The sequence below is a fragment of the Arachis stenosperma genome, chromosome 8 (assembly GCF_014773155.1).
Source record: "Arachis stenosperma cultivar V10309 chromosome 8, arast.V10309.gnm1.PFL2, whole genome shotgun sequence".
NCBI lineage: Eukaryota > Viridiplantae > Streptophyta > Magnoliopsida > Fabales > Fabaceae > Arachis > Arachis stenosperma.
Genome location: NC_080384.1, coordinates 7,863,290 through 8,007,468, shown reverse-complemented (window position 1 = coordinate 8,007,468; position 144,179 = coordinate 7,863,290). Strand labels below are relative to the sequence as shown.

Genomic DNA, 144,179 nt, shown 5'->3' with positions numbered 1-144,179 from the left:
AGTGTTTCAGGGTTCATAGGACAGGAATGGCGTAAGAAATGAAGAGGAAGCATGCAAAAATGGAAGGAACACAAGGAATTGAGGAGATGACCAGCGAGAAGTCACGCGGTCGCATGGCTCACGCGACCGCGCGAAATGGAAGAAATCAGAGTGACGCGTTTGCGTGCCTGACGCGACCGCGCGGATTGGAAGCTGCACGAATGACGCGAATGCGTGGACGACGCGGATGCGTGATACGAAAAACGCTGAGTGACGCGATCGCTTGGACGACGCGGACGCGTGACGTACGCGATTTGCAAAATTACAAAGTTGCTGGCAGAGATTCTGGGCCGCATTTCAACCCAGTTTTTGGCCCAGAAACACAGATTAAAGTTAGGGAACATGCAGAGACTCAACATGCTTTTCATAATTTACTTTTCATAGTTTAGATGTAGTTTTTAGTGAGAGAGGTTCTCTCATCTCTCTTAGGTTTTAGGATTAGGATTTCTTTAGTCATTAGGATTACTTCATCGTATCTGGTTCAATAATTTATGTTTCTCTTCTACTTTTATTTACTTCAATACTTTTATTTGTGTTTGATTTATGTTGCCCAATTGGCTTATGAATATTGTCCATGTTAGAATTGACATCTTTATTTAATATAAATTGAGGTATTTCAGACTTATATGTTATTGATGCCTGGGCTCTATCCAAATTATTTTCATTCAAGTAGATTTTATTCCCTCTTGGCTTTGGTTGATTAATTGGTAACTCTTGAGTTGTCAAACTCAGCAGTGGTTGAAATTGGCAGATTCTAATTGATCTAGATCGCTCTAAAGCTAGTCTTCCCACAGAAATTGACTAGGACTTGAGGATCAAACTAATTAGTCCACTTGACTTTCCTTTGCTTTAGTAAAGGTTAACTAAGTGGGAGAAAAATCTAATTCTCATCACAATTGATAAGGACAACTGGGATAGGACTTCCAGTTTTCATACCTTGCCAAGAGTTTTACTAGTTATTAATTTATTAATTCTTGCAATCTATTTCTCTTGCTAAAAATCTTTTTCAAACCCAAACACTGTTTTTCCATAACCAATAATAAATCATACTTCCCTGCAATTCCTTGAGAAGACGACCCGAGGTTTAAATACTCGGTTATCAATTTTAAAGCGTTTTGTAAGAAAGGTTGATTGCTTGGTTTAGAAACTATACTTGCAACGAGAATTTATTATAACTTCTAAACCATCAATCTTCAGTTCTTCACTTTGCTTGAGTTAAATAAAGAGTAGAGTGTCGAGTACCTCTAGCAACAACCATAGAATCCTTGGTGAGCTTCCAACTATCACGAGAGAAGGAGCTATCTAAGTCTTCATCACACAACTTACCAACAGAAAGTAAGTTCAACCGAATATCTGGAACATGCTTCACACGCTTCAAAGTCAACTTGGTACCGTTGTAGGTTTCTAAGCAAACCTGTCCAACACCAGCACATTTTGCAATACCTTGATGAGCCATTTTCACATCACTAAAATCACCAGGAGTATAAGATGTAAACAAATCCCTCCTAGATGTAACATGAATAGAAGCACCATTATCAATCACCCAACTAGTGCTATTATCAACAAGGTTAATAGATTCAAACTCCTCAACAACAAGAAAATCATCATGAGTTACATTAACCTTGTCTTTCTTATTACCATCATCTTTATTTGTGCTCTTGTCTCTACTTGCCTTGGCTTTCTTCTTCTTTAGCTGCCAACAAAATTTCTTCACATGTCCCTTTTGACCACAATGATGACACTCAATATTCTTATACTTTCCTCGAGACTTGCTTCTATTTTGATCTCTACCTTTAGGACCTCAACTTTTGTTTCTCCCCTTAGACTCAGAAACAAGAACATCTGAATGTGTAGTCGATGTACCTTGTGACTTTCTTCTCATCTCTTCATTCAAAATACTGCTCTTGGCAAGATCCATAGAGATTACACCATCAGGAGCATAATTAGACAATGACATTCTGAGAATTTTTCACGAGTCTGGTAAGGAGCCAAGAAGTAACAATCCTTGAGCCTCTTCATCAAACTTGATACCCATGGAAGATAACTGATTCATAATTCCTAGAAAATTATTCAAGTGATCTGTCATTGACGTCTCATCTGTATATTTCAAAGCCAACAACTGCTTGATAAAAATATCTTGTTATTCCCAGTTTTTCGAGCATACAACTATTTAAGCTTAATCCAAAGGGTCCAAGCATGTGTCTCTCCAATAATATGGTTCAACACATTATCGTCAACCCACTATCTAATATATCCACAGACTTGTCTATGCAACAAAGTCCAATCATCATCAGATTTATCATTAGCCTTCTCTGTACCAAAAACTGGTTGATGAAAATTTTTGACATAAAGCAAATCTTTCATCTTTGACTTCCACAAATCATAATTAGGACCATTAAGAGTGATCATCCTATTAGTATTATTATTAACTTCCATTGTTCACAGAATTACTAGTCCAGAAAAATACCAACAAGCTCTGATGCCAGTATGAAAGAGTCTAGCAGCAGAAACGATACAAATGTCCAACACAAGAATAATATGAAAGCACTCACAACATAATATGGCGGCAGCTATCAACAAGCAAATATAGCAAGTAAAGCAATAATAAGAACACACCAAAATTTTAACGTGAAAAATTCCCTCAATGTGAGAGGTAAAAACCACGGGTAAGCACAAAAATATGCATATAACCAGCCAAAACATCAAAGCACCAAAGCTCATAAATGAGAAGCAAGAAGATGAAATATACCCAAAAAACAGAGTTGCTGTCGATGCTAATTTCTCCCTTTTTAGATCTCCAATTAAAATCTTCACCGTTCAGACTGAAGAACAAGATGTGACAAATCTATAGTCTAAAGTTCACGTCGATCCAACGGTAAAACAATGAGAAATTGCCGTTCAAAAATTGCTGCTCTGTGTAAAAATAGAAAACCTAATTTGTCTCTTGCAAAGCCAATTTCTCCCACTGCAAACTTCCAATCAACATCTCCACCGACCTGAATGAAGAACAAGATAAGAGTAACTCACAGTTCAAATTTCAAGCCGATCTAACGGTGAACAAATGTAAAACCGCCATTTGAAATTTACTGCTTTGAATAAAAACAAAAATTATATTTTTCCTCTTCTCTCTCTCTTTAGTGGCTATACTCCCTCTCTTAAAAAACTTCCAAAATCTGAAATAGAGTTGTGCACTAAAATGCAAGAATACTTCCAAAAAGTTAGACTTGGATTTCAAAAAAAAAAAAACTCAACAAAAATTTGTTTTAATAAATAATACTAAAATTATTCATAATTTAATCATAAAAAATATTTAATTTTATTATTCTTTTGTATCGAAATATTTTAAGGGGGTTACTAGTGTACAGATGCAATTCTGTACAGATTTACAGATTTTTGTCTTTTAGTGACTTTAAAGCGTGTCATAAAAAAGTGTTGTTTAAATGGAAAATGTTGCTTTTGAATCGTTACTTTGGCTCTGATACCAATTTTTGATACTGCAAATTTTTAAAATATTTTTCTTGGGTTGGATTTGCACTATTAAAATCTTCTATTTCTTTTAATAAATTTTCTATTTCTCTTGTTATACTTTCTATACAATTTTTACAAAATTGTTCTACTTCTTCTCTATTTCTGGTGTACATGTTACTATTCTGTAATCTTACTTCATAATATCTTTTTTGACTTTTCTGAAAATCTAGATCATTTTTTAATTCTTGTAGCGTTTGATTTGCTAAACCAGGCATTTTATACTTGTAATTCTTGTTCAGATTCAATTTGTACTTGTTCTAGGGGTTCAACCTGTAGAGGTTGTATTACTTGAATATTTTGAACATGTATTCTTGATTCAAAAGCTTGTAATGCAATCATATTTTGTATGTGAAGATAATGCAATCTTCGAGCACGATAAATTTGTTTATTCTTAATATTTTCTTTTAAATTTTTGACTGATTTTTTAGTTTTAAAACGTTGTATTAATTTTCTTGTTCTAAATATCTTTTTGTTTACCTTCTTGATTTCTGTTTCTAAATCTGAAGATTCTTTTGTCAAATTTCTTATTTTTATAGATATAGCCATTATTCTTGTTTTCATATTCCTTTTAATTGTTTTTAAAGTAATAAGACTTTTTTGAAAATCTTTCATATTAGAATTTCTGCATCTTCTGCCATAGCTTCATTGTTATTTTCTAAAGATTCTATTATTTTTTCTAATTCTTCGACTTCTTTTTTCAGATTGTTATAAGATAATACTAAAGTTTTGAAAGCTCTTTGGTTTATTTCAGAAAACTTTAAATATTTCAAATGATTTTCTCTTTCAAAGAGTTCTTGTTTCTTATCTTGATAAGACACGTATATTTCTTCTTTATTTATCGTCATAATTTATTATTTAAAGTTTCATTCAACTTTTCAATTCTTTTTGTTAATTCCTTTATTTCAGAATCTTTTTCTTCAATTATTTCTATATCTTCTAAATAATTCATAACTTAAAAAGATTGGGATAAAGATGTACCTTTCTGGAGAATAAACTTCTTTATTTATTGCTATTTTACAATATGTGTTTTGTTCTCCAGAGGGGAGATTTTACAAATTAATTCCAGAGGGGAATATCTTAGAATTATTTTTCTAATGGATCAGACTCCAGAATCGCCTCAGCTACTTCCTCTTCGCCCTCCTGGCCTGTGAGTACTCTAAGCTTCCTGCTTTCTGATTTCTGATGCCCTATCAAATAACTTAGCACTCTATTTATAATGGTTGGGTTTGATGGACAAATCCCATCCTTACCCTTCTTATGACGTCATTGCTTACGTCATTGAGCAATAATTCGCACCAACTACATTATTGGTGCCTTGTGACGAAAGCTCTTACATCATTCAACAATAATGTTGATGGATGACTCAGATGTCTCATCCTCTTCTTTTCCCATGTGGGTGGGGTCTTCAGCATTGTTGCTTTCTTCAGACATTTCTGAGGCGCACAGCTGGCACCTATGGTCTTCTTTGTCTTTTAGTAAATGGCATAGATTCCTCCTGATCCCTTCAGGAAGCTTTTCTAGTAATCCAGAAAAATTGTAAAATGCTGATTCAAAATCCACTAGAAGTCTCATCTCTCTTGATTCAATTTGGTTTTTCTTACTAGAAACAATTAGAGTGTTTCTGCTTTTGTAGTTTATTCTTGTTCTGGATTCTTTGTTTATTTTTTGGGCTCTCTCGAAGACTCTTGCCAATGTACTGGCCAATCTTCCTTCGTTGCTATAAATTGATAGATCTTGAACTTGTTCTATTGGTTGAAAATCTCCTGGGAAGACTGACATGAAAATTACTTGAAATGCTGGGATCAAACATTCTCCTTCTTCATTGAAGATTGGCTGACTACTTGTAAATTTTAGGGATATATCTCTTGGTTCTCTTGCATCAATCATATTTTTGAATTTTTTCACTGCATCTATAAAACCTGCAGGAAATTCTTTAATGATATTTAAATTGTCAAAAATTAGGATTGTATCAATTAATCCGTATTGGAAAAACTGATATGTATCAGAGGGTGAAGCCTCTGGGAAGATTACCAGTTTTGTTAGCTGTTCTTTGTTAATGGGATAATATCCCAATATTGCTCTTTTGTCTAGAGTCCAATTTAGAACCAGATTTAAGGTTTCTCTACAGTTTGATCTACAGACCCTTTTCTTGTCATTTATTTCGGCTCTTGTGGGAATATTTTTCATTAGTCCAGTCCTTTGGGTTTGGGCTGTTCTTTGGATTTGTACTGGAGCTTTTTCTGCTCTTTTTAGAATTTGCTCTGGATGGAGCACTTCATATTCTCTGAGGGATTCTTTTGCCTCTTCTATTGTCAAGAATCCTCCTTTGTGAATAGTTTTGGGTTGATGGGTGAATGGGGCTGCTTTAGCCCAATCATCGTAAACTCCTTTCATTGGGCCATTATATATGACATAATATTTTTTATCCTGAGTTGATTTTTTAACTATTTCTGCCAGAGTTTTATTTTCAGGGATTTTTTCAGAAAAAATTGGTTTTGGGTTTTGTGGCTGGTCCACCACGCTTAGCTGGCTGAACTCTGATGGTGTTGCGAGCATTGGTATTGGAGCAGGTAATGTTGCTTGCTGGGGAACTTTCATGGCTTCCATGGCCTTCTTGATAGATTGAATTTTAGCTCTTAGCTGGTGGCAATGATTGCACCTTTCAAGCTCTTGTTCAAGCTTCTGGATTTCTTGATTCATTGTGTTGACAATGAACTCCATTCTCTTGTCAATGTATCTGCAATAATATTTTTATTTCCTTTAATGTACTCGATTTTTATCGGATATTGTAATAAAAACATTTGCCATCTTACCAGACGACCCTGATTATAATCAGATTGTAAATTATATCTAATAAAACCTGTTAAATAACTTGAGTCTGTTCGTAATGTAAATTCCTTTGGAAGTAGATCAATCCTCCATTTCTTAATAGTTTTTATTGCTGCTAGAGTTTCTTTTTCATGGGTAGTATACCTCTGTTCTGTTGGTGTAAATGTTCCAGAAATATATCTGCATAGTAATTCCTTTGAGGAATGTTTAGAATCTAGTGATTCTTTTTCTTTGTTCAAGCTTTTTTCAGCTTTTTTAGCTTTTAGACAGCCTGACCAGGTCTTGTCTGAAGCATCTGTTTCTACTATTAAATAGTCATCTTCTTCCGGAATATAAAGCTCTGGAAGATTTTTACAAAGTTCTTTAATTTTTTGAATCTGCAGGCTATCCTTTTCTTCCCATTTCCAATTCTTTTTTATACTTATTTTTGAAAATAAGTTTTTAGTATAATCTGTTATATTCTTTAAAAATCCTTGATCAGAAATATAATTTATGCATCCTAAAAATCTTTGTAATTGTTTTCTATCTTCCATTTTATCAGGAAATAAATCTACTTTTTCTAATACATTTGGCTGAAGTTTTAACTTCCCTTCAGTAGATAGAATTAATCCAAGAAATTCTATTTCTTGTTTTGCTATCTTAGCTTTCTTTTTACTAAGGACTAAACCTTTTTCCTTACATCTTTCTAAGACAATTAGTAATTTTTGAAGATGATCTTCTTTATCTTGTTTTGTAAAGATTAGTATATCATCAATGTAAACTAGAACAAAATCATTTAAATCTTTTAAATTTTCTTCCATAAATCTCTGATAAATACCTGGAGCTTGTTTTAGTCCAAATGGTAGGACATTCCATTCGTAGAGTAATACTCCTGTTGATTCTTTTGTTGGACAAGTAAAGGCAGTTAATTTCTTTGTTTCTTCGTCTAAACGAAGTTGCCAATATCCTGATTTTGCATCGAGCGATGAAAACCAAGTTGCTCCTTTGATTTTTTCTAGAATGGAATCCTTTCTTGGGAGCTTATGAGCATCTCCTATGGTTGCTTCATTCATTTTTTTATAATTAATAACCATTCTTCGTTTTCCTCTTTTAATTTCGTTATTGTTTTCAACATAGAAGGCTGGAGCCGCATGAGGGCTTTTACTTAGTCTTATAATCCCTTTATCTAAAAGATCCTTACATTCAGATGAAATTCTTCCTTATCTCGAGCTGAGTAGGGAATTCTATTTGGAACATTTATTTCCCTTGTAGGAACTTTTAGCTTAATACTTATTAATTCTTTGTTTGTATTTTTAATATCTAAAGGATTTTCAGCACAAACTTCATTTAAAAGTTCTTCTATTTTAATTTCAAGGTCATTTTTTGGAGTTTTTATCTGGAAATAAAGGTTCAAATAACATTCTTCTAGAATTGAAAATATTTTGAATTTTAAAATTTCGCTTATAGTAGTGGTTGGGATTTTTATTAATTTTGCCCTTTGATTTAGAGAGGAATCATATGGGGCTTTTAGAACTATATATGTTAATTCTTGGATAAAAGGGTGATACAGCTTTAGGAAATTATTTCCTATAATTAAATCTATTCCAGATTCTAATTTATATAGATGGAACGATGAATCTATAATTTTGAATGAAGACTTCAATCATTTCTGCTTTAAAATTAATTTTGTGTATAGATTTATCGGCTATTCTAATTCTTAGTGGATTTTCTAACTTTTTCCAATTAAGTCCTATATTTGAACTTGCAAAACATTTTGTTGCCCCTGTGTCTATGAAGGCATTAATAAATTTTTCTGTAATTTTTACAGTAATAAACGTAGCACTATTACTCAGTTCCTGAGTTTGTCTCTGAGTCTGTTTCTGAGACATATTCAAAAATATATTTTAGTTCATCATCAGATTCTTCTAGAGGTTCCATAAAACAAGTTTTTGCGATTTCCATTTGTTTAGTTAAGTCTTTTTTATTCTTCTTTTTTGGACATTCATTTGCATAATGTCATTCTTCTTGACAATACCAACATTTACAGTTTTCTTTTTTATTTGGGCAATAATTCTTTGGTTTTTTATTGATACTTCTTTCCCTAAAATATCTCTTTTTTCTCCAATTTGGATAATATTTTCTTTTTCTAAAGTGATATTTTCTTTTTCTTTGGATATTTTTATAAGGATGGTATTTCCGAATATTTTTATTAGAACCATATTTTTGAGGAATTTCTTCGTTATCTTGACAACAAATTCTAATTATATTATTAAATCTTTTTTGAGTAGCTTCTTGCATACAGCGTTCTTTTATTTCCTCTCTTATAGCAAAAGTTGCTCCACCGAAATTATTTTCGATTGTTTTATTATTTATTTCTCTTATAAATCTCCCCATAATAATTTCATTAACAGGATATGGAAGTTTTGTAATATACATGCTAAGATAATGTTTTTTATCTTCTTCTTTTAGTTTATAATAATATATTCTGTATTCACAAATATAGGATTCTATATAACAAAGATCGAATATCTGAATATTGGCCAAATGATTTTTTGCTTCTAAATACTCTTTTTCAGAAATTTCATTTCTATGATCTATGACATTTTTTCCAAAGAACTCTTTATATAAAATTCTCATTATATGAGCTATTTTATCATAAGCTGTTGTCTTTTCATCTAATTCTTCTATTATTTTATTATCTACTGATAACATATAATTTCTTATAGTTCCTTTTGTGTGGAAACCTATAAAATTCCAGATATCTAGTCCAGATAATTCATTTAATTTTGGGTTTGTATAAGCTTCTAATAGAAAGGAGTTCATCCAATCTTCGAAAATTTTTTTTTCGTTCCTTTTGCAATCTAGATCAAGCATTCTTTCCCCTTCTAGTTCTTGAATTTTTGGAATATATTTAGATGGTATTTTAGTATATTTTGAATTTTTGTTTATAAATCCTTTTTTGAAAGCATAATTTTCAAAACCTGTTTCCCATTTAAATTGGGTTTGATTACTATTCCCAGATGTTCCAGCTTCATCCTTTACTTGTACTGGATGCACTGGTTCTTCATCACTTGAATAGTCTAAAACATATTCTTCTCTTTCAGAAATTTCTGGTTCTTCTTTAATCTGAAAACCTTGTTCCATAAGATTGTCTTCTTGAGCCATTTTTAATTGTTTAAAAAGCATTGTAACTTCTTCTAATTTTTCATCAATATTCATAATTTCAGAGGTGGCCTAATCTTTAGATTTGTTGTATCGATTTTATTTTGGACTTCTTCTTTTTTATGAATTTCTTTATGTAAATGTTTATCAAGCATCTGTTCAATTTTATTTATTATATTAGGCTCTTCTTTTTCTTTATTTTTCTGAAATTTTATAGAAACTAATATCTCTTCAAGCATATCTATTATAGAATTTAATTGTGGATTAAAAGTATGATGAAGATGGGGATAATTATCTCCATGATAACATTTTTTAGAAACTCCGTGTGAAATATAAGTTTTTTCAGGTTTTTGAATTCCTTCAATAAAACTTAAAGTAAAATTAAGATTTTGAGAAAAATCATTTTGTATTGATTTTAAAAATTCAGTATCATTACAATTAACATTAGTTAAAATCATTAGCTTTTGATCTATTAATTGTGATAAATTAGATATTTCTTTTCTTAAATCTTCTAATCTACTAAGATTTTTCATTAGATGACGCTTTTCTTTGTTACGCTTTTGAAAATGTGGCTTTATAATAAAAAGTGTGGTTTAAGCAAAAATCTTTAAAATCTGTATGGTTTTTGTCTTCTAGTGATCTGTACCTTAAAATTCTCCATATTTTAATATGTGCGTAATTTACATTAATATTACGGCACTGCAAGATTATATATATTGTGGATAAACACAATATTTTTTTACGGTCCTATCAATTATTGTTGCACATATATAAGGTTGTATTTGTTTTTGAAAATATGATAAAATAAAATACTGAAAATAAAATAGGATAAAATACTAATAGATAAAGAAATAAAATTTTGTATTCTTATATTCTGTTTAATAATAAATTAGAACAGATTATAAAAATTTAATTTATTCACATTTTTTTCATTCAAAAAATTTGAAATAAAAAATATAATAATAAAAAATATAATTATAAAAAATTAATAAAAATAATAAAAGAAAAAATAAAAAATAAAATATATTTTTTGTTAGTATTTTTGTATTTTTTTATTAAAATGAATATAAAATATACTAATTTAATATCTTTGAACACATTATCTTTATTTATATCTTTTTTATCAAATACAATTTTATATTTTTATGTCTCGATCTCAATATTCTATCTATATAAACAAACACCCCCTAATGTAACTTCTCCTTTTGATGTCGTGGATGTCCTTTAGGTTGTAATTCTTCTATAGTGTACTGTCACGGCTATATATATATATATATATATATATATATATAAATTAATCGTTTGGATTTATATACTGTTGCGTGCTTATAATGTAAGTTAAGCATGTTTTAGTTTTTTTTTTTCTTATATATACAATGATGCTCATAAATTAATTATTAGTATTATTCGGTATGGTGTTATATACGTCTCCCTCTTTTGTTAAATAAAAGGGGTATTATTAAACTACAATTATTTTAGATTTAATTGTGTGAGTTATTAATTTAGTATAAAATTAATTAATTATTTCTTTTAGAATATAAAAATTATTGTGTATGTTATTTATGTGAATATAATTTATTTAAAAAAATTTATATTTAACCAAGTTATATATACACATTAATAATATTTAAATAATAAAAAATAATGTTCATTATTTATGTAAATAATAATCGATCAAAGAAAATTTATTATTTGACTAAATAATGAATATTACACACTTTTATTTATTTTTTATTAATTATGCGGTTAATAATTGACCTAAAGAAAGGTTATTGTTTTGACTAATTAATAAAAAATATATACAATAATAAATAAGTTGAAAAGTTTAAGTTTTCATGTGCGCATTTAATCGATCCAAAGAAAAGATTAATGTGTGATAGAAATTTTTGGCAATATTTAATTATTGTAATGAGAGTATCACTTACAGACTTACAGTTAATTTTTCTATCCAAAGATTGAAAATTAATGTTGTTCTAAATATCTTAATATGGACTTTTTCCATTATTTAAGTAATATTTACTGCATGTTTTTTATTCTAATCCAGTAAGTATGGGTTCAACTATTAATATTTCTGCACAAGTTAGCAGTATTCCTATGATGAATGGTTCAAACTTTAAGGTTTGGAAGGATATTGTGGAGATTGTCCTTAGTTGTATAGATCTGGATATAACTCTTCGAGAAGAAAAACCTACCTTCACTTTAGAAAATCCCAATGAGGTTAAAATAGAGAAGTGGGAGAGATCCAATCGAATAAGCATTATGATTATGAAACGTTTAATTCCTGAGGCGTTTTGCGACTCAATTATTTATGATAAAAAATTTCTACAAGATGTTGAAAAAATTCTTTGTTAAGAATGAAAAGGCGGAGGCAAGTAATCTTTTGAGTAAACTTGTCTCCATGTGGTATAAAAGTAAAGGGAATATAAGGGAGTACATTATGAAAATGCCTCATCTTGCTTCTAAATTGAAAGTACTAAAGTTAGAGTTGTCTGAGGATTACTCGTGCATTTTATTTTGATCTCTCTTCCTGCACACTTTAGCCAATTCAAAGTGAGTTATAACACTCTGAAAGACACTTGGTCCCTAAATAAACTTATATCTCACTGTGTACAAGAAGAAGAGAGGCTACAGTGAGATAAGACTGAAAGCGCTCATATGATTTCATCTTCTGAGCATAAAAGAAAGCGTGATACTATTGCGGATACACCTTCTCAGCAAAAAAAGGCTAAGAAACAGGATGAAGGTTCAACCTGTTTCTTCTGTAAGAATGTGGGACACATAAAAAAGGATTGTACCAAATATGTAACTTGGCGTGTAAAGAAAGGTATGATTCTTATTTTTGCTTGTTCTGAAGCTAGTTTAAGTTATGCACCTATTGATAGTTGGTGGATAGATGCTGTTGCTACTACTCATGTAAGTGTTACTATGTAGGGTTGCTTGTGGAGCTGGCCTCCAAGTGATGCTGAAAGATACATCTATGTGGCAGATGGTAATATAGTTGCAGTCGAAGTTATAGGAACATTTAGATTATGTTCCACGAGTGAATTTTACTTGGATTTATTTGAGACATTTTATGTACCGTCGTTTAGACAGAATTTAATTTCTGTTTCTCGTTTGAACAAATCAGGTTATTTTTTGTTCGTTCAGAAACAATAAAGTCAGTCTCTTTTATAATTTGAATAATATTTGCTCTGGTCATTTGATGGATAATCTATATAAGCTTGATTTAAATTCCTATAATAATAAAATACTGCAAATAGGTACAAAACAAAAACTAAATGAGAATTCGGCATCATTATGACACAAACACCTAGGTGATATCTCTAAACAGAGAATTCAGAGGTCCTTGTCGCATAGGATTCTTGGACCCCTAAATTTGGTGGGCTTTGAAATCTGCATTGAGTGCATAAAGAAAAAAATGACGAACGAAAGAAAATTAGGTGCCGAGAGAACTAAAGATGTCTTAGAACTGATACATACTGATATGTGTGGCCCATTCTCTATTGTCCCTTGGAATGGACAATGGCATTTATTATGTTCATAGATGATTACTCTCGTTATGGGTATCTATATTTAATTCGTAAAAAGTTTCAAGCCTTGGATGTTTTCAATTCTTTCAAAGCTATAGTTGAACTTCATCTTGAGAAGAAAATTAAAGCTATCAAATCTGATCCTGGTGATGAATACTATGAAAGATATGACGGTTCAGATGAGCAACATCTTGAGCCTTTTATACTTTTTCTAGAGGAGTGCAGTATTATTCCACAATACACCATGCCAGCTAAACCTAGCATGAATGGTATTATCGAGCAAAAGAACCGAATTCTTAAGGACATGGTGAGAAGTATGATTAGTCATTCTTCCTTGCCTGAATCACTCTGGAGAGAAGTCTTAAAGACTGCAATGTACATCCTTAATAGAGTGCCAAGCAAAGTATTTAACAAAATTTCTTATGAAATTTGGACTGAAAAACGACTCAGTATAAAGCATTTACACATTTGGGGATGTCCAGCTGAGCCGTGACATTATTGGCCACATAAAAGAAAATTGGACTCAAGAACAATTAGTTGCTACTTTGTTGGTTATGCTGAGCGTTCACTGGGGTACAAGTTTTACAATCCTACATCAAAGTCTATTTTTAAAACAAAAAATGCAAAATTTTTTTAGGATATTGAGTTTGGGAGAAGAAAATATTAGAAATATTGCTTTTGATGAGGATTCTTTAACTGACAATGATCATATCTTTATACCTATTATTATTCAAGATACATTTATAGTACAATAGAACAATAAAAATTCTACTGTGGATCTAGTTACAGTATAAAAAAATAATAAAAATATTGTTGTTGCTCAAGATACTGCTATAGTATGGGAGAATAATGAGAATCCTCCTCAACCCCAACTCATACAGCAAGCTCAACAACTTCAAGAAGTGTCATTAAGGAGATTTAACAAAGAAAGGAGAAATGCAATTTCAAATGAATATGTAGTCTATCTCCAAGAACATGAGGATAGCATTGATTTAACAGAAAATGATCCAACTAATTTTCTTGAAGTCATGCAAAGTTCTAACTCTTAAAAATGGATCGATTCCATGAAAAAATAGATAAAGTCTATGAAAGACAATGACGTTTGAGATCTCATAGAATTAGCTAAAGGTGTGAAATCAATTGGTTGTAAATGGATATTTAAAACCAAAAGGGATTCTAAGGGTAATGTCGAGATATATAAAGCTCGTCTAGTCGCTAAAGGCTTTACTCAAAAGGAAGGCATAGACTATAAAGAGACTTTCTCTCTGATATCATTGAATGACTCTTTTAGAACCATAATGGCACTAGTAACTCATTTTGACTTGGAGCTACATCAGATGGATGTAAAGACAATATTTTTTATTGGTGAAATTGATAAAACGATATATATGATACAATCAGAAAATTTTGTATCAGGCGATTCAAAATCTATGGTTTGTACATTAAAGAAATCCATCTATGATCTCAAACAAGTTTTCCATCAATGGTATCACAAGTTTCATCAAGTCATTACCTCGTATGGTTTTAAGGTAAATATTATAGATGAATGTATATACTGCAAGTTTAGTGGGAGTAAATATGAAAAGTTACAAACCAATGGATACATTCGTAACTAAGGGTGACAAGTTCAGTCTCAAACAATGCCCAAAAAATGATCTTGATATGACAATAATGCATGATAAACCTTATGCATTAGTACTAGGGAGCTTAATGTATGCTCAAATCTACACATATCCCGATATATCATTCATAGTGGGAGTGTTGGGTAGATACTTGAGCAATCTTAGCATAGATCATTGGATAGCTATTAAACGCGTAATGCGTTATCTAAAGAGAACAAAGGATTACATGCTTACTTATCGGAGATCATAAAATTTGGAGATCATTAAGTATTCTGATTTCGATTTTGCAGGATGCCAAGACATTAGACGTTCTACTTCAAGCTGTGTCTTCATGTTGGCTGGAGGAGCTATTGCATGAAATTCTAACAAATAGACTCTTGTAGCTTCCTCAACAATGGAGGCAGAGTACGTTGCTTGCTTTGAGGAATCCAAATATGGCATATGGTTGCGAAACTTTGTCATTGAGCTTCGTATAGTAAATGACATTGAAAGGCCATTGAAGATATTTTGTGACAATAAGTCAGCATTACTATACTTCAACAACAATAAGAACTTGACAAAATCGAAGTACATAGACATCAAGTTCTTAGTTGTCAAGGAGAAAGTTCAAGAAAAATAAATTTTCATAGAACATATAGGAACAGAGTATGTGCTAGCAGACCTATTAACCAAGGAATTGATCCCTTAAGTCTTTCATGAGCACTACTCAGATGAGTGTCAATATTTGTGATGCCTTTGTTTAGTGGGAGTTTATTTTCTGCTATATGTTCTATGACAAATATTGAATTATCTTTCTGCAAAATTAAGTTGATAGTTGATTTTACGTTATGTGCAACGTATCTTACAATATTTATTTTGTATGATCTCAATAAGTTTTAAAGTTAGACCAGCTGGAAATAAACATGCACTAGATCACTTGGCATGTAATTTCCATATTACTCATTCAAATTTAATCTATGTCGTTAAATATATTAGTATGGTGAGCATCGTGGTTCAGTCATGACACTAATGTGATAAAAGTTGCAGTAATTTCATAATTAATATTTGAGACGAACCATATTATTAAAGTAATAAGAGAAATAACATTCAGATGCGCGCATAAAGTTTATAAAATGTGATTGTCTCAGAAAATAATATATGTATAGTTCAAGTGGGAGATTGTTGGGAAATTATTTAATTATTTAATTTGTTTATGAGCAATAATACATATATTAATTATAATAATAAATTATGCTATTTTAAATTAAATGACTTATATAATGATGATCTCATTTATTATCATAACTACTAAATTGAATAAGTAATAATTAATTTTGATTTGAAATTAAATGAGAATAAAACTAGATACTATCTTTTGACTTTATATACTATTTTTATTTGGGTTTTAGAGTTTAATGAATGCTATGCTCAAATATAAATAGTGACTTCAAGATTTTGATCTTCAACACAGCAAAATTATCTCTACAACTCTTTTTCTATCAGAAGAGTTACAATTTAACCCTATAAAAATACAAAAAAATTTAATTAAAAAAGACTGAGATAACTATTCAATCATTTTTATAAATACAAATACATTTTTATATTTTTTTAATAATTTAATATAAATAATCTGAATTATAAAATAATTTATTTTAACATATATATTATGAAAACGATTTTGATGTATTATAATATTTTACGCAATTATTTAAATGCTACTATTTATTCTGTTAAAAAAATTGTTATATGAAAATACTAGAGCAAATATTATGTATAAATTAATAATCAACTGTGTTACATATATATAAATAATTAGCTACTAGATTAGTCATTTAAAAAAAATATAATATAAAATATATACATATATATATATATATATATATATATATATATATATATATATAATTAACTACTAGATTAGTCATTTAAAAAAAATATAATATAAAATATATATTAAAAATAAATTAAACAAAATATAGATATTTATATATAAATACATAATAATTAATTTTTTAAATAATATTTTTTGTTAGCAATAATAGTCATTTGCTTCATTCCTTTGTATGTAGTCAATAATCTTATTTTTATTTTTTCTACAAAAATGAAAGAAAAATCATATATAATTAATTAATTTTTTATTTTTGTTTACATTGACTACAAAACTGCCGGTTGTAGTCGTTTAGCATGCATGAGCTGCTGAGTTAGTAATTATTTTGAAATAACCATCGCATCAAAGTTAAATGGTAAAATAACATAACATTCTGTATTTACTATTTAATTCATATGTAGATTACGCTTCTCAAATTGAATTGATGCAGCCGTCTCCTCTAATTCTGTCGTCGCACGTAAAATTCTACGCATTTGGGGTGGTTGCATTTTAAATCCATGTCCCCTAAACACGAACGTGGCGCTTCATTGTAATAAGTTGCATTTTACAGATTTTTGTCACTTTTCACTATCTAAATTTTCAAAGGATATATAAAATATCTTTTTAAGCAGACAATAAATTATTTATTGTTTAAATATTTATCTAAATATATGAATTTGATTAACTAAGAGTTAAGATTTTTTTAAACTGGTCAAAATGTATCAAAATAAAATTCATTTTTAAATAATAAATAATAATAACGTTGATTTTTTATTTAAGATTTTTAATATTTTCCACATTAACAAAGGAAGAAAACATTCAATTCCCGTTCAACGTGTTCGTCTTCTAGAGAGTATATTATTCAAATAGAAGATTTTCAGTATCTAAAAATTCCAAAATTAATTTTATTGGCACACCTTACCTAATTTACCTTACCGCCTAGAAGGCTAAGAATAAGAAGTGAGAATCCTTCGCAAGCAACAATGAAAAATAAAAGAACGGTATTAAATGGCGGCCATGAGCATGACCCCCCTGCTGCCATTCGTCAACGAGCAATCCATACCCCCTTTCCCATCATCAATGCCCATCGTGCTATGTATCCATGGACTATATTTAACTATTTATTCGTTTTTTATAATTTAATTCCTATTCCTATTTATAGCAAGTGATAAAAATAATTATTATATATTATTTAAATAGTAATTTGAATAAATAAATCTCCATTTGTAATCTCTAATAGCAGGCTAATATTTCTCTTTTTTTTTTACTTTTTTTTTTAGTTTATGATAATGATTCACACTCTTAATTTTTATTCATTTATTATTTTATTGACTAATTTAATTGTTAATTGAAAAATTAATTGGTTTTGAATTTTTTTTAAAAGTTTTAAAATATTTCAATTTGTTTTATTTAATCATGTCATATATACACTTAAAATTACTCACTAATAATTTAACTATTACTTACAAAAATACGTATTGATTATTCAATTTTATTGTTCTTGTAACTGATTTTTATTAAAAGTATGTATAAATTAATATATATAATAATTAATTTAGTATCTGATTTTTAATTTACATAAATTATTTTTGTTTTTTATTATATAGTAATGTTTAGTATTACAAAGAATTTATAATTGATATAAAAAGAGAATATTAATGGAAAAATCCAATTTTAATAAGGAGTGATGAGGCTTCCACCCACTTTCACAAGGCTTATCTGAAACGAGTATAAATTTCTTCCGTCTATATATATATAAAGTTTACACAACAACCTCACAAAGCTAGAGTTCTTGCTTCTTGGTAGTTGGTATTGGTAGTAACAACCCCCAACCTCAAGACAAACGAAACGAAAGCGATAAAGAATTGAATCTCATCAATGGAAGTGGCAGTAGCAAGTCCCAGCCCTCCAGGGAGTCCATCAATGATGGATCACTTCGATTTCAATGGCGCAAGGATCTCACCATATCTCAGTGCTCCTTCTTCGCCCCGCCGTTTCGGTGAATACTATAACTTGAGTGCTCCAACCAGCCCTTCCAGGCTTCGCGAGTTTTACTCCGATTTCGATTACTTCACCTCCGCCGCGCCTTCTCCGAGTCTCAACGGCGGCGCTGCTGAGCACGACGACGGTTTTGCGTTTTTTGTTAGCGGTGAGTCGGTGAAGTCCCCTCGCTCGGCGGAAGAGCTCTTCCACGGCGGGAAAATCAAGCCTATGAGGGTGGATGAGTTATTGGAATCTTCTAGAAGCCCGCTCCTACAGCACCAACCGAAGCTGTCTCCGATTGCGCAAGGGAAGAAGGCGATCCGGGAGGCTCTGTCTCCTCGAAAGAAGAGAGATTCCGGCAACGAGGCGTTTGAGGAGAGAAGGGGAAGAGATCGGACACCCGCGGCGGTTTCTTCTTCGAGTCGGAGAGCGTCGCGGTCGCACTCTCCTTACAGAGTATCCCACTACACGTGGGAAGAAGAGCTCCACCATCATCAGCAATTACAACAAGTGCAGGGTAATAGCAACAAGGAGGATCTGAAATCGGCGGCTTCTCTTTCTTCTTCTTCTTCTTCCTCTTCTTCGAAGAGCTCGAAGAGGTGGAGGTTGAGGGATTTGTTGCTTTTCCGAAGCGCCTCGGAAGGGAGAGGTACCACCAAGGATCCTTTCAGGAAGTACCCTCTTTTCTTCAAGAAGCCCGAAGAAACAGCGAAAGCGTCTTCTTCTTCTTCTTCTTCGAGCTTCAGAAATTCTGAGATGCCACCAAAGTCGAGAAGGAAAGAAGCAGTTTCGGCACATGAGTTGCACTACGCTAGAAAGAAGGCTGAGTCTCAGGATTTGAAGAAGAGAACCTTCTTGCCTTACAAACAGGGCATTTTGGGCAGGTTGGCTGGTTTCGGATCTCCAGCCAGATAGAGATAGATACATACATACATACATAGATGCATACATCATGTTCTGAAAGAATTGAATTCTTTCTTTCTTTTTCTTCTTTAGTATTCTTTTGTTTAAATTTTAATATATTGTTTTTTTTTTTTTGTATCTATGGTCGTGGCTTTCAAGCTTTGTAAACAGAATCGATCTTCTTTTCTTCTTTCAATTGTAATGAAAGACGAGCACAGCATCTTCAATGCTAATCATAACTTCTTCAAATGTATCAAACATTATTTCAACATTCGAATTACTACTGGTGAGTATTTTGTAGAGACAAGCTCATGTGCCACTAATAATGGCGAAGACAGGACAATATGTATGTAATTGCATATATGGGGGCCAGGGCCTAACGACATTATCTGTATTTTGAAAAACGATGCACCACATTCAATTTAAACATAATGACAATGCTTTGTTAGTTTAGACTTCGAGTTTCAAGAAAAGGACAATTCCAAATTACCAACACACCCTTCAAATTGTATGAAAATGGAATGAGATCAGATTAAGGGAATTTTTTGGATGTTGTTCAAGCTGGTTAGTTAAGGTTGTAGTTCTTACTACTAATGTTATAAAAAAAGTCTTTGCTCACCTGCCGCTTCCTACATAATGTCTATACTTTTAACACATGGGCGTGGCCTTCTCTCTTGGCATTTTCTTCTTTTTGGTCACAACTTGCAAGGCTTTGCCCGTTCTTATGTGCCAAATTCAATAATGCATCATCAAATATCTCTCTCTCCTCTCTCTTGAATCACATGACAAAAGAGAATAATGTTTGCAAAATAATTTGAACTTTCCTCGGAGCACTATATGTAGTATTGTAGTCTATCAATAAATCTTGCAAACGATTAAAAAGAAAATAGCTGATAAATGAGACAATAATTCTTTACTCTCTTTTCATCTTTTCAGCTCTCTCTACTTTTTTTTTTCCCTGTAATTTTCTTAGCAGGACTGGTATTTCTTACATGTGAAGGTAACTATATATTTAGTGCACGTGAAGTATTTTTTATATTTGATCTTATCCTCACTAGTACATGTGAATATGTTTATCCCCTTGTTCATGTATCGAATGATTTGAATCGAATACATATGGAAAAGGCGGAAATCCAACATTCAATTTGCAACTTTATTATAGAAGGTTAACATAAATCAATTCATACATTACTTATAATATTTGTGTTACGTTGGGTAACCGGAGATTAGTGGGCTGGACTTGCTGGGTTGGCCCAATCATCTGAAGGAGGAAGTTTAAGACTTGCTTGGCGTCAGAGAGCCTCCATTCGACTACTGTGTATGAAAGAAAGAGGGATGGTACCTGCAAAGACATTCCGATGCTTAAGTCAGTAGAGGCCTAGGCAGGTTTTTGAGAGTATTAGAACTTAGAGATACCTGAGGGATGTCAGTGTATTTATAGTGGTGAACCAATAACCACCGTTGAACTAGTTCCACCTTTTAAGGAGGATAACCGTCCTTTTATCTTAGGAAAGTTGAGATATGGCTCCTGGAAGTGGGTTAAGAGATTTTAGGGGCTATTACTCATTTGAATAAGTATTATCTGCCAGCTAACCTTCGATCCTAACTTTCTCGGAGTGAAGTTTGTGTTGGATCTGACCTCCTTGGAGAAGGTCGGTTACGAGTGGAGACCAATCTATGGGTTGGGCCCTTTTTAATCTATTTGGACCTGGTCCTTAGTGTTGGACCAGGATATGAACAGTGCCCCTACTCGAGTCCGATCTCTTTTGTTAATGAGTTGGATTCGAGTATTTGAACTCGGGCTTGTAGTCGATATGGTGAGGAACCGACGTGATTTTTCGAAACCGACGTGATTCAAGTTTCTCGACAGTCGCGTCTAATCAAACGTCGCGTCCATTAGAGGTTTCGTATTTACACGTGGGGAGCAGTTACATTGGTAACGGCACATCTCTTTAATGACCACGATGATTTACCATTATGCCCCCGACGTGTTTATAAATACTTTTCCCTCTCTTTTATTGTTTCGTTTCTGAAAACTTTTTCGCTTACACTTTCTGTTCGAAAGAAAGCTTCTTCCTTCTTCGAGTGTTTTAGTTGCGCCTGATCCTCTCCGAAAGTAAAGGTCTGTTCTTCTTCTCTTTTATTATCGAATGCTTTATTTCGCCATTTTTGGAGGAGTGTTCGTGGCGAGTCTAACTGTAAGTCTAGTGACTCTGTTTCGAGGGGCTTTCTTTGATCCTTTTTTTAGGGACCCTGTGTTTGATCTTCTTTTATTTTTTCTTTGTAGGTCTCGCTGTCTTTTTACCTACTTCTTTTTCTACAAAAGATGTCTTCTCTCGAGTCCCTTTCACGGTGGGTGGATGTTACTGTCCTAGGAGAAGAACCTTCTGTAGACACTGACTACATTAATGATCTCCGTACCCATCATAAGATTTGTGTTTTTGTTGAAGATGAGCCAAAATACGAGTTGATTGTCTCAGGTCCTGAAGACCGGGTTTGTTTTAGGAGGGCTACCAACGATGACCCCTATTTCTTTTTTATGTATGAGAGCCTTTTTACTCGTCTGGGGGTGTGTTTGCCTTTTTCTGATTTTGAGGTAGCGGTTTTGAACCACTGCCGGGTTGCTCCTACTCAACTTTACCCCAACTCTTGGGGTTTTATGAAAATTTATCAGTTTGTCAATCGAGAATTGGACTTCCTGACTTCTCTGAAGATCTTTTTCTATCTTTTTCATATGACTAAGCCATTCGGTGGGCAAAATAAACAACAGTGAATTTTCTTCCGGGCCATTCAAGATCAGAAAATTTTCAACCTTTTTGATGAGTCTTTTCATGATTTTAAAAGTTTTTTCCTTAAAGTTAAGGCCGTAGCGGGTCACCATCCCTTTTTTTTCTGGACCGAAATTCTTTTTCTCGTTTTCTCCTTTATTGGTTAGAGGCCTCCCCTATGGATAAATATGGCTTGGATGACATGGACGAGGTCGAGGAGGCTATTGTGGTATTCCTCCGAGAAGTTTGCGGGAGGACCCCTTATCTGGACACGAAGAAGTTCCTCCAAGGGTCTCCGAGATTTGTTCGGGCCCAAATAGCTAGATTTGTTGTTGGCCTTTGATAATTCCCGACTTGGTTTTGGTTGCTTCCAATTTTGAGATCTCTTCGAGTTACTATTTCCGGCTTCTTTTGATTTGTGGATTAATTCTTTATTTTTTTCTTTTTCAAAAATGGTGAAGAAAGCTTCTAACTCCTCTAACCAGAAGGTCCAAGATGCCAGGAAGAGGTCTCGGGCTCGAGTTGACGGTGCCAGGGCTGCTGGTACTCTTCCTCCTCCTCCTCCTCCTCCTCGCAACTTGGGGACCACCTCTCATCCCCTTACGGTATCTTTTTCCTCTACCTCTTCTCTTCCTTCTCCTCCGCCCCGATCTTCTCCTGAACCCGAGAAAAAGAAGCGCAAGACTTCAAAGTCTGGTTCTTTTTCTGGGGAAGCCAATTTTGATGGCCCCAAGTTTGTTCAGAATCATGTCTATCCTTACACTCAGATTAATATGGATGATGCTTCCGTTTGAAACCATCTTAATTGCTTAGTTCAGGGGAGTATTCGTGCGGCGGGGGTATGTACGAAACTCCTTGATATTTTGGAGAAGACTCCCCTTAGCTCTTTGGGTTCTGCCCAAAAGGTGGAAGAGCTTGAGGGGAGAATTTTCCTTTATCAAGAGAAGGAGAAGAGGTTGAAGGGGGAGGTCGCCGAGTTGAAGGAGGAGAAGGATCGGCTTCAGGAGAGGGAGAAGAAATTGATGGGCCAGTGCGCCATGGTGGAAGGCCTTAAGGAGAAGGCAGAGCAGAACTATATCAGGCTCTTTGGGGAGAACCTTGACTTAAAGAAAAAGCTGGCAGGGTGTCGGGAGGCTTTCCAGGATTTGGAGGACTCAGTAACTGAAGGGTGCAGAGGAGGCCTGGAGGGTCTTTAAGGAACAAGTCGGAGTTATTGCTCCCGACTTGGACCTTTCTCCTTTAGACCCTGACAAGATTGTAGTGGATGGGGCCATTGTCTTTCCTCTCCGACCTGAGACTGATTCCAATTTGAAGACTAGGGGGCAGAGAATAATGGAGTCTCCTCCGCGACAAAGGGGTCTTTGGTGCACGAAATTGTGATCACTACTTTTACACAAAACAATCCCCGGTAATGAATCCAAAAACTTGGTGCTCAATACCATGGCATTACACAACTTCGCACAACTAACCAGCAAGTGCACTGGGTCGTCCAAGTAATACCTTACGTGAGTAAGGGTCGATCCCACGGAGATTGTTGGTATGAAGCAAGCTATGGTCACCTTGTAAATCTCAGTCAGGCAGACTCAAATGGGTATAGTGATGAACAAAAAATAACATAAAGATAAAGATAGAGATACTTATGTATATCATTGGTGAGAGCTTCAGATAAGCGTATGAAGATGCTTTTCCTTCCGTCTCTCTGCTTTCCTACAGTCTTCATCCAATCCTTCTTACTCCTTTCCATGGCAAGCTTATGCAAGGGTTTCACCGTTGTCAGTGGCTACCTCCCATCCTCTCATTGGAAATGTTCAACGCACCCTGTCACGGCACGGCTATCCATCTGTCGGTTCTCAATCAGGCCGGAATAGAATCCAGTGATTCTTTTGCGTCTGTCACTAATGCCCCGCCATCAGGAGTTTGAAGCACGTCACAGTCATTCAATCATTGAATCCTACTCAGAATACCACAGACAAGGTTAGACCTTCCGGATTCTCTTGAATGCCGCCATCAGTTCTCGCCTATACCACGAAGACTCTGATCTCACGGAATGGCTGGCTCGTTTGTCAGGCGAGCACTCGGTTGTCAGGCGATCAACCATGCGTCGTGTTATCAGGAATCCACGAGATATTCACTAAGCCTCATATGCTTGTAGAACAAGAGTGGTTGTCAGTCACTTTGTTCATGAGTGAGAATGATGATGAGTGTCACGGATCATCACATTCATCAAGTTGAAGAACAAGTGATATCTTGGACAAAGAACAAGCGGAATTGAATAGAAGAACAATAGTAATTGCATTAATACTCGAGGTACAGCAGAGCTCCACACCTTAATCTATGGTGTGTAGAAACTCCACCGTTGAAAATACATAAGAACAAGGTCTAGGCATGGCCGTGAGGCCAGCCTCCCAATGATCTAAGATAGCATAAAACTCAAAGATAGCTACCCCGATTGTCTAATACAATAGTAAAAGGTCCTACTTATAGAAAACTAGTAGCCTAAGGTGTACAAAAGATGAGTAAATGACATAAAAATCCACTTCCGGGCCCACTTGGTGTGTGCTTGGGCTGAGCAATGAAGCATTTTCGTGTAGAGACTCTCCTTGGTGTTAAACGCCAGCTTTTATGCCAGTTTGGGCGTTTAACTCCCATTTAGGTGCCAGTTCCGGCGTTTAACGCTGGAATTTCTTGAGGTGACTTTGAACGCCGGTTTGGGCCATCAAATCTTGGGCAAAGTATGGACTATCATATATTGCTGGAAAGCCCAGGATGTCTACTTTCCAACGCCGTTGAGAGCGCGCCAATTGGGCTTCTGTAGCTCCAGAAAATCCACTTCGAGTGCAGGGAGGTCAGAATCCAACAGCATCTGCAGTCCTTTTGAGTCTCTGGATCAGATTTTTGCTCAGATCCCTCAATTTCAGCCAGAAAATACCTGAAATCACAGAAAAACACACAAACTCATAGTAAACTCCAGAAAAGTGAATTTTAACTAAAAACTAATAAAAATATACTAAAAACTAACTAGATCATACCAAAAACATACTAAAAACAATACCAAAAAGTGTATAAATTATCCGCTCATCACAACACCAAACTTAAATTGTTGCTTGTCCCCAAGCAACTGAAAATCAAATAAGATAAAAAGAAGAGAATATGCAATGAATTCCAAAAACATCTATGAAGATCAGTATTAATTAGATGAGCGGGGCTTTTAGCTTTCTGCCTCTGAACAGTTTTGGCATCTCACTCTATCATTTGCAACTCAGAATGATTGGCTTCTTTAGGAACTCAGAATCCAGATAGTGTTATTGATTCTCCTAGTTAAGTATGATGATTCTTGAACACAGCTACTTATTGAGTCTTGGCCGTGGCCCAAAGCACTCTGTCTTCCAATATTACCACCGGATACATACATGCCACAGACACATAATTGGGTGAACCTTTTCAGATTGTGACTCAGCTTTGCTAAAGTCCCCAATTAGAGGTGTCCAGGGTTCTTAAGCACACTCTTTTTGCCTTGGATCACAACTTTATTCTTTCTTTTTTCTTTCTTTTTCTTTCTTTTTTTTTCTTTTTTTTTCGGTTTTTTTTTCGCTTCTTTTTCTCTTTTTTTTTTTGTATTCGCTGCTTTTTCTTGCTTCAAGAATCATTTTTTTATGATTTTTCAGATCCTCAGTAACATGTCTCCTTTTTCATCATTCTTTCAAGAGCCAACATTCATGAACCACAAATTCAAAAGACATATGCACTGTTTAAGCATACATTCAGAGAACAAAAGTATTGCCACCACATCAAAATAATTAAACTGTTATAAAATTTAAAATTCATGCAATTCTTCTCCTTTTCAATTAAGCACGTTTTTATTTAAGAGAGGTGATGGATTCATAGGACATTCATAACTTTAAGGCATAGACACTAAGACACTAATGATCACAAGATACAAACATAGATAAACATAAAGCACAATTTTCGAAAAACAAGAAAACAAAGAACAAGGAGATCAAAAAACGGGTCCACCTTAGTGATGGCGGCTCTTTCTTCCTCTTGAAGATCCTATGGAGTGCTTGAGCTCCTCAATATCTCTTCCTTGTCTTTGTTGCTCCTCCCTCATGATTCTTTGATCTTCTCTAATTTCATGGAGGATGATGGAGTGTTCTTGGTGCTCCACCCTTAGTTGTCCCATGTTGGAACTCAATTCTCCTAGGGAGGTGTTTACTTGCTCCCAATAATTTTGTGGAGGAAAGTGCATCCCTTGAGGTATCTCAGGGATCTCATGATGAGAGGGGTCTCTTGTTTGCTCCATCCTTTTCTTGGTGATGGGCTTGTCCTCATCAATGGGGGTGTCTCCTTCTATGTCAACTCCAACTGAATAACAGAGGTGACAAATGAGATGAGGAAAGGCTAGCGTTGCCAAGGTGGAAGACTTGTCCGCCACTTTATAGAGTTCTTGGGCTATAACCTCATGAACTTCTACTTCTTCTCCAATCATGATGCTATGAATCATGATGGCCCGGTCTAGAGTAACTTCGGACCGGTTGCTAGTGGGAATGATTGAGCGTTGGATGAACTCCAACCATCCTCTAGCCACGGGTTTGAGGTCATGCCTTCTCAATTGAACCGGCTTGCCTCTTGAATCTCTCTTCCATTGTGCGCCCTCTTCACATATGACTGTGAGGACTTGGTCCAACCTTTGATCAAAGTTGACCCTTCTAGTGTAAGGATGTTCATCTCCTTGCATCATGGGCAAATTGAATGCCAACCTTACACTTTCCGGACTAAAATCCAAGTATTTCCCCCGAACCATAGTAAGATAGTTCTTTGGATCCGGGTTCACACTTTGATCATGGTTCTTGGTGATCCATGCATTGGCATAGAACTCTTGAACCATCAAGATTCCGACTTGTTGAATGGGGTTGGTAAGTACTTCCCAACCTCTTCTTCGGATCTCATGGCGGATCTCCGGATATTCACCCTTTTTGAGTGAAAAGGGGACCTCGGGGATCACCTTCTTCAAGGCCACAACTTCATAGAAGTGGTCTTGATGCACCCTTGAGATGAATCTATTCATCTCCCATGACTCGGAGGTGGAAGCTTTTGCCTTCCCTTTCCTCTTTCTAGAGGTTTCTCCGGCCTTGGATGCCATAATGGTTATGAAAAAAGCAACGCTTTTACCACACCAAACTTAAAATGTTTGCTCGTCCTCGAGCAAAAGAAGAAAGAAGAGAGTAGAAGAAGAAGAAATGAGGAAGAAGGGAATGGTGGTGTATTCGGCCAAAGAGGGGAAGAAGTGGTGTTTAGGTTGTGTGAAAAGGAAGGGATGAAGAGGGGATTATATAGGAGAGAGGGGGGTGATGGTTTGGCCATTATGGGTGGGTTTGGGAGGGAAAGTGGTTTGAATTTGAAGGGTGAGGTTGGTGGGGTTTTATGAAGGATGGATGTGAGTGGTGAAGAGAAAGATGGGATATGATAGGTGAGGGGTTTTTGGGGAAGAGGTATTGAGGTGATTGGTGAATGGGGGAAGAAGAGAGAGGGTGGTGGTGGGGTTGGTGGGGATCCTGTGGGGTCCACAGATCCTGAGGTGTCAAGGAAAAGTAATCCCTGCACCAAATGGCATCAAAATCCACGTTTTGAGCCATTTTTGGCGTTAAACGCCGGGCTGATGCCCATTCCTGGCGTTTAACGCCAGGTTCTTGCCCTTTTCTGGCGTTTAACGCCAGTCTGGTGCTCCTTTCTGGCGTTAAACGCCCAGAATGGTGCCAGACTGGGCGTTAAACGCCCAACTGCTAGCCTCACTGGCGTTTAAACGCCAGTGAATTCTTCCTCCAGAGTGTGCTATTTTTCTTCCTGTTTTTCATTCTGTTTTTGCTTTTTCAATGAATTTTGTGACTTCTTATGATCATCAACCTACAAAAAACATAAAATAACAAAGAGAAATATATAAAATATAATCATTGGGTTGCCTCCCAACAAGCGCTTCTTTAATGTCAGTAGCTTGACAGAGGGCTCTCATGGAGCCTCACAGATACTCAGAGCAATGTGGGAACCTCCCAACACCAAACTTAGAGTTTGAATGTGGGGGTTCAACACCAAACTTAGAGTTTGGTTGTGGCCTCCCAACACCAAACTTAGAGTTTGACTGTGGGGACTCTGCTTGTCTCTGATTTGAGAGAAGCTCTTCATGCTTCTTCTCCATGGTGACAGATGGATATCCTTGAGCCTTAAACACAAAGGATTCTTCATTCATTTGAATGATTAGTTCACCTCTATCAACATCAATCACAGCCTTTGCTGTGGCTAGGAAGGGTCTGCCAAGGATGATGGATTCATCCATGCACTTCCCAGTCTCTAGGACTATGAAATCAGTAGGGATGTAATGGTCTTCAACTTTTACCAAAACATTCTCTACAAGTCCATGAGCTTGTTTTCTTGAGTTGTCTGCCATCTCCAATGAGATTCTTGCAGCTTGTACCTCAAAGATCCCTAGCTTCTCCATTACAGAGAGAGGCATGAGGTTTACACTTGACCCTAAGTCACACAGAGCCTTCTTGAAGGTCATGGTGCCTATGGTACAAGGTATTGAAAACTTCCCAGGATCTTGTCTCTTTTGAGGTAATTTCTGCCTAGACAAGTCATCCAGTTCTTTGGTGAGCAAAGGAGGTTCATCTTCCCAAGTCTCATTTCCAAATAACTTGTCATTTAGCTTCATGATTGCTCCAAGGTATTTAGCAACTTGCTCTTCAGTGACATACTCATCCTCTTCAGAGGAAGAATACTCATCAGAGCTCATGAAAGGCAGAAGTAAGTCTAATGGAATCTCTATGGTCTCATTTTGAGCCTCAGATTCCCATGGTTCCTCATTGGGGAACTCAGAGGAGGTTGGTGCACGCCCATTGAGGTCTTCCTCAGTGGCGTCCACCTCCTCTCTTTCCTTTCCATATTCGGCCATGGTTATGGCTTTGCACTCTCCTTTTGGATTTTCTTCTGTATTACTTGGGAGAGTACTAGGAGGGAGTTCAGTGACTTTCTTGCTCAGCTGTCCCACTTGTGCTTCCAAATTCCTAATGGAAGACCTTGTTTCAGTCATGAAACTTTGAGTGGTTTTGATTAGATCAGAGACCATGGTTGCTAAGTCAGAGTGGTTCTGCTTAGAATTCTCTGTCTGTTGCTGAGAAGATGATGAAAAAGGCTTGCCATTGCTAAACTTGTTTCTTCCACCATTATTATTGTTGAAACCTTGTTGAGGTCTCTGTTGATCCTTCCATGAGAGATTTGGATGATTTCTCCATGAAGAATTATAGGTGTTTCCATAGGGTTCTCTCATGTAATTCACCTCTTCCATTGAAGGGTTCTCAGGATCATAAGCTTCTTCTTCAGATGAAGCATCCTTAGTACTGCCTGGTGCATTTTGCATTCCAGACAGACTTTGAGAAATCAAATTGACTTGCTGAGTCAATATTTTGTTCTGAGCCAATATGGCATTCAAAGTATCAATCTCAAGAACTTCTTTCTTCTGATTTGTCCCATTGTTTACAGGATTCCTTTCAGAAGTGTACATGAATTGGTTATTTGTAACCATTTCAATTAGTTCTTGAGCTTCTGTAGGCGTCTTCTTCAGATGAAGAGATCCTCCAGCAGAGCTATCCAAAGACATCTTGGATAGTTCAGAGAGACCATCATAGAAAATACCTATGATGCTCCATTCAGAAAGCATGTCAGAAGGACATTTTCTGATCAATTGTTTGTATCTTTCCCAAGCTTCATAGAGGGATTCTCCTTCCTTCTGTCTGAAGGTTTAGACTTCCACTCTAAGCTTACTCAATTTTTGAGGTGGAAAGAACTTTGCCAAGAAGGCATTGACTAGCTTTTCCCAAGAGTTCAGGCTTTCTTTAGGTTGTGAGTCCAACCATATCCTAGCTCTGTCTCTTACAGCAAAAGGGAATAGCATAAGTCTGTAGACCTTAGGGTCAACCCCATTAGTCTTGACAGTGTCACAGATTTGCAAGAATTCAGCCAAAAACTGATGAGGATCTTCCAATGGAAGTCCATGGAACTTGCAATTCTATTGCATTAGAGAAACCAATTGAGGCTTAAGCTCAAAGTTGTTTGCTCCAATGGCAGGGATAAAGATGCTTCTCCCATAGAAGTCGGGAGTAGGTGCAGTAAAGTCACCCAGCACCTTCCTTGCATTGTTGGCATTGTTGTTGTTTTCGGCTGCCATGGGTTCTTCTTCTTTGAAGATTTCTATTAGATCCTCTACAGAGAGTTGTGCCTTAGCTTCTCTTAGCTTTCGCTTCAAGGTCCTTTCAGGTTCAGGGTCAGCCTCAACAAGAATGCTTTTGTCTTTGTTCCTGCTCATATGAAAGAGAAGAGAACAAGAAAATGTGGAATCCTCTATGTCACAGTATAGAGATTCCTTGAGGTGTCAGAGGAAAAGAAAAATAGAAGAAAGAAGTAGAGAATTCGAACTTATCAACTTGCTCTTCAGTGACATACTCATCCTCTTCAGAGGAAGAATACTCATCAGAGCTCATGAAAGGCAGAAGTAAGTCTAATGGAATCTCTATGGTCTCATTTTGAGCCTCAGATTCCCATGGTTCCTCATTGGGGAACTCAGAGGAGGTTGGTGCACGCCCATTGAGGTCTTCCTCAGTGGCGTCCACCTCCTCTCTTTCCTTTCCATATTCGGCCATGGTTATGGCTTTGCACTCTCCTTTTGGATTTTCTTCTGTATTACTTGGGAGAGTACTAGGAGGGAGTTCAGTGACTTTCTTGCTCAGCTGTCCCACTTGTGCTTCCAAATTCCTAATGGAAGACCTTGTTTCAGTCATGAAACTTTGAGTGGTTTTGATTAGATCAGAGACCATGGTTGCTAAGTCAGAGTGGTTCTGCTTAGAATTCTCTGTCTGTTGCTGAGAAGATGATGGAAAAGGCTTGCCATTGCTAAACCTATTTCTTCCACCATTATTGTTGTTGAAACCTTGTTGAGGTCTCTCTTGATTCTTCCATGAGAAATTTGGGTGATTTCTCCATGAAGAATTATAGGTGTTCCCATAGGGTTCTCCTAGGTAATTCACCTCTTCCATTGAAGGGTTCTCAGGATCATAAGCTTCTTCCTCAGATGAAGCATCCTTAGTACTGCCAGGAGCATTTTGCATTTCAGACAGACTTTGAGAAATCAAATTGACTTGTTGAGTCAATATCTTATTCTGAGCCAGTATGGCATTCAGAGTATCAATCTCAAGAACTCCTTTCTTCTGACTTGTCCCATTGTTCACAGGATTCCTTTCAGAAGTGTACATGAATTGGTTATTTGCAACCATTTCAATGAGCTCTTGAGCCTCTGTAGGCGTCTTCTTCAGATGAAGAGATCCTCCAGAAGAGCTATCCAAAGACATTTTGGATAGTTCAGAGAGACCATCATAGAAAATACCTATGATGCTCCATTCAGAAAGCATGTCTGAAGGACATTTTCTGATTAATTGTTTGTATCTTTCCCAAGCTTCATAGAGGGATTCTCCATCCTTCTGTCTGAAGGTTTGGACTTCCACTCTAAGCTTACTCCATTTTTGAGGTGGAAAGAACTTTGCCAAGAAGGCATTGACTAGCTTTTCCCAAGAGTCCAGGCTATCTTTAGGTTGTGAGTCCAACCATATTCTAGCTCTGTCTCTTACAACAAAAGGGAATAGCATCAGTCTGTAGACCTCAGGGTCAACCCCATTAGTCTTGACTGTGTCACAGATTTGCAAGAACTCAGCTAAAAACTGATGAGGATCTTCCATTGGAAGTCCATGAAACTTGCAATTCTGTTGCATTAGAGAAACTAATTGAGGCTTAAGCTCAAAGTTGTTTGCTCCAATGGCAGGGATAGAGATGCTTCTCCCATAGAAGTCGGGAGTAGGTGCAGTAAAGTCACCCAGCACCTTCCTTGCATTGTTGGCATTGTTGTTGTTTTCGGCTGCCATGTCTTCTTCTTTGAAGAATTCGGTCAGGTCCTCTAAAGAGAGTTGTGCTTTGGCTTCTCTTAGCTTTCTCTTCAAGGTCCTTTCAGGTTCAGGGTCAGCTTCAACAAGAATGCCTTTGTCTCTGCTTCTGCTCATATGAAAGAGAAGAGAACAAGAAGATGTGGAATCCTCTATGTCACAGTATAGAGATTCCTTGAGGTGTCAGAGGAAAAGAAAAATAGAAGAAAGAGGTAGAAGAATTCGAACTTGATTAGATAGAGTTCGAATTGTGTATTAGGAAGGAGTAGTACTCCATAAATAGAAGGATGTGAGAAGGAGGGAAGAGAATTTTCGAAAATTAATTAAAAATATGTCAAAAACATTTTAAAAATTGATTGATAATTTTCGAAAATTCAAAGTAGAAAAGAAATCAAGTGATTTTTGAAAAAGATTTTGAAATTAGAAGTTAAAAAGATTTGATTGAAAACTTATTTTGAAAAAGATGTGATTAAAAAGATATGATTGAAAAGATTTGATTTGAAAACAATTTTAAAGGATATGTTTTGAAAACAATTTTTTTTTTAAAAGATTTGATTTTGAAAATTAGTGACTTGCCTAACAAGAAAATATATGATTCAAACATTAAACCTTTCTCAACAGAAAAGGCAACAAATTTGAGATGTTCAATCAGATCATTAATTGTTAGTAAGTATCTTTGAAAAAGGAAAGAAATTGATTTTGAAAAACATTTGATTGAAAAGATATGATTTGAAAAAGATTTGGTTTTGAAAAACTTTGAAAACTTGAAAAAAATTGATTTGAAAAACAAAATCTTCCCCCTTTGCCATCCTGGCGTTAAACGCCCAGAATGGTATCCATTCTGGCGTTTAACGCCCAAAATGCACCCTTTTTGGGCGTTAAACGCCCAACCAGGTACCCTGGCTGGCGTTTAAACGCCAGTCTGTCCTTCTTCACTGGGCGTTTTGAACGCCCAGCTTTTTCTGTATAATTCCTCTGCAGCATGTTCTGAATCTTCAATTCTTTGTATTATTGACTTGAAAAGACACAAATTAAAAATATTTTTGGATTTTTAATAATCAAAATGCAACAAGAATCAAATAACAATGCATGCAAGACACCAAACTTAGAAGTTTGTATACTACTGACACTATATGAGACACATAAACACTCAAGTCAAAAGAATTCAAAGATCAGAGTAGAAAATCATCAAGAATTATTTGAAGAGCCTTAAGACACATGAATGACTGTAGGCAATTGACACCAAACTTAAGATGAGACACTAGACTTAAGCAAGAAACATAAAATCTTTTTGGTTTTTTTATGGTTTTGTAAATTTTTTTTTTTTTTTGTGATTTTCGAAAATTAAGTGGAAAAAGATATCAAAATTCTTAATGAGAATTTCAGGAATCAGTGCAATGCTAGTCTAAGACTTCGGTCCAGGAATTAGACATGGCTTCACAGCCAGCCAAGCTTTCAAAGAAAGCTTCGGTCCAAAACACTAGACATGGTCAATGGCCAGCCAAGCCTTAGCAGATCACTGCTCCAAAAGCAAGATTGATAAAAATCAACAAGCTCTTGTGATGATAAGTTGAAACCTCGGTCCAATGAGATTAGACATGGCTTCTCAGCCAGCCAGATTTCAACAAATCATCATGAAACTCTAGAATTCATTCTTAAGAACTCTGAAAAAAAATTACCTAATCTAAGCAACAAGATGAACCGTCAGTTGTCCATACACAAACAATCCCCGGCAACGGCGCCAAAAACTTGGTGCACGAAATTGTGATCACTACTTTTACACAAAACAATCCCCGGTAATGAATCCAAAAACTTGGTGCTCAATACCATGGCATTACACAACTTCGCACAACTAACCAGCAAGTGCACTGGGTCGTCCAAGTAATACCTTACGTGAGTAAGGGTCGATCCCACGGAGATTGTTGGTATGAAGCAAGCTATGGTCACCTTGTAAATCTCAGTCAGGCAGACTCAAATGGGTATAGTGATGAACGAAAATAACATAAAGATAAAGATAGAGATACTTATGTATATCATTGGTGAGAGCTTCAGATAAGCGTATGAAGATGCTTTCCCTTCCGTCTCTCTGCTTTCCTACAGTCTTCATCCAATCCTTCTTACTCCTTTCCATGGCAAGCTTATGCAAGGGTTTCACCGTTGTCAGTGGCTACCTCTCATCCTCTCATTGGAAATGTTCAACGCACCCTGTCACGACACGGCTATCCATCTGTCGGTTCTCAATCAGGCCGGAATAGAATCCAGTGATTCTTTTGCGTCTGTCACTAATGCCCCGCCATCAGGAGTTTGAAGCACGTCACAGTCATTCAATCATTGAATCCTACTCAGAATACCACAGACAAGGTTAGACCTTCCGGATTCTCTTGAATGCCGCCATCAGTTCTCGCCTATACCACGAAGACTCTGATCTCACGGAATGGCTGGCTCGTTTGTCAAGCGAGCACTCGGTTGTCAGGCGATCAACCATGCGTCGTGTTATCAGGAATCCAAGAGATATTCACTAAGCCTCATATGCTTGTAGAACAAGAGTGGTTGTCAGTCACTTTGTTCATGAGTGAGAATGATGATGAGTGTCACGGATCATCACATTCATCAAGTTGAAGAACAAGTGATATCTTGGACAAAGAACAAGCGGAATTGAATAGAAGAACAATAGTAATTGCATTAATACTCGAGGTACAGCAGAGCTCCACACCTTAATTTATGGTGTGTAGAAACTCCACCGTTGAAAATACATAAGAACAAGGTCTAGGCATGGCCGTGAGGCCAGCCTCCCAATGATCTAAGATAGCATAAAACTCAAAGATAGCTACCCCGATTGTCTAATACAATAGTAAAAGGTCCTACTTATAGAAAACTAGTAGCCTAAGGTGTACAAAAGATGAGTAAATGACATAAAAATCCACTTCCGGGCCCACTTGGTGTGTGCTTGGGCTGAGCAATGAAGCATTTTCGTGTAGAGACTCTCCTTGGAGTTAAACGCCAGCTTTTATGCCAGTTTGGGCGTTTAACTCCCATTTAGGTGCCAGTTCTGGCGTTTAACGCTGGAATTTCTTGAGGTGACTTTGAACGCCGGTTTGGGCCATCAAATCTTGGACAAAGTATGGACTATCATATATTGCTGGAAAGCCCAGGATGTCTACTTTCCAACGCCGTTGAGAGCGCGCCAATTGGGCTTCTGTAGCTCCAGAAAATCCACTTCGAGTGCAGGGAGGTCAGAATCCAACAGCATCTGCAGTCCTTTTGAGTCTCTAGATCAGATTTTTGCTCAGATCCCTCAATTTCAGCCAGAAAATACCTGAAATCACAGAAAAACACACAAACTCATAGTAAACTCCAGAAAAGTGAATTTTAACTAAAAACTAATAAAAATATACTAAAAACTAACTAGATCATACCAAAAACATACTAAAAACAATACCAAAAAGTGTATAAATTATCCGCTTATCAGTCTTCCGAGTTCTTCGGGGGTTCCCCCTCAAGGTCTTGAACAACCTGCTCCGTCCTCCCTTGTTGTTGCTCCAACTTCTCTCCCTGCTGACCCTCTTTCTGGTGACGATGGTCCTTCTTCTGGTGGTGTTGATCCTCCTTTCAATTGATATTTGGTTACTGGGGCCCGGCCTGTGGGCCCCTTGTTTTTTAAACAATTTTATATTTTGTTTATTGTTGTGGTGGTCGGTTCCTGACATTTTATGGCCTTTTATGGCCGTTAACAAAAAATGCCTTTAATTTTTGTTCCCCCCTTTTTTGGATAAGGGGTTTAAATTATCTCTGGTGTGTGTATACTTTTTTGTTCTTGCTTTTAGGTTTTTTTCGAAAAATTAAAACCTTTTTGATCTTTTTGCTAAAAGCCTCTTATTTATGGACAGGCTGTGTCTAAGTTATCTTTGACTTTGTGAAGACTTGAGATAGCTTCTACCTTTTTTGATGGCTTTGTTTTATCTCTTTTTGTATTCCTTGTGAACTCAAATTTTCTTATTTGAATTGTGAGTAACTTAGGTTATTTTTGCGATGCATTTCGTTTTTCCCGGTTTTACGACTTATTAGTTGTTATCCTTCCGAGTTACATGACCAGCTTTTATAACCTATTTACACCGACTTGTACCTTGTCGTTTTATCCTGACGACCAGTTAGGTCGGTCATGAGATTTTCACGTTTTGTTGAGGTTAAGTTGGGGCGTTTCATAGGAAAAATAACAATGAAATTTATAAAGAGATATGAAAAAGGAAAGATCTTTTATTTATTTGTATAGGTACCTTTTGCTACTAAGGGGTTTAAGAATTGTTGCCCTTAGTTTCCACTTTGATGCCTCATTAAAACTCCCTTCAAGAAAACTTTTTTTTCTTTTTTGGGAAAAAATCATAAAGTCTGGAAAAAAGAGTACACCAGGGAGTGGAGTTCGCTTTTAATTGTAGTACCTTTTCATATTACAAGCATGCCACGACCTAGGTAATTCGATGCCGTTCAAGTCGGTCACCTTGTAGTAGCCTTTTTCTAGGACCTCACTAATTTTATATGGTCTTTTCCAGTTGGCAGCAAGCTTTCCATCTCCAGATTTGTTAACTCCGATGTCGTTTCTGATTAGGATCAAATCATTTGGAGCGAAGCTTCTTCGAATGACTTTCTTGTTGTATCTGTTCGTCATTCTTTGCTTCAACGCTGCTTCTTTCATCTGGGCCTGTTCTCGGATTTTAGGGAGTAGCTCAAGTTCTTGTTTGTGTCCTTGTACGTTGCCAACTTCGTCGTAGAAGCTCACCCTTGGACTTTGCTCGTTGATTTCAACTGGTATCATGACTTCTATGCCATAAGCAAGTCGGAAGGGTGTTTCTCCTGTGGCAGACTGAGGTGTAGTCCGATAAGCCCATAGTACTTGAGGGAATTCTTCAGCCCATGCTCCCTTAGCTTCTTGTAATCTTTTCTTCAGTCCAGCCAGTATGACCTTGTTAGCTGCCTCGGCTTGCCCATTTGTTTGTGGGTGTTCTACCGAGGTAAACTGGTGCTTGATCTTCAGGCTGGCTACCAGGTTTTTGAAGGTGGAGTCGGTGAACTGAGTCCCATTATCCATGGTGATGGAGTGGGGAACCCCATACCTAGTAATAATGTTCTTGTAGAGGAATTTCTAACTTCTCTAGGCTATGATGGTGGCTAATGGTTCTGCTTCTATCCACTTCGCGAAGTAGTCTACTCCCACTATTAGATATTTCACTTGTCCAAGTGCCTGGAGAAAGGGTCCTAGTAGCTCCATTCCCCATTTTGCAAAGGGGCATGGAGAAGTTATGCTAATGAGATCCTCGGGGGGAGCAACGTGGAAGTTCGCATGCATCTGGCAAGGCTGACACCTTTTTACGAACTCGGTGGCATCTTTTTGCAAGGTCGGCCAGTAGAATCCTACTCAGATAACTTTCCTAGTTAATGACCTTGCTCCTAGATGATTTTCGCAGATACCATTATGGACCTCTTCTAAGACTTATGTTGTCCTTGAGGTCGGGACACATTTTAACAATGGTGTGGATATCTCCCTTTTATAGAGGATATTTTTCACCAGAGTGTAGTGTTGTGCTTCCCTCTGAATTTTCTTGGCCTCTTTTTTCTCTTTGGGTAGGATATCGAATTTCATGTATTTGATTAGTGGGTTCATCCATCCGAGGTCTAATCCAGATACTTCAAGGACGTCCTGTTTGGCCTCTATTTTTGAGATAGAGGGCTCCTGGAGAGTTTTTTGTATCAGGCTTCTATTGTTCCCTCCTGGCTTAGTACTAGCTAGGTTGGAGAGGACGTCTGCTCTGCTATTGAGATCCCGAGTAATGTGTTTAACTTCGGTCTCTGCAAAACGCCTAAGATGCTCCAAGATTTTGTCTAGGTACTGATGAGCGGATAGTTTATATGCTTTTAGGGGGTAATTTCATGTAGATTTTAGTATGTTTTTAGTAGATTTTTATTAGTTTTTAGGCAAAAGTCATATTTCTGGACTTTACTATGAGTTTGTGTGTTTTTCTATGATTTTAGGTATTTTCTGGCTGAAATTGAGGGAGCTGAGCAAAAATCTGATTCAGGCTGAATAAGGACTACTGATGCTGTTGGATTCTGACCTCCCTGCACTCGGAATGGATTTTTTGGAGTTACAGGAGTCCAATTGGCAAGCTCTCAATTGGGTTGGAAAGTCGACATCCAGGGCTTTCCAGCAATATATAATAGTCCATACTTTGCGCAAAGATAGACGACCTAAATTGGCATTCAACGCCAGTTCCATGTTGTAGTCTGGCATTCAGCGCCAGAAACAGGTTGCAAGTTGGAGTTCAACGCCAGAAACAGGTTACAACCTGGCGTTCGACTCCAGAAACAGCCCAGGCACGTGAGAAGATTAAGTCTCAGCCCCAGCACACACCAAGTGGGCCCCAAAAATGGATTTCTGCACTATTCATCTTAGTTTACTTTCAATTGAGCTTCCGAGATACTTTCAATTGAGATTGAGGAGTCGAAATTCTCACTGCGGTTACCAAACAGCTTCCGAGATCCTTTCAATTGAGCTTGACACCAATCCTTGCACCTCAAATTGAAGTGCGAAACCTTATTGAATCTTGCATACCAGCTCTGAGTGCGAGCCATTTCCCATTTGCTTTTAAAGCCGTAAAGAGCTCTAAGCTGGCCATCTGTCTCAAGTAAACCATATTCAAGTGGAAAAGTAAAGATGAAAGTCAAGGATTTTACCCACTTGAAGTTCGTATTGGGTGGTAATGGCCGTGGGATAGGTGTTTCCGGTGGTTCTGCAAGACTTACTCCCTTGTGGTCTTCAGTGAATTCCTCCACTTCTTGGCAATTTTATTCCACTTCAACCATGTCTTGATCAAGGTCACCGATATCTTCTTCATCACTCGAGTCATAATTGGGAGGTTGAGAGAAGTCGACCTCTGTATCATCTTCGTATTCACTTGGGGAAGATTCTTCTATCGCAAAGAATTCACTTGCGGATGCAAGAGCATTACTAGAAGAACTTGAGTGGTGACTATCATCATCAAGAAAACATGAGTCTTGGGTCATTCCGTCCAGTTCCTCATAAGATACATGTCTTGGGGATTGTACACTATCCTTCTTAGCATTAATTGTAACGTCCTTGACGGAATTCTCCACAACTCTGGCTTCCTGCGGAGGTTCAGCATCTCCTAAATCTTCAACCAACTCTTCTTCTTCTACAATGACAGCGTCCTCTACTCGTTTCAGTATGAAGTTATGCTCTACGCTATCCACTGGAGCTTCTTGTGTCTTCTTCACAATACATTCTTCATTAGATTCCCCACATGATGCCATGGGAGTCTGTTGAGTGTCCGAACGTCTGGAAGATAATTGATTTATCGCTTGCTCTAATTGATGAAGGGTTGCATTGAACCGGTTTACTGATTCCTCGAAGCGAACCTGTGATTCTTGGCTTGATGGATATGGACATGGTGCATAAGGGAGTGGTGGTTCTTGGGAGTAATTGGATTGGCGTTGGGGTGAATAAGGATCATGTGGTAGTGAATGGTGAAAAGAAGCTTGTGAGTGTGGTTGTTCGAAGTTATGTCGAGAGGATGGTCTCTGAGCACAGGGTGGGGCTTGTTGGTAGTTACAAGGCGGTCCATCAAATCTATCAGTTGGGCATGCATTGTAAAATGGTCTTTGTCCATGATATCTAGGAGGACGTTGTTGCCTAAAGGGGTGATCAGATCCTCTTGGCTCCATCCATCTTTGATTGCTTAGACCTTGATGCATAGTCCTGTTATAGCTTCCATTCCTTGCAACAAAATTAGAACCAAACTCAAAGCGAGATGAGTGAGAATTCATAGTAGCTATCAGAAATAAGAGGAAAGAGAGAAAACAAATAAACAAGTAAAAGAAAAATATTTACAATAACCAATAATAAGGCACACGTTTGCAATTCCCCGGCAACGGCGCCATTTTGACGTCGGGATTTTTGCTAGTAAAGAATTTTATAAAGTCGCGTTGTAAGTATAGATTCTGAACCAACAGAAATCCCTTTGTACAAACGTTTTGGTTGTCACAAGTAACAAACCCCTAAATAAATTGATAACCGAAGTATTTAAACCTCGGGTCGTCTTCTCAAGGAATTGCAGGGAAGTGTGTTCTTATTATTGGTTATGAGTTTTGTAAATTGGGGGTTTTGAGAATGAGAAACAAGTATGATAAATGGCAAATAAAATAAATAAATGACTGTAAAATAAACTCTTGGCAATGTATGAGAAATTGGAAGTCCTATCCTATTTATCCTTATTAATGATGATGAAAATTGAATCTTAATTCCACTTAGTTAACCTCTGTTGGTGCAAAGGAAGGTCAAGTGGCTAATTAGTTTGATCTTCAAATCCTAGTTAATTCCTAGAAAAAGATTGGGATTATAGAAGTTCAAGCTAATTAGCAAAGATAGCGATTATAGATCACGTTGAGTTTGATAACTCAAGAGTTACTGATTTCTTAACCAAAGCCAGGAATGTAGAAAGCTAAATTAAAATCATAAATATCTAGAATACCTCAAATAACATTCATTCAAAGCAGTCAAATCTAACATGGAAAATATTCATAAGCTAATTGGGTAACATAAATCAAACATAAATAAAAGCATTAAAGTATCTCAAAGTAGAAGAGAGGTCAAAATAAAGGAATATTGAACCTGATATGAAGAGTTGAATTAAATCCTTAATTTCTAAAAAAAATCCTAATTTCTAAATCCTAAAAGAGAGGAGAGAACCTCTCTCACTAAAACTACATCTAAACTATGAAAAGTAACTAATTGGCCAGCTCTCCCCTCCTTTCGGATGCATTCTCCCACTTCATAACCTCTGGTCTGTACTTTCTGGACTTGGATTTGGGCCAAAAAGGCTTCAGAAATCGCTGGGATCGCTTTCTGTAATTTCTGGTGCATGGCCTCTGTCACGCATCCGCGTGGGTCACGCGGTCGCGTCATGTGAAATTTTCCTTGTCACGCGGTCGCTTCAGTCATGGGTCCGCGTCATATGCGTTTCACTTGTGGCGTGCGATCGCGTCAATCATGCGATCACGTCATTGCCATTTCGCGCTGGCATGCGGCCGCGTCGCACATGCAATCGCGTCGCTGCCAGTTTCTTTAAAAACTCCGTTTTATGCTTTCCTTCTATTTTTGCATGTTTTCTTTTCATCCTTTAAGTTATTCCTGCCTTAGAAGATCTAAAAATTACTCAACACACGAATCACGACATCGAATGGCAGTAAAAGATAATTAAAATTAATACTTTTAAAGCCTAGAAAACATGTTTTTCACATACATCTCATAATAAGGAAGGGAAGGTAAAACCATGCAATTTCACATGCATAAGTGGGTGAAAGATTGAATAAAACACTTAAATTCAACACAAATTATATCATAAAATATGGGTTTATCAATGCCGTAAATAGTTTTTGGGTGAATTTTTTGCTTGCTACTACTTTGCTCAATAAAATTCCAACCTTTTTCACTCTGGTGTTATGATACAAGTACTGCCAAAATGGTTGTTATGATCGTGTTTTGGAGCTATATGAGGTGATGAAGAGCTTTGGTGTGGAACCAGATAGTGTGATTTTCTGTACTGTGCTTTCTGCTTGTGGTCATGCTGGGAATTTAAGCTATGGAAAAGCAATCCATGAGCTAATTCGGAAAAGAGATATGGTTCTTGACTCTCACTTACAGAGGGCCTTAATTAACATGTATGCAAACTGTGGTGCAATGAATTTGGCTCGAAAGTTGTATGATGAATTCTCCACAAAACACTTGGTTGTTTCTACTGCAATGCTTTCAGGGTATGCAAAGCTTGGAATGGATAAAGAGGCTCGTATGATATTTGACGAGATGATTGAAAAGGACTTCGTGTGTTGGAGTGCAATGATATCTGGTTATGCTGAGAGTGATCAGCCTCACGAAGCTCTTAAATTGTTTGATGAAATACAGCTGCGCAGAATAGTTCCTGATCAGATAACAATGTTGAGTGTCATTTCTGCTTGTGCTCATGTGTCAGAGACGCGCCACGGCAGCAGTGAGCCAGTGACTTTGGACTCTAGAGACACGAGGGCGGAGACGTCAGCGAGGAGAGAACCGTGACACCATCTGAAACGCGGAGTGGTGGGCTGGTGGCTGGTGGCTGGTGGCATGCGACACGGCAACGGGTGGCTGGAGCTTGGAGGGAGGGCTGGAGCAGATGAAGAAGATTGGGGAAAAAGAAGGGTTAGGGATTTAGTTTGAAGTGGGGTCTGGGTCCTGGGGTCAAAATTAATTATATACTGGGGGCAATTTAGACATTTCACTAAGAACTATTAAGATATTTTTGGAATTTCACTGAGGCAGTTGCCCCCACTCCCCAATGAATACATCCGTCCCTGCTCATGTTGGTGCGCTTGAAAAAGCAAAATGGGTTCATACATATGTAGATAAAAATGGGTTTGGAAGAGCTCTGTCTGTCAACAATGCTCTAATTGATATGTATGCCAAGTGTGGGAGCTTGGACAGAGCAAGAGAGGTATTTAAGAACATGCCAAGAAAAAATGTGATATCTTGGTCCAGTATGATCAATGCTTTTGCCATGCATGGGGATGCGCATAGTGCCATAAACCTCTTCCATAGGATGAAAGAAGAACATGCTACGCCCAACGGTGTTACAGTTATTGGTGTACTTTACGCATGCAGTCATGCGGGTTTGGTTGAAGAGGGCCAGAACTTCTTTTCATCCATGATTGATGAGCATGGCATCTCTCCCAAGCTTGAGCACTATGGTTGCATGATTAACCTGTATTGTAGAGCCAACCTCTTGAGGAAAGCTATTGAGGTTATTGAGACAATGTCTTTCGCTCCAAATGTTATCATTTGGAAATCCCTTATGTCTGCTTGTCAAGTGCACGGTGAGGTTGAATTAGGTGAATTTGCAGCCAAACGACTTCTTGAGATAGAACCTGATCATGATGGAGCCCTTGTAGTTTTGTCAAACATTTATGCTAAAGAAAGAAGATGGGATGATGTTGGATTGATAAGGAAATTGATGAGTCACAGAGGCATCTCCAAGGAGAGGGCATGCAGTAGGATTGAAATGAATAATGAGGTGCACGAGTTCATGATGGCCGATAAATATCATGAAAAATCAGATCAAATATATGAGAAATTAGGTGAAGTAGTGAGTGAATTGAAGCTAATTGGCTACACACCAAGTACCTCAGGAATTTTGGTTGATATAGAAGAGGAAAAGAAGAAAGAACTGGTTCTTTGGCATAGTGAGAAATTAGCATTATGTTATAGGCTAATAAGTGGGAGGAAAGAGTCATCATGTATTCGCATAGTTAAAAATCTCAGAATATGTGAGAATTGTCATATCTTCATGAAGTTGGTTTCGAAAGGGTATCAAATAAAGATTGTTGTGAGAGATAGAACTAGGTTTCACCATTGCAAAGGTGGTGTCTGTTCTTGTAGTTGTAGAGACTATTGGTGACTTTTATATAATTTTTTTTCTTTGTAAATTAAACTATAGTATCATATATTTTCATCTTCATTGGTAGACCTACCTTGCAAATACAACAGCATACATGTAGATTGACTTGTCAAAAGTCTATGGTTGTTTGAGTCAAAACCATCACACACTGATTGATTTTGATATATTCCGATGCGTGTTATATTATTTTTTCAAGAAAGTATTGTTGAAATAATATTTTATTCTTTATAAATACGAGGGCCATTTAAATATTGGTTATTTGGAGGCAACTGGTGACGGAAGTAGAAAATTACAATAGTGGGACAAAAATAATATATTAGAAATATATTAGTTAGTCAAGTTTTTAATAAATATAATTAATACATTAAAAAATATATTAATTTATGTTAAAAGTATTTTTTTTTATTTCTTTGACATTGTTGTGTGATACGTTTATTAGTAATATCAGTGTTTTGTTAAGTATTTCATATTCATCAAATTATATTTTTATTGATTATTTTTTATACAATACAACAAAAAAGTATAGTTTAATAACTAAAGAATTTATAAGGAATATAACTCAAATTAACTAATTTTAAATTTATATGAAAATTGTGTAAGAGACAAAAAAATTTGTGAAAAAAATAAAAATTTAAATCAAACAACCACAATTCTCTTTATATATATATATATATATATATATAGGTATAGATAAAATAATTTCTCTTTTTATATTATGCAAATATTTAAATAATTTGTTAGCATTTAATTGTAAAATTGACATTTTTTTAATATTTATGGTAAAAACTTTTCGACAAAAATAATTATTATATGTTCGACTAAAACTAAATTAAATAAAACAATAAAACATAAATAAGTAATTAATATATATATTATATTTAAAAGAGGAGTGTTAGGGGGTTAGCAACTTTTGTATTTTCTAACCATGAATTGGCTATTAATAGTATTTTTAATGGTGTGAGATTACATCCAATGGTGGAAGATCACTCACTTTTTTTTTAATGGTTAAATACTGACTACAAAATATAAAAGTTATTGACCACGTAGACTTTCTCTATTTAAAAAGCTATTAAATACTAATAATCTTATTTATATTTGAATAGCTATATTTGACTTTAGATAATTAGCTAATTGAATTATTATTTTTTTTGCTATTATTTGTTTTAAATATATATGATATAATAATTTTAATCATTGTATTAATATTTAGAGTATATACCCATTTTGGTCCTCAAAGAATTTCAAACTGGACACTTTAGTCCCTAACTAAAATTAATTACTCGATTGGTCCCTAACAATTAATTCCGTCAGTCACTTAGGTCCTTTACTCCGTTAACTCTAATGGAGGACAAAATAGTCCCTGACAACTCTAACAGGGGACAAAATGGTCCCTGATCTCCTCTGTTCAAAAATGACACTGTTCTCTCCCAATTTTTATCATATCTCGCATAACACTAGCAGTCTAACACTGTAACTTCAAACTACACCATGAACACTCTATAAATTTAATGTTCACAAGAAAAAAATTCTCAACTTGTTCTCAACCAATTCATACTCGGAAAACTAATGCCTATGTCTCTCAACTAGTTATCATCTTCGACGGATCCCATGAATCTAGACAGCAAGTCTGATTTGTTAAGACCTGTCATCGTCATTGTCATCTCCCTCCTCCTCTGCCCTATCATCTCCATGACCACATTGTCCACCACTCCGATCGCTTCCTTCAGCTTCTTCTCCAAACCAATGTTCAGTAATCGCTTCAGTTTCCATATGAGTGGCAATGGCGACATTGCTCGTTGTACTGATAGCTTGGATGCGAGGTCGAAGCTGTCTGCCAACTTGAACTCTGGAAAATAAGGAATGAAGCACTCGATATCTATTTTAAATGAGAATTTGCATATGATGTCGAAGGAGAATCTTCTCATGATGTCATAATGTCCAACAATTTATATTGCTTGTCGGAGAGTGGAGAAAGGCGTTCCCTTGGAGTAGTTGTGGAACTTGGTCTTGAGGATGTCGTGAACGTGTCGGGGTTGGAGGTGATGTTATCGAAGACGTGGAAGTGGATGCTTTTGGTGGGTGAAGTGCAGAGGAGGTGGATGTACCAGTCACAAGGATTTAGGATGTGTGTGGTCCATGACATGTTGAGGTAGGTGTGACAATTATACCATGGCTTAATCTTGGAGCTAAAGAGGATGAAGGAAAAGATGGAAAAGAAGACTGTGAAGGTGAAGAAGGAGAGTATGAATGTTAGGGTTATGCGAGATATGATAAAAATTGGGGAAGAACAGTATCGTTTTCGAATAAAGGGGTCAGAAATTATTCTGTCCATTGTTAGAATTGTCAGGGACCATTTTGTCCCCTGTTAGAGTTGTCAGGGACTATTTTGTCTTCCATTAGAGTTAACGGACTAAAGGACCTAAGTGACTGACGGAATTAATTGTTAGGGACCAATTGAGTAATTAATTTTAGTTAGGAACTAAAATGTCCAATGTAAAATTCTTTAAAGACCAAAATGGATATATACTCTAATATTTAATAACAACTTAGGCCTTAGCTAACCTTCCATTCGAAGTCAAATAAAACCGAAAAGAAAAAGAAAGCCGAGACTTTGAATGTTGGGGAGGGGGCTTGGAAGGCTTAGGAATTTTTTTATAAATACAAAAAGATGATGAAACTTGTTTGTCTATCTGTGTCATCTGACACGTCACGGATTATGTGGGTGTCTAACTCTATCATTTCATTATAGAAAAAACATGTCACGAACGGATTTGTCTGTCGAAAAAAAAAAATTAAAAATGTTTTTTTATTAATTTTTTTTTGAAAATTAAAGTGTTCGCTTTTAAATTTTTTAGAAACTAATTTAGATAATTACTCTAAAAAATTTTATGTATTACATAGTAATTATACTAAAAAAATTTTAAAAATATAAAAATAAAATACCATCTTTATAATTCTTCGTATACAATAAGTTTAAGTCAATTAATATTATTTTTAACATATGTCTTGTACTTATATATACTTATTATAAATTTATCGTAAAATTTTCTTAAATTTTTCTTGGCAATATTTTTTTTGTTTGCGTATTTTTTATTTTATTATAAGTATGTGTTAGATAAAAAAAAATATTATTATTTAGGAAGAAAAAAATTTTATTTAAAAAAATTATTATAAAATAATTTATGCTATCTTATTTATTTTTAATTAATTTTAGTTTAAATTATTTTACAGTTCAATTGTTTCTGAAATTTTCAATTGACAGTAAATAAAAGAAAAGGCGTGACAATAATTGCTAAAACTATTAACTCATTTTTAATTCTCCAAAATAAATTATATTTAAAAAAGTGTTGAAAAAGTCTTTTTATCTTTCTAAAAAATAAAAGTAAATAAATAAAAGAGGATAATTATTATAAAAAAAATAAAAATTAATATTTAATTTTTAAAATATAAAAATAAATCATTATTAAATATTTAAAATTTATCTTAAAAATTAAATTAAACAAAAATTATAAACACGATAAAAATCGCCATAAAAGATTGCGTCCCTTTTCGTTAGGGGTGTCCGTGAATCGGATCGGATCGGATATGGCAAAAAATTCGATCCGATCCGCATTAAAATCATCGGATCGGATCGAATCCAATATCCGCAACTTTTAAGGTTGGATCCGATCTGATTCGATCCGCACATTTGCGGATCGGATCGGATATCGGATATATCCGCAAAACATAAAAATATTTTTAAAAGATTATTTTTATTAAAAAAATATTAATAAAATTCATTTTTTCTATTTTTTTAAATATGTTTATTCTTAAAATAATATTAAACATACTTTTCTTAAATAATAAATTAAAATAATATATAATTATTAATTGAAATAAAATATAAAAAGAATATTTACTTATTTATTTCTTTAATTTTGCGGATACGCGAATATGCAGATCAGATATGCGGATACCAACACAAAATTTGCAATCCGATTTGATTAGTGTATCGATCCGATCCGAAAGCCTTATAGATCATATCCATATTCGCAATTTTCAAATCGAATTCAGATAAATACCACGGATATACGGATCAGATCCGATCGATATACCCCCTACTTCTCGCTCTGCACTAGTCGCTTGGTCTAGTGCCCTATCCAAGCCAAATACCCCCAAAGTCTCAATTCCATTAACCAAAATCTCCAGTTCGTAAACCCTAATTTGTCACCAAATCAAGAAGATCAATGTGGGCAGCTTCCTGCCTTGCGTCATGCTGTGCCGCGTGCGCATGCGACGCGTGCCGGACTGTCGTTTCGGGAATCAGCCGCCGTTCAGCGAGGATCGCCTACTGCGGCCTGTTCGCCTTCTCCCTCGTCGTCGCATGGATCCTCCGCGAAGTCGCTGCTCCTTTGATGGAGTCTCTTCCTTGTAACTCTTCTCTTCTTCAATTTCACTTTTTCCCCCTCTTTTCTTTATTTCTTTCCAGTCGTGTTCGTGTTTTACAATTTATTTGTTTTATGTTTTTTTTTTTTCGCTTCTCGAATGTACCAAAGATTTGGCAAAATTTGAATTAATCCTGATTTTGGCAATTTCTGTTGGACATTATGTTTTGTTTGATCACATTACTGATATGTGTATTACTTTTTGGGATTTGAATGAAATTTTATTGTCTTTCATTTTTAGTTTTATTGTTTGTTGTGGCAATTGCATGTGCAATTTTTGGGCAGTACGTATAGTTGGAAACAAGATATACTCACTTGATTGGTAACTGATGAAGTGAGAAATTGAGGGTTTAAATCACCTTGAATTTATAACTTCCATCATATCTGACCCCAATATCTTTCAAGGTGATTAGAGTAACTTTTTCACCTTGCCAACCTCCTCACTTGGAGCTTGATCTTTTGATCATTATAAGTGTTAAAACTTAAAAGGTTTATTTATGAATTCTGAGATTGATTACTGTCAAAGTCAAATAGTTTGGAAAGTATTTAGTTGGATCATTTTGAAAAAAATTATAAATTTATCTCTCAGATGGATTTTGAATCTATGTATTTCTTTTGTTAGTAATTCTTTAGAAATTAGCTTTTGTCAATGATCTGTTATTTTATAGAACCCAAATGCTTACTTTTTCGGGCTTCCTTTTTCATCTCCTTGCGTGTTATTGCTAGCAAATAAGTGGTTACTGGGTTGATGATTTTGCTTAGGTTAACTGGATGGTCAGATATGATGATGACGATGTCCTAACTCCTTATTATGTGATGAGGAAACTAATGTACTTGGTACTTGTTGTAGGGATCAATCACTTTAAACATACCCCTAGCAGAGAATGGTTTGAAACAGATGCAGTTTTGCGAGTTAGCTTGGGGAACTTTCTCTTTTTCACTATTCTAGCAGTTCTAATGATTGGCGTCAAGAACCAGAAGGATCCTCGTGATGGTTTGCATCATGGAGGTTGGATGATGAAAATAATTTGTTGGTTCCTTCTGGTAATCTTTATGTTTTTCCTTCCAAATGAGCTCATCAGCTTTTATGGTAAGTGTTTCTTCTAAAATTTTTTTATCTATGTAGTTGAGATGATTCCTTATACTTAAGTAACTTGACTACCAGGTGACACTAAATTTCTTGATTGATATCATATATGAGGGCTTATCACACACTTAAAAGTGTTGGTTTGAAGAGCCTGAGGTTATTGGAAAATGGACATTGCATCTTGAATGAAAAGTGGAAAATGTAGATAAAGATTTTCTAAGTTGTTTAGCAAACTGGAATACTATCAATTTATTGCTTTGAGTCCTGAATATTTTTTTCCCGTAACTAATATATGAATGTTTAAATCATCCTATGACTTTCTTTAATTTCCCAGTTTAGTGATTCCTTCTTTGATCCATGTAAAGATAACCCAATTTTTAAATTTGCTGTTGACAATGTCACACTGTCTCCCCTTTTTAACCCCGCCTTGAGACTGCTTATGTAAGCTTTTGAATAAATCTTAACTTGATTGGTAAAAGCAAACAAGAGAATATGATAAATGTTGCAAATGAGGTTGTTGAAATGGATTAGTGGGAAGACAACTAGATAGGATTATGAATGAGTACACCATACAAAGTGGGACAACGCCAATTTTGGGGATGGAAAAGTCTCTTCTCAAGTAGTTTTCATCTATTTGGAGAAGACCTTTAGAGGTCATACTCCTAGTAAGGTGATTGGACTAGACAAAGGAGTTCTATAGCTAGAGAGACCCAAAAAAGTATAGGGAGGATTATTAAATATTTATATGCTAATTATTTAAGCATGGATATGATTCTTAATAGAGCCTTATGGCCTCATTTGATCTAACCTTCTGGGGCAAGGCGTAGCTGTTGCCTAGTTTGACAAGCTTTTTTCCTATAGGTTTTGCATGTAATTTATTTCATTGTTTATGATTATCTTGAAGTATGTTCTCTTTGCAGAAACCATATCGAAGTTTGGCTCGGGTATGTTTCTTCTAGTTCAAGTTGTGCTCTTGTTAGATTTTGTTCATCGATGGAATGACACCTGGGTTGGATATGATGAACAATTCTGGTTAGTTTTAGACGTTGTTTGACATCTGTGATAGCTGTGGCTTTTCTTGACATTATATATTTACATGAGGATTTTCAGTATTTAAATGTTCTTTTTCATACAGGTATGTTGCTCTGTTTGTGGTTTCACTTGTTTGTTATGTGTCTTCATTTGTGTTCTCGGGAGTTCTTTTTCACTTCTTCACACCATCTGGACAAGACTGTGGAATCAATACCTTCTTTATTACAATGACCCTCCTTCTTGCATTTGTTTTTGCTATTGTTGCTTTGCACCCTGCGGTAAGTTATTGACTTTACACTGCAGTTAACCACTTATAATTTGGTTTCCTTTTAATATATATTGAATGCTTGTTTGTCAGTTGTCTTTTCCTATGATATTTGATATCACATCTTGAAACTTGGGAGGTTCTAAAGGTTACTGTTTCCGTTTTCACTTTTAACATCAAACAGGGAAAAATATTATCCTGTGCAAGTTCATATGTAATCTGTTATTCTGTTATGGTGTTATGTTCTAAACTTGGTCTTATCTGCTGTTTTTATCATATCGATTCAATTCAATGTTTTTTATGGATTGAGAATTTCATGAAGATGACATACGTTCCTTCCTGTTGGCTTAGGATGCTATTGAAGTTTTAGATTTGGTTGAAGGATTAATTAGTGGATCATAATCTTGTATGCAAAAATAGTTATATGCTATATAACAAATATGCATAAGTATTCATGATTGTAGATGTAAATGTGTCTGCAATTGAGGTCTTTGAATTATTTTTGTATACAGGTAAATGGGAGCATTCTGCCTGCTTCAGTAATTTCATTATACTGTACTTATCTCTGCTATAGTGCATTGTCTAGTGAACCCCGAGATTACGAGTGCAATGGCCTTCACAAACACTCGAAAGCCGTTTCAACTGGCACCCTTACTTTGGGCTTGCTTACGACAGTTCTATCTGTTGTGTATTCTGCTGTGCGTGCTGGATCTTCTGCCACAGTGCTTTCCCCACCAAGCTCTCCTCGTGCTGGTAAATTCTCAAAATCTAATATTTTTCATGATATGCCATACTCATATTCATAAGTATATATCTGAACATGGAATCCAATCATATGGATATATGATAGCCGTGGAGCTGAATTTTATTTTTTTGATGTTGATGCCATGAAGAACGTAACTATTTATAATATTGTACTTTAATGAGCATCAATTCCCCACGATATTAAATATCTGCTGCCATTATGGTGATTATGCAGGGAAGCCTTTGCTTCCGCTGGATGGAAAGGAGGAAGTTGAGAATGAGAAAGCAAAGCCGGTTACATATTCATATGCCTTTTTCCACTTGATTTTCTCTCTTGCGAGCATGTATTCTGCAATGCTTCTGACAGGTTGGTCAACTTCTGTTGGAGAGACTAGGAAGTTGGTTGATGTCGGGTGGCCTTCTGTGTGGGTTCGGATTGTCACTTGCTGGGCTACTGCTCTTCTCTACTTATGGTCACTTATGGCACCAATTATGTTCCCAGAAAGGGAGTTTTAACTCAATGCCATTCTCCCCAGTTTCAAGGTTTATGGGGAAAGGTTATGTAACTTAACATACTTGTTGCAGATGTGTTGCCTCCATTATCTGTAATTAAATAATATGTATGGTATGCATCTACGTCAACATAACGGGAGAAACGTGTGTAATGAATGACAACTTTGAATGGGGTGTGTATGGTGAAAATGGATTTGGATCCTTAAAGTTTGAATTTCACTTTAGAGAGTAAAGTGTAATCTTATTCAATAACTGAATTATCAGATCACTTTCCAGTTTCCACACTACTATTTACAATCAAAAACTTTACGTGAGATGCCTTTGATTCATTGCTCATCACTTCACTTTTGAGTGGATATTGCTTTTCCTTTTCTCGTTTTACATTGAATGCAAAACTATTATTGAGTTTTTAGCAAGTTCATCGTATACTTACCTATTTAGTCTACAAAGTTGGAGAAGGAATATATCATTTATTTATCACCTTGATCTCAGATAATTTAAAAAACAAACAAATAAATAAATAAATAAATAAAATACACTTTGGGTTATATCTGGATAAAATGATGATTGGAAGAAACATTCTCCTGTGAAGGAGAGAACACATGGTGATTTAAAATTTCAATGTTGGCATGCTGATATTATGAATGTGACATGGAGCTTGTCCTCTTATTAAGCCTCTGGCTTTCTCGGTTTCTCCAGATACCCTCCAAAAATGCCCACCACCAATCTGTCACATACTACGAACTCAAAAAAAAGTATATATAAAGCAGTGTACAATCAGCAATCTCATCACACACCTCCAATAATTCTAGCATGACAAGGAGTCTCTGATTTGATCATCATACTAATACTAATAGTAATGTCAAAACAAATCACAAGAAAGATTATTAGCCTAATAAACATTGATTATGGGAAATCAGAGTTGGAGATGAAGTACTAATTAATAAACATTGCACACTTGTGGTGTGGGTGGTAAGCAGTCACTAGTCTTCAACATTAAAACAGAGTTTTTTAGTAGTTTTAATGTTAACAAATCCAAACACGCCGTAATATTAGCTAGCTGGCTCCAAACTACAATAGCAACAGACAATTACACTTGTCTTGATGCCTACTTTTGATATCTACTTCCACTCAAACTCAAACCCTATACATCATTACCAGAACAAGAACAATTTCTTTCCACAGTTACCCTACCCCTACCACTTGTTCCAATTTCTTGATTTTGATATGACATGATATGTGTGAACTTAATTAGTTAATTATATTGGAAATTCCTATTCTTTAGCTCATATATGATTCAATCCAACAGAAGCACATGAGGGGGAAGAAAAAGAAAAAGAAAAATTAGGAGTGCCTAAAATCATAATGCTATCAAGTATGAACCATACGTAAAAAGGAACTTTAATACTTTATTTTTGCAATGCAAAGTTGTCAACATTTCATTGTACCAGTCTGATACCGACTTTGCTTCTTCTTCCTTTTTTCCATTAGTCGCGTGTAAGGTCCCCACCTTATACAGAAAACTAACCCGATTTGTTAATCTTGGACCATATTATTAAACATGTACTGGTTTATTAAGGGATGGCGTGTTCTTTGAAGCTACCTAGCTATATAGTATATACTATCAATTAATTAAGCTAATTATTTGTTTGTTCATTGATTATATGGATAAAAGATTCACTTTTGAATTATCATGACTTTCACATATGTAATCCGTTTTTTAGCACAAATTAATGACATGATATTGGCTTGTAGTCTAATGTGTATCACATATGTTTGACAATATTAATATCACCATTTTAGATATCATGTAAAAAATAATTAGTGGTAGTATTTAGTATGGGGTACACATTGAGAAAATTGAGATAGATATAATAATATGAGAAAAAGTTGGAAAGGGAAAGAAAGAGGCCTATAATTCGTACTAGGGGGCCTCCCCTCTTGATAATTTCCATTGCCTTACACACCTTTGGTGAATATGACCTATGGTCTGACACGTTAAAAAAAGAAAGCAAGAAAGAGAGAGTCACTTAGAAGCAAAAGCAAAAAATTCATGTACACTTACAGCAGAAATAATGTCATTAGGGAGGGATGGAAATTGGAAAGAATCAAAGCATGAAGCTTCATCATCTCAATAATATAAGTGAAGGTTTGAGAGATGGGGTTTGGAAAAAAAAAATAAAAGAAAGAGAGAAAATAATTAATAGAAAAAAGGCATAAAGCATGTGATGTTGATACTCTAATGTAATGATCAGAGAGGCACATGCCATATCTATCCAACATTACCACAATCCTTTCCTCCATTCTTTTTAACCTTTTTCATTCGATATTTTTGCTTTAATTTTTTCTTCCTGAATAACCCCACAGGCTGTGGTCCAGCATGCCCTTATCTTATCACATTTCATTCATTCAATCCCCTATCTATTTCACAAACTTGGTCACATCAAGCTTTAATCTCAGTTCTTTTTTAATTGTTTTCAAATCACTGAAGCAATTTGAAAGGATCTGTATCTCTATCTCACATACACTTCCCAAATCGCACTACAAAGATTCCAATGACCAACTAACTTGCTAAGTCTCCTTTTTCCCATCTTAATAAGCATAATAGGTAGCTAGGTAGACCCAACAGCCCAATACCAATAGTTAAGTTTTAGCTTTCTTTCTTTATATGTATCCCCCATACTCTTAGCTGTAATACCCCATCACCATTCTCCATTCTTCATTTTCCAACACCAAACATACCCCTTCTCTTAATAAGTTCTCAATTGCTTATTAACAATAATAATATGCGATAATGCCATCGGTGCATTCAAGCCCATGTTACCCAATGGAAAACCCAGCACTAGCATCCCTTCTCCGCCACACGACGGGCGCGGCGGAGAAGCGGAACAAATTCTCCACCGGGGGGCTCTTAAAGATGTTCAAGCTCTTCCCGATGCTGACGTCAGGTTGCAAAATGGTGGCACTGTTGGGAAGACCCCGTAAGCCTATGCTAAAGGACAGCGCAACGACGGGGACAATTTTCGGTTACCGGAAAGGGAGGGTGAGCCTTGCAATACAAGAGGACACGCGGCAAATGCCCATGTTCTTGATCGAGCTTCCCATGCTCACGAGCGCTCTCAACAAGGAGATGGCTTCCGACATAGTTCGCATCGCGCTGGAGAGCGAGACCAAGACCAACAAGAAGAAGCTTCTGGAAGAGTTTGTGTGGGCGGTGTACTGCAATGGAAGGAAAGTAGGGTACTCTATCAGGAGGAAGCAGCTCAGCGATGATGAGTTGCATGTTATGCAGCATCTTCGAGGAGTTTCCATGGGTGCAGGGGTGCTTCCTTCCTCTAATAACAATGACAAGGATAATAGTTTGGATGGTGAAATGACTTATATGAGAGCCCGCTTTGAGAGAGTCGTTGGTTCTAAGGATTCTGAAGCTTTGTATATGATTAATCCAGATGGTGCTCAAGGACCTGAGTTTAGTATCTTCTTTGTTAGAGCTCACTAATCATACTTATTATTATTATTTAATTTCCTTAATTATAATATAATAATAACTTGTATGTATGTATGTATCAATTTCCCTACTCTATATATGTTATTACTTCTTATTGCTTTCACTATGCACTCCCTGTCTTCCTCTGCGAATTATTTCGTCTCCTTTCACTATATGTATTTTTGTGTTTGTTTTGTTATGACTCCATGAAGAGTCTAGATAGAGGTTATCTTTGAGATTACCCTAAAAGACTTTAACGGCTGTGTTACACTTATAGTATAAAAGAATTATCGATCTGGCCCAATCATGTAATATTTACAAACAGTGAGTAACAGATAAGTTATTCAAAATAGCCGTCTCTGGCTCTCCTTCCCCAAAGTTCTGAAGAAAGAAGAAGAAGCTAGGGTACATATAGCAAACAGTAAACATACGTCATTGTCGTACAACTCAACAGCGCACATTAATCATGGGGACAAAGGTAGGTATTTGATGTATTCTTTTGTGTATCCTGCAATCTGAGGGTACAAGAAACTGACGCACCGTTTCCACAATTAGTATTGCTGTTGCTGACTTGCTGGTGCTACGGATAAGCGGGTGAAAATCACATCAAACCAATACTCTCTCTCTCCAACTAAGCAATTCTATACAGCTAGAAAATTCTAATGAAAATCATGGGGTGCTTTAATGATGCCAAGTGATCATTGTAATCGAAATCATTTCTTTTTTAGGTAAAACAAATTAATTTTCTAAAAAGTAACATAAATTTTTGTAACGAATTAAATCACTTGAAAAAAAAATTGTTTCTATGGTATTTTTTACTCAAACACAATAGGTCAAAAATTAATGTCACAATTGAAATTTTATTTAAAAATTTGCTGTTAGTCAATAAATTGTTACGTATACGAAATTTAGACTCTAACACTTATTTAAGTGAATTAGTGAATTAATTATATAAAATAATATATGACATATTTTATTAGATATATATCACGATAATTAGGCCTATTCCTATAGAAGAAATGTTTAATAAAATAATTAATAGAAATGAGACACTTTTTTTTTGGGTTATGACTAGGGCCAGGCGGTCCCAGCTCAAACACAAATAAGAGAAGAAAGAGCATTACAGACAATCTCTAACAAAGTAGAACCCGTCTTGCTCTCATAATCTCTCAGTCAAACCTACACCTATCTTACAGCTGAGACTTGGGTCAGATAGAAACTTTATTTACCTCATTTGAAGCTGCATTGGGTTCAAATCCTCATGGAGGAATATAGAATCATGCTAATAGAGTAATAATAGAGGTGGGTGTGTGAGCTGGTATGTGTTGTGTAAGACAAAAAAAAATTACCTACACCTATCTTGCTTTATTGGAGGCGATGGGGCGATTGAATAGGAACTGGAGCATCAGCCCTCCTCCAGAGGTTATCGTGGAGATGAGAAATGACCAATGCAAGATCAAGATCAAGAATCGACATGCAGGAGCGGCAGGCAGTATACACCAACAACAGAGTCGCGGGGAGAGACAACATGAAGACCGTTAAAGGCAGTGACCGGGGCTCGCCCATCTGTTGGGGATTCGGTGGCAGAAGATTGTCTCCAACAAAAGATTGTCTCTAGTATCATTAATCAATTAATTATGGAAGATCAACAAGGCAAATGAGCAAATTTGCATAGCCATATGGAGAAGTTTGAGGTGGAATTCTCGTGTTGGTTAGTTCGAGTCAGACTGAAAATACAAAGTGGTGCGTCGTCGAGATTCGTCTGTCTCCGGCCAGCATTCTACTTGTCACTGATCCGTCTGCTTCAGAGCCTCAGTGCCCATCTGATTTAGGGTCTCTCCACTTAAGTTTGGAAGGGGCTACAACAATCCACCGACGTCTTCATGGAATGCGAGCGACGCCGCTAACCCCTGATACAACTCCACAATGGAAGATGTAGGATGTTGGCAAATTCATGTTTTTTCATTATAACCTTTCAATCGGAGTTCATCGTTAGTCGGGGGGAGTACAACATAGCGGGCGTAGCGTGCGAGAGCCATCCCTTCCTGAAGAGGGCATCTCTTGTTTTCAGTCTTTGCCATCTTCGATAGGTAGTAGAGACTTGAGAGATTAGGTGAGGGAGAGTTATTTTGAATTTCATTACAGGAAAGTTGGAGCATGGAAAATCATAGAGAGAACAGGGGAGGATTAGATGTGTTCTGGGGTTCGGGTCGGGCTTGTCTGACCCATACCTAGTCCAAAAAAAACCACATATATCGCAGCTAACAGCTACCTCTAATTCAGACTATGATTTCGTGAAACCTTTCAACGACTTTGGGTATGTTTGGTAAATACGTCGTCTTAGAAGGAAAAAAGCACGTTTCAGTTTCTTGAAAGTTTCAATTTTTGATTTGCCTAATTTTTCTCTTTATAAACGTAGAAGTGATTTCACACTTGAAACCACATTTACAAGAAGTAACAATTTTTAGCTTCTGTGTTTCATTAACGGGTTTTAGCCATTGACACTTAACATTTATTTTTTTTACCAACTTTATCTTTTTTATACATATTATTGTATTATTTATGGAATTTTTATTATTTCTCTATTTTTATTTTTTATTAACTTTTTGTTTGATATTATACATTTTTATAATTGTAATTTTTATGTATTATATTTATTATTATCTTTTTTATAATATGATCTATTGATCCTATTTGGTAAAATAAATTAAAGAAAAAAATAAACTATAAATAATAATAATAGTAAAAAATTATAACCTATTAAAAAGAGTACTAAGAGTACTAAAAATACACTATATAAAAATATCAAAAAATATAAAAAAATTAAACATGCATAAAAAATAACATTTCGATTTAATGTCATGTCTTTTTTAGTAATTATTTATCTAAAAGTGATTTTAACTAATATTATCCAAATAATATTTATTTTATCAAAATCAATTTTGGTATAGAGATGTCAAACATAAATCATATTGACACAAACTTACTTCTATCCAAAATCAATTCTATAAAATTACTTTCATTCAAACTCTAGTTTGATAAACGACAATCCAAACACACACTTTCAAGTTCAACAGTCTACAACTTCTCCCTCCAATAGACGCGTACACTTTCGCCCCCAATCCACACAATTCTATTTTGCTATGAGGGTTACCTAAAACGCTGGTTTGGACCTGAACGTAAGATCCAGATCCTTTTGTATGGCAGCGTCCGACTTGTTGATGTTGAGGTACCACCTGTCTGAGTTTCTCGTGAGGAGGTGGAGGTGGTACCTGCAAGAGACTCTAATGCTTAAGTTAGCAAGGGATTTAGGTAGGTTTTCAGTAGACTAGAACGTAAATTATACTTCAGGGTGTCAGTGTATTTATAGTAGAGTCGATAACCACCTTTGTTGTGGTAGTTCCATCTTCATTGATGGCTAACCGTTCTCTTTTATCTTGAAAGTTTGTTGGGACCTATCTGTTAGGTGAGATAGAGATAGCAGGAGAAATCTACAGAGGTAGTTACCTATTTAGGCAAAAAGAACTAGGCTCCTTCATGGTGTTCAACCTCTTTAAAGAGGTCGGGTATGTTGTAGAGGCTGCCTCTTTTGGCGGACCTTTCCTCGTTATTAGGCCTGGCTTTATTTGTTGAGCCATGGTATGAACAGTGCCCTCACTTGAGTCCTGAGCTTTTAAGAAGTTGGACTCAAGCAATTTGTAGCCCTTTGTTTTTGTCATCAGATATTCTGCTTCCTGAAGGTCGGATTCCCGACATAATTTCAAAAGTTTAAACATTGCCTCTTTTAATGCTGGGCGAATGTTGTGTGGCAATTTTTCTTGGGACCCGCACATGTTTTAAAGAGGAGTTAAGGAGTCATTATGCCCCTTGTCTCTTTAAAAAGGCTTCTTCTCTTCTTCTCCTCCTTTTTTATATTTTCTAAAAGCTTTCCATTGTTTGCAGAGAACCTTTCCCTTTCTCTTTGTTATTGAGAAAAAGTTCTTTCTTTTTCTTCTGCTATTTACTTTGTGACTCCCTTTTCTCAAAATTTTCCTTGTCTTGTTCTGCTTGAGAGAGCTTCTTTGATGAAGAGGATCGTTCGAGGTATTGCTGTTTGACATGCTCTTTTTCCTTTTTCATCAAGGTTGGTGCCTTTCTTTCTGATGTCCTTGCATTTGGTCTTCACGAAACTGTTATAGCAGTGTTGATAGTGGATGTTTTGTTATTGATGCTTGGTTTTTAGTGTTTCTTTGTTGCTTCTTCGAAACTTTTCTTCTACTTATCTTTGTATGAAAGCCTCTTTCTGAAATGCTTTTGCTGTTGATTGGTTTCTTGGCTTACGTTTCTGAAAACTGTTTTGTTCATTGTGTTGGTATTGCTCCTAATGGTGTCGTCACTATACAATGGTGCCGCCCCTAATAGTATAGTAGGGACACCATTTTGATGCACACTGTGTGTAGAAGATTTTTTAAAGTTACCCTATTTGGTTTTGCCGGCATTTGTCCGGCTTCTTTTGACGATGTTCGAGCTCTTTTAGTAACAATCTCTTCATTTCTATTTGTAGGTTTAGCCTTTATATCGTGTTCTATTATCCTCAACATGTCGACCAAACTTCTCCCTAGCCTTTTAACTTGGATAGATATCTCCGTCCTTTCTTGTGTTGTAGACTTGCAGTATTTGATAGGGAATACTGTGATGCATTCCGCAGGCATCATAAAATATGTGAGAATAGGGAGGATGAGAAGAATTACGAGTTAGTGGTGTCCGATCTTAAAGAGAGAATTTTCTTTCCCCCTTTGAACGAGTCAGAGTGCCCCCTTTTTTTATGCCTATGATGATTTTTCACCAAGTTAGGCATTTCTCTCCCTTTTATCGACTTTGAGACAAACATCTTTTGGTCTTGCAACGTTTTTCCTTCCTAACTTTACCCGAACTCCTGGGATTTCTTAAAAATTTTCTGACTTTTATGTCAAAAACTCGATGTCCAACCTTTCAGTAAGCTTTTCTTTTACTTGTTTGTTTTGATAAAACCCGGGACATTGAAAGGGAAGGCTTCTCGGTTTTCTTTCCGCGCCGTCCAGGGTAGGAAAGTCTTTTCCATTTTTGACGAATCCTTTCATGACTTCAAAAATTATTTCCTTAAAATTTAAGCCGTGGAGGGTGCCTGCCCTTTCTTTTTAGATGAGAATGATGAGCCTGCCTTTCCCCTATATTGGCAAGAAGAACTTGAAGTAGCCAAATATAGTGTAGATAATCTAGATGAGGTGGAAAAGTGTTTCGTGAATGTGTTGCAAGAGTGATGGGGCCGAGTTTCTCACTTGGACACAAAAAGGTACTTAGGGGACCCCGGTCAACTCCGGTCCAAGCTAGGTAATTTCCCGACCTCTTGGCTTTTAGGACTTCTCAGTTTGTATTTCTGTTGTTTTGATGTCTTTTGTGTTTTTTTTTTCAGAGACTATGGCTTCAAAGACCTTCCGGGGGTGCATCCTCCCATCCTTCTCCAATGAAAACGGACTCTGGTCCTACTACTCAGAAGAACCTCATTCCCACCCCATCTGTTCGCCTAATTCCTTCCAACTCGACTTTGGAGAGTTTGGGTACCCCGTCTTCAACATCGCCTTCAAGACCTCCTCCCAAAAAACCAAAAAACTACTGGGGGCCAAGCATCAATGATAAAGACTTTGACAGGTTCGCCTGGAGTGAGAAGAATATTTTGCCCCATACCGAAATAGCCATGGATGAGGTGGGTATTCAGAATCATCTCAGCTACATGGCCCGTAATGGCATTCAGATGGTGGGATATGCACCGCTTTACCTAAGGAACTAAGGAAAACTTCTATCCATGCCACTCAGGCTTTCCTTGACTCCTCCCGAGCTGAAGTGGAAAGGTTGAAGGGTTTGAAGGAGGAGCTAGAAGAGGAGAACGCCAAACTGAAATTCGACTTGGAGAAAATCACATCAAACCAATACTCTCGCTCTCCAACTAAGCAATTCTATACCACTAGAAAATTCTAATGAAAATCATGGTGTGCTTCAATGATGCCAAGTCATCATTGTAATTGAAATCATATATTTTTAGGTAAAACAAATTAATTTCCTAAAAAGTAACATAAATTTTTGTAACAAATTAAATCACTTGAAAAAATATATTTTTTCTACGCCATTTTTAACTCGAACCCGATAGGTTAAAAACTAATTTATCACAGATCAAAAATCTATTTAAAAGTTTGTCGTTAGTCAATAAATTACTACATATACGAAATTTAAACTCTGATACTTATTTAAGTGGATTACTGAGCTAATTACATAAAATAATAGAGAAGTGATACACATACAAGTCATTTTGGTTTACAAGTCATATAAGTTAGGTCAAACCCAACAAAAAGGACGCTCACCCATACGAGTGTGTCAACACGCGCGCTACTTAATGGTTTTCATAGCGCGCTCCGTGTTCCTGCTCCTCCTCCTCCTCTTCCTTCTTCTTCTCCTTCTTCTTTGCGTTTCTCCTCTTTTTTCTTCACGTGTTTCATCTTCATCGTCATGGTTTTACTACTGTTGTTGTTTCTGCATTTTTTTTCTCCTTCTCTTTCTATTGATTTTGCAACATTATGTATTTTTTTCCTCCTAAGAAGAATTATGAGAATATGAAATAAGAAGATGAAGAAGAAGCAGCAGTAGAAGAAGAGAAGGAGGAAGAGAAAGAATTTTGAATTATACAGAACTTATCAGAATAAAACTATACCCAAATATCTTCGTGTTACATCCAAATATCTTCGTGTTACATCAAAATCTGCTGCAAATACAGAAAAATATTTCCTCTAATGCTGTATTTTTTTCTTCTTTTTTTCTTATTTATTTCTTTCTTTTAGTTAAATGAATGTAAGTTCATCCTCTTCCAAGTAATTTTGTAGTAGTATGTGTTTGTTCTTCTTCTTTGTTTGATTTTTTTTATTCTTATTAAGAGAGTGAAACAAGAAGAAACTTGAAAAAGTAAGACAAAAAGTAAAAGATAAATAAGAAAAAAAAAGAAGAAGATGGTGATGATGATGAAAAAGAAAAGAAGAAGCAGCAAAAAATGAGGATGAAGAAGAGGAAGAGTTTTGAATTATGCATAACTTATCAAAATAAAAATACACCCAAAATTCTTAAAATACACCCAAATATCTTTGTGTTACACCCAAATTTGCTTCAAATATAGAAAAATGTTTACTCTAATACTGCATTTTTTTCCTCTTTTTTTCCTTATTTCTTTCTTTCTTTTAGTTAAATGAATGTAAGTCCATCATCTTCTAAGTAATTTTGTATCATATGTGTTTCTTCTTCTTTTTGTTTGATTTTTTTATTTTTATTCATGTTAAGAGAGTAAAACAAGAAGAAACTTGAGAAGGTGAAACAAAATAGAAAAGATGAATAAGAAAAAAAAACAGCAGAAGATGAGAAGGAAGAAGAGGAAGAGTTTTGAATTATGCAGAACTTATCAGAATAAAAATATACCCAAATATCTTCGTGTTACACCCAAATTTACTATAAATACAGAAAAATGTTTTCTCTAATGCTACATTTTTTCTTTTGAATTAAACCACACCTCGGCCACTTGATTGGATTCAAAATAATAAACAATTTCATTATGGTTCAATTGACAATTTAAACCTGAATTATTCATTATCTTCAAAAATAATATAACTAATGATAAAGGAGAAAGAGAAAAAGAAAGAAGGAGAAGAAATTCCAATAAAAGAAGAACGTGCAGTAATGATATGAAGTACGTGAATATAAACGACTTGTAAATACTTGCATGGGAAAAATGCTTGTATGTGGAGAATAATTCAAAATTATATATGATATACCTTATTAGATATATATCACGGTAATTAAGCCCATTTCCGTAGAACAAATGTTTAGTAGATTAATTAATAGAAATTGGACAAAGTTTTTTTTTGTTATGGTTAGGGCCAGGTGGACCAGCCCAAATACAAACATGAGAAAAGATCAATAGAGGAGCATTACAGCTGGCAACAATAATGAAGAAGTCCCTCAGCTCTTTATCGGAGACTTTAATGACATTTAAGTCAGGAAGAGAAAGTTGGACTACACCCGAAACCGCAAAACCAAATACGAGAATTCAAAAAGTTTGTGGATTCTAACTCTTTGATGGACTTTGATCTATAGGGAGGAAAATTTACCTGGTTCAGCAATCCAGGGATTGGATTTGTGACCGGAGAAAAAATAGATAGAGCATTGGCGAACTGGGAATAGATGTCTATGTATCATTATCGTTAATGCCAATTGTTAGTTTAGATCATTGTCCTCTTATTTTGGATGTGATTCCGGTTCATAGAGTAGGAAAACACTTCAAGTTTGAAGCCTATTGGGCTGATCACAAAGATTGTTTTAATGTGGTCAAGAGGAGTTGGTGTAAGAAAGAGCAAAACGGCGACGAATGGGACAAAATTAGCAGAAAGATCAACAATTGCAATGAGAAATTGAAGAAGTGGAGTAAAATTATCTTTAAAAGAGATGATAGAGAGATCCAGAGAATGAAAGAGGAATTAAAAAGACTACAGGGTTTGGACTTCACAGAGGAGAACCAAAGAAGGATGCAACTTCTGAAGGAGAACATAGCAACATTATGGAAACAAGAGGAAAAGTTTTGGGGACAGCAGTCTAGATTAAAATGGCTGAGATAGGGGGACAAAAATACGGCTTTCTCCACCACTATTCACAGAAGACAAAGAAACAGAATAAAAAGGATAAAGAATACCTCTGGTCAATGGTTAAATAACACAAACGAGATTATGGAGCATATTGAAGAACATTTTCAAAAACTATTTACTTCTTCTACTAGACATAGATTTGAAAGCACAATTAATAAGATTCCACGGCGAGTTACAGAAGAGATTAACAAAGATCTGCTCATGGACATTACGGATGAAGAGGTAAGAAAGGCAGTGTTCAATATGGGTAGCCTTAAAGCTCCAGGACCTGATGAATTGAATGTGCTATTCTACCATAAGCATTGGGAGGTAATTATTAAGAAAGTTTGTGCAGTAGTAAGAGCTTTTTAGTAGCAGACATATACCAGAAGAGATAAATGAGACCACAGTGGTTCTTATCCCGAAAACAAAGAATCCAGAAAGTTTAAATGAGCTTAGGCTAATTAGCTGCTGCAATTTCATCTATAAAATAATCTCAAGAATAATTGTGCTAAGACTGAAGAAGTGGTTATTGTCCCACCAACGCAGAGCGCGTTTATGGGAGGAAGACTCATTCAAGATAACGTTGTTATTGTTCAAGAAGTTTACCATAGCCTGAATAGGAAAGGAAAGGGAGGATCGAATAGCTTGGCAATCAAACTTGACATGAATAAAGCATATGATAGGCTAGAGTGGAATTTTCTGGAAAAGGTTCTTTTGGCTTTTGGATTCCAAACAAGATGGGTAAAGTTAGTAATAAAATGTGTTAGAGGAACAAACTATAGGTTTAAAATTAACGGAAAGCTGTTAAGGAAGATAAAGCCTCAACGAGGTCTTCGGCAGGGTGACCCGCTCTCGCCTTACCTATTTATCTTAGCAGCAGAAGTGTTTACTATCCTTATGGATGAAGCAAGAAGAGAGGGAAGAATCTCTGGGTTCAGAATTGTCCCTACAGCCCCAAATGTCACTCATCTACTGTTTGCAGATGATTGCATCATCTTTTCAGAGGCAAGTGAGGAAGAAGTTTTTCAAATCGTCACAATTCTTAATGAATACACAGAGACTTTGGATCAACGAATAAATCTTAATAAATCAGGCATCATTTTTGGTAATCAAGTATCCATTCAAAAGAGAGTTAATATTGAAGAAATACTAGGGATTTCAGTGTGGGAATCACTTGAAAAATACTTTGGCCTACCTGCTATATGGGGAAGATCTCTATACAAAGCTCTAGCATGGATTGAAGATAAGATTATGAATAAGTTGGAGGGTTGAAAAGAGAAACTCCTTAACCAGACAGGCAAGGAAACACTCATTAAAGCAGTAGTTCAAGTGGTGCCTACTTATGCTATGAATGTCATCAAGTTCCCAAAAGTCTTTTGGAGGAAAATTAATTCTAAGGTAGCTAGATTTTGGTGGGCTTTAGCAGAAAAAGAACGAGGTATACATTGGAAGAATTGGAAATTAGTCACAATAAGTAAATGAGATGGTGGTTTGGGGTTTAAAGATTTAGAATTTCAAAACACTGCGTATCTGGCAAAACAAGCTTGGAGAGCCTTGAAGAACCCGAACTCTATTTGGGTTCAAATTCTAAAGGCAATCTATTTTCCAGATGGTAATTTTTAGGAGGCTAGAATCAAGAAGGGGTCATCATAGGTTTGGAAGATTTTAGTACATGGACGAGAACTTCTTAGGAAAAAAGGTAAATGGAGTGTAGAAGATGGATCGCAAATAAGTTTTTGGAGGGACACTTGGATCAAGGGAGCTAGCCGACCATTGAAGGGAGAAAGTCAAGGTGCATCCAAAGTTAAAGAGCTTATTGAAGAGGGTGTGGGATGGAATAAGAGCAAAATTTTCAATATGTTTCCACAACAAACAAGTGAAGCCATCATCAAAACTCCAATCAGTGTAGTGAATAAGAAAGACTGTCTATTGGCCACAAAAAGAAGATGGAATTTATTCGATTAGAACAGGCTATTATGTTGCGAAAGAGGATTATCTAGCTAGAAATAAATGGAATCCATCTACCAGTATAGATAAGAGGGATATATGGAGAGAAATTTGGAAAATGGAGGTTCTGCCAAAAATTAAGATGCATTTATGGAAGGCCAGCCAAAACATTTTGTCAGTGTATACTATTCTATGCAAAAAAAAAAAAGATTCTAGACAGTCCTTTATGCAAAATTTGCTTAATGAAAACGAATCAGTAGAGCATGCCCTCTTACTTTGTGAGTGGATAAGGACTGTTTGGTTTAGTGCAGAATGTCAATGCATTCCAACAACAGAAACAGTCTAATCATTAGAAAATTGGCTAATGAACAATGTTAAGAAAATTAAAGTTGAAGGCGTAGAAAATCAGGGAAGAAGAATTAGTAGAATAGGATTCTTACTGTGGAAAATGTGGAAATCTAGGAATGACAAATTATTTCAACAGAAAGAGATTAATCCTAGCTAGACAATTAAGAAAGCTAAACTATTGGAATATACTTATCGGAGTGCTGTAGAAAAAAGAGCAGAGACTAGGATTGGAGAAATAAGAAGAAATGCTAACTTGGCCCGTTGGAGACCGCCTTCGAATAATTGGCTAAAAACAAATATGGACGCTACCTTCAAGAAGGAATCGGGCAACGGAGCTATTTCTGTTATAGTTAAAGACAAAGAATGGAAAGTCTTATTAGGATTCACTGATAAAATTCAAGCTAACTCAAGTATTATAGCTGAAGCCATGGCAATAAGACAAGCCCTAATCATCGTAAATAATTTATAATTGGGAAGGACATTAATTGAATTAGATAATAAAAAATTAGTGCAAAATATCAAATCCAAAAGTTCTATTGGCAGAGCATGGGCGATAATTCAAGATATCTAGATACTTTTAGAAGCTTTACCTGAAAAGGGTCTAACGTGGACTCTCAGGGATGGCAACCTCCTAGCACATGCAGTGGCTAAAGCAACAAAAACGGGAACTCTATATCCAAATTGGAGCCTTCAACCACCTGCAGAAATTCGTAATATAATACGAAAAGAAAGTTTGAAAACACAATCTTGAAGAAAAATAGAATATTCAATGCAACGAATTTTGAGGTGAAAAAAGACAATGTTAAAAGAAAACGCAGTTAACTGAATTTCAAGCGGAAGAGACGCGTCAACAATGCAACCCTTCTCAGTAGGAATTCCTGTCCTCTCTCCTATACAGAGGCACGGCGAAGTTCTGTTCATGGAGGAGACCAAATTTGACGTCTTGGAGCGACCTTGAAAGACCCACCTTGTCGTCTCCGTTGTTGGCTCCCGTCAATGATCGCTGCGCTGAGGAACTGCTCGTTGTCTTCGTTGCTTACTTTGCTGGAACTTGCTGCACAGAGGAGCTGCCCGTCGTCTTCTTCACTAGCCTCGTCGGAGCATATTGTGCATTGGAGCTCATCTTGGTCATCGTCATTGGCTTTGTCGGAGTTCGCTAAAAAGAGGAGCTCACTGAACCGCGTAGAAGACGTCATCCGCAACAACAAAATAGTTTAATTCATGGCTATGGAGTTTATTTACAGTAACAGCCGCAAGAAACAACACTACCGCAACATTTAGTTTAGGGAGTGGGTTATTAGGTGGTTCTTGGAGTCAGGTTTGAGTTGTTGGGCATAGCCCAAATCCAAAAAAAAATCCCACACCTATCGCAGCTAGCAGCTACCTTCTGTGATCTCGTGAAAGCTTTCAACGACTTTCAAGTTCAATAGTCTACAGCTTCTCCCTCCAACAGAGGCGTACACCTTCGCCCCAATCCACACAATTCTATTTTGCTATCATTATTGGTGTTTTTTTTTTGGGACATGGCTATCATTATTGGTTTAATGACAAACTTTTTTGTATTTTTGGTGAAGAAATGACAATCTTTTCCAAGTAAAACAATAAATTTCAATAGTCCAGTCCCTAACTCTATAGTTGGGCCAATAAATAACGGGCTACTTGTTGGGTCAATTACGTTTCATGTAAAATGGAATGAAATACGATGGGCTACAACCTAAGCAGTTTATGGTCTTTATAAATGAATTTAGCTGATTTTACTTGTAAACCGGAAACAAAAAATTACAATTCACTCATGCTTACATTTAACTACACTAACAGTATCTGGGGTCATAACTACACTAACAGTATATGTTTACATCATAATTTTATGACTATGTAAAACAAAAAATAACTTGCATTTATAATAAATTTAGAATTGGAATATAGAATAAGCTTCTTACAACAATGTCATTCAAGAATCATATCATATCATATATGGAGTAAACAAAACAAAGCACATAAGTTAAAATATTGCTTTTATTCCACCCTGTAAACTTTGAATCTGAGTGGACTTCTGTTATCCAATTAAAGAAAGAGACAATTGTTTCAAAGTGCAGCAGAGACGGAAATACAAACAAGTTGTGCATATCATGTTAATTATAAACCGACACAGTATTTAGTATAGAATTTAATTTTAAATGTTTATAGCTCAGACCTTAGAGAAGTTATATTAGTAGACAAAAGAATTTGCAAGAGCAAAAATAAGACAATGGAAGAGTCAAGAATACGATAGTAAAAAAATTGAGACTTGAAATTAAAAAAAATAAATTAAGCATATAAAAATAATTATAATAAAATTTAAATTGCAAAATATTGAAAATTTAGTATAATTTTTTGTAAAATTAAATAATTTATTTAAAATTATAATATTAAAAAATTTTAAAAGTTAAATTAAAATTTTAATTTTTTATTATTTATGATATTTTTTAATCTAACAAATTAAAAATTAATTTTTTATAAATTTAAATTTTATTTAATAATTTATTGTTGATTAATAGATTACTAGGTAAACAAGATAGATTTTAATAAGGGTGTTTAAGTCCAAACTGATCCAAATTAAACCGCTCATCCAATTTAATTCAAATCGAAAATCGATTAAAACCGCACTAATTCAGATTTGGTTGGATTCTATTTTTTGCAAACCGCTGGATCGGATTGGATTTCGAATTTACTTTTCATAACCGATCTAATCAAATCCAAACCGCACAATGTGATATAATATTATTATTTTATTATTATATTTACAATTATACTTATAGCATATTCAATTTATTATACATTTTTATATTATTCAAGTATTATTATTATTTAATAAATATTTTATGTTCAAAATATTATTTATTTAATTATTTTAACTAACTTATAATTTTATTTTTATTGTTATGTTATTGTTGGTTTTTTAAAATATTGTTGAGACTTGTTATATTATTGTTGATTATTTAAAATTTGATGTTGAGACTTGTTATATATATTTAATTTTTTTAATTTATAAAACCGTAAATCTAATCCAATCAAAACCGCTTGAAATTTGATCGGATTGGATTGAATTTTTTTTAAAAGATCATTCAATCTAAACTGCATTATAAATAAAATTAGTGTTAAAATTGAATGAGTTTTTAACTCAAAACCGAACCAAATCGCATTGTAAACACCCTAAATTTTAAATTTTAAGGATCAACATTTATTTAAACAAACTCGGCTAACCAAGTTAGTGATAAATAGAGCAGCAAGGTTGACCGTCTCAGGAGGACACGCGGAATGGAGTAGGACCCAAATGGACCGGCAAATAGGTTGGAGGGGGGCACAGTGGGACCACCATTTGCTACCTATCACTCTCACACGCCTCACAGGAGTTTTAAATCTGCATGAATGAAATCCATTCACTCTACGATTCCAGGTCCCACCATGCAACTGCCTCTCTCTACCCCGAATTATTGTAGTCCGAACCGTCTTCTGTCTTCATTTATTTATATAGATAGTAGTACTAATAAGTAATAAGTAATCACCTATGCAATCACACATAGACACACTATATATGGTGTGGTCTGGTTTGTTAGCATTGGTTGAGTCACTTGAGGGTTATGTTGCAACCATATAGTGCAGGAACGGATTAATATTCCATTTGCAACTGAAAATTGAGAACAAGAACAAGAGAAAGTCGGTGCATTGGAGTTTGGTGCCAGCTGGCTACTATCAACTGCCCAACTGCTTCCCTTCTTTACACCTCTCCCCCACAACACTCCAAAATACGATTTATTTTTGCCACGTGGGCGGCTACCCCTGCCATCATGTCTCCCTCCCTCATCATCATACTCATATTTTAGGCGCGTGTTTTACCTGCTTCAAATTTGTTTTTCAAATCAAACTATTCCCAACAATAATATTACTCCTGCTTGTAAAGATTGTATTAACTCAACGGAATATAATTTGACGAATGTAACAAGACAGGATACCCGTAACAAATGCTATTTTGTTTGGTTGTTTTTCATTTTGTAGAATTAATGGAATGACGTGGTAATGGATGAGGTGCAGTGGGGTTGGAGTGTGAGGTCACGCTCCAGGAGAAAGTGTGGGACCGGATAAACGCTACATTAGAGCAAAAAGTCAAAGGGATTCAACTTGAATCACGTGAGATTCTTACAGCCTGGTAGTGGGCCCTTCCTACGTGGAGGACGTTGAAGTAGTATTTCCAAGCTGCTTAATTCTTTTATGCCTTTTCTTCCACTCTTTCACTTTCAAATGTTTTCGGCCGATCAGTATTTTAAAATGCTTAATCTTTCTATTACTTCAACGTAAACCTCTTAATTAATAGATATTTCAAATACTATAACAGCAGAGGCTATGCTTTTTATTGTAACATATTGCCGCAGAACACTCCACCTTTTTTTTTCCTTTTGATAATTGGTTGCTTATAGATAGAGTTGGGAGATATGTTTTTACATTACAGCTGTATAGGATCTCAAGCAAACAAAAGCAGTCAAAAAGGTTTTAGACCGTGCTTTCTACCTTTTCTCTCAATCTTTTAATTCTATAGTACTAAATTAAAAATCTAAAAAACGTTTGTTTTGTGTTCAACAGCTCGACTTCTCCTGTCATGTTTTAAATGTTTCCCTAAAAAAAAATATCTTATTAAGTGGATCAAATTTTTTTAAAATAAAAATAAAAATATTTAATTATTTTTAAATTAAAATAATAACACTTATATGTGTTAAAAATTATAAATTTAATAGTAATTATATATTTTTTATTTTATCAATTTCTTTATTTAACCCCTCTCTGCCCACGTGTAATAAATAATAATAGTATAGTAATAAAAGATTTACTTATCAATATTATCTTGTCTTAAGAACATTGATTAAAATAATTATTATTTTTTAGTTTCTTAATAAAATAAATACATAAAGATATTATTTATTCTCTTTGTACAAAATTTTATTTCAAAATGATTTTAGAAAGTATTTTAAGAAAACTAAAAAAATTGAGTTACCATCCGAATTTTGATAGCCTAGTCATTAGTACGAGAATGATTTTATTTTATGCTGCTCATTTAATGTTATCCTCTTGTCCCTACATAGCTTCATCCCTAAATAAATACTACTCTATACAGCTGTTGATTTTCCATACTAGGGTCTTTTCTTGGTTTATTAATTTAGACTAAATATATGCGAACTTGATTAGTCCAAATCCAGAAACCCAATCCTTACCGGAGTGGGAGTGTGCCCAAAATAATGCTATGCTAACTGTGATCATCAATGATTCAAGGTGCAAAAGAAGGCAACAAACAGAAAATGACGAATTAATAACTGTAATGACAATATTAAATATGAATAGATTTTCTCTATATAATATGCAATGCATTGCAAGCAACATACAAAAGCAAAATAAATTAAAAGAAAAGAATGAAGATGTTGAGGAAATTTCAAAGAGGACAAAATGGTCAAAGAGCATGCCAGCCAGAAAGAAAAAAAAGAAGGATATATATGAAGAGAGTAGTGGAGAGTCATTGTAGTTAGACCCTCCAGTATTGAAGCCTCCACAGTCTACACCCACCAACTGTACAAAAACCAAAGCCACTTTCCTGGAAGTACCCTTAATCCCTTTTTCCCCTTCTTCCAAGTCGCACACGCACATTTCTTAATTACTATTATAATATTATTCCAACCTGCATGCACCTTCACATCACACATACACACGCCAATCTCTATCTCTCTCTCTCTCTCCATATATAATCTTTGCCCATTGCACTTCCTAATCCCAAAACCATTCTCGCTCTACACAATCACTCATAAGTCATAACTGAATAGTAGTTTCAGTGGAGTCGATATAATGGAAGCATTGAATAATAGAAGCTCATCGTGCACGGCGTCTTCTTCGGACTCTTCGTCGTCGGAGTCAACGCAAAGGAATCCCAACAGGCCCGAGAGGATCAAAGGTCCATGGAGCGCAGAAGAAGACCGGATCCTGACCCGCTTGGTGGAGAGATACGGGGCACGAAACTGGTCTCTCATTAGTCGCTACATAAAGGGGAGGTCGGGCAAGTCCTGCAGACTAAGGTGGTGCAACCAGCTAAGCCCAACGGTGGAGCACCGTCCCTTCTCCTCCCACGAGGACGACACCATCATCGCCGCCCATGCCCAGTACGGTAACAGATGGGCCACCATTGCCAGGTTATTGCCGGGCCGAACCGATAACGCCGTAAAGAACCACTGGAACTCCACTCTCAAGCGGAGGGCCAGAGACCAACGTCGCGGTGGTAGTGCTACCGGAGTTCACGCTACTTGCGCTTCTCTTGCTGCGGCGCCAACAAACGAGAGAGCCTCGTGTTCTTCAGGGGCCCTGCCACCTTGCACGTTGCCCTTGGAGGATGACCCGTTGACTGCGTTGACTCTTGCCCCGCCTGGGATTGATCGTGGTAGCGGTGCGATGGAGGCGGAGCAACAGCGAGCCTCGCCGGAGACTAGTGTGGGTTCAGGGTTTTGGGATGTGATGAGGGATGTGATTGCCAGGGAAGTGAGGGAATATGTATCTTCAAATTTCTCTGACCACTCTAATTTTCATTGAGACTTGTCTATGAACTATATGATGAATCACAATAGTTTTCGCTTTCTTTTTTGGTTCTTACTAATGAATGTCGTGTTGTTGTTTTTAAAGTATATTCTGCACTTCAATTAATTTTTTACTTATGGTGTATGTAAATAATAATCTTCTTCTTTCTTGGATGGCTTATTATTTTACTTCTGCCTATGCATAATTAGTCTTTATTTGCTTTTTCTATTTTAATTTGATCATTAAATCAGCTTGTAATACAGGGAGATACTTCCTTTAAGGTGTGAAGACGTTGTAGATAATTCAAAAATATTATTTATATACTAAAATTAATTACTAAAATCAGTTATTAATATATATTTGTATAAATTTATATATAATTTAATTTATTTTTAATATATATTTATATTTAATATATATTTTTATATTGATAATTAATTTTAATGACTAATTTTAATACACAACGTAACATAATATATTTAATTAAATATATTAAATCATCTACCAATTTATAATGCTATTTTATACAAAGATATCAACATGAGAGTATTCAATGTATAATACTATTTGGGTTCAAATTTAAATATGCTAGGCATATCTGTTCACAGCTGGATGGAAACTGACTAAGAACCCTATCTTAGGTGATTGAATCTTTATAAAAACGATAGGACAAAGAGTACGTGAAGTAGTAGTGTTGAAATAATGGAAAGCTTGAATGAGATTTTCTGTAGCTGAATGTGATATTAAAATGGAAAAGAGGAGCTGAGAGTTCGTAATTCTTGTTACCAATGCAAAACGCGTTAGTTTAGTTGTACTACTACTTGGCCTTTAATTTATTCCGATTCCAATTAATAGAAATTAAAGGCTCGACCGCGTCGCCTTTAAATCAGTCGGAAACTTTACGTTCCCTAATACATTAGAAAAGAGAGATCTATTTTAATCTCCATTATGACCATATAGTCCAACCAATGCAATGATGCATATTCAACTACCAATCGGAGTGTTTATTTTGATGCGCTTATGATCAAGTACGATGTTTAAACTACAGCAATGCAAGTTTCCAATATTCTATACATAAAAGTCAAACCAGCATTTAAGAGAGAGGCCAGGGAAAAATTAGTGGTGAAACAAACCAAGCACCAGTATAGGTATAAGGTATAAATGGATTCCAAAACATTGTTCCATGTATATATAGCAAGTTTAAAACTCTCATTTGGTAGCGTTTAATTGATCACCGTGATACGTGACGTAGCATTAGCATAGAATCTGGTACATACATATTGGATGAACTGGACTGTTTAAATAATATAACTATGTCAAGCCATCAATACTTAGCAAATTTAATCTTATTATTTCCCATTTAAGAAATCTTATTTGAAACGCTTCTGTTTCTGTGTTAGGTACTTTAATTTTTCTAGGCAAGAATTCAAACTACGGTTCACTGTATCTAGTATATATGAAGGATCAACATCATCTCTTAAACCTAATCTTTGTTGGTTGTTGCTGATTTCTGTTATATAGCAGATATATATAATTCCTTGTTAATCCTGCATAAAACTATTAAGATAATGCATGCGTCTGTTGTTACACAATATTGCGCTCAAACTATATAGGTATAAACGTACGATATATATATGACAAGCTTCCTACCATATGCAGCCAAAAACTTAGGTATAAGGTCATATATGTTATTTGAATATGGAAGATGGACCGAACCCTATAGTTCTGTCCAAGAGCCAAAATAGACACAAAATCAAAATGCATTAAACAAGCTACCGTAGCTAGGGGCCACGCTGGTTCGCACATATATTATATTGAAGAGAGAGCAAATAGGAATAATTATTGTTAGTTCTATTCTATTCATATTATGATATAGTTTTAAATAATTTAGAGCCAGCACTATTATTGAAATTTATTGAAATCTGACCAATATTTAATTATAAAAAAAATGATTAATCATATATTAAATATTATCTCATATCATTAAAAATATTAATAATACTTAATTAATAGCTAAACATCACAAATTCTATTACCCCTAACACTTCTCATAATAAAAAGGATTAATGTATCAAAACAGAAATGACATAGTCACATAGAGTAACAATACTCATTTTGCTCTTACAATGCCTAAGAATTTTTTTATAATGAATAATGAAAAAAAAAACACAATAATATAAAACTTCAATAAGCGAGATTTCAATCAAATATTTAACTATGGTGTGTTCTTACTTCTTATGTGATATGTTTTCATCATAAAACCATTTTAGCTAAATATAAATAGAAAACACTTATCTTACTCGCTGATACTAATGCAGTTTGAAAAAAAAAATGCAATAATACTCCTTAAATAATAATTATAATATATATAATAATTATTTAAATTTTAAACTATAACTATTTTTTTTAAAAAAAGTATACTTCAAATTTATATTTAAGCTCTAAATTATTTTATGGCGACCACTCTGATAAAGACATCAGAAATGTCTTTTTTTAAAGACTTTATGTGTCATATTGTTATTGGACGAATTATTAAACTGGTCAATAAAATATTTTGAATAAATCAGAATAAAATCGATTTATTATAATTATCAAATCTGATTCGATCCTATCGGTTTACACAATCTAAACCAAATCATATTTAAATTTTTTTATTAAAATGACAAATATATCCCTAACTTTTTATTTCACAGACATTTAAATTCATAAAAATTTAAAATGACAATTAAGTCCTTGAAAAATAATCTAACCTTAAACCTTTACTAACCCAAGCCCAAGCCAAGCCCAATCTAAATATCTCATCAATCCCTCAATGACCCCAAAAAAGTCCTAGCCCCTCCCCCCGGGGCGCGGTTACCCCTACCGCTTTCCACCTAAAACAGAAAAACCATAATGAAGAAAAGGAACAAAAGAGGGAGAAGAAAGAAAAGGAAAGGAAGAAGAGGGAGGTGACAGAGGGTGGCCGCCACCGTCGCGTTGTGGCTGTAGGACTTGTCAAGATGGGCTTGTCGTTCTTCATCTCTCTCTCTCTCTCTCTCTCTCTCTCTCTCTCTCTCTCTCTCTCTCTCTCTCTCTCTCTCTCTCTCTCTCTCTCTCTCTGTTGGGGGTTCGTCGCGCCGCCGTCGCTGATGTTCCCCATCGCCGCCGCCGTCGCGGGGTTCAGCCGTTCCGTCGCTGTTAGACCAATCCTCTACTGCTCCCCTCATCTTCTTTATGCATCTGCGGACTTTCTCTTCGCCGTCGCGGGGCCTGGGCTCCGGTTCCTCTCCTGTCACACTATGTTTTGCTGCGCCGCCATCGCTAGAGTTTCAACCGTTCCGTCATCGCTGGGCAAGGGTTTCATTGCTCCCCATCATTGCTGTACATCTGCTTTGTCTCTACTATCGTTGGCAAGGGTTTCATTCTTCCTTTTTTTTATGTTTTTTTAATTTTTGAAGAACATAAATATCATTTTTTTCTTTCTATTTTTTTTTATTTATGTTGCTGATTTGAATCTGAAATTACGGTTGATGATTTCTGAATTGTTGTTTAATTTAAAATTTCTATTAAATTTATTTTATGGTTGTTGCTGATGCTGAATTGTTGGTTGGAAAGAAAAGGGTTGGGGATAGTGGATGGGTAGTAGTGATTTAGGATGATGAGCATATTTTTCTTTTGGTTTTATGTCCAATAATTGCAGATGTCCATATTATTGGATTGTCTGTTTAAAATTCTTGTGACGTAAGACCATCTTTCTTTACTCTAACATATATTGTGAAATTTGGAGTTCATATACTTACATATTTATTCATGAATATTTTTAGATTGGATATGTATTTATGTGTTGTTAAATTAGGTGAATGCTAGCCGGCAGTTTGTTGGAGTAGCTGAGATGCTTGGACCAGTGGATTTCAACAAAGACACGAAATTTTGAAAACTTTACAAATTCAATGGATTCTTCCCAATTTGGTGGCATATAATAAAGGATGTTCCCAATGCTCACACTACTAGAAAATTAGTTATTACAGACGGATATTTCTGATGGAATTTATCCTACAGAAATACAGATTGAATTTCAGAAGAATTTTTTATCGAAAAATAAAAAAAATAAATTAGCATAAATTACAAACAGAAAACAGAATCCGTCGATAATTTTGTCAGTGAAATTAATTTTTTTGTGGGAAATAGTTACAGACGGAAAATCCGTCTATAATTAAATAGACAAAACGCTGGCGTTTTATTAAATTATTACAGACGGAAAAATTCGTCTATAATTTAAAATTTTCCATCGGAAATATTAAGTTAACCCTGATTTTATCACCACCCTTATCGAGCTCCATTCTCCTCCTGACCTATGAACTCATTTTCACCCTCATCCCTTCCTCTTCAAAGTTGTCATCAGACGCTTCTCCTCCGATAGAAGGTGCTATCGCCGTCGCACCAAGTTCTGAGTTGAGCTCGTGGCGTCACCGTCACGAAGGGTTCCTCCCCTCCTTGCCGTGCATCGTTTCTGATTCTCTGCTCCTCGCCGTTTTTGCCTTTGATTTTGTGATTTCATTTCTGATTTTGTGATTTCATCTCTGCTTCCTTTAATTTTTTCTTATTTCCTTATTAACCTTTTGGTTTATCTCTTTGATTTCTTCTGTTAGAATTTGTTCCTACAGAATTTGATTTAGTTAGTTGCTTTCTGGTGCTTAAGTTTTTTTTAATGGGAATAATCAAGTAATCTATCTTTAGTTTTATTTCTGCAGAATTTTGTTTGTTTATTTATTTTGTTAGTTTTATCTATTAGTGACGGTGGTAGTGGAATTGCACTAGAACTACTTGACGCTCTAATCTTCTTATAATGTCTTCTAATAATTAACTACTGTGCAATGAGAGAGAGAGAGAAAGGTGGGTAACTGGGTTACATTATATATATAAAGAAAACCGAAAAAGAATCGATAACCCTAAAAAAATTCGACCAATTTCGACTATTCATCTATTAATCATTGGTTCAACCGATTCTTAAATTAATTTTTTGTAAGACGATTTTATACTTCAATCAAATCGAATAGATAATTGAGTTTTAATTATTACAATCAAACCGGTTAGTCCAGTTTGATTTTAGAACACTAGTTTATATTATCTCACAAATTGTGATTTCTGAATTGACTAAGACAATATAAGAGTGACAAACCTATTTGCTTCATACGTAGCCATACGAAGGATTGATTTCCAGTAATAGCTAGATAATAGTAGAGAAAAACTTTTAATGTATGTGAGTGGATGAGTATGTGAGTGAATATATAAAAAAAAAAAAACAGAAAAAAAAATCACAAATTTATAGGATAAACTGATCTCAAAAACTATTTTCGGGACAACTATCATTAGTTTTTAATGAAATTCTGATAATCAACAAAAAAAATGACGACCTTAAGAAAAAAAAGTGAAACTCTTAAAACATATAGTTTTACCGTAAAAATAAGCCTTACTATTGTAGTCACTTGTTTATGTAGGTGAGAGGCATGTTGATTATGAATGTTTATGAAAAATAAAACTATTAGAAATATGTTGATGCAACTATTTTTACAAAATAAAATAAAAAAATAATAAAATTATAGAAGAATAATAAAAAGAAAATATAAAAAAAATTTATTGTATGTTGTTGTTGTATTTTATGTAAAAATAATGTTATTTATTTATATTAATTACTAAACTGATTTTAAATTTTAAAATAAACTAAAACAATTTTATTAGAAAAAATTAAGTATAACTAACTAAAAAAAGGATAAGTATAACAATTTTTTTTTTTAGAGAAAAGGGATAAGATAATAAATAAATATAACACAAAAATTTAATAAAAGACAAGAATACAATCAAAGGAGCACTGGGATTAACCAAAGAAAACAAAGCACTATGGTATGCTTAACTTGGTGGGAGCAGAGTATCCCATCCATTTATTTAAATAGTAGAAATCAAGATTGTATAGTAATAATAATAATGATATGGTTGTAGGTAGCTTAGGGAGAGAAAGGAGTGCGGTGGTGGGATGAATATGGAGTTGGTATGGCAATGAACTTGGTGAGTCCAGCAATGCAGTCACCGGCGCCGTTTTCGGGAGAGGCAAAGTAGTAAGGCCTCCACTGATCGAGTTTCACCTTGAATCCCTCTCCGCCACCTTCATGGGTGTTCCCCAACAGCTTTGCACCCCGGAACTCGCACGTTGTGTAGCTCCACATGGTGGGCAGCTCGTACACACTCTGCGCCGCTGTGGCTTTGTTTGGTACTGGATACTTGAACACTGCATTGTAATATATTAAACAATTTAGTCGACCATATCAAATTATCTAACAATTTTCAGTTATGAGTTTCACAAGAACGTACCTAGTGTATCATTGATGTGGAAGGGGCTGTTTTGTATGGTCCATTCGGTGTAGTTGGTGCCAGCACGCCACCCTTGAGAGCCTCCAACCAATATGCTTCGGCCCTCGCTGCCACCAGCAATCGAACAAGTTATCACAACCAACAGTACTGCTCCTCTAATTACTATAACACTATCCATTTGCTTCAAATTGTAGCTTGGTGTGTTTTATCGCACTTGGGTGTTCCAACATATATATAGAATCATAGACTCAGCTTGGATCCGTTTTCAATTATTTTCTGTTATGTTTCCATCAAGTAGTAGTGGTGGTAGCCACACGGAACACAATCTCCAGCGATTGACACCAACTACTATAGTCTATAAGGCTTTCTTACAAAAGAAAAAGGTCAATTAATAAGGTGAAAGGAATCTAAAAGAATGATGAGTTCGGCAAAGGTGCATAAACGAAAAACGGGAAAACAGAGTCATGAGTCTTCACTGATCACTTTTTTTAATCTAACTCTCAGAAATATGGATTGGTGAATTTGACAACTTTCAACGCTCCGGTTAATGGTCAAACGATCCAGAGGTTTTGTTCAAAACTGGGCTGAAAGGCCCACGCCAAATCATTAGGCCCACCATACAAATTTCCAACAGACGATAGGAAAAGGAGAAAATGAACCATGAGAATCGAATAAAACTATAAAATTATTATAGGAATTCATTTTTAATTAGTTAATATTAATTAACTTTTTTAATTTAAGAAATTCTTATTTTTTAGAGAATTTAGTGTTTATGGTTTATAATTTAGAATCCTAAAAAAAAAAATTGATTCCTTAGTCCTTACTCCCTAGTATTACTGAATGGAAATTATATGATCTCAGCAACGCGAGCAGTTTTCAATTGTGATGGTGACAAGTGAAGAGCAGAAGAATAGAATGACTTCATGAGCAAGCAGCATAGCACTCCCTTCCGTTGAAGCAGTGATTTCCGGACATTCTGAATAACTGTGGCTATGTTGCTGACTGCTCATGAGTTGTTAAACGTAACACACATACATGCAGAGTGAATGAGACAAGCTAAGGAGAGGTAAGAGTAATCTGCATCCATTCATTCATCCTGTGCTTGTGATTTGTGAATGTTCAAACTTCAAACTCAAAGTCTCAAACCCTTCTTCCAGGTCACACACTCACCTATAGGACAGGACAACCATCATGACGTCATATTATTAGACAAATCACAAGTGAAGGACAAGGACTACTGCTGTCTACCAAACACAACACAACACAGTTGCTGTTCTTCTTTCTTAGCTTAGGTGGTCCTCTCCTGCCCTACCTTCATTTGTAACTTTCACAAGTTTCACACATAAGACTTGTGGCCCCCTAACACTAACACTACCATTTCACAACATACAACATTTTTGGCTCTTCTTACTTAAAGCGGGAAAAACAAAAACAAACTTGAATTTCATTCAATCATTATTCCATTCAAAATGTAGTGAAAGTGTAGTACAAGAGAACTTATTGCTGAATAATTAACAAACATACTTGATGCAATAATCATGATTGTTGCAGATGATAAGTAAATCATTGGTTAAATTAAATCAATCAAATAGCATGTTACAAGTAACTAATCATCACAAATAAAATAAGAAAAAGCTCTTTAAGAGTAACCAATGATATATGATATTCTAGTGACATTGCAATTATGGAACTACATAGAGGGATCAATCATCATAAGAACATGTGCCAAACTTCAATAGTCCAACCTAATCTGAAAACTGAAAACGAATACAATGATAGATAGCCCAGATACTGTATGCACGAGTAATCTAGCCTTATATATTACAGAGATTGATAATTAAGATTTGATAACTTAAACCTGACCAGAATAATTGGTACAATATAAGAAGGAAAAGAAGAGAAAAGAGAAAGACAACGAACTAAAACTAAATAACACAACAAACAAGACACTAAACTGAACCATAGCATGAATTTGGACATTTTAATAATCTAAAAGAGATTATAGAAATCAATCAATGAGTATTAGGAGGTGATGATGATGATGAGTTGTGAGAAGATTGCTCTGGTTGCTTGGTTTCTTGAGGAGCATGAATTGGTGTTTCAGGAACCGATGAAGTGGTGGATTCGCTGGTCCTTGTTGGCAGTGATAGATTGATTCTGCCATCAATGCAAGTTGAGCACTTTCTCTCTGCCCAGCTTTCAATATCATATTGGCCATACCCCATGATTCTTCTTCCAGAACACAGCCTTCCAATCATAACTGCTATCACTCCCAACACAATCACCACAACTAGAACACCAACCACAGGACCTACCGAATCATCATAGGATTGCTGTGGAGGAGGTTGTTGTTGATACATTGGCATTGACGACATTTTTGACCTTCTTGTGGAGATTCAGTAACTCTTTTTTCTCTTGCTGTCTCAAAATGTGAAAGTTTAAGAAAATATAATGTTTGGAAAGTGGAAACAAAGATGAATAATAAGAGAGAGATTACTTTTTTTTAAGATTCTAAGATGATGAAATTCTGTTTGCAAAGGATGAGCAGAGAAGAGTTATAATGCAGATGAAGAGAGGCCTCATGCTCATTCTTGCTTCTGTTCTTTTGGAAAGAGAAACACATGTTCTGCTATTCTTCATTATTTTAATTATTTTCTGTTCTCCCTGTCCCTGGTGCCTGGCTATGGTGTGAGGGAATTCAAATGGCAGGATATGAAAATTCTCATTGAACAAAAATGCTTTCCACAGATATTAAGTGTGAGAGAGATCATATAATAGAGTATAGTATTATTTAATAAGCTGAGACAATATTTGAAAGAGAACCAAGAGTGTAGTGTATATGTTAGTATTATTCGAGTTGGGGAACCCCGAGGGACAGTTAAAGGACGAAAGGAAAGGCGAAAGAAAACAGAAAAGGTGGGAATCTTTTGGAGAGTAAAGTGCATAGCCTTTTTCTCGAAAAGCCCTTTTCAAAAACAACATCAACGAGCTTTTTCAGGAGTCTAGGTACTGCATGAAGCCACGAGTGAACAACCTTAACAATAAGGTAGAAACTAGAAAACTCCTTTTCTTTTTTATTAGCTTTTAATTCCAACAAGTGTCAAGTGTGAATCCTGAATTTGAACACCTTATTCCAGAATATTTTGATATGGCTAATGATGTAGTCCACATCCAAAACCATTCCCTTGTGAGTACTGCTAATTATTAGTCTCATTTATTTTCTGCTCATTATTCAGTCATTACTCATTAGTGAACATTCATAAAAATCCACAACCAAGCATCTATATACAGCTTTTCAGGCCTTGTCTAGTTTATTACTTCTACTATTATAATTAACAAGAAAAACGATTTTTAACTTGAAAGTATTGCAGCAATGTATGTGCAACAATGATTAGTGAAGAATGCAGAGATATCTATAGAATAGTAACAATATAGGGGTCATTAGAAATTTGCTATGGACAAAATAAGTTGTTTTAGTGACACCAATTCTTCTTTAAACAAGTTGAAGGCAAAGCTTGCAAGTGAGGCTGATTTTTTTTATATGATTTAGCAATGTGAGTTATGCCCGGATATGATGATTAGGGGTGTATTATACTGTTATGACAGCGTTAGTTTTAGGAATCTTTGGAGAAAGAAATCGGACCGTCCAATTTCATGATGAGAGAGAAAGGAGCACAAATCGGACGGTCTGATTTGTGTGAGGCAGAATTTTGCTATGCATGAAATCAGACCCACCGATTTTAGGATGACCAAATTTTTAAAACCAAAAGTGTTGTAATCGGACTCACCGATTTCTGGTGGCAAATTTTATTTGAATCCGGGAGGGCAGCAATCGGACCCACCGATTTGTGATGCCAAAAAAATAATTGAAATAATAGGATGCGGTTGGTCCGTCCGATTTGATTGTAACTGCATATATAAACCCAGAAATAAATCATAGAAACCCCATTCTTCCCTGCTCATGTTCTTCGTATGCTCTCATTCTTCTCCTTCATTCTTGCAGGATAGATTTTTGTGAGATTGAAAGTAGTTAAGTACGTATAGTGTTATGGATGTTAGAGTTGTGTTGAAAATTTATTGTTACGGGCAGATTTTATTACAATCATATGAGGGAGTTCAATTTGTGTGTGAAAATCCATTAGATATTGTTATTCCGTTCACATTGTCATTTGAAGAATTGAAAGATGTGATTTGTGAGAAGATAGATTCTCAAATATCTAGGAGAGTATCATGTATTTTGTACAGGTATCCTTTATCTATGTTTGGTGGGTTCGTTCAATTTCAAACCAAATACGTGACGGATGAAGCGAGTATGCATGAGATGTTCTCAATGTATATGGAAAATCGCCACCGAATGTCGTGCATCGAGTTGTATATTGAGTTCGAGCAATCTGAAGCGGACCATAATATTGAATTGGAAGATTATAATAGTGAAAGCGAGGAGGAGTTTGAAAGTAACTATGATATCGTTGGTCCAGGTGAAGACGAAGATGAAGCTGACGGTGCCATGAACGCAGATGTGGCGGCAGTTGCAAATGCACTAGCAAACCCACATCCGTTTCAGGAGCCTTCTTTCATGAGGTCGTTGGATTTGGAGGCTATGCATCCACCGGAATTTCCCCAATATATAAATGCAGGTACGTAAAGAAAGATAGCTTTGTGATATTCTGAATTAGGAAAAGAGTAAGGTTAGATTAGTAGTATATGTGATATGTGGATATTAATTTGTGACCATTGAATTTGATTACTTTATTAGTTAATAGTTTTTTATTATAAATTATATTTAGTTGTTCCTTACGTAGATAGAATAGCGGAAAAAATGACTATTATGATCATATATGGTAATGAATGATTTATTACTGATTACATAATAAAGGATTTATTACTTATGATGTATGCAGCGCTTCCTGTTGTGGTGGATGGTGAGTTCACGGTGGGGATAGAATTCAGTTCAAGGGAGGCAATAATCAAGGCAATGAAAGATTATACCAACCGTAGAGGTGTAGACTATTGGGTATATGAGTCGGAACCGACGACATTCTATGCCAAGTGTACACAATACGGCAATGGTTGTGATTGGGTGATCAGGGTTACCAAAATGCAGAAGAAGTACTGTTGGGAGATAAGGAGGTACAATGGAAGTCACACTTGTACCAAGTCTACTATTTTTCAAGACCATTCGAAGCTGGATTTCAAGATAGTTGCAGAAGCAATTAAGCCGTTGGTAGAGGTTGACCCGTCTATAAAGGTGAAATCAGTCATTGCTGAAGTCCAGTCAAAGTTTAACTACACCATCAGTTATCGCAAGGCTTGGTTAGCAAAGCAGCAGGCGGTGGAATCAATTTTCGGAGGTTGGGAAGCATCATATAAAGCTTTGCGCACATGGTTTGAGGCCATGTGTCACAAGGAGCCATCAGCAGTGGTTCACTTTGAAACAATGCCTACTTACCAGGGGGATAATTTGGTTCCTGATATACGTGACAACATAGAGTCTTCTGGAGTTATTACCCCTGTTAAAAGCGGATGGTGTATACCGATTCGCACTCCGACGTGGAGGATCAGCTCTAAGGTTGTAACCTTTACCTTTTCCACTTGTGGTCGTACCTATCAAAACACAACAAATATTGGATGCTATTAATCAAATGGCACTTCAATAAGTAATACAAATAGAAGTTCATCATGAAGTTACTAAAAGAAATTCATAATCAAACCCTAAATCATTACCAACAGTTTATTTTACCTGCACTAGGTGTCGGATCCTCATCAACAGCATCGTCATCATCCTCATCCTCACCCTCATCCTCATCCTCACCCTCATCCGCATCCTCTGGATGGTCTACTAGGTAGTTATCAGTCACATTATCAGATGTCCTATTACTCTCATGAATCAGACGCATCGGAATACGTCTAGGGTTTTCACTCTGTATAATTCCTCCCGCCCCTTCAGCACTTCTGCTTGAGTCAACAGACATTCTGGCACCAGAATTATCAGAGAAAGTGCGAACCTGAGGTCTCGAATCCAATGACCTCCTAACTGGAGTAATACCACCCGGATGTGCTTGATGGTCTGTGAGAATGTCAACATAATTACCTGAATGTGAGTGGTGCGGCCTCAGTGCCATGAAACCAAGCAGCTGACTGAATGAAGCTCGCTCTCCTGGCTCAAACTGTGGACCACACCAATACTATTGATGTACTGGGACTGACGCTGAAAAATAATCAGACGGATGCGTATCAGGAACATATAGTGCAAAATACTCAATCCCCTATTCTGGCGGTCCCGGTGGCAGTGGTGGTGGAGGTGCCAGTGGTGGTGGAGGTGCCTGACGATTGAATTTTCTATCGGTAAAGAAATTCACAAGAATATAATCGCATTGTAAGTATAGTTTCTAAACCAACAGAAAATCCTTTCGTACAAAAGTTTTGGTTGTCACTTAAGCAAACCCAATAAAATTTATAACCGAAGTATTTAAACCTCGGGTCGTCTTCTCAAGGAATTGCAGGGAGGTGTTCTTATTATTGGTTATGGGTTTTTCCAAGAATTTTTAGAGTGAGGAATGATAAAATAATTAACTATAAATTAAAGCGATAAAAATTAACAAGAGGCTTTATGTAATTAAAATAGAAAGCCTTGACCCAGAGAATATTAATCTGAAGTTCTATCCTTGTTGGATTCCCAAGATTAATTAGTAATAGGTTGTTGTTCCAATTGGTTATCCTTCATTGAATAAAGGAAAGTCAAGTTGAGAGCCAACTTCTATTCACAAGAAAATAATCCTTTCCCTTGAGAAGGGTTAGTGTTAGTAACTAGAAAACTGGCCAACAACTTCCAATTACCAATTAACTCTTGAGTATTCCAACTCAAGGGTCTCAAATATTAATCAACTCCGAAGTCAAATTGGGATCTACTTGGTTAACATAAATGCCATTTTCATAAATCATAAAAGAAGTAAAGAGAGAACATGGTAATTGAAATTAATGGAAGTAATTAAACAAATAATAAAATTAAATGGAAAAATACTCTTTGCATCAATAAATTTAAAGGAACATTGAACCTGTAATGAAGAAGAAATAATCCTAAATCCTAAAACTAAGAGAAATCCTAATTCCTAAAACCTAAGAGAGAGGAGAGAACCTCTCTCTAAAAACTACATGTACATTATGAAAAGTGAATTATGAGTCATCTTCCCTTCATTTCTCCACTTTGAATCCTTTAATCTGTATTTTCTGGGCTTGAAACTGGGTCGGAAATAGTCCAGAAATCGCTGGGGGCGAAATTTGCCACGCTGATTTTCGTCACTGCGACGCGTCCGTGTGGAGCACGCGTTCGCGTCGCCTAGCTGTACGGCAACTATGGCAAATTATATATCAAATCGAGGTCCCGGACGTTAGCTTTCCAACGCAACTGGAACTGCATCATTTGGATATCTATGGCTCAAGTTATGACCGTTTGAGTGCGAAGAGGTCAGGCTAGACAGCTTAGCAATTTCTTCAACTTCTTGTATTCCTTCCAATTTTGCATGCTTCCTTTCCATCCTCCAAGCCATTCCTGCCCTGTAATCTCTGTAATCACTTAACGCACATATCTTGGCATCTAATGGTAATAAGAGAGGATTAATATTAGCAAATATAAGGCCAAAGAAGCATATTTTCAATCATAGCACAAAATCAGGAAGGAGAATGTAAAGCCATGCATTTTGTATGCACAAGTGTATGAAAGATTGATAAAATCCACTCAATTGAGTACAAAATTATTGGGAATAATACACCATTCCCCCTTGAGAAAATATCTTTCACAGAGAAATAAAATAGACACAATCACAACACAAGAATTTAACGTGGAAACTCCAATTACTGGAGAAAAAAACCACGGCCGTTGTCAAATGACAACCAGAGAATATCACTATGTGAAAATTGTTACAACACATAGACTTCATTCTCTCTAACACCGGCACCCCAATACACCCACACTCTCTCAAAGCAAATATCTAACTACACCTCACAACACTCTCTAATCAAAGAGTATAGAGGAAAAGAAAAATTAGATACAAGCTTAAAGTGTTTCCGACTGGTGCAAAAACAAATGGAGAACTTAGCCTCATATTTATAGCCTAGGCCACCCACTCCATTTGCTATCCTAAGCAATGTGGGACTAATTCAACCAAATCCTAACAATCTCCACCTTGATTGAAATAGTCACACATCTTTAGCTTCCATTGTCAACACCGACAATTCTTTGCTGCCATTGTCTATACCGACAATCATAGTTCAGAGAACTATCATACTCCACCATGAAAGTATACTCACTTGGAATTAGACCACTCCAAGCATTTCGCCTTGGTACAGATCGAAACCTTGCTGAAAATTCATGGTGCAACTTCCAAATTGGCTTTTCCTAGAAGTTCTTCAGTCATCGACCTAACTCCGCCACACACCTTGCATCTCAACGCCAACCAATGCCCGTGTGCAATTGTGGACCCGATTGCCACAACTTATCCTTATCCATGGCAGTGCGGTAATACCATGAGGATACTTCTTGTCTTCTAGAGAACATTATCTTCTCTCATAGAGAGAGCAATATTGCAAGTATCAGATTGAGAGTCTTTTTCTGAAACCGCATTACCTGGACAATTTCTCCTTACATGCCCAGGCTTTCCACATTTCCAGCATGTTACACTCCTTCCACGATTTCCTTTTCCATAATTGTCACTTCTAGCTACAAGCGCCAAATCTGATGAAGTGCTACCCTCATTTTTCATTCTTCTTTCTTCAGCAATGAGCTTACTGGCAACTTCTTCAAAATTCAGAGTTTCCTTCCCATACATTAAAATAGGTTTGATATACTCATAGGAAGAAGGAAGAGACAATATGAGCCTCAGTGCCTTATCTTCATCATCAATTTTTACTCCAATTGCCTCTAATTCAGAGACAATACCATTGATAGCACTAAGATGATCGGAGATTTTCACATTGTGATCCATGCGTAGATTATGGAACTGCTCCTTCAATAACAACCGATTTGAGATGCCCTTTGCCTGATACAACCCTTCGAGTTTATCCCAAAGTTCCTTGGCTGTTTTCATTCCTTGCACATTTGCAAGAACATTCTTAGCCAAACACAAGCGAATAGCACTTGCAGCTCTCAAATCTTGTTCCTCCCATTCTTCATCCTTCATACCAGAGATCCTCTCCTTCAACGCCTTGTGCAAACCTGATTGTATTAATACATCCTTGACTTGTATTTACCACAAGCCAAAATTGATTCTTCCATCAAATTTATCTATTTCAAGCTTCACAACACTTGAATATCCTGACATTGTTGCAACCGTATACTGGAATAATATAACTCAACTGTAGACTGTGCACTAGGAAGAGTCCCCAGGAAAGAGAGGTGGGTCACAATGGACACACTTAAATACCAAGTCTTTCCTTAGCCACAACCTTTCCAAACTGCACTCTCACAGTGTCACACTGCCTTCCAGCAACAACAACAGCAACCAAAGATCAACCTCAAGCTACAGGACAAAATTCTTTTATGATGTGGAAGGTCAGACTAGGCTGCAACCACAGAGCATACTAAGAATAAATCCCACCGAACCGAAGCTCTGATACCACTTGTTGGGAATAATACAATATTTTCCCTTGAGAAAATATCTTTCACAGAGAAATAAAATAGACACAATCACAACACAAGAATTTAACGTGGAAACTCCAATTACTGGAGAAAAAAACCACGGCTGTTGTCAAATGACAACCAGAGAATATCACTATGTGAAAATTGTTACAACACATAGACTTCTTTTTCTCTAACACCGGCACCCCAGTACACACACACACTCTCTCAAAGCAAATATCTAACTACACCTCACAACACTCTCTAATCAAAGAGTATAGAGGAAAAGAAAAATCAGATACAAGCTTAAAGTGTTTCCGACTGGTGCAAAAACAAATGGAGAACTTAGCCTCATATTTATAGCCTAGGCCACCCACTCCATTTGCTATCCTAAGCAATGTGGGACTAATTCAACCAAATCCTAACAAAGATAAATCGTAAAATAGCGATTTATCAGTACTGGTGCCGGTTCCAGTCCTGGACCCGGTCCCAGTGGTGGTGGAGGACCTTCTAGATTCTCTTGGAATACAAGGTTCGACAATTGCAAGTGGTCACCAAATGCTTCTCGGTACCAATGCATGTAAATTTCCAATGGATAATGTAAAGGCTCCAAGTCATCAGAGAGAACGTGACTATACCGATTGGTCCACTGCATCACCCAAAAAAAGTGGGTATTAGCCCCATCTTGATTCTTAGGCCCAGTTAGAACTTCGTCGTGTGATGCACCTAGATCCCGCTCTTGATTAGGAACACCCTGTCTCAATCCAAATTTCCTTCTGACTCTATCAGATGCATGCCACTCGATGCATTCAAAAGATATAAGTGGTACTGTGACACTCCAGATAACCGAATTATGACGGATGTCTAAAGGAATCACGTCTGGGTCAATGTTTTCAATGCCATAAGCCTGCCAAACAAACTGGACACATCGAACCAGTCAGATGATTACACAACAATTAATCCACTGGAGAAGCTACGTTCGGTACTTGTATTTGACAACATATCTGTCCTTCTTGTAGATCATCCAACAACCTTCTGTAGTACGCAAGCGAATTATATCGGTAGGCATAGTTAACACGGTCCCAGTTACGCCACCTGCCGTCAGACAATCCATTATTAACTTATTCCGTGGAAAACAAAATACAATTTTTAGAAGTTCTTTCAATGCATACTTTAATCAAAATTACCTGTTTGCAATTGAAAACACTCGGGAATTGCCGAGAATCGGCGCTAGAAATGGTAGCCGGATCCAAGCCCAAGTAAGCAACAGTGTCAGCGGACCGTCCATCTCCTTGCAGTTGACGCGAGTTGTCCTACACAAATGATCTATATAAGTGTGTCAGGCATGTCGAACCCCGACTAAACTGTATGATGCCACCGAAGTTACGGAGCAAAGGCAAAAATTTCCAATGCACCGCTGCACCCGACTTATCCCCAAACAGAATTGTCCCGAATAATAACATTATGTGACACTTTACATACATCTGAATGTGAACATCATCATTCAAAACTATACGATCTTTCAAACCCCTAAACCACGTTAATTTTATAAAGCTCCCCCTACAGTCCGTCTTCCTCGGTGCAACTCCAAATTGGTGCAAGCACTCGGCCTCCAATGCCTCAAAACTACTCATGGTCGGTCCTGTAACCGGAAGACCATTTGTCGGCAGACCGAGAATTATCGCCACATCCTCCAAGGTCATGGCACACTCACCAACCAGAAAATGAAATGTGTGAGTCTCAGGCCGCCGTCTCTCAATCAGAACATTAATCATTACTGACTGACATTGGATAACTCCAATCTAGGAAACATAATAAAATCCAGTCTCACGTAAGTGTGACTCAATAATTTGGTTGTATGGATCCGACGGCTTTAAATGATCACATATCAACATCCGTGAACCCTATAATATCACATTTCCGTTATAAGTACCAGTATAATATAACTATATTATCAGAAACACAATTATCCTTACATGTCCATTATAACTAATTCTAAGCATAATTGCATTTCAAACAAACACAGTTAATCTGTTATACAAAAATCCTTCAATCATACTCATTACTTTATAACAAAAATTAATTAACCTTAACTAACTAACCGGACTAATTTTACGACTGATAAATTATTTATTCGTAGAACAAATATTTTTTTCTTTCGACCTCTATTATTATTATTATTATTATTATTATTATTATTATTATTATTATTATTATTATTATTATTATTATTATTATTATTATTCATAAAACAACATACTAATTTTCTAATTTAGGTTTAGTTATTACTAATTTATTGTCTAAATTTTATTAAATTATGTTAAATTCAACTATTAATGATCATAAATAATTTATTACATTTATATTATTAATCATAATAATTTATTAAACTCAATTACTAACTAGTACTAAAACTAAAACTAATACCAATCACAATATGTATAGATCTCATTATTAACTATCATAAATAATTTATTAAATCTATATTATTAATCATAATAATTTATTAAACTCAATTACTACTAACTAATACTAAAACTAATACGAATCACATTTACATATCTCATTTCTTTCATCTTTCATTCACATCCATCCATGGATTCTTTCTTTCTTTCTTTCTTTCTTTCTTTCTTTCTTTCGTTAACCAATAATCATAAAAAAAATCCAAATCAACGGTACCCTATCATACATACATACATACATACATATATGGCTAATTCATTCTTTAATCTTTATTTCTAACCACCTAACAGTAAAATCATATACACATATATCATTAATCTCTACTTAGTGCCATTATAATATATATTACTATTATTATTATTAAATAAAATTATTAAAAAATAAAAACTTTTATAAATTAAAAACTTACATAAACAGGATGTCCAAGATAATTAACAATATGAAATTCTGATTAATTTACTTCTTTAATTTTTGGTCTTTTTGATATTATTTTTTAATTTTTACCAAGGCTAGTTGTGGTCCAACAATGGTGGGTGCTGAGCAAAGTTGTGGGGGATGAAGAGAGAATATGAGATTGAAAGAGATGTATGTTGGAAAAGAGGGAACACTTGTTTTTGCTGATACCAACGTCTCCACCTGCATACGCGCCACGTGGGAGAAGTGTACTAATCGAACCCACCGATTTGTGAAATCGGACCGTCCGATTTTTGCGCTACCAATCGATTCGTTCGATTTCTTCTGCGCAGTCATCACAGATCCGTGATACACCCTAAATCCTCATATCCAGGTTATACACCATCAAAGCCTCCATATCAAAATTAAAAACTTTTCAAGTGGCAAGAAAATTATGTAATGTGATTTTTTGAAGTGTGTCCTCTAAACAAAATAAAATAAAATTACAATATTTTATGGTTGTGGAACAAAGGAAAGAAAGAAAAATGGTTATATATATTAAAAAAATAAATCAATTTTACATGGAAGAAGTACTGGTAATTATTAGTCTCATTTAATTTTATAATTTTCTTTTATTAATTCAAAATTATATGCTCTTCCAATTTTTTTGATAATTAAAATATTATAAAAAAATAAAGTATTATTTTTGTCTCTAATATTTAAGTAAATCTTATTTATGTCTCTAATATTGAAATCGTCATATTTATATGTAAATATTCTAAAAAAAATAACTACATAATGAAAATAATAAAACGTTAAAAAGGATGAAAAATCCTTAATTGCTAAACCAGTAAACCTTCCCCGGCTTCTATCTCTTCTCTGCATCTTCTCCTCTTTTCTTTTGGTTATCGATTCCATGGCCTCGTAGGGTTCCCAAGGCACGTGTAGCAGTAACGCAGCAGGTGGAAGCAGCAGCCAAGTCCGCCCATCGAAGAAGAACAACATGTTATTATGGTGAGAGGCCCGAACTACTTCGTCCACGCAGAGAATCCTGGATGCAGGTTTTGAAGTTGTGTTAACTATAAGATAAGTACAAAATATTGTGTTTCTATTGATAGTTATAGTTTGAAGTTATTTGAAGATATTTGTTTATGTGACTGCTTTGTGTTAATTTTTTTTTTTTGGATTAGTCTGGGGGAAGAGTGGTATTTTGTGCGGGCAGAGTCCGAAGATGACTCAGGAGTTGCAAATTTGAGAAGATGAGTCACAACATTGAAGGGTAAATTAGCAATTGTTCGATCAAGGTTTATAATTGCAGCATCAGCTACTCTGGTTGGATGGACAACTACATTAATGTCACTGTGTGAAATGATGACTTTCACAACTAGGGGTGGCAACCGGGGGGGGGGGGTTGCTCTACCCGACCCCGCCCCGCTCAACAAAAATTTGCATCGAATCTGCCCCACTTCTACCCGCAGGTAGTCAAATGTTAAACCCGACCCGCCCCTGCGGGTACCCGCCCTGCCCCTACCCGCCCCAATAATTATTAAATCTAAAAAATAAAATAAAATTTTAAAAATTATATAACCATTATTTACATTCATAACATAAATTAAAGTAAAAAATTTAAATATGATACAATATTATTAATCATTTTACTAATTATTTTATGTATATTACATATATTATATATTAAAAATATATATATTTATACATCTATTATATATACCGGGGCGAATAGGGGCGGGTTTAATCTAAACCCGACCCCGTCACGCCCCACCCAAGAACCCGTCCCGCTAAAATCCGTCCCAGTACGGGTGCGGGTAATTACCCGCCCCGAATGGGTAAGGGCAGGGTGGGTATCCACGGGTTTGGATAGTGTTGCCACTCCTATTCACAACTAATGGGAGGTTTTTATTACAATGAGACTGGGAGAGTTTATGGTAGAAGAATGTGGTTGTATGAATCTTTTGTTAATCATTGTTTGGATTCAGCTTGGTTTATTTTAGTTCCTTATATGATCTGATTGTGACAGAAATACAATGTTAAATGCAATTTGTGTCTTCAATTTACATCTTTGCAATACTATAATTTCACAATTATTTTGACCTGTAGATAAATGACAATATTTCTGTAACAGAAAATAAATAATACTTTTTTCATTAAGCATAATGTTGCAACAATTCAAAAACAATCACAATAGAAAATAAACTAATAATATGCATAATATTGTATCCGATTAGGATTGTGGTATTAAAGGTCTTAACCAAATATACTAATATGCAGAATATTGTATCTGAAATAGTAGCTTCAAAAAAAGTACTTAAATCAAGAAACATAATTTGTGACTCAAAACAAAAGACAAAAGGCATCCCAATCTAGAGCATACTATAGGTGAACTAGTAGTTTGACACCATTTTTTTCAGTGTCTTCATAGGATTTTTGTAGCACCCTAAGCATAGTTGCAACTAGTGCAGTAGTAGTGTTGGATGGGGTCAGCCTGATCTTTTTTGAAGCAGTTTGTATAAGTTTTTTCATACAACCAAAGAAAAGGGAAGAACCAGAATAACAATAAAAAAGAAACAAAAAATAAAAAAGTAAAAAACAGATATAGTGCAGGAGTAGAAATTAGAACTGTTATTAGAAGAAAAATAAAGGTCACCTAACATTTACATAAACTATTTAAGTATTTATAGCCTAAGAAAAACAGCTAATAGTCAGCCAGAGACTTTTAGAAATTAATTATAGAAAACAAACTATTTAATACTTAAGCCTTGAATTTTTTGGTCTGTGTTGCTATTTAACTCAACTAACAATGTTTGTGACTTAAATTATAGATACTTTTTTTCACAGTTTGTGACTGCTGTGTATCCACAGGAGACTTTTTCTTTGGATATGCAGTTAGCCTTTTATTTATTCTCCATCTTCTTGCTGTTGCCTTATTGAAACTCTTTACTTTATTTATTCTTATATTTTTTAAAATCAATGTTTGTATTATTTTTTTATATTTTTTTATAAAATATAAAGATATTTTTTATCTTTACTTATCTCTTATTAATCATTTTTAATAGAAAAAATGTGTGTAAAAAAAAATTTATATATATATATATATATATATGCGCCAACCATTCTTCACGAAGTAAACTTAAGTTTTATAGTTTGGAAAAAAAATTGAATTCAAGTGTTTAAAATGAAAAAGATATTGAAGTATTGATTATAATTATATAATTGGATAATTAAAAAATATATTAATGACAGATTATAAAATTATTAATTTTAGAATTGAAAAGATAAGATTAAATTTAAACTCAAAATAAAATTAGATAGGATATTGAAGATAGATACTCATAAAACATCAAATTGTTAATAATTAAATTATAAAGATAAGATAAATAATAAAATAATAATTTAAAAAGTAAAAAGTAAATTTTAAAATTAAATAATATATAAAATACTAATAAAATTAAAGAAGAGGTATTAAAAAATAAAAAATATATTTTATTGTTAAAAATCAATTAATACTCCAAACATTTTAGATCATCAAAATTAGATCCATAAAATTACGTACTTATTATTCTCCAATAGATAATATTTTAAATATTGATATCAAGAATGTTGACGTGGTGTATTATAGTGCCATGCTTATCTCTCTCTTCTCAATTTATTTTAAGAAAGTATATTTTTTATAATTATCTATGAAAATCAACATTTAATGTATAATTACCATTAATTATTAATATTTTTAATCATTCTAATTATATTAATTATCAATTATTTATTATTTTAATTATCAATGATTATAATATACTTTTTAATCAAATATAATCAATGGCAAATTGATATTGTTATCAATAATAAAAATTAAACGTAAATAGCTTTGTTAAAATACTCTATAATGCACGCGTGTATTAATTAGTGAAAAATTAATATCGATATCAATAATTAATTTCTATAATTAATTTTGTTCTACTAAAGGTTATATATAGTGTTTCTTTTGTGGTTTATAAGTCTAAGTTTGAGAGCCAAATTATTGTTTAATTTTTTATTTGTTATTTTTCTTTGACTATTTCATAGAATAAGAATGTATTTTACTATTTTTCATTTTTTTATCGAAGTTGATCTTTTTAAGATACAAATTATAATTTTTTATGATATTTTTTATGTAGTCATTCTATTATTATTCTTTTGATAATTTAATAATTGTTTTTACTCAAGTTTATTATTTTCGTCTATCGAACAATTGCTTCCAAGGAGCTTTATAGGCTAAGTTTAAATTTCATTCACTCCATGCTTTCTATGTATGTCCAAAAGTCTTTGAAGTAAAGCATACAATGAGATTGAAATTTTCTCAATTTATATTCAATTTTACTAGAATTGTATCAAGTTTGGAGATGCAACTTCAAAAAGTAATACCGTGTTTAAATTTTCTTCTTTTAAACTTTTTTGTAATAAAAATAATTTTATAACATATTGTGATTTTTTTCAAAAATTACTGGCCTTTTGGTGCATCAATGCAATGCCATTGATGAGAATAAATGCCAAATTAGTTTTTTGATGTGGCTATTCTATACCTTGTCGCATTACATGGATAGCAGATGATAAAGCTTATTTAACAAGAGGATGGTCTACATTTGCATGGATTCTAAATGTTCGAGTTGATGACATTGTTTCAATTGGGTGTCGTTACAAAAATGACTCTAATCTATATGTGTGTCTAGGGACTAGAATAGCTTATGTAACACCCTGATATCCTAAACCTTACCTCTAGCCATAAAGCGAGGGATAACAAGACGTCACGACAATTCTAAAGCTCATACATTAATAAATATAGAAGGAAATAGTAATACTAGGAGGCTGATGAAGGAATAAAGTTCAAAATCGCATAAGCGAAATTACAAAGCGTGAAGCATTCACACACGATAACTAAAAGCGTAGAGGCACAAGATACAACATGAGACGTAGAGTACTAGCCGCAGCCCGCGGAGTTCAGGCCGACTAGTCATATACAGACATAACAGAATTTTGAGTCAAAATAGCTTATACAACTTATCTCTCAAAGTAAGCCTTTAAAGTAACAGAGTATAATAACAGAAGTAAGAGAACTGCAGCATAATAACCAAAATACAAGATAATAAAAGATCCTCCGCTCTGTCACCATCCGCAAGCTCACCGTGGTGGGTTGCGACCTGCATCTGAAAAATAACAATAACAAATGGTATGAGAACCGAAAGTTCTCAATATGGTAACAGTGCCCAATAATATATAAGATATAAGGTTTCAGGACGCCAAAGACAATCCTAGAATTCACATCACAAATATTCAAGCTTAACAAAAATAAACAACTTAAACCATAAGCCATAAATAGGGTCATCTAAACTTAGGGGATTTCTAACTAATACTAATCACACAACTGTATCCCACAACCTTTGCCAACTTAACATCCGTGTGATCCCATCGCCACTGCCTCTCGATCCTCCTTAATGCCAGTAAAATACATTTAATGTAAACAAGTAAGGCACAATTTATATTCATGTATAAAAGGTAGGCCAACTAGCACTTAGTCATAGTATTCAAATAGGCATAACTCAAGTAATCAAAGCAAACAAGCAGATAAAAGATGCATATGATGAATTTCTATTCTATTTGGCTCGTGATATCACTTGTCGGTTCAAAATGCTAACCTGACACATCTTCGGAGATGTTGTCTTTCTGCCACGACCAGGGATATAGTGTCCTGCTCATTCTTACTTTATCTTGCGCCCTGCGAGTTATAGTGCCTGGCACACTCTTTTGAGTTATAGTGCCCGAGTTCTCTCTGGCAGTAGAAAGGTTATATGAGCGGGAGACTGTCACAACCCTCACATCTCAACGTAGGCAGGAGACTGCCTCGACCCCTACGCTGGCACCGCTACCTCAAACAAGCGAGAGACTGCCATAGCTCTTGCTCGAGGCGCATAGTAACTTGCCAAACATACAATTTAATAATACATCACAGCTCATAGCACAATTCCATTTATACTCATTCCATTAACCATAATCCTTCATCAATATATCAAGTTCATCATCAACCCAGCTTCCCATTAGTTAACAAGATGAAAACATCCAACAGACATACCAAGCCTAAGTCACCGTCTTCTAAAACCCATATATAAATCTATTAATCTCAAACATAAACCCATCTATACTAGTTTTAGGGTCTAATTACAATCCATAAGTCTTAAGGAGAAGTTAAAGAAGTTTAGAAAGCTAGAGAATCCTTAAAAGTGAAGAAAAACATATTTTCAGAAAAACAAGGGTTGTGCGTATGCACACTTCAATTTTTGACCATCATGCATACGCATCCATGGGTCGCGTACGCCGGGGTGCTGGACAGAAACTATCACTCGTGTATGGTGCTTGAAGCCGCGTATCCTTGCATTTTGGCCCATCTCGGGTATGCATGCATAGGCCGCGTACGCAAGAGTGCCTGGCAGAGACACAAGCCCGCATATGGGGTGCCCGCGTATGCATGCCATCCCAAATTTGTAAAATTTTGTAAAGTTGTAGAAATCAATTTTAAACACCAAACTTTAAACGTGCATAACTTCCTCTACAAAAATCCATTTTCGTCAAACTTTATATCAATTTAAAGCTCTTTAAACCATCTTTAATTTAAAATAATTTTTAACCAATTTAAAAAACTGAGGCTCAACTTATGATCCATCAAAGTTCACCAAAAAAAAAAGATTTTTACCAAAGAAGACAATTTTCAAATTTTTCAAAACTTCCAAACACAACCAACTCAAACATACTAAAAACAACCCCAAAATCATAGTAGACACTCCCAAACATTTATCAATCACCTAACTATCAAACCCGCTTAATACTCACCTCCTTCAACTTCAATTCCTCCTAAATTCACACAAAAAATTCCTGAATCATTTATTCTCAACATGAACTAAAACAACCAATAATCCATATCATCATCAACAATCATCTTCAACATCAATACCCAACATTATAACTCATCAAGGTATCATACCCATCAATAATCATCATCTACTAACATACATATACATATCATCATATTCAAACTCATACAAACTCCATCTAAACCACAATCAAACATAGCATTTATATACAATTAATCACACAACCACATTACTCAAACCTATCTTAAAGGTCACTAGCCTAAGTTTCACGAAATATTATATACTACATAAAGAAAACCATAACCATACCTTGACCGACTATCCTTCACGCACAAAACCACTTCACCATAAGCTTTTAACCCTTCACTCAACACCAAACAACACCAAGAACACTCTATACCATGAAAAACAACAAGAATCAAAGTTAGGGTTTATGATATTCAACTAAACACAAGGGTTTAGTGATATCTTACCTTATTCAACGAGTTTTGTGGTAAAACTCACTATTCACTCAAGCTAGATTACACCTAAATAATAAGAACACAGAAACTAAACAACCCACAAGCCATTTTCGAAAATGATATAGGGCAGAAAAACTGGAAAAAAAAGAGTGAGTTTCTTACCATTTTGCTCAGATAGAAACGAAGAGCTCGACAAAAGCTTCACGTGGCTGCAAACGGCTTGTCAATTGGAGCTCCGTAGCTCAAGATATGGCCAAAAGAAGGAGGAGATGAATAGTGCTCTTCTTCTTCCTCGCTTCTCTTCAAAACCAGCGCCCCTCTCTTTATGTGTATGCTATAAAATGAGTTGAAAGCTCATTAAAATGTGCTTTTATATATTGGACTTTGGTTCAATTTGGATCCGGTCCAACCGCGTAACGTTTTTTATTCGTGTAGTCCGACTTTGGGTCAAAACCTTTAGAACAAGTGCCCGATTTGCTATTTCAAATACTTTTCTAAGATTTTCTACCATTTTATTCTCTCTCACGTAGTACTAGACAGACTTAAGCCAATACTGCTAGCTAATCTATCGGTACGCGTTTTTACGTAAAAATTTTCAAAAGAGAATATTTTCCCACTCAGAAAAATATTCACTGAATCCGAATCTCATATTTATATTTGAAAAAAAAATATTTTTATATTTTCGAACCTATTCTGGGTAATTAAATTATTCTATTCTACTTAAGCAATTTTTTGTGAAAATTTCAGTTCTTACCGCTTAAATATTATTTAAATAATTTAGTTCAATTTTAAAAAAAAATTTAAATTATTGTCTCAATGTATATATTACTATTATTATTTTTGTATATGTTATTTTTAAATTTATTTTTATTCTTATTTGCTCTCAGTATAACTAAAGAAAAAACAAAATAGTTAAGTTACAAAAATTCAGTCAATAATAAATAATATCTTTGATACGATAATTATTTTAATTAATTATGTAAAATTATTATAAATAAATAATAAATTAATTAATGGTTGGGTTAAAATTTTTTTAACAATAGTATTTATTGAAACTTTTAGATGTCCAATAATATATTTAATTGGGTTAAAGTTTTATTAATGTATAATTAATAGGATCACGATTAATATGTATATAGAAAAGTCTTTGATAAATTGAGATGATCAAATACTGTTTAATTAATTAGTATCTTTTTATTGTTAATTATATTTTTTTATATTTTTTTTAGTTGGATACAAATTTGTATATAAATAATATTTAAAATTTATTTGATACAGGAACAGAAATACAACCTATAGATATGTAACTATTAATGTTAAAGATAAAAAAATATGTATGTATATATATTTTCTCATAGAAATTAAAACATTGATTATTGCATGTTATGTCTTTTTCTTTAATTAATCCAATTATTTTATGAGTTTCTTTGTTATGCACTATTGTTTAGCATTCGCATTAATAAAAAAAGTTGAATTTAATTTAAAATTAAATATATTAAAAATATTGTAAATATAAATAAAATATTAAATATTTTTTATGTATTATACAGATAAATACACTAATTTAGTAATTTATACTAATATTAAATATAAAAAAGAAAATAATACTCATTTTTTAAATGTTATCCTTCATTCTAAATTTAATATTATATTATTTTAATTAATTATATCTCTTATTTTTAAGAAAATATTGTTATTTTTAGTCAATTTAAATTTATATTTATTATAATATCGTAAAACTTGTATCCACTTTCAATATACTGATTTTTTTAAAAAATTCTAAAAATTACTTTTTAATAGAAAGTTACTTTTCATTTTCTCTCTCATATACCATCATCACATTTACATTGTGTTTGTTTAGATGAAAAATAAGGAGATTCAACATAAACAAAAAAAATAGGAGGATAATATGAAGTTTCACCTGTTTCGTTTTAGAAGAAAATGTCAAAGAAAATATACAACAATATCAAAAAGTAAAAGGGAACCACCAAAAAATTTTCTTCCCAACTTAAACGAAAAAATAGAAGGAAAAATCATTCCACTCCATAATTCCAAACTCTACCCTTCTCTTTTCTTCCAAGAGTCTTCTTCAACCTATGATTCAACCGTTTATACCATCCACTTTCAATGTAGCGACCCTCATTTTTAAAAATATAAATATAAATAAGTTATAATTTATTTCATAAATTGGAGTTTCTATTTTTAGAAATTATTTTATTATCAATAATTGAACTAATTTTATAACTATTTGAATTCAATCAAATACATATTCTTATATATATATATATATATTTTATGATGAAATATTTTACATAATTAAAACTATAATTCTATTAACTTATAAGTAATGAAACTTATATGTATATTTTAATTTGAGTAATTGATATTTTAATTTAAAAATAGAGGTTAGTTAATAATATTATTATCGAATTCGATATTCGCCGATATGAGTAAATATCAATACTTTTTGTTGAGCTTAAATTTACTAATATTTCACCAAATATCTTTCATTTTTAAATTACTAATGTCATTTAAATTATTAACTCATATATTATTAACTTTATATATAAATTATTATTATTATCGTTATTATTATAATAATTATTATTATTATAACTATTTGACTTCTCTATTTCTGATTATCTAGTCTACGTTTTTGTTTATATATCCACTAAAGTTTATCATTATCGTTATGTATATATATACATATAATATTAGGTTTTGTAATATAATATTATGTTATTATAATTTATTTTTTCTTCTAGTATAAATATAATCTATTATTATAATTTCCTTTCATAAAGTACATTTATACAATAGCAACTTGATTTCTTAAGTCATAAGTATATATATATATATATATATATATATATATATATATATATATATATATATATATATATATATATATATATATATATATATATATATATATATATATACACACCGTAAGGAAAAAAAGAGAGAGAATAGCGTAAGGAAGAGAAAAAGAAAGAACATAAATTCCTTCGAACTTTCGGTTTCGATTTCTTGCAATTCATAACTTCAATAAAAAATCTAATCCAGTAAAAGTATTTGTATCCTCCTCCTCTACACGTTGGCACCACTTTTGATCGGTGAAAGTTGACGGTGGCGTAACTCCTTTATTTCTTGGGTTTGGCCAACGGGAGTTTTAGGAGGCACAGACGATTCTGGACGTTTTCTTTTTCGATAGCTCGGTCAGAAATCTTCTCTAGAGCTTTGAATATTTTGATTCTGTACGAAGGTATGGTTTTGGTTTCTCGTAGTTAATGTTTAATGTCACGTGAAAACTTAGGCTAGAAGACCTTAAGATAGGAATGAACTGAATGTATAATTGATGGATTGTGTATATAGAATAAAATGTGTGGTTTAGCTGTTGTTAATAATTTGTTGTTGAAGTTGGTTAGTTTTGGAAAAAGATTTAGTATTGGTATTTGTTTGATTTTGAAATAGTTTGTTACTGTAAATGATTTAAATGATTGAGAGATGTTTGATTTGGTAGTTGGGACCCTTGAAGGGTGACAGAAATTCGAGTTTTAGAGGAGATACTGCAAAAATTTCTATAAGAATTGGAGTTTTGATTTGAAGTATTATTTTAAAAAAGAAAGGGATTATTATGTGGCTTGTGTATTTGAGACTATTTGTTGACCCTCTGTCGCAAGATATGACCGGGCACTTTAAGTCTCCGGATTCCCCCATAGGCATGCATATATATATGAATATTGAATATTATATTTGAGTATGGAGTTTAACTCCATAGAATACTATATTATTGAGCTTGGAGTTTAACTCCATGGAATACTATATTATTGAGCTTGGAGTGTGACTCTATGGAATATTATATTTGAGCTTGGAGTTTGACTCCATAGAATATTATTGAGCTTGGGGATGCGTGCACAGAGGAACTGTTCAATGGTTAACTACCAGGACTTGTCGGGTTGGCTGTATAACCGACAGATGAGACTCATCAGCCATAGGATAGGCATGCATCGTATGCATTTGTTTGCTTTGCTTGAGTGTGTGTTGTTTTAGTTTGCTTAACTGCTAAATTATACTTACCTGTTACTTGTTCTACTTGCTGTAAATGCTTCTCTATCTATGTTTCCTTGCTTGAATTGTATGTGTATATTTTCTGAGAAACCCTTCTTGGTGGAGGTGTGAAGAGGGTTATCCTATGGGTGATTCAGAGGATTAGAAGTGACAGAAAGTAGAATGTTAGGTTAAATTTAGATTTAGAACTTGAATACTTTGGATAACTTACCTAATTCTGGTTTAGTTGAATCCTTAAGATGAAGTCTGAGTGTCGAAGTTCTAGGAATGCCTCTGGCTTTCCCGGGACCTTTTATATTAACTATGCGGACGCCTTTACCATACTGAGAACTTCCGGTTCTCATCCCATACTATGTTGTTGTTTTTCATATGCAGATCGAGAGACACCTCGTTGAGCGTCTGGGTATCCTCCTTACAAACGAAGAACTATTTTTTTTGACTGTCATATTTTGATTTTAGGCTATGTATACATGTTTATAGAATCTCCACATGTACATTTTGTGTTTTGTCCCTCCTAGAGGTCGACTTGGAGATACAGGGGTTTATTTTGTAGTTTGAGTTTTATTTTGGGTTGTATATATATATAGAATCATATACTCTGGTCGACCTTAGCTTCGCAGGTTGAGATTGGAGCTTGCTATCTAAGTTTTGGAACTCTGATATGTATATATGTTTTCAGTTTTCTTTTGTTTTTTTTCCTGTCCGTTTTACAAATAACCATGCTAGTGTGACACGATTTTCTGTTTATCGTTTTTGTTTAGCTTATCCTTCAAAACTCCTAGATATGATTTCATCCAATTATATCGATGTACATATCCTTTTCTTTTAGAGGTCGTAATACCTTGCCACCTTTGCTTTACGACTTAAGCGTAAGGCTCTGTGTGGTAGGGTGTTACATTCAATACTATCAACTACTGCAACTGTTACCAACGGTCCATTCCTCTACCACTACTCAACCAGTCTGGTCACAGCGTCTTGCATCTACTAGTGAAATTAGGTAAATTTTCTATGTTGCTCTTATTTCACATTTCACTCTATAGATTTATGGATCTGTATGTTTGTGAGTTAGTTTTGAAGTATATGGGTAGAGATTATATTTTAGTTTGATGTATTAGTTTGTCAATTTTTATGTCTGTAAACTGTTTGATAAAATGCTCCAATAAAAAATGCAAAGTTACTGATTCATAAATTAATCAGAGTTGGAAGAATTGATATGTGTATAGACTATAGATAAGTTTTTGATGTTGCTCTTATCTCATATTTCACACTATATATTGATGGATCCGTGTTTGTGATTTAATTTTAAAGTATATGGACAGATATTTCATTTTGGTTTGATTTATTAGTTTGTTAACTTTCATGTATGTGAACTATTTGATAAAATGCTCCAATGAAAAAATATACAAATTTACTGATTCATAAGTTAATCAGAGTTGGAAAAATTGACATGTGTATACATTATATATAAATTTTTTTATGTTGCTCTTATTTTACATTTCACTCTATATATTCATGGATCTGTGTGTTTATGATTCAATTTTGAATTTTTTGGACAGAGATTACATTTTAGTTTAATTTATTAGTTTGTTAACTTTAATATCTGTAAACCGTTTGAGGTTGTGCTCCAATCGAAAATATAACATATATAGTAAACTTGGTTTAGGTAAACTAATTGACTTTACAGGACAGACACAAATTATTATTATTAGGGATCTAAGTTATTAAACAATAAAAATTAACAACTAACCTTTCACGATAAAGTAAACTTGGTCCACGATGCTTGTTCACAAACTTGCTCCATAATCTACACTTTTATAACTATTCAACTATTTTATTTATTTGTACAGAAAATTCATAAGTAATTCTCGTATAGATTATGGGATAGGTGATGAAGATGATTAAAATATTTTTTTATATAAAAGGACGGATAGCTAAAAATCGTTAAGCAATTTTAAATATTTGATTAAATTAATTTATGATAAAACATATAAAAAAATTAATTACTATTTTTAGGGTTCAAATTTACTCTGAAAATAACGTGTGGACTGAGTTAGAGAATTTATGTGTGATGTTAGAATTGTGTATGAGGTGTTACCACTTTTTATGCAAAAAAGATATAGCTACGAGAGAATTTTGTAGTGTTCCAGTTGACGTATGTCTTGCCACGTTATATGAATTGACGAAAGAAGCAGGTGCACTCTAAGAATAATAGTCCTAATAAATTGGCTAATATTTTGAGACTGACACAAATATAACTTTAGGATCAAGAAAGGTACTAGTATCTTTATATTTTGTGGGTAACATATCTATGACTTAATTAAGGCTTATAATGATAATACTTCAAGCCTTTGTATTTTGTGGCTTTCATAATTATAACTATTGTTAACTATGCTATTAGTAATGAGTTAGTCAAAAAAGTCTATACTATTAGTAATGACTTGATCAAAGAAGTTCAGTATTAACTTTGTTAGTTTCATATATAAATTTTGTTTTTAACTGATCTTAGCGTGTTATCATGTAAGACTTCTTTAATGCATATTTATAAATATAATATAAGACATAATATATTAATCAAATGATATAATGTTATCAGTTAGCCTCTTTAAAATTATGTACATGTAACTATTAATTTAGATATTTCTTCTTCTTGAAATTATCTCTAATTTATATGTTAGAATGAGTAATAGACAAAAATAAAATTTATATCTAAATAGATCACTGTATTATATTCCTAACTTATATATTATAAATATAATTAAATTTTATTATTATTATTTAATGAGATTATGAAATATTTACATAATTATATACATAATAACATTCCTATATAATATAAAAGATAAAATTATCATTATATAACATAACTCATTTTTCTCTTCAACTTTTTTTTTCAAACAAACAATATAAATTATCTTTCAATATCTTTTCATCTTATTTTTTTTCATCTAAACACACCAATAAAAATTAAATTTTACTTTAATTTCTTTTTTTTTTTTCATTCAATTTTCCTCCTTGCTATTTCTTTCCACCCTAAACAAAGCGTTACTAATCCCTTTCAACTTTTGATGCGTCACTATTCTTACTATTCTTTCTAATCTCTTTGGTCTTTTTCTCTGTCAACCTTTCTCTGCCTATTCTTTCCAATTTTTATCTTTTTATGATAAAGTATCCGAACTTATTCTTTTTATTTACGGTGGGCTCTTTTAAATCTGTTGTTCTCTTTATTTCAACTTTCTTTTTTCTTCGAACATTAATTTTATTCTTGAACAAAAGAAAAATATCATTATAATAATTAATAATCAAATTAATTATTTATTATTTTATATATATTTCTAATACATTTAAAATAATAAAATAACACAAAATATTTTAATACACATCTAAAATTTATTTGAATTTATATTTATTTGGACGTTGTTAAATTAATAAAAAAACATTTTAATAAAATTTTTTTATTTTTTAACGTGTTTGGTAAATTTTTAATAGTAAAAATAAAATACTAAAAAATAAAAAATATTTTTTTGAGAAACTACAATTTACATCCTTTTTTAAAATATATTTAAAAAAAGATATTTTTCACGTAATAAAAAAATATTTTTTATATAATTATATCCAAATATAATTGATAAATAAAAATATCTTTTTATATGAGATATTTAAATATAAAATTATTTTTATTTTTTTATAAGATCTTTTAAAAAAGATAACTTAAAAAAAATATTTTCTTAGAAGCTCGCCTATACAAGTCCTTTGTGTTTATATTTTTCTTAACACAAATATTTTTTAACACATCTAAAATAATAAGATAACATACAAAATATTTTTGATACATATTCAAAATTCGAACTTATATTTTTTTAATATAAATTATTTTTTAACACATCCAAAATTATAAAATTATTCACTAAATAAATTTCTAACACATCCAAAAATAATTGTATTTATTATTTTTTAAAATAATTATTAACCACACTTAGAATTGAAAAAATTGATTTTAATAGTTATTTAATTTTAATTTTGTTAGAATTTAATTTTAGTTTGTTATTTTTGTTTTATTAGATTTAAATTCAAATTTAAATATTCTAAGCTTAAAAAAATATAATTTTAAAATTTAGAAATATGAAAACAATTTGAAATATAATATTTAAATATAATTATTATAATTAATTTTTAAATATTTATTAATAATAATTAATTAAAAGATAAATTTTGATGGATATCTTATCTCACCAGAAAAAAAATCCCAATATCATCAGTCATCCCCCATGACCATATATATATTGAATTTTGCTTTAAACGCAGACACATAGCTTACAATTTACAACCTCCGCACACACATTACCATTGGTACATTATTCCCTTCTCTTCTCTGTCTACACAAACTCGCTCACTCTAATAAGTAGAAAGAAGAAGAAGAAGGAAAGAAGATGCAGATCTTTGTGAAGACTCTTACTGGAAAGACCATCACTCTTGAGGTTGAGAGCAGCGACACCATCGACAACGTCAAGGCCAAGATCCAGGTTTTTTTTTTTTTTTTAACGTACTTAATTCCAGTAGGGTTTTACTTTGATTCTTTTCTCTTTGGTTGATATATATTGCATGACTCTTGTTGGTAAATTTTCAAGGGTTTATGATCTTTTGTGTTCTTGTAGCGTTAAAAGTTGAAACTACTTGAATTGTAAAGGTTCATACTTTGAATATGTATTGTGTGGAATGAAAAAATGGAAGGGATTGGAGTTACCCTTTGGGAAAAGGATCGTTTGCTCCTGAAAAAGATTCATCCTTTATGTGATAGGATAGTGGTGTCAACATCGTTTCTTGCATTGGTTTACCTATGATGTTTTGGGTATAGAGTCTTTCCTTTTAAGGGAGTTACTTTCTAGGCTTTTTGGAGACATTAGGTCATTGGTTGGATAAGTTGAAAAGCTGTGAAAGCCAAAGTGGTGTAACTCATCTTAGTGAAGGATTGTTATGGAAAACTGCTATGCCCAAGTTATTTTCTTGCTTTGGTAACTAACCTTATGAAATGAAGTGCAAACACATCTTATATGCGTTTATAGGATCAACCCTTATGAGCAGCAAATAAGATCTTCAAAGCAGTTTTATCTGCTGGTATTGAGAGTTTGACATGATTCTCTTGTTGAATCTTTCTGTGTAGTTTTGTATAACATGATGCTTATTGTGATGTTTGAATTTTGCCCTGGCTTGGAGGGTTGGTTATTGTTGTTTTGTGATGCCTGTGAAGTTTGGGCTTTGTGTGAAAATGATAGTTTCACTTATAAGATGCATGGAATATGTGTTTGTAGGATAAGGAGGGTATCCCACCTGACCAGCAGAGGCTGATCTTTGCGGGCAAGCAACTGGAAGATGGGCGCACTCTTGCGGATTACAACATACAAAAGGAGTCGACACTTCACTTGGTTTTGAGGCTCAGGGGAGGAACCATGATCAAAGTGAAGACTCTAACCGGAAAAGAAATTGAAATTGACATTGAACCAACTGATACGATTGATCGAATCAAGGAACGTGTTGAAGAGAAAGAGGGCATTCCTCCTGTGCAGCAAAGGTTTTCTCTTTTTCCTTTTCTGTGTGCCATTTAGTTCATAATGGTAAAGATGAAGGAACATGATGTTTTTCGAGGAATATCAAACCACCCCGGCCCCGGCGGGAGCTTCTCTCTTATATACATATGCAGAGAGATTGAGAGCTCTGCTATTCTGATTCCCTCTACCCCGCCTTTGAAAATCTCTTGTGCCCCATGCTCTTATTTTTCTTGTGAATCAAAATAAGCCATACACAATTAATTGAATGGACAAACTACTTACCTCTTGAATCTTCGTAATTTAATTGCTTTTTATATTTTATTTGTGTCACTAATGCTTGATATTCAAGTGCATCACTGATGTATAATTCTCATGCCTTTAAATTAAAGTACATATCCTGTTTTGGATGATACTTCTTTTCTATTTAGTAATTACTTTGTGATTATATATTTATGTTTTGAGTTGTGTTTGGAAACTTGAATCTTACCATTGTTGGAACTGTATGCAGGCTGATATATGCTGGTAAGCAGCTCGCAGATGACAAAACGGCAAAAGAGTACAACATCGAAGGCGGATCGGTGCTTCACTTGGTGCTTGCATTGAGAGGTGGTGGTAACTAGTACTTTTTAAAAGTCACATACACTATGATGCATGGGATTACACGATGGAAGGAGCAATACTGGGAGTTTGCAACTGGGCTCAAAAGAGTTATTTAATAAAAAGTGTCATGTGTCTTTAGTGTTTCATTCATGTATGTTTCATTTGTAATTAGATGTTGAAACTACACATTTCAAGTTTTTTTTGGTTAACTAAGTCCAATTAATTTTTTTATAAATTTTTTCTTATTTCTTATTAGTCATTTTTAATCGAAAAAATGTGTAAAAAATAGTGCATATATATGCCAACAATTCATTATGAAGTAAACTTAGGTCTTATAGTTTGGAAAAAAGATTGAATTTAAATTTTTAAAATGAAAAGGATAAAATTACCAATAAATTCTTATTTCTCTTATGGAACTTCAATCTAACAATTTAGTTGGGGGCTTTTAGTTAATATAGCTAGAGTTAATTTTGTTTTTTTGACGTCTGTTTCAAAATTAATCGTATTATCCTTGTTATTAATATACTCATTTATTTTTTTCACTCTTAAATTTAGGTAGACACTAGGTATCAAAGATATTTTTCGGGAAATAATATAACACATAAGTCATATTAGGGAGATAAATAACTTTAAAAGATACAAACAATAAATAATTTTTTTTTACATAACAAAAATAAAATTAAATACATAAGTCATCTCTAAATACAACATTTCGTTTGTTATTTATAAAGAAATCTTTTATTACTCCCATTTATTTTCTGCTCATTATTCAGTCATTACTCATTAGCGAACATTCATAAAAATCCACAACTAAGCATCTATATACAGCTTTTCAGGCCTTGTCTAGTTTATTACTTCTACTATTATAATTAACAAGAAAAACGATTTTTAACTTGAAAGTATTGCAGCAGTGTATGTGCAACAATGATAGTGAAGAATGCAGAGATATCTATAGAACAGTAACAATATAGGGGTCATTAGAAATTTGCTATGGACAAAATAAGTCGTTTTAGTGACACCAATTTTTCTTTAAACAAGTTGAAGGCAAAGCTTGCAAGTGACAAGGAAATTATGTAATGTGATTTTATGACATAACAAAGTGTGCCCTTTAAACAAAATAAAACGACAATATAAGTGTATCCTTTAAACAAAATAAAATGACAATATTTTATGGTTGTGGAAACAAAGGAAAGAAAGAAAAATGGTTATACATTAAAAAAAAATCAATCAATTTTACATGAAAAGTTCTGGTAATTATTACTCTAATTTAATTTTATAATTTTCTTTTATTAATCCAAAATTTTATATATATATATATATATATATATATATATATATTATCAGTAAAGACTCACAAAGATCCCACGGGAGGGACGTGAGAACAAGTTTAAAGGCAAATCAATAAATCAACATCATAGAAAGAATATAAGCTAAAACAGCAACAATGGCATAATGAAATTTAAAGTCCTCTATCATTACATGTTCCCCTCTCTTTGTGCATGCTTCCTCCTCTCAATCCTTTTCTGAAGCCAATGACTTTTGTAAGTTATAACGTGGCGAATCAATTCTAAAATTATATGCTCTTCTAATTTTTTTGATAATTAAAATATTATAAAAAATAAAATATGGTTTTGTTCTTTAATATTTAAGATAAATCTTATTTATATTCCTAACGTTTAAATCGTCGTTAGGAAATTAACTAAAAAAGTAGTCAACTAAAACAAATTAGTTGAAAAACAGGAAGGTGCTATAAAAAAAAAAAAAGAAAAAATAACTCATTGTTGTCCTAATTTTTTGAATTTTAAAATTAAACCAAAAAAAGATTAACTTGAGTTAGTTTATATTATAATTAGTTCCTTGAATTTTTTTAAAAATATTTTTAATATTATTTTACCATCAATTATACTAATAAATTAGGGCAGACTTACACGTGGACGTTAGTGTCCAATGTGGCAAACCACCCCCTTCTTACTGTTAGTGTTCTAAAAAAAAAATAACTACATAAAAAAATAATATTAAGTATGTAAATTTTTTTATTAACTAAATTTAATTAAATTAGTCTAACTCTAACATAACAAAAATCTGTTATAACTATTTTATTGTTTTTTTTTTGTGACTAACTATTTTATTGTTTAATTTTGTTAACCTTAGTGCATAAAATTTTTTTAATGATTACTCTACATAAAATAATAAATAGTTAAAAAGGATAGAAAATCCTAAATCCTAAACCTTCCCCGGCTTCTATCTCTTCTCTGCATCTTCTCCTCCTTTCTTTTGGTTATCGATTCCATGGACTCGCAAGGCTCCCAAGGCACGCGTAGCAGGTCGAAACAGCAGCCAGGCCCGTGACGCCCGTCGAAGGAGAACAACATGTTATTGTGGTGAGAGGCCCGTGCTTTGCTACTTCGTTCACTGCAGAGAATCCTGTATACAGGTTCTGGGGCTGTGTTAATTATGTGGTAAGTACAAAATATTGTGTTTCTGTTGATGGTTATAGTTTGAAGTTATTTGAAGATATTTGTTTATGTGACTGCTTTGTGTTATTTTTATGGATTAGATTGGGAAAGAGTGTGAGTACTTTGTGTGGTGGGCAGAATCCGAGGATGACCCAAGAGTTGCAAAATTGAGAAGAAAAGTCACAACTTTGAAGGGTAAATTGGCAACGGTTCAACTGAGGTCTATAATTGTAGTATCATTTACTCTGGTTGAATGGACAGCTGCATTAATTTTAGTGTGTGAAAAGATGACTTTCACAACTAAGTGTGCCCTTTAAACAAAATAAAATGACAATATAACCGAGTGTACCCTTCAAACAAAATAAAATGACAATATTTTATGGTTGTGGAAACAAAGGAAAGAAAGAAAAATGGCTATATATATTAAAAAAATAAAACAATTTTACATGGAAGAAGTTCGTCGACTAACCTAGTCTTGATATATACAGACATAATAACTACGAGTACAAATCAATATGAATGTGTTATTTCTTCTATTTCAATATTTGGGTATACTAGATCATCACAATCTCATATAACTTATCATGAATAGATTTTTGTCCTTGATTAAGTAGAGAATCTAATCAATGGTGAACCAAGTTCTTAATCCATTGCAAAAATCTATACATGATAAATCATACAAAATTTTTCGCACAGATCAGATCAGATGATCTGATCATATCCTTGGCTGTTATGTTTCTAGGCAAGAACAGAAATGATCCTCATCAAATAGTGTTGTGATCAAATCATGTGATGTGTCTCGGCGATCGTTCAGTGAAGATCACAAGGTACAAGGTATATCAATATTACTACATCACCTATGATACAATAGTTAGTTAGTTTAGTTAGACTTGATAAATGTGGTTAAATGCAGCTTGGGATGGATGCCACAATATTCGATTTAACCACATTTACATCTCTTAAATCCAACCAAATCAAAGAACTACTAGAGTGTGATTTGGCATATTGATGCATCTCGTGATCTTCAGTGCAAAATCAGAAGAAATTCATGCCCCAGCCTCTTCACCGCGGTATCCTTCAAATGTGTCTGATGATTTTGATAACCTTGAATGGTGCAAGAGACATGAAATTGAGTGTAGGTTTCAGGGGAGGTTGACGAGCGTTAACTTCTGTCAGGGAGTGAGGAGAGTCAGCAGAAGATGTACTATGATTACATTCATCACTATCATATTTTTTATCACTGTCAGAAAGCAAACAACAAATTAAAGGAACCCAAGCTAAGCTAAGACAATTAATCAGCTAGAGGTAGCCATGTGATACTAACTAACAGTAACAGCAAAAGGAAGTTACCCGATTATATTATGAATCTTGTTAATAATCCTGGAGCCAATGGAGTGTCTGGGACTAGATTTTGAATTGTGTTTTGGGCTATTGCGTCTGCGTGTATTCTCCTACAGAGCATTAAAAAAGATCATATCAGCATGTTCAAGTCATGATTAAGAATTAAGATTCTAGGATAACTAGCACTTACTTTTGGTCCCGGGTCTCCTTTAGGATGATAGAGTTGTTGGGGATGAATTAGGACATCTTGATCATGCAAATTTTGTACAAAGGCGTGTGTAAGGAGGGTTGCTGCTGTTGGTCGATCCGCAGGGTTCCTTCTGAAACACTGCTTAAGGAAATCCTGTCCCTCTGAAGATAGAGTTTCTGGTATAGGTGGGGATCTGTGTAGTACCTTGAACATTGCTTGAGGCTAATGCACAAAAATAGTGCAATAAACAAGTTTAATAAAACTACATGGGAAGATTAGAACAGAAAGTTCAAATATAAATGAGGCGCTCACCCCTTCAAATTCGCTCCAAGGAGGTCTGCCAGTCAGCATTTCAATGATGGTGCACCCTAAGCTCCATATGTCGATGGCCATGGCAATGTCAGGATTTGATTCTTTCTTTATGGCAGCCATCATAAGCTTCACTCAACAAATTAGAGGAAAAAGAACATGTCATTACTCATAATCAATTTAGAAATCTGTAATCCATAGTGATCATGATTCATAAATTACCTCTGGAGCCATCCAGTAGGGACTTCCCTTCAATGAAAGTTCATATGATTTCTCTGTCAGCTGTAAAAACAAAAAATACATTTGCTGGCTTTAATGATAATTCTTTAGTAATAACAACTAGAGACCAGTTATAACACCAGGTGAGAAAATTAACAGAATATTTATATATCTATATGAAATAAACTAAAATAGAACAACAGAACTTCGAAACTCACAATTTTTGACACCCCAAAATCTGCAAGCTTGACAATGCCCGAGGCATCAACCAGCAAGTTTGCACCTTTGATATCCCTAGAGCCAAAAACAACAATGTCAATTAGACCCCACTTTTCTGGTTTAGTAATGGCCATTAGACCTTATTAGCAAGAAATGGAACCCCAAAAAACAAAAGTTGTAGGCAGAACGAATGTTAGTTATGCACTCATGATTTTTTCATTTGTTTTGAGCATACGATGTAAGCTTGTTTCAGCTTGCTCATCAGATTAGATTATTATATATCATATGCTGAGAGATAAACCAATTACATTCGTTCCTTTCATCAAACTTTGTTACCTGTGGATAGTCTTTGTATTATGTAAGTATGCCAATCCAGAGAGAATATGCCGAGTGAAATTGCGAACAACAGACTCAGTCATAGCTCCACAGTTTTCATGTATAAATTTATGAATTGACCCAGGATGAACATACTCCATATATATGTACAAGTGATCACCAACCTAACAACAAAGATATTTTAGATATTCAATCTTCTTGACAATCATAAAAAGCCTTAAACTTTTACTTAGATTCTATAAGTCTAGTGGGAACAAGAAGCATAATTAACTCACTATTTCACTGCCATAATACTGCACAATGTTAGGGTGGTGTAGCTGACGGAGAATTCGGATTTCCTGAAATAAGGAATTGTTCAGAATAACAGGCTAATCATTGTCCAAAAAGATCAAAATAATATTCCATTAGTTATCCAAAGAAATTTGCAAACTATTCTTGAACAGACATCAGCTCCTGTGGTCCCATTTAGATCAACATTAAAAATTAAAAGATTTGAGTGTAGAACCTGCTCTAGTTGCTTTAAGGAATCAGCAGACTTAGGATCATCATGAATCAGATCCACCTCTTTCATTGCACACGATGCTCCCGTTTCTCTGTTAGATAAACATGAATGCACATGAGTTATGATAGAGAAGGCATACTTTGAAGTCAATAAACAAAAAAAATGAAGTGCATACAGGTTGGTAGCATGATAAACACTTCCAAATGATCCACGGCCAATGAGTTTCCCTTTCTGCCATTGACCCTTCTTCATGGAGGGTGAAATTTCAGAAGTTTGATGCATGATAGTTGATTGAGCCGGTGATGGAGATGGAGATTTAGGTGGAAGGGGTAATGGATGTGCATTGCTTTCAGGCCGCTCTTTGGAGCAAAGATTATAAGGCTGAGATCCCTCTCGAATGTTATTAGGAGTGTGGAAAGGACTGCGGCTGCGAAGGGAAGAAAGGTCTGGACTGTGAAGTGTTTTTGCCGGTGACACTTTGAAAGTTTCATTGAAATCTTGAAACAAATGTATGGAAGGATCATAGAAATCTAAGTTGCTGGATCTACGCGGACTTGTAACAGGACTGGATAGTACGCTTGTTGGGGCACTCTTGGCAGCATAATGCAGTTTCAACTCAGAAATAGTCTCAGAGTAACTCTCATGAGAGTGTTCTTGGGGATATTTGTATGCAATATTGCCTGCAGATATGACAAGCTAATAAGGTTCACAACCAAAAAATATAACATTCAATTTCAATACATGAACAATAATGGAGAAATCACCAGATAGCACCGTTGTAGATGGTATATTGACTGTTAAATCATATCTTGCACTCTGGATCGTCGGATCAAAAGATGCTCTGCGCAAATTGCTTGGAGATCTTACATTTTTAGCTGCATCATGATCCGCACTCTTTCTGGTACTTTATACACAAACATAACACCAAAAGGAATCAAATTATAATTCATTAGGAGCTGATTTCATTAAACTATATTAAAAAGAAAAAAAAAACATACTACGTCAAAACCAAAATTAGCCATTAAAATCAAGTAAGGGTATATAATACATATTGAAATACAAAATACATGTTAAAATGAGTTAATTTGGTGGTTGATTTGGTGTGCACATCGCATTTTTGGAAAAAAAAAATCGCATAGAAAATAAATGGAAGAAGAAACATAGCAGCCCTGTCTATAACCAAAGACTACTGAGATTTTATGACAAGGTATATAAAGTTATAAACTAAAGCATATAAACCCTATTATATGATATAAAGTATGAAGTTTTGACCAAGTCCAATACAATAATCAAACACAAATCCAAGTGAAGATAATAAACTAGAAACTGAGAGGCACGGCAACATTAATAATGATGCTTAGGGCTTACCGCGGAGTGGCAAAGAAAGGATGACCGGAATTGGGACTAGTTGACTCGGGACGGCGGGTCAACGGGGAGTCAGGACGTGGCAGGGGGAGAGGCATGGCAGGCGAGTCGAAGGACTTGAAAGAAGGGAGAGGAGAAGCCGGCAAGGAATAGGTGTCGGTGGCAGCGTCATGGTCGCGGAGTCTCCTCTGCCTCGTAAGCCTCCGCTGCTGAATCGACTGCCCCTTGCTGTCAGCGGCAGCTGAAGAGACAGTTGAACAAGAAAAATAAAAAGTAGAAGAAGATGGCTTGTTATAGTTAGAAGAATCCATATGAGAAGGAGAAGGAGAAGGAGAAGAAGAAGGGACTATGACGGTGGCGGTGGCTGTGGTTGTGGTTGCTGAAGTCGTCGTCATGTGAGGAGTGCCACTTTTTGGCTATGACGACAGAGGCATAGGAAGAGGAATAAGTTACAAGTTCCGTCAACCGTGGGAAGCAACTCCGCTACTTCTCAAAATAATACTGTGCCTTGTGTTTTGTGTTGGACTTGAATTAATTTCAATATACGCATTCTATCAAGGTTTAAGTGGTCAACACCTTTGACTTTTGGTTAAATTAAACGGGTAAACTTTGAAGACAGATTAAGCGTTCACAATGGGATATACTCACTATCACAAACTTATTACGTCCAATTGGAAAAAATAGCCTGAAGTCAAATTACCTTTTATTTTTAATATGATAAAAAATTCACTAAAATTTAAATACCTTGTCGTTGAAAATTACTCTCTATAATTATCATTTAATGTTTTGATTAGTCTCTACTGCTAATGTTTAACACCCTTTGAAAAAAAATATATTGCCACTAATAGGAATATTTGTTATGGTTAGCTAATGACATGCATGTAGAGAGTGACATGTGAAAGAAAGAACCAACTACCAAGTCTTACGAAGAAGGGGTAAACGGAGAAGAACTTAATAAATAATAAAGTTGCAACAAGCAGGGTTAAGAAAGGATGTAGAGACGAAACAATAGAGTGAAAATGAACTAATTAAATAAATAATGTAATTATCTTATTATCATCTGTTCATTATTCAAATTTTTAGTATTGTTATTTAAAAGCAATATAAATTGTAAAACTCAAATGGAAACTTAATTAAGTATAAGTATAAATAATAATAGTATATTGACCTTAGTTTACTTTTATCAAACTTTTAACTAAATTCTTATGATTTGAAAATTTATAACTAAATTTATATAACTAAAAGAATATTTTTAATTAAGCCTCTGTTGACAGTTATTGTTAAAACAAAAATATTATGAAAAATTTACATTGTAATTATATTTTTATTCCCACAAAAATTTACAAAATTTTATCTTGAGATTTATGTTAAAAATAATTTTTTATTAAATTTAACATGTAACAATATTTATTTTATTAAATTTGATTTAATATCAAAATTAAAAATAAATAAATAAATTAACTCAATAAAAAATTAATGAACAGTGATAATATAATTTTTAAAATTAATCAACTAGTTAATTGCCAAACTAAAAGTTAGTTTTCTAAATATAAGTAAATTTATCGGTATCTTTTTTTGTCTTTAAAAATTAGTTAAGATAAAAAAATAGTATTTATCTATTAATTAATATTTTTTATTTTAAATTTATATAATATTTTTAATTTTATCTTTTAAATAATCTAATTTGTAACAACTATTTTAGATTAAAAAATATTTTATATCATAAATATTATAACAAATAAATTTTCTAATTAAATGAGAGGTAATTAATATTTAAAAATTAAAAACCCAAATAAGCCAGGCTAAGAAACATATTACCCAAATCAGCCAAAATGAAAATTTTTTTGGCATTCAACCAAAGATCACTTTAATGTAATTCGAATTAATATAATTCGAACTACTATTGCAAGTAATTCGAATCAACTAGTTTCGAATTAAGAGCATAGAAATTTGCATGTAATTCGAATCAAAGTTCTCTCGAATTACAATAGCATAATTCGAATTAAATCGATTCAAATTAATAGGGGAAAACGAGTTAAACATAAGAAAAATAAATCAAACCTTAAAGTCTTTTTCTTATAGTTGCTAACATGGATAGCCCAACCCTGTGTTCTTGTCCCATATACTGATATACCTTCCATTAGTTTGAATAATAAAACCTATTTTGAACGAAATAATAATAATAATAATAATAATAATAATAATAATAATAATAATAATAATAATAATAATAATAATAATAATAATGACGAGATTTCTTTAAAATATTAATGAGCTATCGATTCGAATTCCATATAATACACTTTTGTCCAATTTTAATAGCTTATAAATATTTTTTAATAAATTTTTTAATAAATTTATTTAAATTATACTACAAAAAATATTTTATTCTATGCAAAACAATTTAAAAAAATGGCTTAAAAAATGTTAGGAGTACTATAAAAATTTGTAATGTTCTAATGACTTAAGTACTCAAATTTTAAATAAAGTACTCTACATAGTCATTAATAATTTAGAAATTAAAGAAAATATTTTATTCCATACAAAACAATTAAAAATATATTTCATTTATTTTTCCACACATATTTTCTGTCATTATGTTGCCATTGGAATCCTCATATATTTCTAATTTCTCAACCTAACCTTCACAAATTCTAACACAATCTTCATATAATTTTACTTGAGATATGTGTTTCATTTTTTGTGATTTGTATAAGTGAGTCAATATATATAAATGGGTAATAAACGTATCAGTACAAGTTTATTATTGACTAATGATAACTCTATTTATATTAATATAGAGAGTAAATCAAATAAATATTTAAATTATTGGTCTCTAAAATTTGAAAAAAAATATTATTCTTCGTTATAAATATGTTTATTATATTTTTTTTAATTTTTAAAAGCTGTTTTACCAAACATACTTATAGTACTTGTGCTTATTAAAAAATATTTATGAGCTATTAAAAATGGACAAAAATGTATTGTATGAAATTCAAATTGATAATTCATTAATATTTTAAAGAAATCTCATCATCATCATCATCATCATCATCATCATCATCATCATCATCATCATCATCATCATCATCATCATCATCATCATCATCATCATCATCATCATCATCATCATCATCATCATCATCATCATCATCATCATCATCATCATCATCATCATCATCATCATCATCATCATCATCATCATCATCATCATCATCATTATTATTTTGTTCAAAATAAGTTTTATTATTCAAACTAATGGAAGATATATCAGTAAATGGGACAGGGACACAGCGTTGGGCTATCCATGTTACCAACTATAAGAAAAAGACTTTTAAGGTTTGATTTATTTTTCTTACTAATTCGAATCGACATATATCGAATTATGTTTAACTCGTTTTCCCCTACTAATTCGAATCGATTTGATTCGAATTATGCTATTGTAATTTGAGAGAACTTGATTCGAATTACATGTAAATTTCTATGCTCTTAATTCGAAGCTAGTTGATTCGAATTACTTGCAATTATAGTTCGAATTATATTAATTCGAATTACATTAAAGTGATCTTTGGTTGAATGCCGAAAAAAATATCATTTTGGTTGATTTGGGTAATATGTTTCTCAGCTTGGCTTATTTGAATTTTTTACCCTAAAAATTATAATGAGTAGTAAAATAATTGTTTTTTATTTTTTTTTTGTGACTAGTAAAACAATTGTTTAAAAGTATAAAAGTTAATTTTGATATTTTAAAATATACATTTTTTTTATATAATCATTTAATTATATTTATTCTTTTAGATAACTATTTACTTAATAAATATAAAAAATAATTTTTTAATTACAAAATAATAATTAAATAGATGTATTAAATTTTTAACCTGATAACATATTAAAATTAAATTAAAAATATATAAAAATTTTAATTATTAAAAAAAATAATTATAAATTAAATTTTTATTATTTTATATAAAACATACTTTTCATATACATGTTTATTTTTTTGTATTTATATATAATTTTAGTTTTAAATTATAAATACTAGTATCAATAAGTACTAACGTACTAATTAATTCAGCTTTTTATTATTAAATGTGCATAAAAATAAATAAAAATAAAATTAATTAAAATAACAATTTATTTATATTTTAATTGAAATATTAAATTTAAATTTTAAAATACTTTTTTATAAATTATATATAATAAATAATATTTTAAAAATAAAATTATTAATCAATTTGTTTTAATTTTTATATTTCTATTATATTTTTAATATAATTAAAAAAATTTAATAAAATTTATTTTAAAATAATATTTTTGTTCTTACTCCTAAAATTTGCTGATTCGATCACTGCCACCGAGTAGTTAAACTTTTGTATTCCCCTTCTTACGTGTCTTACGATGCTTCCTTCTTAGTTCTTAAACAAATAAAATCAGTGCAAGTCAAGATAGGGAAGGCTTCTTGTAAGAGCATGAGTCACAATTTCACAGTCAAATAAAACGTAGGTAGTTGTGTGACCGAATATACTTCATCTAAGATTTTAAAGTAATTAACTAATTATAAACAAACGGTGCATTTTATTATTTTGTCTTTATACGTTTTTCTATTTTAAGTCTTATTCCTTATTTCCTTATAATTTTTTTTTAATTTTAAGAATTGAAATTATTATACTAATAACCACTCTAGATATACTCATCCTAATTTTGTTATATTTTCAGTAATTTCTCTAGGGAGGCCCCAAAATTAAAAGAAAAATTCTATACTCTAATTAAACCCTAAACCCATAGGAAGAGAATATGGCAATATGCTATTCTACTCTGAACAACTTGAGCACGTGTTGGATTGAATCCGCACGTTGGACATGACATACAAAATCTTAATACAGATATGATAATGTGTTGATTAGAATAATAAAGCACTTACCATAACTGTTATTATTAATTAATATCTACCTATAATTACACTCGAAATTAAAAGTGATTCAATCTTACAATGTCTACTGCGAATTAAAACCCGGTTTGGAAAACCATATCCACATTTCACAAGACCCTATTGATAAGTTTACTTAGAATTGGAAACACTGAACTTTTTCTATTTATTTAAATAAAAAACCAGCTTTTAGAGAAATCTGGTGGGCATATACTCGTTTATCCTAAGAGGAAGACCGTAAAACTCATCATTTCTAACATCTCCCTTTCTGTTCTGGAAAGGAACCCACCATGGCATTCCTCTGTCATTAGCTGCATGCTTTGCCTCAAGTGTGTTATCAAGAATAGTCCCAACAATTATTGCAACAGTTGCAGCAGAAGAGAATATGGTGTTCAAAATGTCATTAAACTGTCATACAATATAATGAGCAACATTAATAAAGTAACATCTTAAATATAATAATATTGATCTTAACTCTTAACCCATGATTGGCACATTTATTATTACTTACCCATCCAGCGTTTGTTCTAACTGGGCCATGTCCATCTGGGGCAGTGTTCATGATGAAATATTGAGGTACTGAAATCCCAAGAAACAAGGATACCCCCAAAACATAGATATTTCTCATGGAATTGTTGTTGGCAAATTGTATAAATGAGATCCCAACAGCAGCTGAAGGGAAAAAAAAAGTGATGAATGGAGTGTACTAACTAGTTATAACATTTGTTATACTTTACACAGCAGCAGAATAATCCACTTACCCACAATACCAAATAGAACACAATATATAGCAGCAAAGATTGGTAAGGGAATTGATGCAAAAAATGCTCCAAACTTCCCTAAGGAGACATAAGAAAAATAAAAATAATTAGATAAAGTGTGTATAACCAAAAAGGAACATTTAAGGTGAAGCATGCATAATACCAAATATTGAGAAGAAGATCATGAAACCACAAGATATCTGCACTACCCTTCTGCTTCCTATATGAGTTAGACCAAGTAGTCCAACATTTTCACTGAAAATATCAATCGGGTGATCACAGAATCAGTAGCAAACTTTAGCAAAAGAACCAGAATTCATTAGAACATAATAATTCTTACACTGATGCAGTAGTACCAACAGCAGCACCAAAAATGCCTTCAAGCAGCATGCCTATACCCTGTTCTTAAGAGGTTGAAAATCATAGTTCAAAGTCCTGTATTAATATTATGAATGGCAAGATACTGATTTCGTTGTTAGAAGACGAAGAAGATGAGGAAAACTTCACCTGAAGCCCAATACTTCGGCTGAGCACATGGGCTGGAGGTGGTGTTGCACCAGAGATTCTGGCTGCTGCAAAGAAAGTCCCAGTTGACTGCATCAAAAGATTCCAAATTTCATCAAATATAAGAATCTCCATTGATTAGTTGAAATTATTACTAAAAAGAACAGTTGGCAGACCTCTGCAGATGTGACAAGTGCAGCTCCCATCATCCCAAAGACATGACTGGCTCTGAATATTGGAGTACCCCACTGAAATGGGTATGGAATTTTAATCCTAGAATAGAAATAATGTTATATATCCAAAATAATAAGGCTATAAAGTTGTTATTTAGAGCTTCTAGCATCCAAATTTCAAAGGCAGACAAAACAAAATAATCAGAACAAGAAATAAAAGACAGAGATACAAATTTTTGTGTTTTTGTATTTTATTTGGTGATAAATTAGAATAAATTTTAAAATTTAATTTATTTTCATTTTTTTTATTCAAAAAATTTGAGACAAAAAATATAATAATAAAAAATATAATTATAAATAATTAATAAGAATAATAAAAATAAAAAATAAGTTGTGTCATTTGTTAGTGTTTTCGTGTCCTTTCTATTAGAATGGATACAAAATACACTAGTGCAGTGTATGTGGACACAGTGTCTTTGTCCATGTCTCATCTGTCAACTATGATTTTGTGTCTTTGTGTCTCTGTCTTAGTGTCATGTCTCTGTAAACAAACGCAACCAACGTACCATGGTGCAGAAGACATGAGGTATGAGCGATCCGTGCGACAACTGGTTTGTGTCCGTTCTTTGGAATTGTTGTATGCACCGGCCACGGTAAGGATGGCGGCAAATCCCCAGATGATAGCAATGCAGATAAGTAAAGCAAACTTCTCAAGAACATGATTCATGGAGGGATGAATACGCTTCAAATACTGAAGTCAAGAGCCAAGAAAATATCCTATTATTTTACATTCCATAGATAGAAAAGTGCATAGAATAGTATAGCTAACTCAAATTGCTTCAAACCTGTTGGGTTATGACAAGTAGTATGAGCATAAGTAGTCCAATCTGCACACAATTTGCAAGCTGTAGGGAAGAACAAAAATAGAAGTGATAGTTAACAAACTCATCTCCTTAGCCAACAAATACAATAACTAATTCATTCTATTTACCTGTGGAAAGCCTCTCATGAAAAGACCAAGACCCACCAGGCATACCACAGGTACAATGACTATAGGACTAAACAATCTGATCCAAATTGAAGAGTCAAAAAAAGGATTAGTTCATTAACTAGTAATTTTAGGAAGAAAAAGGGAAAGTTTCAGATAAACTTGCCTTGTTAAACTTCCCCATGACTTGCTATACCCAAGGAAGATGTTGATGAAGGAAGAAACAATAAGAGACCCTTGTATTGTTCTCATTGTGTAGATAAACCTCTGCAAGTTCCGGTATTGTTTTTCATTACTCATATTAGAGAAAGCAATTAACATTAATTAATAATAAGACATAATATTAACCATAACAATTGTAAGGAAAACAGGAGAAAACGATGTTATTAACCTCGTGTTCCGATGGAAATACTCTGTCGGTGTAATCATTAATGATGGAGAGCACAGGAAGAACAAAAGCAAATGATGCATTCATCACTGTAGGAAGCCTTGATCCGAACCATGTTTGTAGTAGCGTGTTCACACCGGACATAAACAGCAATGACTGAATCACGCGTGCTTTATCACCCTGCAACACAACACAATCCTGATATTGATTAACACCAAGCTTAGCTTGGTATAATATGCTATGGAGTGGAGTGGACTTACATGATTACCCCCCATTTGAGGCACTAGTGTAGTTGCGATCAGAACCGTTGTTCCAAGCATAACAATGTAGTGTTGAAAACCAAGTAAAAGTGCTTGTGCTGATGAATTTAATTCAATCACATATAAGGACTTGTTGACACAAACACATATCATACATAGCCTAATACTAAGATTCATTTGGGAGGAAGAGAAAATGAAAAGAGAATACTAACGCCATGAAGGATTGGAGTGGATGCAGTAGTGAAGCTGCAAGAGTTGTTCAGCTGGAGTCCAAGTGGGGCCCCTTGAAAGTGCAAGATTAGGCGGTGGTGGTGCTGGCGCCGGTGCCGGTGCCACGGGTGGTGGGTGGTTCGCTGTCTCTCCCATATTCACCCACACATACACAGTCTAGTATCTCAAACTACTCTTGTTTTTTGCTCGTTTCAAAAGGAATCAGAGAAAGGGAAACAAGTACTACTAGTCTTACTATACATATTTTATTAAGATACAAAGATGCACTGTATCTTACTATTTTATATTTCTATTTGATAGTGTTTTCCAATTAGAGTATGTATGCTATCGAAAAGGGTTGCTGTTTTCTGGAAAAATATAAAAAAGAAGAGTCGGGAGAAGCATAAACAAGAGAAAGCTGAGCTGAGATTAGAAAAAGTCTGGATACTCTAATAAAAATTTTATAATTATTATTATGTAAAGATATTTTATTTTAATTATTGAATAATAAATTTTTATATGTTATAAAAATATTATTTTTATTTAAAATATAACAAAACAAATAAATTATATTTTTTAAATTAAGATCATCGTAAAAAAATGTTTTTTTCATATTTATTGAAATAGTCGTCTTAAAAAATTAGTTATGGTATTGCACGCTGCATTTATTTTGTATATGATATGGTAGTAGTACTTTATATTTATGACTTAGAACGTTATGGCATAGAGCTGAATGGGTTGAATAGTTTGGTTAGACTTGAGACATACAAGTATAAATAATATCTCCCTTATGCCTTTATTAGTAAGTGGGTGTTTGGATTACAGTTTGTAAATAGGAGTTTATATAAAATTGATTTTGCAAACTTGATTTTAATAAAAAGTAAATTTGTGTTAAAGTGATTTATGTTTAGTAATTTTTGTATCAAAATTGATTATAGTAAAATAAATATTGTTTGGTTTATACTATTCAAAATTACTTTTAGATAAAAAATTACTAAAATAGACCTCAACTTAAATAATTTTTTATATTATTCTATCATTTTAATTTAGATATTTAAATAGATCTTATTAGTTAATTTTATAATAAAATTAATATTTACTTACTAAAATAAAAATAATATATAAAAATAGATAAAATATATTTTTAAATAATTTGGAATCCAATGTTTATGATTTTATTATTATCTATGATTAATTTTTTATTTAATTTATTTTTTTAATAAAAGCATAATCTATATTATAAAAAATTACACTAAAACATAATATATGAAAATTAAAATTATAAAAGAGAATACTAAAAATAATAAAAAATTAAATATTTACTTTATAGTAATTGAAACAAATTTAAAAATTTTTGATAATCTTTTTATATAGTATATTTTTACTACTCTTTTTTTAGTATACTATAATTTTTTACTATTATTATTATTTACAGTTAAATTTTTGTTTAATTTACTTTACCTAATAAAATCAATAAATCATATTATAAAAAGATAATAACAAACATAATACACAAATTACAATATAAAAATGTATAATATCAAACAAACAGTTGAAAAAAAATAAAAAATAGAAAAATAGAGCTCATATAAATAAAAATAACAAGAATTTTATAAATAATATAATAACATACATGAAAGATAAAGTTGGTAAAAGATAAATACATGGTTAGTATCCATGGTTAAAAACCCGTTAAAAAAACGCAGAAGCTAAAAATAGTTGTTTCTTGTAAACGTTGATTTTGGTAGCAAACTAATGGAGCCAAGTAATTCTTCCAACCAAACTAATGGAGCCAAGTAATTCTTCCAGCAATATGATTAGAGGTTAATTAATATTTAATTTTGGCTGGAAACACAGACGTACAAAAGAAACAAAGAAAAGGATAATACTCAAATGATGAAAAATTGAAAACTCAATTACATTGAATCATGTCATGGCAATGCAGAATTGGTACAACTTGATCCATTATCCTGACGGAGCTGTCCCATCCTGTCTCAAGGGGAGTCAAATCCTTAAATCTATCATTCTATCTACTAGACTATAGCTGAGCCAAGATGCAGTGGCTTTATCGGTAATTTAAGGTAGAACCGTAGAAGACGGATACCCTTTTCACATCTAAAATCTCGCGCCACCATGTGGCCACTGCACTGCCCAGTTTTATTTTAATCAACAATCAACACTAGTTTATTAGTGTGGTTGTGAATATCGCTAATGAATCTTAATTTTTACGAGGAAAAGATGCAACTTCCTAAAGGCCAACCCCATCACCACCGACCATGACCGCCCAGGCCCCCCTAATCTGTGCTATTATCTCATCTCAATTAACATCAACCAACGCGCTAGTACGGAAAAAACAAAAACCAAAAAAATCACCGCAGCGCTTCCGAAATCACATTCATTCAATTTTATTTTTTCTGTATAATATTTTCTCGCATGTATTTTTTCTTCAGCTCCATTTAAAGGATATTTTTTGGTGACTCAATTTAAAGGATATATGAATATGATGCAATACTATATTTGACGACATATTCAAAAACAAATATACTATTCGTTCACTAAAATCAATTTGTGTATAAATATATGTGTGATTTAATTTATTTTCAACGTATATTTATATTTTATATTTCAACATGTATTTTATATTGATAGCTGACTTTAGTACTGATTTTAGTGTACACTTAACATAGTCCATTGAAAAAATATATGTCTGATGCAACTGTTAGTCAAATTTGGCTTTTTAAATTAAAAAATGGTTAGAATCAATATAGAGCAAGATGAATCGTGTCAAAATATATTTAGACATTCAGTGATTATGGTTTATGAGTAAAATGGTATTTACATTAGTGTCATTTAGATGAGGTAAATCTCTTGAATTTGTTAATGCTTTTGCCCAGATTCTGTGCTTCTTGCTTGCATGCCAGCTAGTTGTAACTTACCTATGTATATTATTCTTTTAAACACACTTTAACGGTACTGAAGTATTAGAGGTCAGACATAAAACCTGAAACAATTACACCACCCGTTTGTATATCTGATGACTAATTTACATACAAGATTCACATGTCAAACGGTCACAAATTTGTGGATCATAATAGAAACAGGACAGCAGAACAAGGGCGAAACACCCTCTAATCACTAGTAGGTAGTAATATGTTTGTCTCACGTGTGACTACTAACATCAGTTAGCAAGAGGATTGAGCACCTGCCCAATATAGAGGACAGTCCCAGTCAGATCTTCTCTGATGAGGAACAAGAATGGGTGATCAGCTACAAAGTCTATCTTGGTTGGAAATTGGATACTCCTCAATTTTATGGTCACGGCACTGGCTGCTGCAGCTTCAGTTCCTTCCTCATTTACTTCAATAAATGACTTATGATATATGCTGGACACATACAGATTTTGACTCACAGAAGAATCCACCATTTCAGTCAAATCTCCACCTTCGAAAGGCAACACCACTCCTAGCTCCTTCAATACAATCGAAGTTTCTAACCCAAAAGAAATCTTGAATTTTGGGATCCTGAAGTCACCTACTTCCACTTTTTGACGAGGAAGCTTGCGTTCCAAGAAACTGCGTTCAGAACTCACCTTCTCAACCAAAGCCGACAACCCATCTGTTGCATCAGGAAGGAGCAAGTACATGGAGAACTGGCGCTTATCTTCTCCCTGCTTGTAAGGAAGGCCAAGCACTTTGAAACCATCGAAAGCACTAATTAACTGTTTCTTCTTGCTGACCATGAAGGGGGCTTTAACCGAGCTTCCATCAAGAAGGTGAAAGTTGTGGTCCTTCGTCATTTGTGCATCAAACTTCTCAGTCCATGCACCTTTGAAGTATATTGCATTTGCAAAGATGAGCCTGGTTGAGCCGTCAACTGACCCGGCCGGAAGGACCTCCTTAATGAGGCCATTTGTCTCCTTTTCAGCCCAAGAATTAACTTCCTTGCTCACTTCAACAGCCTTTAAAACCACAATCAAATTTGAGATCAATTCATCAAATGCCAACAGAGCATGATAAACCTTGAGCCAAATTCGCTCGCTAATCCTAATTCACTTGTTTATGATAAAGAGTCATCGTTTACATAGAGAATGATCAAATATGTTTATACTAGACAACAATTGATCCCTAGAAACCAACCCTCTTGCTGCTCAAAATGCAAGATCTAAACCTTGAGTCAATTCCTAATGTCCTATGTTCAAAAGCTATAAATTTCAGAATAACAGTACAAAATAGTGAGTTAGATATTACTGATTAACTTAGTCAGTTATGTATATCATATTATTCGGGTGGATAAATATCTGTTCTAAATTAGGTCATGAACTCATTTGGGAAAAAATACGCAAGTCTGTGAAGCTAAAATGCTAAATTGAAGCAGTAATTATTACAGTGAAGTATGAAAGCTGTAGATTTGAACCTTCGTCTGGAAATCGACAGAAGCCAAAACAGCCTTATAATCGTTGTTGACGAGTTGTTTGAAGGAAGGGTTGAGAGAAAGGGAGTGATCAACCCAGACACCATCGGCGAAAGAGAGGCGAGGGCCGCCGGCGGGAGTGGCGTCGGCGAGGACCACGGAGACGAGCTGAGAGGCAAAGGAGTTGAGATTGTCGGTGGATTTAGATCGGAGAAAGGAGAGAATCTGATCGCGTGTGGGACCCTTGGAACCAGCAGCAATGATGCTGAGCACGACGTGGAGCGATAAGGGCGAAAACACTATGTTGTTGTTGCCGGTGTGCTTGGATAGTAAGTGGTTGGCGATGCTGAACGCCACGTCGTTTTGGTTTGTGATGGATTCGCGAAGGTCCATTGTTGTGGTGTTGTGTTGTTGTCGGAGTCTGTAAGAGTGAAATATGGGAAGAAGAAAAAGAAGAATGATACTTCAGTCTTCAGTGATGACTTTGACATTTTATAACTACCTACCTCTACGTGTATCTCTGTCTACATACGTGGCCTTTGGACTTTGGGTTGTTGTGCAATGCTTTTTTTTTTTTGGACTTGGCGTTGGGCCAGAGAAGTGGTTGTTCAATGCTTAGGAATAAAGCGATCCAATTTTTTGTTATTGGACTACATTTTAACGATTTTCTGGGTTGGGCCTTAATGTGCCTTTGTCTAATAATATAGGCCGTGAATGTACAGTGTCAAATAGATAAATGGATTAACAAAAACCTACTGCATTCTTGCTAGCACTCATTGGGGGATACATCATAGACCAGAGAGTCGAGTCTTTCTTGGCCAAAACCAAAAGAGTGTCTTTTCTTTAGGATCCAGGTCCTTTTTCATAGTATTTTTCAGGTTCCCAAATTAAAGGCTAATTCAACACAAGTTGAACTTCTATTTAATAGTTTGTTGCCTATTAACGAATTTGTTATATACATAAAACAAGATTCGAATTTTAAATATTTACTTAATCAAACAAATAAGATTAAACCAAGTTGGTTATACATGAGCGGGTCTAAGTTGAAGACTTGGGCTTCTCTTTGCATGCATTGAATTGCTGCTAACTTAAGTAGTGTTCATTTCACCGTCCAAAAAAAAAAAAAAGTAGTGTTCATTTCTCTTAACATAGGGGAAATTTCAAATTTGCAAACTGCAATCAACAATTGAAAAAGATAACATTAATCTTGAATATTAATGGGCTGCAGAACTTTGGTGCTTGTAAAATGTCACTTTAAAACACTCAAAATAAGTAATTACAGCAGCTATAACATCTGATATATAATAATAATAATAATAATAATAATAATAATAATAATAATAATAATAATAATTAAGATGCGGGCCTTTGATCATTTACTCTTCATACCAACAAGAGTCAGAGAAGGTAGGTACCAGACCCCATTATCTTCTTCCTAAATAATAGTGGAATTGTCAGTGTTGGATGTGACATCTATTATTACAAAAATTTTTTTGGAGAATTTTAACTTAAATAAATAGGGTTGAGTTCCTTTTTTTTTTTTAATTTTCTCAAATGTTCTGACTGCAGAGATTTATTATCCTTCACGTCAATCCCAGCCCTTACAAAATTGTAGCTGCAACGCAATGTGAGTGAGATTGCTACAAATGACGGCTAATTTTTTTTATATTATTGATTAGGGAAAGTACGAGGAGTTAATAGAATATTTGTACAATGTGTACAATGGAAATTTATGAAATATTAGAGATATAATCATTAGTGTTACCTTTTTCTATTCGCTGAAATTTTTGGGATGAGTGGTATCATGACATGGTATTAGAGTCCTAGATTTGAAAGGTCAAGAGTTCGATTTTTGGTGAACCCCAAAATCAATTTAATCTTTTGGGAAGATGTTTATTATCCCTAGTACTCGGATAGTTATTCTAGATAGTATGGAGGATATTCATTTTGTAACTCAATAGCCCATTATACACATTGTATAAATAGTCTATTCTCTCTAACGGGATCCATAAAAATATATGTGTAATACATTTTTATGGGAAGATTAGGTTTTTTTTATATGGTGTTTTATTTAAATTGGACGGTTTGATTTGTTTGAAAAAAAAAATAAACTACAAATCGGAGTGTTCGATTTATTTGAATAAAAAAAATAAACTACAAATCAAAGGGTCCGATTTATATTTTTTTTATTTTTTAAAATAAAAATTGGATTGTCCAATTTTAATATTAAATTTTTTTATTTTCGAAATCACAAATTAGACCGTTCGATTTGTGATTGTTTGTTTAAAAAAAAATAATACAAATAAATCGGTACCTCCGATTTGTATATCCCATACTAGTGTGAAACACACCTCTCCTTACAGCTTCTTATTATACACTTCTCTCTCTCACATATGAAAAATAATAAGCGACAAAGGACCAAGTTGCATTGGGAACGAACAGGTATTGTTATAAGGAGCTTAATTAATTAAATTGGGTTAGTCTAATAATTAATTCATTAGTCTATTTAAATAAGTGCGGGGTTCAAATTCTACTTTATGTTATAATAATTTATTGACTAACGATAAATTTTTAAATAGAGCTCAATACCGCATTGGTTAGTCTTTAGCTTGTGGGGCTAAAGAATACCGTACAAAATTAAAAAAAAAAAAGGTTAATTTGACTGGCTTTGATGCGGAACCAGTTTGATGAGAAAGATCCCAAGCTTTTCAATTGCTTCTATCTTGTTTAGCCTCAACACTAGTTGGGGTTACTTTCATTGATTGGATCAGCATCCACAGAGCATGGACTTGGAGTTTTGTTGAGAACCTGCCCAATAAACAGGATTTTAATTTGTACATGTTGGTGCGTGTCATTAGATTCCTTAGCTTATTAAGAGATAGAGAGCAGAGATGCTCTTAACAAACTAAGTAAATATAATATATATATATTACGCCGCCGGAGATAACGTAACTAATCATGCAAGTAGCTAGTCCAAATTCATTTCATATTGCGACAAGTTTTGTTGCCTCTAGTTGAGTAAGTTAAATGATTATTGGTATTACATGCAAAGTTACATTTCCCCCTATGCATATATTATTATTATTATTATTATTATTATTATTATTATTATTATTAATCTTTTACGTGTAAGGCTTTTGTCACCACGTACGATGAAAAGGATGCTAGCGGCGGTTGAAGAACTTTTAAGCAGGCCTTGTGAAAGTGATTCCATAGGAAAATGGTTTCGGTGTAGATGTCATGCAATAATCCAAATTTTAACTAGGGGTGGAATCCGAATTTTCTGTAGACAGATCTTCATTTTAATGAAAATTAAAGAATAAAGAATATGAAAGAAGCTACTACTGTTTATAACCTTGACTATGATTGACATGTCGATTCTAACAAACCCACATATTTTACTCTTCTCGCGTGGTGATAAATAATTAAATATAATTCAACAAAGTAAGACAAAACTGACCTCACCTCTTCTCTAAAAACACTGCCACAGGTTTCTAAAGCGCCTTTTATTTATTTTTCTAAAATCGCACATTATCTTTTTTTTTTTAACTAATTCCTCTGTCAGTTACTTCCTCTTTGTTAAGGTAAAATTAAGATTGAGGTAATGTCTAAAATGGTCTCTAAAATTTTCAACTCATTTTAGATTAGTTTCTTATTTTTTAAAATGACCAAATAAGCTTTTCAATTTTAAAATCGTGAATCTCCGTTAATCAAAAAATTACTAGATGTTTTAACGGTGCTGAAGTATACAGTTAAGTGCCAAGTTAGCACTTAACTACACGCTGATGTGGATAGACAATGAATTCAATTCAAGTTGGTGTTCTAAATTTGATTAAAATGTCCAAATTGATTCAATTTTCACTTATAAAATCCTAACCCCCAAATCTTCATCTTTATTCTTTGTGTTCATCTTTGTTCTTCATCTCCACTTATCTCCTCCTCGTTGTTGTTGTTCTAACCATAACAAGTTACACATCAGAATCATAAGCAACAAAACACAAAAAGAAAGAAGAAAGCAAATTAAATAAAAATAAAAATATTAAAACAATTTTCTAATTTCTATTTTTTGTGGAATTCGAACTATTCTAAACTTTTAAGTTTCTTTCCACACATACACCACCTTTGTAAGCAAGAAACAACCTCAAAATAAGAAAAATCGAACCTTGAAAATAAACTAATAATTAATAAAACCAAATCAAATGCACCCTTATTCCAATCAATGCAATAATGGATCCAAAAGTAGCATCACCCTTTAGTTGACCCTAACCACCATCTTACTCTACATGCCATATCCTTCCAACCTTCTCCTCTTCAACAACAATGACCAACAAGATTGTCCCCCATCATCATCACCACCACCACCACCACCACCAGACTCAATGACACCGCAACATAACAAATCCTTCAAATTAGTACTGACAACAACACATCCATAACCACATCAACTGAAGAAGAAGAAACTTTCAATGAGAATAAAAAGAAACAACAACAACACAAACCTTCCAATGACAAAAAAAAAATGAAGACAAAGAAGAAGCGATTACGTCATCAGAAAAAGAAGTGAAAAATAACTATCCCGTGGTGGTTCGGTTAATTCCGAAACAAACGGCACAAACAACCGAAACAGAATTGAAGCACATTGTTTTCGAGATTATCGCATCATCAAACTTGTGGGAACAAAGAAAAGAATACATCAAGGTATGGTGGAGACCAAAGAAACTAGAGGTGTTGCTTGGTTGGGTCAGAAAGTAACAACAACAAAAAATGAAAGGTTACCGGAGATTGAATATTCTTTAGATTAGTGCCAAGATCAACAACATCAATAAGAATGAGAGGAGTGAAGACGAAGAACAAAGATGAACATTTGGGGATTAGGATTTTATAAGTGAAAAATGGATCAATTTGGGCATTTTAATCAAATTTGGAACACCAATTTGAGTTGAATTCATTGTCTCGTCCACATCAGCGTGTAGTTAAGTGCCAACTTGGCACTTAACTGTGTACTTCAGCACCGTTAAAATGTCTACTAACTTTTGGACTAACGGAGATTCACGATTCTAAGAGTGAGAGACTTATTTGGTTATTTTAAAAAGTGAAGGACTAATCTGAAGCGAGTTAGAAATTTCAGGAACCATTTTAGGCATTACCTCAATTAAGATTAATTAATATCGATTATAATTATTTAGTATATCTATATATTTATTATAAAATATTATGTTTTATTACTTTGATTTTTTTAGCATTTATATATAACTTTGTATATTATATTATTTTTTAACTTTTCTGTTATTTTTGAAAGCTCTCAAAACATTTAATTACTATTTGTCCTACTCGTCCATTACATCCTAATCAACTCAAGTATCAATCTCATTCCACCTTCTTCAAGAATGTACTTGTTTCTGTTGGTATTGCTGCTACTAAATCTACCAGTTCTGTTTTTCTTAACCCGTCTATCATCTTTCTATCTAATATTACGTCTTTTCTTAAGCATCTTCTTTTCTTTTTTGGTAATACTTTTGCTGCTTTTTTCGCTCTTCCAGATAATTCTAAATGGTATTTTGGTTCTAGTTGTTTTCATCACATGTCTCTTTTGTGTCATCTTTTTTTGTCTTTGTTTACCACTACAAATACACCTTCTATCAACACTGCTAATAGTTTTCTCTTGCATGCGACACATAAGAGTTCTATTTCACATTCAAATCTTAATCTCCATGATACTTATTTTATTCCAAAATAAAACATTAATCTTATTTCTGTTGGTCAACTTGTTGATCTCGATTTTGATGTCAATTTTTTCATTTCTGGTTGTCACGTGTAGGATTATTGAATGGGACAAATCATCGGAATTGGACGTAAGATCAGAAAGTTGTTTGAACTCAAAAATCTTCATATTCTTCCTACGTCAAATCTTTGTACTATTTCTTTTCCATCTACCCTTCACTTGTGCCATTACCGTCTTACCTACAACTCCTTAGAAAAATTGCGTCCACTTGTGTCTAAGGTGTTCTAGGTCAGATTAATAATGATTCTTTTGATTGTATTTTTTGTCAAACTGCAAAATAACCAGCTTTATCTTTTCATAATAATTTATCTCTTACTTGTTCTCCTTTTGATCTTATCTACTCTAACGTCTGGGTCCCACTCCTACCGCTTCTATGGGAGAGACTCGATACTTTATAGTTTTCATTAATGATTATTCATGCTTTACTTAGGTTTATTTGATGACTAATTGCCATGAGCTGCCTCAGATTTATATTAATTTTGTCATTATGATTAAAACTTAGTTTTTCAAGGTCATTATATTTTTTCAGACGTGATAATGCTATGAAATACCATGACTCCAAACTTTAAATGTTCTTGCTGACCAGGTTATTTTGTCTGATTTTCTTGTCCTAATACGTCTCAACAAAATGGACGGCTGAATGCAAACACCGTCACATTCTTGACTCTGTTTGTGCAATGCTTATTTCTTCTTCGTGTCCTGAGCGTACTTAGGGTGAAGTTATTTTCACTACTGTCTATGTTATCAATAGACTTCCTTCTTCTGTCGTTGGTAACATTACTCCATTTGAGCGTCTTTATTATACCTCTCCAGATTACAGTTCTCTTTGAGTCTTTAGTTGTGTCTGTTATGTTCTTCTTCAACCTCATGAACCTAGTAAACTTGAACTTTAGGTTCGCATGTGTTATTTTCTTAGTTATGGCACTGAACACAAGGGTTATCGTTGTTAGGATCCTCTCTCTAGACGTATTTGTATGTCTCATCATGTTGTATTTTAGGAGCATCACATGTTTTCTAGGTTATCCTCATTTGAGTCCATTCCTCCTACTCAGTCACCATTTTCACTAACCGAATGTTGATATTTTTTCTAGTAATGATTCTATAGATTCTATCTCAAGTCAACCTTTTGAAGCTCCTACTCTTCCACCTTCTCCATCTTCCAATGATTTCAAACCGAATGATCATCCTACTTCTGCTGTCATGCCTTCTTCCTTCAATCGTTCTTTTAGGGTAAGAAATCCACATCCTCATCTTTTTTATTATCATTATTTTTCTACTATTTTTTCATCATTATGAACTTAAATTTTTTCGAGAAGCCCCCATAAATCCAAATTGACAACAAGCAATGCAAGAAAAATTTAAGGATTTGAAAAAACACACACTTGAAACTTGGTTAATCCTCCTTCTGATCACAAAATTGTTGGTAGTAGATGGGTATACAAAATTAAGACTCGCTCTGATGGTTCTATTGACTATTATAAGGCACGATTGGTTGCTCAAGGATGTACGCAAGAGTATGGTATTGATTATGAAGAGACTTTTTCTCTTGTTGCTCATCTCACATCTGTTCGCACTCTCTTTGTCATTGCTGTGGTTATAAAATGGTCTCTCGATTAGATGAATGTGAATAATGTATTTCTTAAGGGGGATTTAAAAAAGAAGGTCTATATGAAACCACTCCCGGGATATCCTTGTCCTTCTAGCAAAGTCTATCTCATTCGTAAAGTACTTTATGGTCTTAAGCAAGCTTCTCGTGAATGATTTGAAAAGTTCAGCACCACTATATGCAATCTTGGTTTCACTTGCAGGACTCATGAGAATGCTCTCCTTATTCATAAAATTTAACGTGGGGTTGTTCTTCTACTTTTGTATGTTGATGACATGATTATTACTGGAGACGATGTTGATGGTATCTTTGACCTTAAGGCATCCTTTCACCATACTTTTGAGATGAAAGATCTTGATTTTTTCAGTTATTTTCTTGGTCTTGATGTCATTTTCTCAGATGACAACATCTATCTCTCTTAAGTTAAGTGTGCTTCTGATCTTCTTGCTCGAGCCAGAATTACAGATAGTCGCACTGAATCTACTCCTCTTGAGCCTAATGTTCGGTTTACTCCTATGGATGACACTATTTTAGATAATCCTACTCTTTATCAACAGTTAGTTGGATGTCTTGTCTACTTGACTGTCACACGACCAGACGTCGCCTATCCAGTTCATGTTCTTAGCCAGTTCTTGTCAACTCCTCGTACTACTCATTATGCTGTAGTTCTTCGCATTCTTTGTTACATCAAATGTACTATGTTTCATGGTCTTCACTTTTCTTCCAACTCATCTTTAATCCTTTAGGCGTACTCCGATGCTGATTGGGCTGGTGATCCCACTGATCGTCATTTTATTACTGGTTATTGTTTGTTTTTTGGTGACTCTCTCATTTTCTGGCAAGCTAAAAAACAAACGTTCACTGCTCGATTAAGCACTGAAACTGAATACCGTGCTCTTGCTAACATCACTGCTGAGGTTGTCTCGATTCGTTGGCTTCTCGAATACTTGGGTGTCCCTCGATAATCCCAACTAATGTTTATTGTGATAGTTGTAGTGCTAATCAGAATTCTCATAATGATGTTTTTCATGAACGCACCAAATACATTAAGATTGATTGTCATTTTGTTCGGCAACATCTGCTTATTGATGTTGTTTGTCTCATAGCTGTTGGGACTCTAGATCAAACTATTGATATCTTCACGAAGGTTTATCATCCTACTCGTTTTCGGACTCTAGTGTCCAAACTCAAAATAGTATCTTTAGCTCTCACTTGAGTTTGAGGGAGATGTTAGAATATAGTTAGAATTAATTAGTATCAATTATAATTATTTAGCATATCTGTATTCTATTATAGGATATTATGTTTTATTGTTTTAATTCTTCTAACATTTGTTACCATGGTACAAAGAGTTTAGGAAAGAAACGAATAATTATTTAAAAAGTATTATTTTTATTATTCATATTTCTCATATGTGATTACAAGGTTCTTACCAATATATAGACCAACAGTACGCTAAGGGTACACTCGTTATGGAATAATATCCTAATAAATTATATTAATTTTTTTTCTAATCCTCTTTGATATTTTTCTGATTTTGTTCCCTAATTATGATATTCTAATACTCTCCCTTAAGGTGAGTAGTGGGATCACCAATACTCAGCTTGGTTAGAACTTTAGCAAGGGCTTGTCTTGAAACTGCTTTAGTAAGAATATCAGCCAACTGATCTTCTGATCTCACAAATGGAAGCTCAATAATGCCATTTTCAATTTTTTCTTTGATAAAGTGTCGATCCACCTCAACATGTTTTGTTCTATCATGTTGTATGGGATTCTCTGAAATGCTGATTGTGACTTTGTTGTCACATTTCAACTGGCTTGGCAATTATGGTGGAAACCCAATCTCAGTCATCAATTTTCTTATCCACAATATTTCAGTGATGCCTTTAACGATCCCTCGAAATTTTGCCTCTGCGCTTGAAAGAGCTACAATTTTCTGCTTCTTACTTTTCCAAGTTAGCAGGTTGCCTCCAATAAGTGTAAAGTAACTAGCTATTGATCTTTTATCATTTAGGTTGCTTGTCCAATCTGCATCGGTGTATGCCTCAACCTTCAAATGGCCATTTCTTTTGAAAATAATTCCACTTCCTGGAGCTCCCTTCAAATATCGAACTATCCTCATGGCAGCTTCCATATGATCTTCTTGTGGCTTATGCATAAACTGACTTACTATTCCCACAACATAAGTTATGTCAGGCCGAGTATGTGATAAGTAAATTACTTTTCCAACCAGTCGCTGGTACCTTTCCTTATCTGCTAGGGTGGCACCTTCTACTATCTTTAACTTGTGATTAACTTGCATGGGCGTATCTATTGGTTTGCAATCCACCATTCCTATTTCTGCCAGAAGGCCCAAGATATACTTTCTTTGGGAGATAAAGATTTCTTTGCTGGATCGTAGAACCTCTATTCCTAAGAAATATTTTAGTCTTCCCAAATCTTTTATTTTGAAGTCTGTAAATAAAGTCCTTTTCAATTTTTCAATTTCTTCAGCATCACTTCCCGTTATGATCATATCATCCACATAGATTATTAGGCAAGTGATTAAATCTCCCCTTTTTTCAAAAAAAGGTATGATTAGTTACTTTGCTTGTGCCCATACCTTTTCATGGTATCTGTAAATCTTTCAAACCAGGCACGTGGAGATTGTTTAAGCCCATAAAGAGCCTTCTTTAACCGACAAACTTCATGTTTTTTAAATCCTATTGAAAAACCTAGAGGAGCTTCCATGTACACTTCTTCTTTCAACTCTCCATGCAAGAAAGCATTCTTGACATCAAATTGATGGAGTGGCAAATCTTCATTTGCTGCTATTGAAAACAACACCCTGATAGTATTAATCGTTGCAACTGGAAAAAAATTTCAGTGTAGTCGATACCATAGGTCTGTATATAACCTTTGGCCACCAACCTTGCCTTGTACCGTTCAATAGTGCCATCTACCTTATGTTTAATGGTGAAAATCCATTTGCACCTGACTGGATTTTTTCCTGTCGGTAGGATACTGATGAACCCATATTTGACAATATATTTTGGTTTGATTTGAGTGGATTTCATCACATAAACCCACATTTATCCATGTAAATAGCATGCTTTTGTATTTTCTCTCCAAATTGTGTCTAATTGTAAAAACATGCTATTTTGAACTTAAATTAGTAATTTTAATCCCACTTTTATGCCATTTGATGCCATGGCATGTTGGTTGAGTGATTTTAGGTCCTAGAGGCAAGTTTGGCAAGGCAAAAGTGGAAGGAAGGATGTACAAAGGGAGAAAACATAAAGAAAACAAAGGAGAAGCACACATTGGAGTGTGCGGAAGCACAAGAGCCACAAAACCATGTGTGCATACGCACGACATCCTGTGCGTACACACAAAAGGAAAATCAGCATTTGTGCGTACGCACAGGTCCCAGCGCGTGACTAATTTAATGGAAATCGTTGGGGGCGATTTCTGGGCCTCCAAAGCCCAAATTTTGGACCATCTTAAGCTGATTCTTCCTATATTAGACAAGGCCTCACTCGATGTGAAAAGGAGGGAGAAATTAGGGTTAGTTTAGCATCATGTAGGTTGTTTTCTAGAGAGAAAAGCTCCCCCTTCTCTCTAGAACCTAGGGTTTTTAGTTTAATTTCCTTGTAATTTCGATGTTTAATTCTTGTTTTGATCTAGTTTCTTCTACCTTTCTTTACTTTATTGTCTTAATCTCTTTAGTTTATCATGTTAATTTCTCATTTTGTTGCCTTTTTGCTTATGAACACTCTTGTTACTTTAATTTATATTTAATGCAATTTTATGTTTCATGCCTCTTTTATTGCTTTATTAAGTTGCTATCTTTATTTTCCTTGCTTGGTAGTTGTAGCATTTATTATTTCTTGTCATTTACCATGCTTTCTTTTCATACCCACCAAGTGTTTGATAAAATGCTTGGTTAGGTTATTACATAGCTTTTCTCATACTTGGTTGAGAAATTGAGTGGTTTGGGTGAACTTGAGTGGTGGATGTCCATTCCACATTGTGTGAGGGTTGTTAATTAACTTGGTTTCTACTAACGCTAGCCTTTCACTAAGTTAATTAGTGAGTTAGCTAGGACTTGTGGATTGAGGTTAATTATGCCCTTTTGACTTATCCTCGATGTAGGGTTGACTAATTGGGATTAGTTCACACACAATTACCATGTTTGTGGTCCACTACTAGGATAGCAAGCCCTAATTATCCAATCCTCACCAAGAGCTCTTTTTGGCATTTAAATTCTATTTGCATTGCTTTTACTTGCATGTTAAGTTACTTTATTGTTATTTACCTTTCTTGCCATTTACATTTCCTTGCCTTTTTATTTCATTGCACTTTATATTTCTTGCAATCTCATGCCATCAACCCCCATTTCCCCTAATAACATCACAGTTAATTGCAACTCCTAGAGAAGACAACTCGGGATTTAAAACTCCCGGTATTTTTGTATTGATTGACATTTTTAGATTTAAATTTGATATTGGTCAATTGTTTGGATTGGAACTATACTTACAACGCCAATCTTATTTTGAGATAAATTCCGAACCCACTTTAGGCCTCTTATCAAATTTTGGCGCCGTTGCCGGGGAGTTGGAATGATGTTTATTATTGGCTATTGTAAATATGTTAATATGTGAACATGTGAATAGTTGGTTTTTGATTGATTGCTTATTTTTGCTAGTTTTAGGAGTTCATTTTATTTGATCTTTTTACCTTTGGTTTTTGTTTCCTTTTTATCCTATGAATTCTCACCCATTGCATTGTGAGTTTTGTTGCTATTGTGCTATAGGAATTGGAAATTTCAAATGCTTGTTACCTACATGGAGTGAAAGGAATTCAAAACAAGATTCGGGTGCACTAGCTTTTGAGCCTCAAAAGCCTTGGAGAATACAAGCTTGGGTGGGATTTCAAGGAAGTTTGACGAGAGCTCTCCATAAGTTCAACTTAAGGACAATAAACAAAAGTGTTAGGTGGGAGACACCCCACCATGGTAACATTGTTCTTATCCTTTTTCTTGTATATAATTTTGGTTTATTGCATTTTTGCTTATTTTGATTTGCTTAGGATTAGTGTAATTTTGAGTTTAGTAGGTAAATTTGCATGTGGGTCATGAATTTTTGGATGTTTGAATGTTTTTGGGGTTGAGCTTTCATTGAACTAAGATTTGGTACCATAGAATTTTGAAGAAAAATTTTTCTGAAACATGGCATTTGTGCGTGTGCATCATGCTGTGCGTGCGCACAAAACTGCATTTTTCGCCACCTGTGCGGCCGCAGATGCCTGTGCGTCCGCACACTCCTTGACAAGCCCTCTGGTCACAGTGCCAGCACAGCTTGTGCATGTGCGCTGCTCTATTTTCTGTGACCTGTGCGGCCGCACAGACGTGTGCGTCCGCACACAAATTGATAGCCCCTCTGGTGGGAGCGTTGGCACAGTTTATGCGCGTGGACCCCCTACTCTTTTTGTGTTCTGTGCGTGCGCACGGACCTGTGTGCACACGCACACATGAACCTTTCCAAAAAAAGAGTATTTTTTGCGTGCGCACACCCTTGTGCGCCTGCACACGTCTTCATCCCTCTTTTGCCAGGAGCGCTCGGATAGAGTGTGCGAGTGCACATCTTCCTTTTTCCTCATAGTGTGCATACGCACACGTGTCTGTGCGTACGCACACCCCTGTTTTCTCACTATTATGCTTCTTTTCCCTTCTTCTTCTTCTTCTTCTCTACTTCTTTCCTTCTTTTTTCTTTCTCTCTCTTCTCCCCCTTTCACCCTATTTTATGCTTGTTCATGTCTATTTTATTTGTACTTCATTTTTATTTTAGTAATTATATTAGTTTTAGTTTAGTTGCTTGTTGATTGAATAAGTTACAAGTATTTGTTTGATATTGATTAGGTTGCTTGTTGCTTGAAGTTTCCACCAATGCACTTATACTTTGCCTTAATTTACTAGCACCTAGTGGGTTTGAACACTTATGTTTTGATTGTACCACTTGGAGAAATTAGATAAGTACATTGAATTAAGAGATTTGAGTTGAAACTTACTTGTTCATTATGATTCTCATATCAAATTCATCACATGTCTGGTACTTGTTCCTTCTTAATGTTTTGCATTTGTTTGAGTGACTTAACTTGATTTTTATCAAGCTTATCACTTTTTGTAACAAGTACCTTTCCATGTGACTTTTTCATTATGTTTCATGATGAATAAGGAGTTTCCGTTTATTATGGGATTGGTTGTTGTTTATTGTGCTATTTTATATCAATCTTGCGCTTTCACGTGCACAATTTCAATAACCAGTATCAAATACTCAATTCACTTTTGTGGCTACCTAGAGTTGCTTGTGCCTTAAGTTTTACTTATTCTTTACTTATAGCCTAGGCTACTTAATTGAGGACCGTGCTATCTCTTTTGATTACGTGGTTGGCTTTCCAACTGACTAATGTGTTGTGTTCTAAATCGTACACACTTAGAATACACACATTGCCCTTTTATCATACCACACACATCTTAATTTTTTTCAATTGTTGTTTATTTGTTTACACAGCAACTAGAGCCCCCGGAGCCCACCACCTGAAGGTGGAACCTTATAGTTCTTCATCCCCCGAATCATGTGCATGCACGGAGGACCGTGTACAATTTAAATGTGAGGGAGGATCGCCAACTTCGAGGGGGTAAAAATTTCTCTTCTTAGACACTTTGCAAAATTATTTTTGTTCTTTTTCTTCAATTTTTGCAACTTTTGTTCTTATTTGTACTTTGCTTGGTTTGTTTGTATATATTTCTTTAATGCTCATAGTATTATGGTAGTAAATACTTGTATGTGCATATTAGATTGAATAAGTTTGGTAAAAACAACCAGAAATTTTTATGAAATCCCTTTTTGGGTATGCCATTGATTGAATTGAAATTGCTTTCTTTTCAACTAGCTTGAAGTATCCTTTTTCATAGAACATAGAAAAAGAGCTAGAACAACAAACCTTGTGAGATTTGAGCTTTAATTGTATGGTTGCACATCTTCAACCATAAAGTTTGTTCTTATCTGATAAACTCCTTTTATGATTGTAATATTTGATTTGCATGAATCTATATGTCCATTATTTTGTGTATGAATGCATGTATATGATTGAGGCCATTGTTTCAAAAAGCTTAATTACCCAAATAGCCTACCTTTTATCTTCCATTGTTAGCCAAATTTGAGCCTATGCTAAACCCATTTGTTAATAATTTTAGCACATTACAAGCATTAAAGCGGAAAACAATAAATGTCCCTTATTTGGATCTTTGATTAGCTTAGGCTATTGAGTGTGTTTATCATTCAAGTTTTGGGAAGGTTGGAAACATTGGTTGGGATAAAAGGGTGTTTTTATATTTTTGTCAAAATATTGGGAATTGGGTACATACTCATGTATGAATCATGTTAAACCATATGCATTGATGTTCTTGTATATATTTTAATTTGAAAAAAAAAAGTGATGAGAAAAATAAATAAAAGAAAAAATATATATTTATATAAGAAAAGAAAAAAAGTAATAAAAAGAGGATAAAATACCCCAAAGTGAAGTCAATAAGAATCAATGCATATGTGTGATGCTAAAAAAAGAGAATACATGAGTGTGTGAAAAAAGGATGAAGAATGGGCAGTTAGGTTAGCTTTGAATTGTGTAGGTTGTCATAGGTTAGGTGGGAAGTTTAGGTTAATCAAAGATTCAAATTCTAGTCCACTTGACCACATGCATCCTACCTTGACCCTAGCCCCATTACAACCCATGGATAAGTCCTCTTGATATTTGTATGCATGCACTAAATATTTGTTGATTGTTAGATGACTTGCAAATTTTTGAGAAACATGATTAGAGTAGGATTGAGTTATTAAGCCCTAAATACTGAGCAAATTGAGTGAATACACATCCGGTGAGGGGTTCGATTGCTCAATTCTATGTTCTTGCGCCTTATATTGTATCTTCTCGCAAGTTGTTTGTAAGTTAGTTTTGAAAATCTCAATTCAATTCTTTGGACCTTGATCATAGGGTATTAACTCTTTACTTTGGCCCTAAGGTT

The 144,179-nt window shown here is 34.2% G+C and overlaps 12 protein-coding genes and 2 non-coding genes across 16 annotated transcripts; 8 read left to right on the top strand and 6 right to left on the bottom strand.

Moving 5' to 3' along the window:
• Positions 1-4,902: 4,902 nt before the first annotated feature.
• On the bottom strand, positions 4,903-6,288 carry LOC130945311 (uncharacterized). Its single transcript, XM_057874042.1, has one exon. It carries the CDS (start codon positions 6,286-6,288, stop codon positions 4,903-4,905), a length of 1,386 nt encoding a protein of 461 aa, XP_057730025.1.
• Positions 6,289-18,293: 12,005 nt separating this feature from the next.
• LOC130944698 (uncharacterized) lies at positions 18,294-19,654 on the top strand. The gene has a single exon (XM_057873161.1). It carries the CDS (start codon positions 18,414-18,416, stop codon positions 19,431-19,433), a length of 1,020 nt encoding a protein of 339 aa, XP_057729144.1. The 5' UTR covers positions 18,294-18,413; the 3' UTR covers positions 19,434-19,654.
• A 10,237-nt stretch (positions 19,655-29,891) lies between these two features.
• Positions 29,892-29,999, top strand: LOC130947176 (small nucleolar RNA R71). The gene has a single exon (XR_009072576.1). It is a non-coding gene; the product is annotated as a small nucleolar RNA R71 (small nucleolar RNA).
• A 1,636-nt stretch (positions 30,000-31,635) lies between these two features.
• LOC130947019 (small nucleolar RNA R71) lies at positions 31,636-31,743 on the top strand. The gene has a single exon (XR_009072433.1). It is a non-coding gene; the product is annotated as a small nucleolar RNA R71 (small nucleolar RNA).
• A 7,633-nt stretch (positions 31,744-39,376) lies between these two features.
• On the top strand, positions 39,377-43,661 carry LOC130945310 (pentatricopeptide repeat-containing protein At4g14820-like). Its single transcript, XM_057874041.1, has 3 exons — positions 39,377-39,493; positions 41,687-42,189; positions 42,563-43,661. Exons 1-3 carry the CDS (start codon positions 39,377-39,379, stop codon positions 43,659-43,661), a joined length of 1,719 nt encoding a protein of 572 aa, XP_057730024.1.
• A 4,115-nt stretch (positions 43,662-47,776) lies between these two features.
• On the top strand, positions 47,777-52,055 carry LOC130944677 (uncharacterized). Its single transcript, XM_057873122.1, has 6 exons — positions 47,777-48,071; positions 48,936-49,175; positions 50,093-50,204; positions 50,308-50,482; positions 50,982-51,222; positions 51,449-52,055. Exons 1-6 carry the CDS (start codon positions 47,888-47,890, stop codon positions 51,727-51,729), a joined length of 1,233 nt encoding a protein of 410 aa, XP_057729105.1. The 5' UTR covers positions 47,777-47,887; the 3' UTR covers positions 51,730-52,055.
• A 2,133-nt stretch (positions 52,056-54,188) lies between these two features.
• LOC130945214 (protein MIZU-KUSSEI 1) lies at positions 54,189-55,343 on the top strand. Its single transcript, XM_057873938.1, has one exon. The coding sequence runs from the start codon at positions 54,521-54,523 to the stop codon at positions 55,223-55,225; it is 705 nt and encodes a 234-aa protein (XP_057729921.1). The 5' UTR covers positions 54,189-54,520; the 3' UTR covers positions 55,226-55,343.
• Positions 55,344-71,893: 16,550 nt separating this feature from the next.
• Positions 71,894-72,936, top strand: LOC130943994 (transcription factor MYB73-like). The gene has a single exon (XM_057872107.1). The coding sequence runs from the start codon at positions 72,049-72,051 to the stop codon at positions 72,781-72,783; it is 735 nt and encodes a 244-aa protein (XP_057728090.1). The 5' UTR covers positions 71,894-72,048; the 3' UTR covers positions 72,784-72,936.
• A 5,686-nt stretch (positions 72,937-78,622) lies between these two features.
• Positions 78,623-79,469, bottom strand: LOC130946845 (uncharacterized). The gene is made up of 2 exons (XM_057875721.1): positions 79,114-79,469; positions 78,623-79,030 (listed from the first exon to the last, which is right to left on the bottom strand). The coding sequence occupies exons 1-2, from the start codon at positions 79,289-79,291 to the stop codon at positions 78,750-78,752; spliced, it is 459 nt and encodes a 152-aa protein (XP_057731704.1). The 5' UTR covers positions 79,292-79,469; the 3' UTR covers positions 78,623-78,749.
• Positions 79,470-81,125: 1,656 nt separating this feature from the next.
• Positions 81,126-81,488, bottom strand: LOC130945309 (uncharacterized). The gene has a single exon (XM_057874040.1). The coding sequence runs from the start codon at positions 81,486-81,488 to the stop codon at positions 81,126-81,128; it is 363 nt and encodes a 120-aa protein (XP_057730023.1).
• A 25,842-nt stretch (positions 81,489-107,330) lies between these two features.
• On the top strand, positions 107,331-109,403 carry LOC130943831 (ubiquitin-NEDD8-like protein RUB2). Its single transcript, XM_057871867.1, has 3 exons — positions 107,331-107,545; positions 108,332-108,591; positions 109,077-109,403. The coding sequence occupies exons 1-3, from the start codon at positions 107,453-107,455 to the stop codon at positions 109,186-109,188; spliced, it is 465 nt and encodes a 154-aa protein (XP_057727850.1). The 5' UTR covers positions 107,331-107,452; the 3' UTR covers positions 109,189-109,403.
• A 2,622-nt stretch (positions 109,404-112,025) lies between these two features.
• LOC130944441 (mitogen-activated protein kinase kinase kinase 5-like) lies at positions 112,026-116,610 on the bottom strand. 3 transcript variants are annotated; one of them, XM_057872769.1, is made up of 12 exons: positions 116,109-116,610; positions 115,505-115,644; positions 114,916-115,420; positions 114,744-114,831; positions 114,514-114,576; positions 114,239-114,402; positions 113,902-113,977; positions 113,687-113,746; positions 113,468-113,593; positions 113,156-113,377; positions 112,975-113,075; positions 112,026-112,864 (listed from the first exon to the last, which is right to left on the bottom strand). In XM_057872769.1, the coding sequence occupies exons 1-12, from the start codon at positions 116,498-116,500 to the stop codon at positions 112,702-112,704; spliced, it is 2,100 nt and encodes a 699-aa protein (XP_057728752.1). In that variant the 5' UTR covers positions 116,501-116,610; the 3' UTR covers positions 112,026-112,701. The 3 variants fall into 3 exon arrangements, with proteins under 3 accessions (XP_057728752.1, XP_057728754.1, XP_057728753.1); XM_057872771.1 differs by having other exon boundaries at positions 112,026-112,793; XM_057872770.1 differs by having other exon boundaries at positions 115,505-115,638.
• Positions 116,611-121,012: 4,402 nt separating this feature from the next.
• On the bottom strand, positions 121,013-124,640 carry LOC130945179 (nucleobase-ascorbate transporter 3-like). Its single transcript, XM_057873882.1, has 14 exons — positions 124,319-124,640; positions 124,107-124,204; positions 123,850-124,026; positions 123,625-123,725; positions 123,462-123,537; positions 123,316-123,375; positions 123,037-123,221; positions 122,474-122,570; positions 122,301-122,387; positions 122,134-122,192; positions 121,957-122,048; positions 121,794-121,871; positions 121,544-121,704; positions 121,013-121,440 (listed from the first exon to the last, which is right to left on the bottom strand). The coding sequence occupies exons 1-14, from the start codon at positions 124,470-124,472 to the stop codon at positions 121,222-121,224; spliced, it is 1,644 nt and encodes a 547-aa protein (XP_057729865.1). The 5' UTR covers positions 124,473-124,640; the 3' UTR covers positions 121,013-121,221.
• Positions 124,641-127,318: 2,678 nt separating this feature from the next.
• Positions 127,319-129,182, bottom strand: LOC130946458 (serpin-ZX). The gene is made up of 2 exons (XM_057875214.1): positions 128,730-129,182; positions 127,319-128,274 (listed from the first exon to the last, which is right to left on the bottom strand). The coding sequence occupies exons 1-2, from the start codon at positions 129,117-129,119 to the stop codon at positions 127,495-127,497; spliced, it is 1,170 nt and encodes a 389-aa protein (XP_057731197.1). The 5' UTR covers positions 129,120-129,182; the 3' UTR covers positions 127,319-127,494.
• Between the last annotated feature and the right edge of the window lie 14,997 nt (positions 129,183-144,179).

Excerpts from the sequence above, each read along its gene's own strand:
- LOC130945311 (XM_057874042.1), bottom strand. The coding sequence starts at position 6,288 with ATGGAGTTCATTGTCAACACAATGAATCAAGAAATCCAGAAGCTTGAA.
- LOC130944698 (XM_057873161.1), top strand. The coding sequence starts at position 18,414 with ATGGAAGTGGCAGTAGCAAGTCCCAGCCCTCCAGGGAGTCCATCAATG.
- LOC130945310 (XM_057874041.1), top strand. The coding sequence starts at position 39,377 with ATGACAGCGTCCTCTACTCGTTTCAGTATGAAGTTATGCTCTACGCTA. Across the intron at positions 39,494-41,686 it reads CCCCACATGATGCCATGGGA|TACTGCCAAAATGGTTGTTA; the intron begins GTCTGTTGAGTG and ends TTATGATACAAG. Across the intron at positions 42,190-42,562 it reads TTGAGTGTCATTTCTGCTTG|TGCTCATGTTGGTGCGCTTG; the intron begins TGCTCATGTGTC and ends TACATCCGTCCC.
- LOC130944677 (XM_057873122.1), top strand. The coding sequence starts at position 47,888 with ATGTGGGCAGCTTCCTGCCTTGCGTCATGCTGTGCCGCGTGCGCATGC. Across the intron at positions 48,072-48,935 it reads TTTGATGGAGTCTCTTCCTT|GGATCAATCACTTTAAACAT; the intron begins GTAACTCTTCTC and ends TACTTGTTGTAG. Across the intron at positions 49,176-50,092 it reads TGAGCTCATCAGCTTTTATG|AAACCATATCGAAGTTTGGC; the intron begins GTAAGTGTTTCT and ends TTCTCTTTGCAG.
- LOC130945214 (XM_057873938.1), top strand. The coding sequence starts at position 54,521 with ATGCCATCGGTGCATTCAAGCCCATGTTACCCAATGGAAAACCCAGCA.
- LOC130943994 (XM_057872107.1), top strand. The coding sequence starts at position 72,049 with ATGGAAGCATTGAATAATAGAAGCTCATCGTGCACGGCGTCTTCTTCG.
- LOC130946845 (XM_057875721.1), bottom strand. The coding sequence starts at position 79,291 with ATGGATAGTGTTATAGTAATTAGAGGAGCAGTACTGTTGGTTGTGATA. Across the intron at positions 79,031-79,113 it reads CCACATCAATGATACACTAG|TGTTCAAGTATCCAGTACCA; the intron begins GTACGTTCTTGT and ends ATTACAATGCAG.
- LOC130945309 (XM_057874040.1), bottom strand. The coding sequence starts at position 81,488 with ATGTCGTCAATGCCAATGTATCAACAACAACCTCCTCCACAGCAATCC.
- LOC130943831 (XM_057871867.1), top strand. The coding sequence starts at position 107,453 with ATGCAGATCTTTGTGAAGACTCTTACTGGAAAGACCATCACTCTTGAG. Across the intron at positions 107,546-108,331 it reads ACGTCAAGGCCAAGATCCAG|GATAAGGAGGGTATCCCACC; the intron begins GTTTTTTTTTTT and ends ATGTGTTTGTAG. Across the intron at positions 108,592-109,076 it reads ATTCCTCCTGTGCAGCAAAG|GCTGATATATGCTGGTAAGC; the intron begins GTTTTCTCTTTT and ends AACTGTATGCAG.
- LOC130944441 (XM_057872769.1), bottom strand. The coding sequence starts at position 116,500 with ATGACGACGACTTCAGCAACCACAACCACAGCCACCGCCACCGTCATA. Across the intron at positions 115,645-116,108 it reads CCTTTCTTTGCCACTCCGCG|TACCAGAAAGAGTGCGGATC; the intron begins GTAAGCCCTAAG and ends TTGTGTATAAAG. Across the intron at positions 113,378-113,467 it reads CTTGGAGCGAATTTGAAGGG|CCTCAAGCAATGTTCAAGGT; the intron begins GTGAGCGCCTCA and ends TTTGTGCATTAG.
- LOC130945179 (XM_057873882.1), bottom strand. The coding sequence starts at position 124,472 with ATGGGAGAGACAGCGAACCACCCACCACCCGTGGCACCGGCACCGGCG. Across the intron at positions 124,205-124,318 it reads CCACTCCAATCCTTCATGGC|CACAAGCACTTTTACTTGGT; the intron begins GTTAGTATTCTC and ends TAAATTCATCAG. Across the intron at positions 122,571-123,036 it reads CTCATGTCTTCTGCACCATG|GATTAAAATTCCATACCCAT; the intron begins GTACGTTGGTTG and ends TTTCTATTCTAG.
- LOC130946458 (XM_057875214.1), bottom strand. The coding sequence starts at position 129,119 with ATGGACCTTCGCGAATCCATCACAAACCAAAACGACGTGGCGTTCAGC. Across the intron at positions 128,275-128,729 it reads CTGTCGATTTCCAGACGAAG|GCTGTTGAAGTGAGCAAGGA; the intron begins GTTCAAATCTAC and ends GTGGTTTTAAAG.